Consider the following 139,881-nt stretch of genomic DNA (forward strand, 5'->3'; position numbering starts at 1 on the left):
AAAAGTAATTGACTCATTAAACTTTTGCAGATGGCTGATTCCTGACAGGGCATAAAAGCTTCAGGTATTTTTTAGGCAGATATCGCAGTCTCTGACCTACTTAGGGCCCAAATCCTGTTTGAGCACTGATGTCCTTCTGGTGGCACAAGTGGTTGTCAAGGTGGCAGTTAAGTGAGTATGCAAATGTTTGCAGAATCAGGGCCTAAATCCAGTTGCTGGATATGTGCTGTTAAATAGGGTGATGAGTTTGTACCCTCAGCGCTTCCCTGAGCCTTTGCTGGGGCAGGACCTGGCTCCATCACAAAATCCTCATGGTGGTGTTTTAATACCACGAGGAATGGGAAATGCTGTCAGCAAGCAAGGGCAGCCCAAGCGTGGATGGACACAAGGAACCGCTGCTCCCCCCGGGCTCTGCCACCCAGGATGTGTTATAATTATTAAGGCTATGTTGGGAAAGGAGGCCAGAACAACAGCAAGACAGAAAATGCTGTTCTGCTGTCAAGGAAATGCTACAAAAGCAGGAGGGAGCGAGCGCTTCGAGAGCCGGCTAGCAGAGCTGCAGCCCTGCTGCCGCGGGGGGCCGGGGGCGGCGGGCAAGTTCGCCCCAGGAGGGCGAGAGGGGGAAGAAGGACACGGTGCAATGTGGTGCCGTCCCCTGTCCCAGCTGCCTCCATAGAAATATTAATAGTTTCTTTGCGGGCGGTGGGGGAGGCAGTTTGTTTTCTTCTTTTCTTCCCCCCCCCCCTTCCCCGACGTCTTCCTTTCCCTTAAAAAAAAAAAAATAAAAATTTAATACTAATTTAAAAAGTGGCGGAGCTGAGGCGGGGGGGAGGCCGGAGCGCTGCCCGGGCTCCGCGGGGTGGGGAGCGCGGAGCCCCGCCCGGCTGCTCCGCCCGGCGTGCGCGGGGGCAGCGCCGCGCATCCCCGGCTGGCGGGCGGCTCCGCTCCGCTCGGCTCCGCTCGGCTCCGCGGGGCTGCGGCGACATGGAGGCGGTGGACCAGGTACGCGGCACCGGGCGAGGCGGGTTGGGGAAAGCGCGGGGCGTGAGCGCCGGTGTCTGACTCCTTCTCTCTGCCCGCAGCTCGCCTCCGCGGGCACTTTCCGCGTGGTGAAGGAGCCGCTGGCCTTCCTCAGGGTGCTCGAGTGGGTGAGTCCCGGGGGGGGGTCGGGCAGCGTTTGGGCCGCGGGGCTGGGAGGGTTGGGGGGGGCTGTCCCTAAAGTGCGCGCACGGCGCTGCGCCCCGCGGAACAGGTGGGAGCCGGAGCTGGGACGGCGGAGGGGGCTGCGGACGGGGGACACGGGGGGGGGAGAGGGGCTGGGGACTCTCATCTTACAGCGATGTGGCCGGCGGGGCCGGCTGGGGGCTGGGTTTGTGGGTCCCCCCCCCCCACGTCTTGGATGTAAACGATTTATTTTTTTTTTCCTAAAAAAACGGGGAAAAAACCAAAAAATCCTCATTATGCATTTAGCAAACTTGTCTCTGGGCCGAGCGGGGAAGGAGGCAGATAATTGGTTTGTGGAGCAATGTCACTGTTTGTTGCTCTGATGCTCATTCGTAGTGAAGTCTGCAGGTCAAATGACATTCATCGCCAGTAGGTCTGCGGGAGGAGAGAGCCTCTCTGAACGGAAAGTTCAGAACATGTCATGGAGGATTAATCACATTCCCCTAACGCCGACTGGCTGGGGAATTATGTAAGCCGCGTATTTTGGGGGGCACGTCCCCGTGCGGGTGCGTTTATCCACATGTTCGCACCCGCCGCGCACAGCCCGGCCGCGGGGTGTTTGCGAGGGGCTGTTTTGGCGTGCTGGGGGCACCTGCTCGCCCCGGACCCCGTCCCTGCCCGTGGTCAGCAGCTCTTCTCCACTGGGCACCTCGAAGCATCAGGTCTTGCAGAGCTGGGTGATGGGGCTGTGGTGGTGCCATGGGCTTGGGACGAGGTGGCCCCGCGGCGGGGTGACCTGCGCACCGAGAATGGCCAAGGTCCCTCGTGTTCCTCACCCAGAGCTTCTGCAAACCCACCCGGCGCTGCTGCTCCGGCCTCGAGGAGAAGTCAGGACGTTCAGGGGTTGAGCCCCAGACACCGGTCTGGGGGTGCTTCAACCACTTTGCAGCGCTCGGCGCAGAGCAGAAGAATGGGGAGAAAAGCTATTTCTATGGCAAATAACTGCTGGGAGCGTGGTCTTTTGACAATCTGCCCAGTGTAGTTGTGTCTGGTGGTGGTGGCTGGGAAGTGAGCTCCTCCGGGAAGGGCTCTGAGCTGGGGGGGCACGGGCTGTGCCCTCGGGGAAGCCATTCCCCCCTCGGTGCATTGGTGTCCTCGGGACAGCAAGTGGGAACTCTTTTCTCTTGGCAGTTTCCTCGGTCTGTAACTTCTTCCAACAGCCGAATATAAAAGCTGCCTTTGTCATGGTTGAAAGCCACATGTAGAACTCTTCTGGCCGCTCTGTCTGCACATTGCCTGGGTGTATATATATAAATGCATATGTGGCTGTATGTAAACAGAGGTCTTCTGACGTGGCTGAGGTGTATCAGTCCTTGGCAATAAGGGAATGTAGCAGAAGGGTGCAGAGTGCGTTAACATTTAAGATGGTCTGAGAAATTACTTTTTCCCCTTTTGACATGTATGTGTAAGTAGAATTAAGCACATTTTAGTGTATGATACCTCAGAGTGTGGAACACTTTTTTTTTTTTTTTTAAATATACTTGAAAGGCTTTTTGGATTACCTAAATTCCAGCTCTATTCTTTTCGTTTTGTTGCTCCCATCTTCCTTATCCTCTCACTATGCCTACCAACTGCTATCCACCTTGCTCTGCCATCTCCAGTCTCAAGTAAGTGTCCGTCTCCCTCAGACTCCTTTTATCAGCCTAATTATCATTTTAAACTTCAAAAAAACCAACCAAATGCTCCAGTTGATTCTGCAGCCGCTTCCACGTTCCCCGGCAGCCTCGCAGCCCTCCGTATGCTTGATCAGAACAGTCAAATTATACCGCTAATTGCTGGATTTACAGCTGTTTCATTTCAGGTGTTAAATGATGTGTGAGTGGAGGTTTTTTTATGCAAAAAGTGCTGGTGACAGTGGAATTTATTAAACCTGCTCTTGTTAATGCTGATGAGTTTTTTGGAGCTTTAGAGTAATCACCTGTCAGAGGGTGTGACCGGTGTCATGTGAGTGACGTGGCAGCTGAATCATAACACCCAGTTTTACAGAGTTTCAGGATTTGGGAAAGCAAGTGCAAGTAATTTTAATGTTGTCTTCTTTTGGCTTATTTGTCATCTAAAAGGGAGGTGTTAACTTCTGCTTTTAGAAAACTTACGCTTTTTTTAATGCATATTTCCCAGAAAGCCAGGTTTGGGCTTTCTAGTGTGAAAAGCAAGCAGGTAGGACACAGAGGTGGGGAAAGCCCTTTCTGCAGTCTAAGAAGGGGAGAACTGGCGTTTCTGCCCCGTTGTTTGTGTACTGTAGCCCATATGCTACTCATGGCACCTCTTAACACCTCCCACTCGAGTCCTAGATTGCATCTGCAAAAAAATAAAGTTCATAGCCCAGCTGGTGACGCAGCGATTCTGGGCGTTGGGTGGCTCTTGTGCTTGGGGGGAGGCTTTGTGGTGTTGCAGCACAGATGGCAGAGGTACAGGGGTTCCTCAGAAAGGCTGGTAGGGTGGAGATGGTGTAGACCGAAAATGTCCTCAGCTGGTCCAGGCAGTCCAGCCTTGAGTTGGCACTCTCATCTTTTGGGGAATTTGGGTAGGCCCATGGTGGCTCAGGGGTCAGCACGTCTTTATTAACAAACCTCTTGTACAACAGTGCTGCTGAAATTTGTGTGTTAACAAGCGGAAACATTTGCAAGTCTGGAGAGAGCTGAGGTGGCTGTAGGTTTCCTGGATGTGAAACTAACTGTTGCAGAAGCAATCTATAGGTGTGCAAATTCCACCTTACCTGCAGTCTGGCTCAGACGTGGACCTATGTCTCAAGGAGCGGGGACTTTATCTTACCTTCAATCTTCTACTTTCACTGTCACCTAACACCCAGAGAGAAGATGCTGAGACAAGACTGATTCTTCTGAATATTCACAGCACTGTAACATGTTTTCATTTGTATTTCCCGTGTACTTTGTAATCTTATTTTCAGCCAAGAAACTGCATTTAGAAGCCATTAAGAGACAACATTGGCTCAGGCCCAGGAAAGGTTAAGAAAAAGAAGAAAAAAAAAAAGTAACTTGTATCAATTAAGCAAGAGTTGCATTTTTATAACTCTACTTGGTAATAGATTGTGTACTTGGAGTATGTGGGTCACAAATTGGGGCTTGGAAAAACTGCACACAGCTGTACAAGATAGGGCCTGGACGTTTGCAGCTTTGAGTCAACTCTTGCTTCACGGCATGTGCTGGGGGCAGGGAAAAGCTGTTTAAAAGCTGTGTTTGTTCTTGCTCCTCTTTATTCCCCTGGCTGTTACTCCACAGATCTTTGCATGAGAAGAGGGTGTCTTTCTGAAGCTTATTTCTCATGATAATCTACTGTGGCACTACAACCAGTTGCAATGTCACAAACGCTTTTACAACTTCACTTGAGAAATGACTCTCCTATACGCGCACCTGACAATAATGAATAAGGAAAGATGAAAGAGAAGAAATATGTTCATTCGTCTCCCTGGATTAATTTCAGTCCCGTGAATCTCTGGGTATGTTTAGACTGCTTTTATTGGGGTCCGCAAAAAGTGAGCAAGACAAGCAAGTTTGTCAGCTGGGGTCTATTTGTTTTGCAGTTGTTGCCTCTCTGGAGCCCCACAAAACAAATGAAGTGGAAAGCGGGGCTCTGCACATGGCAGTGTGATGTGGATATGAACTACCTCATGCAGGTGGTTACCTGCAAAAATATTTTTGTAAAAATGGAAACTTTGTATCACTAGGCTGAGGTTTTTAACTAACTTCTGCTGCTTCTTTGCTGTGATTTGTCACAAACAACTTTCCTCCTGCAGACCCAAAGCAACCTGACACTTACCTGGTTTCCATCTAAAATAACAGGAGCTGCAGTGCTGTCCGTAACCCCTTTCCCTGTAATCCTTGATAAATAGCAGAGATGCAGAAACTCCACTGTTTTGCAGGTTGGGAGGTGCTGTGATTGCCTGGCTGCTAACCTGCAGGTGGTTGTTTTAAAATACTGTGCAACAAGCTCCCTGCTCCACCGGCTTGCGGCCCTGTCTAAGCTGATATGGGCACAGCAGAGGGGGTATTTTGGGCACAAAGACTGTGCGAGTAGCTCTGTCTAAGCCAGTGCTGCTTGTATCAGGGCAGATGGTGCAGGACAAATCTTGTGGACACTGGGGCTTTTCTTGATAGGACAACTTGGCAGCGTATATTCGGATGTTCAATGATGTGGGTACATGTGTCTGAGGAGTTGTTTTAATTCTTGCCTTTGTGCTGAAAAAATACATTCCAGGCCTTGCATGACTGCAGATCATCACTGCTCACAAGCATCTTCATGAGATGTGCCAAATATTTCCAAAGCAGTGCAGGGCATTTGGACAACAAATCCCCATTCATCTCTGGTGGAAATTGGACAAGGCAGAATTGCAAGGCGGTTTGAAAAATCTGTGTGTACATGGACCAAGCTAACCTTGCTTTGCTTCCTTGCCTTCATGGTGTGATCCTTTGACTGGTGGGCCAGGAAAAAGGCCAGGCTGTTGCCAGCCTGGCAAGAGTCAAGCTTGCTTTGATTGTATAGATTCTGAAAGGGTTAGCACCCCTTGCCTTGCAAACAGATGTGTATTTGGAAGGCAAAGGGAATCTGAATCTTGAAAGACTGATAATAAGTCTTGTCTTTTGTCCTAATGCTGATTGCTCATCTGGCCATGGAGCGCTTTTGTTGGATTATATTTGCATGCATATGAATGGACATAAGTAGATGCATGCTTTCAAGTATGTCCTAGAAAAGCCTAGATATCTTGAGATGCTGAAAATAAATGAAAAAAAAAATTAAGAAGGTAATGCTTGCATGAGGCATGGGTGATTAGTGGTTTGCTCTGTATAGTGTATTATGGGCCTCAGATATTTTATAGCTGCTTGAGACTCTTTGTCATGCTTGCTTGTGTATGTTTGGGTTTTGCTTAACCAGAAGGCTGCTGTCTACTCTGGCATGGGCAGAGACTTTAGGTGATGGAGCAGGGTAACCTTGGTGAAGCTTAGTACTCCTCTTGGATGCAGAGCTGGAAGAGTTGAGAAGTTGATCTTCTCTGCCCTCATATTGAAAGAAAAGACTTAATAAAAAGAATATTTATTTCTGCCTGCTGATGTTGCTTATGCAATGCCAGGATCAGATGCTGCATTTAGTGCTGGGTCCATCCATCTTGATGTGTAAGATACACAAACACATATGAAAAATGTATTGTCAATTTTTTTGATGTCTCCCTCGGGATGTAGGTGCCTAGTGATTCTTGAAAACCTGGTCCCAGTTACTGCCTCAAAGGTCTTGTATGTGTAGCATCAGGCCAATAAAACATGTGCTACTTAATCAAAAAATGTAAATCCATTTCTATGGTATTTTAATATTAGAAAGGTAATTACCATGTAACTAACGCTTCTCTGTAAGCTGTCATTAATTGGATGATTTCTTATAGGCAGCTTAGCATAATGCATGCAAAATACACTGCAGCTCCATACAGACAAAAATTGCCGGTGAAACAGCGGGATGTGAGCATCCAAGAGACCTGAGCCCTGCGAACAGGCTTTATCGGTCTTTGTCATTGGACCTACAGCTTCTGGACACGTACCAGGGTATCAGTAATCTGCAGGCAGGGAGCTCTGTTGAACAAATTATTTTATTAGGAAGAACTGGGAGGTAGATTTTGCCATTAGACGCCAGGTTCTGTTGTGAGCGACAGGAAAGATCTGAAAAGTTTTTGTAGTCGCACTGAAGACAGATGTGAAAGCCATATGTTACTCTGTCAGTGGGACTGGGATAAAGGCAGCAGAAGCAATAACAGTGCCTACATGGTATTTTACCTTGTGGCCTTGAAGTCTCAACTTCTGGGAGTCTTGTGATTCTGAGACCTTTGGCTTTGATGAACCATATGCTTTTAGAACAGGGTAGCAGAAGAAGGATGGAAGCCCTAAAGACTAAAAACCCAGAACACAAGTAAAAGGGCAGAAAATCTGTCTTGTGATCCCATAGTTTTACGCAGACTGCAGAGAGCTGGCTGTTCTGTGCGCTGTTCACATGCATGTTTATCTGTGTGCGTATCTTGTTGGAAACTGAGAACTGTGCTAATCTTCTCCCATCGAAAAGTTGCTGTTAAAATGGTACAAATGCTGGTACAGGCAAGGAGGGAAGGAGGAAAGGTCAGCAATGCCTGACCTCATTGCAAATAAATTATATCTTTCATCTGAAAAGTGACTACCGTTTTCCACTTAGGCTCACATTGTGATCGTGGAAGAGTTGATTTTAAAAGGTCACCTAACAATTCATTTAAATCCTGATGATTCTCAAGCAGCCCAGAGTGGGACCTGGTATAAATGAGTTATGTAGGATTAGCAAATATAGTTGAGATACAATGCTCCAAGAGGCGGGAATTTTTGGAGTTAGGTACTGCTTCCATGGGCAGCCCCTGGGTGAAACTGGTAAAATTTCCTCATGGCAAGCCACCTTCTTGATGGCAGAATCTGCTGGCGTTATCCAAATGTGGCTGTTGGAAGCATTAGGAATAGAAGATGAGGAGACACTCATTAATGCTAAATTTGATTATATATGCAAACCAGGTTTCTATGAAATGAAGAACAAAAATGATCTGACTTTCAAACTAGAAAGAAGATGCATGGAGATAGAGGGTTCTGCCATTAGACATACACGGTTACAGTCTCCTTGCCAATTTTTGAGGGAGATGTTTCAGCCATCACTCCTGTAAATCAGCATCAGCATAATTGGAGCCCTGGGTAAAAGCCCTGCATGTTAACATCTCTGGATTCAAATGTTGTGGTCAGGGGAGGAGAGGCTTGGAGGTGCTTGTGATAAAACCCTTTCATCATTCGGATCCTGTGGTCCCTGAGTTAACCTGGATTCGTGGCACTAGATGTGATCCCAAGGGGCAGGAGACCTCCCGGTCGCTGGCTGAAGTCTCCCCTTTTCTCCGGGAGAGACGACCTCCTCCTGACACAGGAGAAGGGGAGAGGCAGAAAGCGGGTAACGCTGGGCTCTGCACAGGGCTGGTGATGGAAGGCAAAGTGCTCACGCCACACTTTCTCCTTTGGCACCAAATAAAAATGGTTAAGTAGTATTATGGTCCTGGGGTGCAGTGTGGAAAACAGCACTTGGCTGTCTGTCTGGCTGTCCAGTCCAGCAACTGGCCAAAGGGGTCTTAATGGCCGTTACGCTCAGGGGGGATCTGCAGAGTGCCATAAAAAACATTATGGAAAGGAACATAGTGTGGAGGTGCTGCTTTTAAGGTGTTTGTTCACAGTGGTGTATGTACTGCAAAGTGTGACATAGTTGCTAAGGTGACAGCTTGCTTGCTTTTTGGCAAAAGCAAAAGAATACTGAATATAGACAAATGATAAGCTTTTTGCTTTGTTTAATTTGCACAGTTTTATTTTCTGGCCATTGTAGAGACTTCCCGGGTTTGTCTTTGGAAGCAGTGTTTTCCCACTCGGAATACTTCACTAGGTTAGAAAAGCTAATATTGCTCCCCATTCTTAAGGAAATGCTTAAATCACATAAAATGATGGGGGTTTCAGTGGTTATAATGATAGATACAGATAATGGCATTGAAAGGGTTTGGTAATGGCATTCAGTCAAGTAAGGAAGTATTCTCTAAGAACCTTTTACACAAACAAAAAATACTAGGTGTTGCCTCATTAGCAGCCTATGGATGCAGGTACATCCATGAGCGGACAGTCCAGAAGATTTTTGCACGTAGTATTTGCATGCATTTGCAAACTGCTCAAACCTAAGCTGAAATGCATGGTGAGGTGAGAACTCCTGTCGGTCAGGCTCAGAGATTGGTTAGAGTGAGAGGGAACGAAGTCGAGGCAGGGAGTCTTGGCAGCGGACTTGGCATGTCCCAGGCATCGGACAGCTCGGTTACTGCCGTGGTTGAGTATTTTCCTAATGCTGCTAGGGGAGAAAGATCAGCAGAGGATTAGACTGACACGGCCCCTCAAGAGAGGGGGTTTCCAGATGAGCAGCCATCTGTGGCATGAAGCAATGTTATGATCCTCAGCATGGAGAGGAAAGCAGAAAGGTCTCACAAGCTTAATGCCAACTTTGGCCCTTAAAGCAGTGGGGTACGTGCACGATCCAGGAAAAACGGCCAGGAAAGGCTGAAGTAATGTGCCTCATTGCCCTTTATTGTCCTACCTTTCCTTTCTTTGAGATGTTCTAATGGATAGATAAATGTGTTTCTCTGAACAAGCTGTTCTGTCTGTGCCTTTTCCAAAATGCCTTAGCATCTGGGGAGAAGGCTGTGTTAGAGGCAGAGCCTGCGGGAGCTGCTGAGCTGATGCTGTGGCAAGCAGAAAGTGCTGCAGCCTGGAGCTTGGGATAAAAGTTGGGGGGAGCTCTGTGGGCTCCTGTTCCCAGATACGTGCTGGTGCAGATGTCCTGGCCCCAGTTTGGCGGTGCCATCGCAAGGCAGAAGTTAGCGAGGGCATTTTCAGAGTGGTCAGAGATCATGACACCCTACATGGGGCTTTTGCTGGGGGATCGGGGATGTCTCTTTGCTGAGAAGACCCCAAAAAGCATCCTCGGCACTGAGATGTGCAGGGGGGAGGTAGTCCCCTGTTTCTCTGTGTTAAGGAAGCAGGAGAAAAACTGTGGAGCAGGAAGATTTCAATAAAGTGTTACACATTTTCAGATGAGAGGTGTACCGTCCCAGACCCATTGTCAGAAATAAATCTGATTTGACTGTCTTGCAAAACTCCCGACCTGTCAACCTGATCTTCATTCCGTGAGAAATATCAGAGCCTGCTGCAAAGAGCCTGACTGAATATTCACTAGAAGTGCTCAAGAACCTGAAGTATTGAGGGTGAAATTCTGCCCAGAAGATCTCAGAAAGAAATGCTGCCTAACATCAGCAAGATCATTGATACATCAGGAAATAATTTATAGTAACAGCTCTTCAGTAGCTCTTTCAATTTCAAAAAGAAGTTTATTGTGTCTGTCCTCAGTCTTCACTTTTCCTGATGTTAATGCTCTGCCCTCCTGTGTTGTTTCTCAGGTGATGCAAATCCAGGGTATCTTTGGCTTGAAGTGATAAGCCTCAGCTTGTATCCTTTGGCACTTGCATGTCAGGTGCTTGTATTGGGGCCCAGTGTTTGACACTGCATTTGCCGATCTTCCTAATATTATGTGAAAAGCCTCTGTGGCACCCCAAATAATACTACAGAAGCAGCAAAAAACTTCCTTGCCAGGTTCCCAAAAACCAAGGAGACAATTGGCTTCTTGGTTCAGCCTCCCTGATGTGGGCCATATTATGGCCTATGGCTGCCTTCAGCATCCAAGTCAAAATACCCCAGGATGCCAGGAAATATCTTACAGTTATTTAACAAGCAAACTGGAGCCTTGCTTGAACTGTTTTCAGAATAATCTTCTCCCTGGCTGCGTGCTGGAGGTATGCTCGAAGCAAAACAAAACAAGACATGTCCCCCATCTGTGTCAGTTTAAAACCACATAGTTGCTTACCCCTGCTACTCCTCACACAAAGGCTATGTTGCACACAAAAACCAACTGCTCTGCATCAGTTTTTTTCACCCTATTTAAAAAAACCTTCCTACGGAGAGAGTGGTGGCTGGGAGCAGTTGAACATGGCAAGGTCACAGCTCCCTGTTGGGACTGTAAGGGGGAATGGTGCCCGTGGGTGTATGTCGTGCTCAGCCCAATGGGATTAGGTTTGATACTGGAAATTGGCTTAGTACTGCAGAATACGTATATTGCAATAATTATCCTTTGGAGTTGAGCAGTTTCTCCAAGTGCTTTTTTAGAGACTGTGCTTGAAAACCAAAGCAAGTGTGGGATTCCCCCACCGCCAAATCCAGCAGCTGATAAATCCGGCAGAGCTCTCCTGATTGCCATCTCCAAGGGCAGTCAGCGTGCTGGAGTGGAATTAGGTCCCGGTTTGAAAGAACACGCCTGCCAAAAAATTAAACAATGGATGCCTTCCTGTTTAATTTTAACATTTTAATTAAATTCTCTGCTGCTGTGTGCCTTTGATCTCAGTGAGCTGATGCACATGGTATCTGCCGTTGTGTCATAGAAGCGTTTTGTTCTAATCTTGCACGCAGATGCAAGGATGCATTTGAGTATGGATAAAAGTGCAAAAGCTGCATGCGCCAAGTACCGAGTGCATCGCAAATGGACTTTTCCAGCTGGTGGCCAAAGGCATGTGGGCAGGAAGATTATTCAGGAGTATGGCTCAATAGACCTTCTTTCTGAACATATTCTCTCCCCGTTCTTAATCTACTTCTGTGAACGGTGCTGCAAGAAGAGTTTCCTTGATGGAATTAGTCATGGAGAGGGTCGAGGCCAGGAGCTGAGATTTTATTGCAAAACAGAATCAGTTTCAAGTGGGATAATTAATAAAGTTTGATCCCTCAGTCAGAGAGCAGAAGCAACTCTGTACGGTGTTGACCAGGCACATCTATTGATTAGTCCCAGTCAAGTGCCCAGTTTGAGAGCATTTGGCAGGCTGCTGGCTCTCTATGCAGCCATGTAAGATGTGGGTACCGAGCGGCACATAGCCAAGCAGCCCCACCGCAGCCAATTTCTAAATGTGTGGAAAAGTCTTCAAATAAAGATGTGGTTACACGTCGTTTCCCCTGCGCTGTTGGTGGCTGGGCTTCGATGGTGATGGGAGGAAGGAAGCGAGCTGGGAGCATGTGGTATTTTGCTGGCAAGAAAAGGTATTAGAGTGAGTTTCCTCATGTGTTACAGCCTGCGGCAGGTGACTGAGGAGCCTCTGGAGTATTTGTCCTTTGTGATTTGGGCTGTACCTAGATCTCAGGGAAGCATCTGTCATTGCTGCATCAAAAAGAGTCATTGGTAGAACTGATCTGGGAACAGGAATTTCATTTCCTTGGGGGAAAAATAATTTTTAATCTAAGTTTCCATTGGCAACTGGAATTCTGGTGAGATCATGAATGAAGAAATATTTGTGCCAGAAACTACGCTATTTCAGCACAAAATATTTCTGTAAAGAAACAGTGGTGGGGTCGTATTCTCCTTCTCCTCTCCGCACCCTGCTGCGATGCCCCAGGCTCGCTCCTCCTGGAGGAGTCGGTGATGGATCATGCCGAGCGTGACACTCCTGCGCATCGGGGCAGTGCAGTCCAGCAGTGGAGCCAGATGTACAGAGCAGGGGCAGCACCAGGGGCCAACCCAAACTCCTTGGAGGCACAGCAGTAGTGGTCCCAGGGTAGATACTGCAAGCCCTTAGCACTGGGACTTGCAAAGAAGAGCCAACATCTTTTGAGAGATGACAACTTTTTTGGAAAAAGATGGGTGAGTCCAAAATGCAGAAAATGGTTTTGGTGGAAGATTTTCATCTGACTTTTAAGACAGCGTGTGCACGTTGGTGTTGTAGTCTCTGCTTGTATTGTGTGCCTAGCCCGTTTTTCGGTCAAACGTGGAGTTTTTCAGAGCTGCACAGAGGCAGCACGGTCCACTTAGGAGAGAATCATAAGCCTCCTCATTTTGCTGCGTTGGCTCCGCGGGCCGTGCGCGCTCCCGCTGCTGCCGTTGCAGCCTGTCGCTCGTGGCAGGCGGCTCTGCGGAGAGGGCGCCCGTTCCAGCACAAAATCTGTGCCTGTCCAGATTGCGAGGCCCTGGCAGGCAGCAGGAGCTGGCTTCGCGGTGGGCCGACATATGCAGGGGACGCTGGGTGTGCCATGCGGCAGAAAGCCCCCGTTACGGTGCTTCCCAGGGAGGGACGATGCCGTGAAAGCGAGCTCCTTGCCTGCGGTCTTCCATGGCCTGGCAGCACTCCCCACTGCGAGGACCAAGTGCTGTCACTGCCTTTTTTTTTTTTTTTTTTTCCCTTTTTTCCATCCCCTTCATCATGGTTTTGCAGCAGAACAACAGCAACAGGAGACTGAGACAGGGCTCGGGTCTCATGGCAGAACCAATCCAGCACAGCTTGTCTTGCTGAGGAGTTGAATAGAAAAGCTCTTTCTGCCATATAGCTCACCGTGGCATAGTTCACTTGTTTTTAAAAATAGTTTTCCATCTTTTTATTTATGTGCTCATTAGCACTGGCCACCCATGGGTGCAGCATTGGTTGTTAATGCAGCTGAAGAGGCTCTGACAGAGCTAATAAATGTTTTTTGTGCAGCTTAGCCCCCCAAAAGTAGTGACTCAGCAATGATCAAACATCTCTCATGGGATGAGGCTCTGACAGAGCTAATAAATGTTTTTTTGCTCAGCTTAGTCCCCCAAAAGTAGTGACTCAGCAATGATCAAACATCTCTCATGGGACAAACAGTTCCCAGCTATTCCCAACTTGCAATAAAACCTGTGTGTCACTGGGCTGCTGGGAGGCAGGGCTCGAGTACCCCACATCTGTATTACTTATGCACAGAGAGATTGCTAAGCATGTCCTGGGTGTTAGGACAAGAGTACTCTTGCTTGGTTTAAAAGAGATATTTTTTTTCTGGGGATTTTTACACTCCACCCCGTGATGCGCTTTGGGATGCATTCAGCTTTCTCTTCTGAATAGGGCTCCAGATGATGGAAATAAATTATCATAAATTAGAATAGATTGCACTCTTCAGCATCTCTACATCTGTCATTATGTTTCTTTAACAGTTCAGTTTAACATTTATACACACTCTGACAGCAGCTACTGGTGTGTATGCTATAAATATTGGCTTGGAGAAGACATTAATGGAGTTTAGGTAAACGTTTGATGCCGCTGAGATTCTGTTCCATATGGTGGTATGCAGCAAAATCGGATTCAATGTGCCACGTATAGCGCTCATGTATTCCCTATAGACTGGCCTCCTGGCGTTTCATCAGCTTACCGCGTTACCAAGAAGGCGCAGGTGCCTTCAAAGAGGAAAACGAGCTTCCTGCAGTCTATTCTGTTCTTTACCACCTGTAGTGTTTGTGACATTTAAAGCCAACATGTAGCTTGTACGGTTGGGAAGGGCTCAGGGAAAAGGGACGTCTCGCAGAAGCAGCGGTCGGGAATTAGGCAATGAGCTGTGGGAGTGCTCTGCTTTGAACACGTGTGAGGAAAACCCATGGGATTTTCTGGCCAAGATGCCATTTTGTTAGGCAGTAACTGAGTAACAGGGCGAAAGCTTTGCGTGTTGGTTGGTCATGGTTGCTAAACCTGAAATTTGTGACTCTAAACCCCTCATGAAACTGTCACCAAAACCACACGTGGGGGGAGCATGGCTTCAGAGTTTGAGCAGTCTGGCTTGTGTCCTGCTGACTTGCAGGAGGACAAATAGCTAAGACCATCACAGCAAGAGGCAGGAAGAAATATATTCTGGTCCCTCTGGTGTTCCTTCCATAGTTCAACAGAATTTGGATGTCTCCCACAAGTTTTTTTTTTTGTTTCGGGATTTTTTTTTTTTTTTCATTTTGCTAATTGCAGCACCTTGATTAGTGTAGCCTGACGACGTGGCTGCCTCCTCTGCAGCATTTCTCTGACTTAACCCTCTTCCAAGCTAGCGTGAGGGTACAAAGCGTGTTGTCTGGCTCAACGCTGCGGAGGGGCAGTTGGGGTAAAGCAGCCGGGCAGCCCAGCCTCTGCGCCTGCTGTGGGGCCCTGGGAAACATCTGGCTCGTGCTGGCCCTGGGGCACATCTGCCGCAGAGAGGAGCGCGGCTGCTTCGTTTGCCCCTGTGTAATGCAATGTAAGTAATGAAGTAACCGTGATGTACAAACTGGCTCAAAGCAGGGCAATCCGAAGAGAAAGTGCTCTTCACACTGTAAATTGCTAAAGGTCTTTATGATGCCAGTGAATTAAAAATCCGAGAAGAGAAAACCCTCCAGTGCTGTAAGTTCAAGATGCATCTTTTAAAAGCTGCTGGTGGGGAGGGGAAGAGATAACTTATCTGAATGGAAATATATTTAAACTCTGTATCTTGTACAGTTCTGGGTTATTGCAAAGAAAACAGTGTATTCCCTCCATCTCCCTTGGAAAGATGGAGAAATTTTTGTATAGACTGAATGGATTTCTGTGATAATGTTACCCCTTTTGATCTGAATCGTTAGCCAAATTTTCACACCTTTGCAGGTTATTTCTTTTAAAAGAAGAAGTTGCTTCAGATGTTTTGGTGATGCACTCGTGTTTATTCACGCTGGCAGTACGGAGGAGCCTGGTTCGCTCCTGCGTCCAGTGAGGGCCACTGTGTCCGCAGCCTCCTTCCCTCCAGCTGGGCAGAAACCCTTCTCTTACCTTTTCTCAAGTTTCTAGGTTGTATTGTTGTTCTGACTGCTTGTGTGGTTCTTTTGCCTCAACTTTCCTTCTCTTCCTGGCTCCTGCAGAAAAAAATGTTTTGCAAAACCATTAGCAAAATCCTTCCGCCCAGAGCAAAGTCTTGCCCATGATTTTCCTTTGAACAGCTAGCTGTGTCTGTCTGAGCTTGAGGCTGGCATTTATGTCTCTTGAATGATGCTATAAAGGAACTAAACTGTATTTAAAGAAAGGCAGCATTTACATTCGCCTGATGTTAAAGACATTTTAGCCCAGCCAACAAGATTTCATGGTGAGGCTTGCTCCAGCAAGGAACCCTTCAGCTTTGTCCAAGCTGAAAGAGAAGCTGGACTCCAGGGAGCAGTTTCAAGGCATTGAAACTCTTTTATTGTTATTCGTTGTATTTCTTTTCTGCAGCTTTTGGCTTTTTGAGGCCTGAACACTCTGGGTGCAGCCCCTACCATACAGCTATGGCAGGCATGGGTTTCTCCATGATGCCCTCATAATGAGCATGCTGAATTTGAGAAGGGATGTGCAGCAGGAGGAAATTCATGTAAACAATCTGCATTGGATCACTTGTCATGAGAATATCTCCTTGAATTGTTTATTTCATTAACTGCATTTTTAAAATTTAGCTCTGATCTAGACTGAAAAGATACTCTTGGGTGGAGGGGAGAGAAAGGTGCCCTTATTCTGGGTGGGTTTTTCTGTTTGTTTTCAAATATACGTGATGTTCTCATAGGAAATGGGTCTATGTACTTCTTTTCCATTAAACCTGCCAGGTTTTAGCATTCACATATGACTGACATTCATAAACCCCAAAGCTATTTCTTTTAGGCTTTCTGTCCCCATAGTAAACCTGGAGGTGACCCATTCCCAGTTCCTACTGTCACCTGTAGCTGGCTGAAAGGCCCTTCGGGGTAGGACGGGAGAAAAGTCACACTTTTTGCACTCCAATCAGTGCTGGATCTCAGAGTTTAAAAATATCACAAGTGAAAAACATGGATGTGAGTCATACAGAAAACACCATTTCTAAGGGAATATAAATATCAGAAAAAAACATTCTTTAGATGTTTCGTCCTCCTGAGAGGTAGCCACATCTAAGATTTCTGTTTGGAGTGTTCAATCATAAACATCGGTCCCCTGCTGTCAGAATGACCACTAGATACAGGAGACGCCTATTAAATGTTAATAGCTAATACTGTGCCAGAGCTACGTCAGTCATGAGGGTCTGAGTGAGCTTTGCACAAAGGGAAAAGGTGGAGAAGGCTGCGACTTCACTTCCTGGGTCAAGATATTCCAGTGATCACAGTCTGCAGTAAATGCCTCACTTCTGGAAAGTTTGGTGCTCACTTTGGACCTAAATGCTCATCCACATCTAACACATCTGGTCTCATATTCCTGGACAGCATGTCTGCATGCTTCTGGGGGAGTGAGCTCTTTCTTTTCAGTCATCCCCTTTGCCCCTCAGCAGCTGGGAGACTATGATTTTGTATCAGCTGGGCTTAGTTGTATTTTTGAAGCAAGCATGTATTAAAATGCATATGCATTTCCCCGTGTTTTTACAAGATTAATATTTTAAAGGCTATTTAATACCAAATTGCTGAAAATTATTTAAATCTGAGACATGCTGGAGAGATCAGAGAACTCTTACCAACTGTTGAATTAGTAATGTTGAATTAGACATGAGAAAATCCTTTTCAATTTAAGTTGCTTTTCTCAGAACTTTTTACATGTTTAATATCTTCATTCATCCTTCTAATAATTGTTCCAGTTTTGGCTCTCCCCAAGTATCCATGCAGATGTGCACAGTGCACAGTTTAGGCCCTGATCCATTCAGCCAAGCTGTACCTCCTTGTGGACCATCAGGGAGCCCCAAAACCACTTGTCTCAGGGGTACCTTTTCCTTCTGTGGATGCAGTGCAAAGATTGAGCCCTTCATGGATAATTTCATACTTGTATTTGAAAAATCTGGTTGTGCTGCTGTCTGAGAGAATGGAGATCGTGAGTGCTCTTCAGTGTAGACACTTCAGCATTATCTTCCGAGAATCTTAAACTTAAAAATTTGAGCTAGAAATAACATTTGCATATATTTTGCAAGAATGCTACCTTGAGGCTCTGCAAGGGGAATTACAAATATTGCTTTTTTTTCTTCATAACTCTTGGAGGGGTTCAGCCTCTCTCCAGTCCCCCTTGATAACAAGCTGCTGTGAGAGCTTAGCAGAGCAATGTGTGTCCTGGTCACACCAGATGGATCTCATTTGTGTTGCTCCTCATAGTCATGATAGGCAGCAAATGGAGTGGAGCCTGAGGCAGCACTTTGCTGCCTGAAGTTGGTGCCTGATGAATTACAGAGATAAATAAGGCGAGAGTCTGCCTTTGCTTTTCCCTTTGAGTGTGCACCTAAGTGTTAGGTGGCCCATGTTTGAAGAGACAATGTGAAATGAGCTTTCAAATATTTCCTTGGAAGTTGTCTTAATTATTTCATTATAATGGTAAGGAACAAAGCAGAAGAATCAATACGCCTAATTATTACATCTAAATGCAAGAGAAATTAGCCAGTGAACTCTCTCTTCTCTGGGGAGGATTAATCTTCCTATGCTCTATTTCAAATGTCTTCCAGAAAAATGAAAGGCTTATCACCTAGGAAACATGCGGTCCTAATCGCCCAGGTCTGGCACTTGGATTTGCAGACAGTGAGGGGACTTTTAGTTGGTCTTCTGAAGCACAAAATTAGATTGTTTTGCTTGTGTTTAACCATTGTGGTTGGAGTTTTGTAGCTGGGTGATTTGAATGACAAACGCTAGCAGGGCATGCACCATGTGTCATCCAGATGTGCCTTGGCCGGCTCTGGGTGAGCTGGTGGACCTACTCAACACCGAGCAGTGCCATGGGGAGGGCATAGGTTGGATCCTAATGTGATGCTGTCAATGGGCAGTGCGAATTAGCTCAGCTTCTCAGCAATGGAGTGCTGTACTGATGAATCTATAATGCTTACAGAGCTATCTCCTTTACCTTTGCACCATACAATACATGCTTCTTTGATAGCTATATGAGACTCCAAGAAGATATTTTGCTGTGGCCTGGTGGCAAATAGCCACGAGACGCTTACAGGTGGTCCTGGCAGGGTTTGATTCTTCACCCTTGAATTTAGTCACTGAACTGAAATGACAAAAGTATTTCCTGCATACTAGGTTTAGTATGGCAATAAATTCTGGTTCTAGCTCCTTGCTTTTGACTCGCACCAAGCCAATGCTATCTCGTGATACTTTCTACTAGGTTGCCTATAACAATTTCAGGCTGTGACGCAGATGTAAGATGATTTCAGATGAAGTGTTAAATGAATAAATTAATCTTTATATAAAATGTGTTTAACCCCCGCCCCCCATAAGGTCTGACTTTCTTTAGGTTTTGTCATTTGTTGTCATGTGTTGTCCTGGTGGAAATCCAAGTCTGGAACTACTAAGATGTGCTTCCCCAGAATATTACATTTTTGCACAGGCAGATCATGCCCAGGAAGAGAAGGGTTAGGTTTATTCCTTACCTGCAAACCCACCTCAGTGTAAAGAAGACTCAGCAGCTAAAATATGAAGTCTAAATAGAAGGAAAAAAAGGCCATTACTTTGCATAACATTGGGGAAATCAGCCTTACAGTTCGCAAACTGAGATGACAGCTCGCTGTAGGGAAAACTTCAGTCCATCATTATTTTGCACTTTTTGGTTGCATTACTCATGGCAGTTTATTAATTAGTTTCTGGTTTGCACTCTTTCTTAAAAGAAAAAGATTTCAACTCATTATGTATCACCCTTGTACCTTTCTTCCTTCCCAAATTACTCTTTGTATCATGGTCAGTTCCCATCTTTCCTGGCTGTCGAGTTGATTAACTGGGTGATGCTGACTGGAGGGCATGGGATGGGCCACTGATGCACCACCTGATTATGTGGTCATGGAAACCCCTGGAGGTATGACCTCTGTTATCAAAATAAATTGGGATTTTCTGCCAACTAATGGTTGGCGAAGCTTGCACTAATGCTAGATTCTGCTGGATGATGCACTATGGAAGCCAATTAGCCTTTGCTGATAAGCTAGGCTTTGATTAAGCTTTTCCAGGCTTTCTCATCGCAAGAAACATGCATTACTCATTGGACATGCAAATGCATTTGCAGTGTGTAATTACAAAATTTTCTAAAGGAGCGACCTATTTTAAACAGGGCTTTTGTTTCACTCCTCTTCCTTCGTTGTGCTTACCAACTCAGTCACACAGTCTAATTCAGCAAACGTAATTGACTGGTTTTAGGAGTTAAAATATCCTGTTGTTGAATGTTTTATGCTTCAAATACCGAATATAATGAAGACCACCGCGGTGGGTACGTAAGCTATCTGCAGCCACTCTGAAAGCCTTGCCCTTTGCAGCGAGCCTTTGGGAAGCAGTGGGCTGGCCAAGCTGTGATCTGCAGCTTGAGCCAATTTAAAAGTGATCTTGTCCTGGTAATGCTGAGAACAAACTCTTTTTTTTTTTTGTAGCCATAGGCAGGGATAACTTATCCTGCTGAATGTGCAGCTCGTTGCACTTGATGGGAATTCACTTATTGATCCAATTAGCTCCAGACCTGTTTACAGGGTGATTGTGGATGAAGCAATGTAATTAAAATTGATTATGGCTGTGTATCATGCCTTTAATCTTTGACACTCAGGATTTGGATATCATGGAGTGCCTTCTGTAGCTGATAATGGTTTCTGAAGAGCATCAAGGAGTTAACGTATTTTCACACTCCTTAGGGATACATTTTCTCTGTTACATTCTCATTTATGGTGTTGTTAACTGAGTGACAGTATCATGTTTCCTACCCGGTCATACATATTATGATAGCGTTAGTCACTTCATCTAAGAGCTTGTGTGAGCTTGTATATCTGCGTCTGCATCCATGTGATGGTGCTTTAGAAAAAAGCCTAGGAAATGGAAATTTTGTTTTCAGGTCTAATTCATAGTTACAGTCCTCGAGTGTAACAAAGGCATTCCTATAGGTAGGTGCATGTACTTCCTATTTGTGGCGCCTTTAGTTTGTTGCATGCCTAATAAGATGGAAATCAGTTCTCCTATTCAGAGTTACATACTGTGCTACACTGATGTGATCTAAGTTTGGCATAGTTAGCATTTTGTGTCTGAAATGCCTTGCAAAATTCTCAAATCGGAGCAGAAGGAAGGAAGCGCAGAGGTGGGCAGTGTAATGCCCCATCTCCACTCTCCCCGTTGTACATCTCATCTCCTGTGGCCTGGCTGCAGAGTCAGAGGTGAGTAAGGGCAGGAACAGAGCTGCTCTGTCTGCTGGGCTGGAGGGAAGGGATGGGATACCATCCAGGGGGACCTTGACAGGCTTGAGATATGGGCCTGTGCGAATGATTCTATGAGGCCAAGTGCAAGGTCCTGCTCATGGCTGGGGGCAATCCCAAGCACAAATACAGGCTGGGCGATGAGTGGATTGAGAGCAGCCCGGAGGAGAAGGACTTGGGGGTTGGTTGATGAGAAGCTCAACATGACCCAGCAATGCGTGTTTGCACCCCAGAAAGCCAACCGTATCCCAGGCTGCGTCAAAAGAAGCATGGCCAGCAGGTCGAGGGAGGGGATTCTGCCCCTCTGCTCTGCTCTCATGAGACTCCACCTGGAGTGCTGCGTTCAGCTCTGGGGTCCCCAAGATAAGAAGGACATGGAACTGTTGGAGCAAGTCCAGAGGAGGGCCATGAAGATGGTCAGAGGGCTGGAGCACCTCTCCTGTGAGGACAGGCTGAGAGAGTTGGGGTTGTTCAGCCTGGAGAAGGGAAGGCTCTGGGAAGACCTTATAGCAGCCTTCCAGTACCTGAAGGGGGCCTGCAAGAAAGCTGGAGAGGGACTTTTTACAAGGGCATGTAGTGGTAGGACAAGGAGTAATGGCTTTAAACTGAAAGAGGGTAGGCTTAGATTAGGTATAAGGAAGAAATTCTTCACTGTGAGGGTGGTGAGGCACTGGAACAAGTTGCCCAGAGAAGCTGTGGATGCCCCATCCCTGGCAGTGTTCAAGACCAGGTTGGATGGGGCTTTGAGCAACTCGGTATAGTGGAAGGTGTCCCTGCCCGTGGCAGGGGGGTTGGAACTAGGTGATCTTTAGGGTCCCTTCCAACCCAAACCATTCTATGATTCTATGATATGCACTGTCTCGTGCACTTTCTCCCCCAAACTGCCAGTGTGGCACCAACACCTGGGGAAGGGGTAGTGCTCTGGCAGTGGTTGCCCTTGCTGCAGGGGCACCAAATCTACTGCTGCTCTCATAGAGCCTCTGACATGCAATCCGGAGCCCGTCAGCATTAGTGCCTTGGTGCTTTAGCAGATGCTTTTTTTTTTCTTTTTTTTTTCTTTTTTTTCTTTTTGGGGGGGAAGGGAACCAAGGATTTGACCCCTGCAGAAAACTGGTAGAGAGTCATTATGAGCCCCAGTCCTGCAGGAGTAATATTGTGTGTGATACAGGGTTTTGTCCCTTTTGCAGATTATGATTGACTTCGGCTTCCCATACCTTAGCACAGGGGCTGGTGGGTTCAAGAAATGCTTGATAGGAAGGTGTACTTAGAGCGTGGGCATCCCTCACTTGTGGGGCTTTGCTCTCCCAGCCCTCTTGCTGAGCCAGCTCCCTCTGCTAATTGCGCAGATACTCCCAGGGTTTCAGCTAATGATCACAGAGCAGACTTCTCTTCTTGCTCTAAAGTCATGTGTCTATCCTCTTCCAAATTAGCAGTTTTCAAGTGTCCCACTGGACATTTGGCCTAAAATAGTCTGAACACTTCTACTGTTCTGTTGTCATCGCCAGCTTTCATGCATGTACGCAGGCTCCGGTGAGGCCACAGTCTAAACGCGTGCACCATTGCAGCCTTTATTTAAATTAAATTCCATCTATGGTAGGAATTTTGCAAGGGAAGCTTCCAGGACTGATGTTTGAGTGTGAATATCTGAATTACGATTTAAATTCTACAGCATTTAGGCTTAAAAAGAATTTTTATAAAGTCTTAAGAATTGTAATTCTTTCCCATTCTATCAATAGTAACTGCAAACTTGAGCATATGCTGCAAAAGGCATGGAGGCAAAGCACTCAGAGAGAGAACACAAGTGCCTTTTTCATCTGAGGAAAATTAGCAAAAAGGAGACAACTTCCAGCAAACTGTGGCTTCCGATCCACAAGCTGATAAAATCTGCATATTAGTCACAAGTTATTTTTCCAGATTTCTAGTTCATTCTGTTTTCTTAATTAAAGATGCTGAAATTCTCTTTCAGTCCTTTCAGTCTCTGTTTCATAACTATACTTGGGGGGTGGGGGGGAAACAAACTCGAAATCATCACCACCACCATTATTATAGCTCACATCTGGCAGGTTGTGATTTATTTTTGTCTCAACCAACAAAGATGCCAAGTGTTTTTTATTCAGGAGTAAATCTAAGGAAGAATGCATTCTTTTATTGGGACCACGTTCTATAAAAATGAGATTTTTTTCCCAAAGAGAAGGTGTGGTTTTATGACAAAAAACACCACAAGATTAAATTATTAAATCCAAACCCTTCATTACGTGGGTTTTGTGCTCAGCACCCCAGCACATCCAGTATTTCCACACTGGACTTTTTAAAATCAGAGGTAGATCTGCATATTTTATGCCGGTGTGGAAGCACATAGCCATTCTGAGTCTGTCAGAGGTGGATGTGTGTCTGTCCAGGGCTTGCTCCATGCTGAATTAATTGCTGTGAGGATTAATAGTACTTCACTGATTTCACTTGCCTATCAAGGGGTTTAAGTGCCATAAGCTTTTCCTAATTATAAGAGATGTCCCTGGCTTGGGGAAGGGGTAACATCACTTGCCTCGTCTTGTAATAGTGCAATCAAAGGCTCAGGGAAACGGCTCCTTATCAGAAAAGACAGTCCCTTTTGGTGTAGCAGTAGTGTCATCAGAGAATCAGCTTTTCTGCCAGAAATAGCAACCACTGGCTACAGCATGGGCATTGCTGCTTAGTATAGTATATAAGAGTATTTTGGCTGCAAAGCTTAGCTTTTTACAACTTTGTAGCATTACAGTGACCAAGAAAATCTCTTGCTCTTTGCTTCAGTCACAGAAGGTGTTTTCTGCACTTTTCTGGCATGTGGTAGTTTGTAAGAGTCGTTCAGGTGGTGCTGCTGAGCCTGAGTTTCTGCCGTATCACCTCTGGAAAAGCATCCGCATTCTCAGTTTTGTCTGTAGAGCAGCTGGCACAATCAGAGCAAGTACCGTAAAATCTGTTGGCTCTCATGGTTTCCTAATACTCCTCTAGTTTGGTGCTCCCTGTTGTTAGCATATGTAAATTTTTGATTAGCATTTGCTGTGTTTTCTATCCTAAATTTAAATTTTATTCACTTCCATAACATGGAGGGATGCACAATGGGGAGGGTGCATCAGAGGATATCAGAGAACATACACTGAATTTGCAGACTGGGAATATTGACCTACAAGCAGAAGACAGCCTTCAGCAAGGGCCAGTTTAACGTGTACAGCACATAGTCCCGGTTCAGTTTAGTTAGTTTGTGGCAGAAAACTATTCCCCTGTATTATGCATTATTTTTCCTGCCAAGGAACCATCCATGCTTGTGCCTTTCACTGGCTGATTTTCTTCCTTGCACTCCTCTCTTGCCCCATTTTCACTGCTGTCAGCCCGATCATTGCCTAGAGATGTATGTGCGTTGGTCCATCACTCATGAGGAGGATTTTTTTGGTTGAAACAAGACTTCCCAAAAGAGCTAACATAGGATTTGTATTTTATTCTTCAATCTGTAACAGAGAAACTTAAAGATTCTCCAATCCACTCTGACTGATGTGAGAGTTGAACTGAATCTGCACACTAGATACAGCAGTGAAGACTTTTTTTTTATCCCCTATGAAATTCTAAAATGCCATTAATGTAGAATGTTTGTAGTAATTTTATGTGTGTGTATGCATAAAGACCATAAAGAGAAGTGAACCTTACAGATTTGATGGCATTCGTTATCCTAGAGCTGTTTTTTCACAGGGTCCTTCTACCACATTTCTAGACCTTTTTTATTTTCTTTTAAAATTTGCTCTGATATGTTTTGCGTTTTGGAAGAATTTTCCCTCCACAAGATGAAACACCATCCTGTCATCTAATTTATTTCTTTTTTTTTTTACTTGTGGCAAACTTTTAGAAGTTAAATGCTGAATTCATGGTAGGCTAGGAGGAATAAATGATTATGTTAACCTTTATGCATTGTTCTGTACTGAAAATGTCCTCTGTTTATTTTCTGTTAAGGCAAACTAATTGATTTGCCCATGCAAGATTTTACCTCCCCAGTGTTATGTCATTCATTAATAAAGACAGTGTTTTCTAATAGCTATAGCATTCTGGGTTTTTTTTATTTTTATTATTTTCAGTGTGACCTTCATGTTGGTTTTGTCTGTTGCTAGGTTGAGCAAGTAACAATGTTCTGCAGTGTTACACCACTACCTATAACATCAGTGTTGGGGTATAAATTGTGACTATTGTTGCTGCACAGTGTGCGGAGGTGACAGGCGATTTCCGTGCTCCAAGGTAACGCTCTTCTGAAAAGGCCGATAGAAGTAACGCATCTCTTGGCTGAAGGAGGATTTCAGGAAAAAATAAATGCAAAGAACCGTTTTACAAAAGCAGCCTATGCTGGAGGAGTTGGCTTAAACAAACAGGCTCAGCTAACGCCTCAGTGTCCGCACCTGCAAAATCCAGGTGGAAATCATGCTGGGTTGGGTACCAATTCTCTCTGAGTAATTTCTGCTAGGTGGCATCACCATAGATTGCCATGACCACCATCATGACTTTGCAGCAAATCTCTCATTGGCAATGGATAAAAGTTGATTTTTATGGGTTTTTTCATGTTATTGTGGTAGGACATTTACAGTCACTGCTCTGGATGCACGCAAGAGAGAGAATGAGAGACTGCATGTGTGTGCCCAGTGTGGAGCTGCGCTGGTATCTGTCACCTGAGCAGGATACGTGCTGCTTTCTGGAGCAGTCACAACTGGGATATTGCCATGCTGATGCTGTAATATTTAGATCTGTGGAAAAGATGGTTGGTTGCTATAAAAGTTGGACCTCCTACAAAAATAAATGCAAAATTTTTTGGATGATGGGAGAAGCTTAAGACGTGGTTCACAGGGGAGCAGCTCCTCTGGATCCAAGTAAGGCAGGTGAGACAGCCTGACTTTGGTGGTGACATTGGATAACAAGCCTTTGGCATGTGCCCTTGCCCTGCACCTCCTGAAGGCACGGAGGCTTCTGCTTGGGTGCTGGGATTCAGAAAAGCCTGCAGGAAACCTTCCTTGCAAGCTAGAGAAACTACTGTAGCCATTTTAAAAATGAATCTCTATACTCATAATTTAAATTTATCTTACCTCTGATATGCTTGAAACTTCACTACCTGAAATGTGCAATGGAGACCCATTCTGTGGGGCTCTGTAGGTAAAAAAACCAACTTATTGCCATGGATGCATTGATTTTTACTTTCTAAAGGCAGAGACTGTGATTGCAGTGTGTGTCCCTCAGGAACTTGTTTAGAGCAGATATACCCTCTAAAGATTTAACGATCAGAAGCATTTTCCCCTTGTTTCACTATTACTTTTTTTTTTTAAGTGAAAGCTTGTAAAACATGGGCAAAATGTAAAGCTGAAAGGAAGAGAAGCCAGGAATACTAAAGAGAGAGAGAGAGCGCTTGCTTGAAAGTGTTGGCCAAGCAGCTGTTCATGCCTCCTATTTAGCATGAATGGAAGACATAGCCCTGATTAAAAATGGTAGGTAACAGCTGCACAGCCTGGGCTAAGGATTACCAGATGGTTAACTGTGATTGACTTGTCTCCATGGAGCTCAGTGGGGAGGGAGGAATGGAATATCTGAAATGTGATGAACATGCTAGGTACACAATTTTTTTTATAATGAATGTGCCAGATTTGTTTACATGCTTCTTGAATAAAATATGGCTGCTAGTTTGACTTAAGACAGACATCTTTAGTACATGCTATGTTGCAAAACCTTGCTCTTTTGATTGTAGGTGTGATGATTCCCCCTCATCTCTCCCCCCTCCCCCGGTGCTGTGATACAGCATAAAATAATTGGTTGACAGAATGTTGATTCTGCAGCACGAGGAGGATTTGCACAGATGGGAGTCAAAATATGTCTCCTTGCCTTATGCTAATGCCACCACAAAGGTTAGGGAGAAGTTCAGAGCTGCATGTGGAATCCTTGTGCTGCTTTAGCTGTTGCAAAGTGTTTAAAGTCAGTACCTGAAGGAAGAAGATCTGGACCCAAATGCTCTGGTTGTCTGCTCCTTCTGTTTTACAGCAAAACGGTACCAGTGCTTGCTACATATTCATAGTACCATGGTGCTTACGTGGCTGCTTTTCCTTGACATGTGCCCATCATGGCCAAAGTGGGATTTTTTTCTAGCTCGGAAAGGGCTAGAAATCACAGATATCTCTTAAAAGTACCGTGGCAAGAGGATGATGCATCAACATGAATCCAAACAGCATCTTCTAACGGGGCTTGGCCAAATTTCTCGCAAGTGCCAAACAGTTGGCACTTGTGTAAGCAATATGTTCTGCAGAGGCCATAGCCATGTGCAAGGTGGTGTGTTCATCCTACAACCTGCTCATGGGGGAGAAAGCAGGCATCGGGCAGGTCGATGGCCAGAATGCCTCACCCGGCTCTTCTCCTGGGTGGTTCTTGGGAAGTGACTGCTCCGTGACTCGGTTTCCCATCTCCTCCCTCTGATCTCGACCCCTTTGCTACAGGCAGCAGCTCTCATGGTATGGTTTTGGAGGAGTCTTGGAGCCATGGGGGTCCTGGGCAAACGATTCCTCACGCTTCCAGCCTTTTCTTCCATGTGACTGCCCTGACTCTCATGGGGGATGGAAATTGCAGGTAACTAAGAATAGAGGCCAGTAATTTGGAAAGTAATACCTTGGCGTGTCTTTAGGAAAAAAAAACAGTAATAGCAGCAAATAATTTAGAAATGCCAAGATAAATACTGTGTTTGAGGCAATGTGTCACCTCCAGCTGAGGGAAGTGGGAGACATTGGTCGTGTGTTTCTTTATCCTCTGTGTTGAATATTTTCACTTTGTGTTTGCATTAATTTTTTAAAGCAAATTATAAATATGTCAAAAAGATGGAGTTGTCAATTATGCCAACTCATTCCCTCAGATCTGAGTGTGAATGAAATGGTGATGCAGATTTGCCTTCATAAATGCTTTGTTACCCAGAAAACATTACTTTCGACCCTATGACACTTAGTACAGTCTCACCTGAATGTCGTCACTGTATATAAACACAAATAAAATGCTAGTTCAGGCTTCTGATATTGATAAGCAAATGCTTTATTTTGACTTTGTTGGATTTTTTTGCTGTTTTGGCAATATCAGAGCCTCCTTCCTTCTCCTTTCCAAAATATAAACCCAAACCAAGACCCCATCTGATTTATTGAAAGTGGCAGAGTCTTAAAAGCAATGATTTAAAGGCTCATTATCCTTAAACAATACACTTAAGTGCCAAAGGGAGGAGGTTGGGCTGGGGACGGTGGCCAGAACCTCTGCCTCTATGTGGGATAAAACATTTGGCTGTGGGTTTCATGGTCCCGGTGTAATGAGCATCCTGGCTGCAGTGGGACAACCACATTTCCTACATGTTTCAAGTGCCAAAGGAGAAGCTCATGAAGAAAACAAACCCACGTTTGCCAGGCTGAGCGTGAAGCCCATGAGGTTTGTGGTGCCTTCGTAAGGGAACAACAAGCTTTTGGTCTCCCCTTGGGCATTGAGCTGTTTGGATGCTGGGGTGCGGTGGATGCCCATGGCTGGCTCACTGGAGGGGATAGTGGGGTGCTTGTCAGGGGTCCCTGTACCTTCCTTCTGTGTGCTGCTGGAAGTCTGATTTCTGGGGAAAAACTCATCCTCGGCATGGTCTACTCCTCAATGTACTAGACACTGAATTAATCTTAACGGTGTCATAGGCCAGGTAATAGATGGAAGTGATAAATCTGTTAGCAATCACACCGAAAAGGCTGAAGTATTCTGCGTTTGTGGAGGTTAGGCACTATTTGTGGAAGATAAATGTTTATGGTTGGGCCACGCCTTGCAAAAAGAGCAAAAGAGGAGGCCAAGGAGAGCTTTCCTGCCTGGTGTTTGATTTTAAATTGTTTTCTGATAGCAGGGAATGGTGTGAAAAAGTGCTGGTGTGATGAGAAATGGAGACTGCTGTGCAAAAGGGAGACAAAAGAGGGCTTGGCTTGGTTTTTCTGGTGTAATGGGCACACTTAAAAATAACTTTGCTCTTTAAACATGTGAAGGGGAGAACAGCTGTTTGAGCTAATGAACCAGGTTTGTGTGGCCGTAGACACACCGTAGGTTAGAGGAACACAGCAGCCCTTGGGAGAACGAGGTTCCTCTGCCAGCATGGTGGGATGAAAGGAAGCAAAACTAGTTTTGTGAGAAAACTTAAGAAATTTATGACAGTGATGATGCGGTGCTTCCTCAGCAGCAGGAGACTTGGTGACCCTCACAGTTGCTTCCAGCCCCGTGAGAGCCAGGAAAGCGCGGTGGTTGTGAAGCCCTTGGGACAGGACAGGGCAGAGGGTGGCCCTGGTCACCACAGCCCGGCATTTCCTTCTGCAGCCACCACCACGCTATCAAGGGGTTGATGCGGAGTGTGGGGCATGGGAGGAAAAAAATCTGCCCTCTCCCTGCACGTGAGGGTAATTACTTCCTCGATGATGCTTGGCAAAGCCACGTGTGAAACAGCCTTCTCGTCTCACCGAAAAAAAGGCAAGACTGCCAAAATTTTGTCTGTTTTGAGTCAGGAAGAAATGTTGAAATCTTGAAAGTCTGTTTGCCTTGAAAAAGATACCAATACCCCAAAACTCAGATCTGGTCAACTGGAGTATTTTGATCCTTTATGTTTTCTTTTTTATGTGTGTTAAAATTTTGTAACACAGTATTTCTCAATATTTCGTACAGCACAAAACTTCATTTTGAACGCTTCAGAACAAGAATTTTGACAATGTAAAAAATTTCTCTACAGAACATGTCATCCTTCCTGTCTACAATTATTTGTGACAAATCAAAGTTTAAGGGGAAAACATACATGCACAATAATAGTTCTTTGGGAAATTCCTTTCTAGTTGCATTGCTTAATACATTATTTCAATTTTAATGGAAAAGGAAATGGCTAGTATAGACCTGTATTTTGAGAATAAATGGCAATTTCTCTTGAGGCTCAGTCAGCTGGTCTCTTGTTGATGGGAAGGGAAGATGGGTCTTCTGCTGTCCCAACAGTGCTTGGAGGAGCTCTCAGGAAATCATCTCCCACCGCTGCGCCCGTTAGTGGGTGAGGGGAGATAGAGCTGTACCGGTGAGCTGTCTGCCAGTGTAGCTGTGGCTCAGGCTTTCCTGTTTGCTTTCAAAATGGTCTGCAAATACATGTTAATGACACGTCACTGAAGCTACCCTTGAAGGTAAGTGCCTATGACCATGTTTTTTATGTGTTGTTTACTGCTGCGAGTTGTAAATAACAATATATGTGAAGTGCTTATACCCCATTTCTTCGGCACAGTATTGTGTTCTGTGGGTGCAAGGATGCTCGCCGATGTCTTTGCCATAAAATATTTTCATCTTAGTGAGCCTCACGTCAATAAGTGCTTGATAGCAAACAAAAAATATCTGACTGCTTTTTATGACTCCATCATAAAAAACCAGATGCAAGTGGTTTTTCTTTTTAGTGTTGTGTGCTGAGCTTCAGGCTTTGGAAAAAACAGCGCCGTCCAAACCTATTTACATTCTGTATTTTGCCATTTTACTCTCAGCACAAAACGCATCGTCTCCATGTCATTCCATCATGTATAGCTCATTGCGTGACATTTTCCCGGCAATATTTCTAAGCAGACTTTTTGTCCCCAATAGCATAAACACTGTGGATCAGGATTTATGCTTTGTAACTCAAGGCCTGGTACTCTGTACTGAGAATAACATCTCGACATGAATAAGAGCTTGGTGTCCGCATGTCAGGTGACTACAGCATCCTGCCTTCTGCACCACGGGATTTGTCTCAGAAAGGGTATGATGAATTAGCTCTTTGGCACTTCACTTCTACACGTGTAGTCTGCTTTATGGGTGCTTGGGTGACTCACTAGTACTCGCGCAGTGTAAATCAAATCTCTCTCTCACTGGCTGAATGCTACCTTGAATGTAGACAATAACTTCAGAAATTGTCTTGTTAGAGACTGCCCTGTTTATCAGCTTAAATTAACTGTTAAAATGAATTGTTTGCAGTGATACAGGAAAATGTGGACAATTGATCCAGTATAAGACAAGTATACATTGATTTTTGTCTAAACTTATTCCATGTTTTGCGACTATAAAGCAATATAGAATTGGCTTAAAAGAGATTGCATGTATGATGTGTGATTTTTGCCTTAGCCAGATTAACTAAAGTAGTAGAATGTTGCCATTGCCCTGCTGCAATATAGAATACATCTATGTATAGATTATAGAAAATATGTGTATGGAGGGAGAATATATATATATTTACACACACACGCATGCACATTCATAGAGAAATTAAGTAGACAGTGCATGTGTGGGTGGCTGCAAGAATCTGGATTTGAACCATCACCTCTGAGTTTGAAATCTGTACCAAACCTTAATGGGGCAAGATGTCACTCTGCTGCAGTTTGTATTTTTGATGTGCCAAGAGTAGGCTGCATTAAACGAGGCTGGATTAAATCTTGTCAGTGCTGTACAGGTCATTAGCAATATGGGCTGGCCCTTGGCCCACCTCCTTGCCCCAGTATTCATAGTTTCTTTCAGTTGGATGTTTCCATGTAGTCATCCTTAAGAGTAGTCTATGGATGGAAAATAAAGACCCTTTCTGAGCTGGCTCGCAAAGACTGCTATGGTGCAAGCCCTGCATTTGGGATCATTCATGCTGAACGTGTGCAGACATCCCAGCATTGCGCTCATGATGTGCGTGATCCCTAAAGCCCCGTATTTAAAGCTTGGGTAGCGTGGGGAAGCTGGGCAGCAAGTTTTACATGCATCTGTGCGTTGCATGCCTGTATTTTTGTCTCTGAAAGCAGCGTTCCCTCTGTCACCTGTCTGCGACGTAAGGTGGTGCTGGGCTCTAATACTGGTCCTGGGGGTGTGTTAAGCCTCATGGGGCTCAGTGCCATTTGCACACGTGGAGAGATGCCTCAGGACCTTGCTGCCCAGATACGTCGTCCCTTCTTGTGGTACCCTCTGTGTTCATACAGCACAAAAATCTCATCACAGGGGATTAGAGGGTTTAGTTCTGCGTTGCGCGGTTGAACCAGTTAAGCTGCACTTGGTTTATCCATGTGCTCAGATATCTTGATGAATTCATCCTGCCCTACAGCATCTGCACATTCTGCTGAGAATTAGATTTATGTTTTTAAATTTCTTTAAAAAACCTTAAATAAACTAACAGAGTTGAGCAATTGATCTGGATTAATGGGGACCAACTCTATTAGCCTAATACAACACTAATCTGATTCCAAACTGTTAACATATTAAAGCTGCTTAATTATGTGTTTGTTTGACACAATGTAGTAATCCTGTATGATTTAGGGTATATTGTCACAGCTCTTGACTTGCAATGCCTCACCATTGATAAAAACACAATTAAAACCCTTCAGTATGGGTTAGGCATTCACTTCACCCTTTGCTGTATTGAAACGTGGCTTGTTGTAAGCGCTGCCAAACATCCTCCCTGCTTTTATATGCTGGAGAAAGAGAGTCACCACCTCTGTTTAATGCATGGAAAAGCAAGGGACAGGAAAGGCTGGTGTTTGCATATGCAGGAAATGGGTCTCTGAGCTGGGAATTTAATCCAGGGTTCCCGAGTCCCCATCGCTGATTTAATGATGCAACAACCTTCTTCCCTTGCTGATGCTGCTAACAAAGCTAGGTTTCATCATATAGCAAGAAAGACAAAAATTCAATGAAGGAAGAGGTCTGGAATTACTTCTAGATTAACCGGTAGGTTAAGGGATAAGAGGATATAGCACTTTGATATATTTGGGCAGTTGTCTGGTGTCGAGCAGTATTTTCTCTCTGGTCTGGATACAGCAATGCTCCAAAAAGTGAAAAGCCTCCTCACATCTGCTCACTGTGAAGAGTGGGATAACGAGATGCAAAATCAAAGCAGAACGCAAGCCCTCTTTGCTTGTTTGAGCCAGGCACTGTCAGAGGAGAAGGTACCTTCACTGAGAAAATTGCTCAGCCATTTCTGAGTGCTGTTTATGCAAAGGATCTGATCCTGGGCTTCTGAGGAGGATGCTGCCCTGATCCACTGTGGGAGCAGGGCCAAACCTGGGACATTTCTCCCTCCCTCACTGCGCATCTCTGTAGTGCATTATGTTTTCTGCAGCATATGCAGTGTGAAATGTACCATGGGCTCAAAGGCATGATGTGCATTTCCTTTGTGCAGAATACAGCATCTTTCTGGCTCCACAGAGAACCAGAGAGAAGTGCAAGATTTGTGACTCCCGGTGATAAATGAACTGAACATGCTGAGGTTACTCACTATTGAAGATCGTACCAGAACAATTCGGATAACATGCCTGTCCTAAAACCACAGTTAGCACCTCTGCACCTCTGCTTTTCAGACTGTCAAAATCTCTGCTGTCCCGGATTACAAGGTTTTTTGACACCTTGTACAATACCCTTGAGATTTTGCATTGCTATCAGGCAAGGTTGGGCTGCAATTTTACATAGCATCTTTGAAATCAATACAGTTCGGAGGCATCTTTACTTACAGCTTTGCATTGAATTGAGAATTTTCAGATTTTTAAATACAATTGAAAATCTTGAAGGATTTCTTGCAGCTTTGGTATGAAGATCTTAGCTTAAGCTTGATGTAGAGGATGTGGGGTTTGGTGGCCATCCAAAGTGAAAATATTCCTGAAATGGATGCCATATAAAGTGATGTCTTGAAAACAAAGTAAAACATTTCTGGTCTTGTGTCTATCTCTTGAATTCAGCATCTGCATGGCCTAATCAAGCATCTGCAAAAAATTCAGATTCCAGGGATTGTCTTAGATGAAGATATGGCCAACATCCTCCCTGAACCTAATGGATAGTGTCCACAGTGATGGTGCCTTCAGTGGACATTATAGTGGCAATCTCAAAGAATATGATGACATGAGGACCTGCCAGATGGATGCTATAAGTTCTGGGGTGTTTGACAAAGCGCCGACATTGGGATGGATAATCAGAGGGAGAGAAGGGAAGAACAGAAAGTCCTAGTTTTCATATGATTCTGAAGGTTTCAAGGCTGCTGTTAAATTTTGTCACTCTGCAAGGATTTGCTTGCTTCAACCAAAGGACCTGGGGCTTATCGACCAGTAAGGAAGGTCTGTTCTCAGTTAAAGACATTTGTATCCATGGCAGCTCAAATCAGAATAAAAAGAGAGTTTTGAGTCCCTCCGGGAGTGTCTTTCACATGATGAGGCAGTGTCAAGATGCTGTAAGAATATTTCCTCGTTGATCATCTTCAAAGCATGGCAATGTCTGTAGGCACCGAGTATGGTGGCAGTGTTCCCAGAGCTAGTGCTGGGTGCTGCTCTTGTGTATCCCTGCCTCCACGCATGGCATTGCACTGGGAGCCTGGGATACACTATCTCCTGCGATAACTTTTTCTGGTTTTCAGGTAGTTTTGTAACTGATGCAGAAGTATTAGTAACTCATATTTTCTCTCTGGTTCTTACATTGTGCTGATTGTAGAAATGTCATGCGTGTACACAAAGATATTGAGACTGTTTGGAAAGATGATTTCCCCCATCTGAGCTGTATTTTTTTTCCATTGCTTCCACTTCTGTGTTATTTCAGATTGACGTAGGAAGTCTCTGTCTCAGCACCATTTGCTTCAGACACCAGGATAGGTAACTGCTTTTTACAGTTTTCGCTTACTTTTTCCCAAGGTACTCTTTAACTCTCACATCTTGTACCTTGCTTTACACATCTGGGGGCTAACTCCCCCTCAGCTGGAGTTGTGGGATTGACCCAAACCAGTTCCCCTCTGGAAATCTGGGCCCTAACTGCTCTGTGGGTTGGTTTTTGAGAGTAAAGCAAAGGCTGCAGTCCCGGGTTTCCCCATAGGCTAGGGCAGGCTTCGGTCTGCCTTGTTCAGAGGCAGCACACGACACCCCCGAGTCCCCACATCTTTCATGGGAACGAGAGTTAAACCTAATGGTCGGGTTAGGGTCTCTTTTTCTGTATGGTGGCAGGCTGTGGGAATAACTGCAAACATAAGAGAATTGATTCTCCGGAGGCACCTGTGCTGACAGCTTTTGTACAAGAACGGAGACAAACAGCATCCGATTTCGGAGGGGGAAGTGGCCGTCTTTTCTGGTTATTGGTGGTACGTGTGAAAATCATCCCCTCGAGTAATAAATAGGCTGAAAAAGGAGCATTTTCCGATGGGATCCGCGTTAATCAAGAAGTTGGTGACACCTGGTGGCAGGCTCCGGCTGGCTGCGAAACCCGCTGAAAAACATGTGCTTCTCTGCCTGACCCAGATTCAACAATTATCCTTTAAATGTGCTTCTGCAGAATTTGCTGCTGTTTTCTGACAAGGGCAAAATGCTCCACATTAGAGTTATTGTTTTCCAGGGGTTTGCAGTGATAAAACCTGGGAGGTAGTTGTGTGTAGCGATGGGAGCATCCCGACTCTGATGTGGTTCTTGCCTGCACCGGCAGGATGATGGGCCGAGACCAGCCATGCCTTTTTCTAGCTGCTTGAATTCAGCTCATCCCCTCTCCTCAAATCACCCGGAGTATGTTTTCTGTAAAAGATGAGGAATTTGGGGAATAATAGACTGTAGCAGAGGTTAAGCTCAACTGACTTCTTACCTGGTATATTTTGGAGTAACTAAATGCCATTTCTACTTATCAGGATGCGTAAGTTTTGCATTGCTTGTATCTGGCTCATCTTATAGAGACGTAGGGAATCAGTTAAAAAGAAGATAATAGCGTGCTTGCATTTATCCATGCCTGCCGTACTTGCCAGTGTCTAACTTGGAAGAATACTTTTGCCCGGTTAGGGGAGGTTTGGCGTCACTGACCGACCCTTTTTGGTGTGAGGACCCTTCCTGCGCGCACCTGGAGCCCGCCGGGCTGGTGCACGTACGGAGCAGTGGTTTGGGATGAACAACAGCCACCGTTCACGGTGATGTTCGCCCCTGCCGAGCCAAAGGGAGAGCGTCAGCAAGGGTGCAGTCACGATCCTTCTGCGTCTCAAAGGGTAAAATGGTTCCAGTCCCAAAACCCTGTAAAATGCAAATCAATTAAGATATTTATGAGGACTTCCTGAAAGTGACTTTTCATCCTTTACAGTCACATCTGGTCGATAGAAGTGTAGCATCATTATATCAGAGGAGTGACATGAAAGGATTATTCAGAAGGTATTGCAGCTGATGTCCTTCTCCAGTGATGGCTTTATTGCAAGAGATTAACTATGAAACATATTTCTTGGATAGCCTAAACCTCCCAGTGTTTTAAGATCAGAGAAATAGAGACTTTTCCAAAATCCACTCAGTTCAGTTGTACTAAGGTGTTTTTTTCAGACATTATTTAATGTTTTGGAAGTCTTTTATACTCTCGGTTTAATTAGTTTCCTCCAGTTGAATTTGGATTTTGCATGTTGACTAAGTGATTCTTCCCCAAACCGCCTGAGGCATCAAGTTGATCTCAACAGAAATGCTGAAATAAACATTATTATTTGGTAGCTGTGACTGTTCAGAGCCGCATCACTGGTGCTGAACTGTTATGTGCTGTGACAGCTCATTATCTCCCTGCTTTCCCAGGCACAGTAATATCAAAATCACTCTATCTGTTTTCTTAGTAGATCTTTTCATTTACCCTGGTGGGCTGAAAATAGATTTGTGTCCGGTTTTGCGTGTATTGCTGTTTTCTGTACAGTAGTGTAACCATGTTTAAGTGTACAACATCTTACTTGTGTAGTTTTATTGCTGCAGAGGCCAGTGGGGAGGCGTGTCCTGGTGTAAGCCTGTTTTATGAAGTCCAGGGTATTATTCATATATATATAAAAATTATACTATAGTATATACTATTTTTTTACATATATACACATTTATAATAGTGGGTGAGCAGCTCAGCCTGTGCATGGATGATGACAGCTGTTTCCAGTCAAGGTCAAGTCTGTATATACCTCCCAGAAACAGTTAATAAAGAGCTTTCCTGATCTAAAATACTTAGAGATGTCTTTTTGAGCTCACCTGGCTTCTGCAATGGACAAAGACAGTAACATTGTCCACTGTAGGTGACTTTTTTAATAATACACCAGCCAAGCGTATCTGTTGTGATCCATTGGGTGTTCGTTGGAATCGCTGTAAACTTTTGGAACCGTTCTGAATATGTACTAGTTTTTTGTGTTTTTTTTAATGCTCCATCTCAATAAAGGTGAAAAAGTTAAGCATTGAAACTCACTTCTATACTGTATTATTCAGATGGAATACGAAGATATAAAAGCCCATGTTTAATTGGCAGTTTGTCCCTCTCTTAGTTTGGAAGATGGGCTTTCATGCACGTGTGTCAGGAAAGTGGAGTAGAGGGAAAAAAGGATATTTCATTCTCTGGCTAGGGATTTGTGTTTCATTGTGCTTTATTGCAGCTGGGTGATCTTGGCAATCAAGCTTATTTTGAATGGGAGTTTCCTGGTTTTGCACAGGTGGCTATATTTACATTGAATTCCGTAAAATATTGCTAAAAGCAAACCAAAATCAGTTATTTCTCTTTGCTTACATATTAGAGGGAACAGTGATGGGATCATAATTGCAGAGACTTTTCCAGGTCAACAATGCTGTGACTGGGGTTATGCCACATGGATGGAGGACTTCAAATACAGAATGTATTTTCGATAAAACATCTCTCAGCTTGAACAGCTATTGCAGCGTCACTAAGTTGATGAAAGTCACTAATTTTAATTACTTTTTTAAAATTTTTAAGGAAAGGTGTTGCCTTTTTGTTCATGACCTGGGACAACCTTGTGATTCTGACCTTTTGACCAAGCAGGTAGCCATTTTTACATGTACACAGAGCCTGTAATCTGCATTACACGTATCAGTAGATCATGGCATATTTGGGAAAAAAAAAAAAACCAAACCCCAAAAACCCCACAACCTGAAACCAGATGTCTGGCCTTATCTATGCAACAAACTGTTTTGCACTCTCATCAGAAATAGGGATGGAGCCATTTTGAAGGCCACAGGTCTGCCTGCACTTGTGGTTTAGAAACCACTTTAGAAAGCCACCGGTTGTGGCTGGTGCTGGGAAATAGCACTGCAGGGGAAGGCTTTCCTGCTCTCAGGGCATCCGAATATCTCTGCCCTAAGCAGATCCCAGGTGCAACGGGTTGAACTTTGCTGGCAGCCTGGTCTTTCAAGGCTTGACTAAAGGGATTATGCTCTTGCAAGGTGCTGGACCGAGGAGTTCCGCTAATATGATCCGCGTGGGTCTCGAGCCCTTATGGTGATGTCTCTTGAAGCACTAATGTGATTTTATTTAGTCAGATAGGGGACATTATTCTTAAAGCTCTGAGATAACAAATGCACAGCTTAATGTGCTACAGAAGTGCGTGATGGTGAATCAGGGCGTTGGAAAGCTTCCAAAGAGGGATGCTTTGCTGCTGACGGTCGTGTTACATGAGCTCACGTTGGAAACCAGCCCTGTCATCCTTGCGTACTTTGGTGTGGGGTAAATGGCAAGGAAGCTCTGAGGGGTGGTTTGCAGAGGGTGGTCGTTAAGAGACTTATCTGCTTCTCCTTAATAGTGTTTTCTTTTCCTTCATTTGCAATAAATTTCACTGGTGAAGGAACCAATGAATAATTTTATGAAGATACTGACAGTCATTCCAGACCAGAATATTTTTTCCCTAAATCTCTTTAATTTTCTCAGAAATGCTTGCCTTTTTCTTCAGCAGAGTGGATTCATTGCATTATGTATGTATCCATTGTCATAAAAATGCTGACAAAAGAATTTGCCAAAATAGCATTTGTTTGCATAAATTTAGCATATAAGAACCTACTTGTGATGAAGTTGAATACAGGGAAAAGCTATTTGGTATGAAGAGCAATGGGCCCCATTTGCTGTGCCATCAGCTATAACTTTGGTATCAGAGACAGCCAAAGGTACTCCTGTGCATGGATTAGTGCGTATTTATGTATATTATATGGTAAGAGTGGTATTTCAATGGTATTTAAAATAGGGTGGAAGGAGCCTGTGTTGCTGCAGGGAGACAGGCAGTGAGATGCTGAGGGTGAAGGTTTGCATGCAACCTGTCTCTCCTCTGGGGTGAGCTCCTATTGCCCATGCTGTGGTCAAGCTCCTGTGCTTGGCAGCAGCTGTAGAATTGCAAGGATTTGCGAAACCCGCAATTTCCCATGTTCTTCTCCCCTAACATCCAAAATGTAGTAAATGCATCAATCCCCACTCCCCTGCCTGTTCACCTACTGCCACAGTTTATCTCCCCATCCCCAACACACATGCTGTCTACGGTGTAAGAATATGGAAAAAACAAAACAAAACCAACAAAAAACCAAACAAAAAACCAGAAAATGAATATGGGGCAGTTTGAAGGCTCAGCCTTATATTGAATGTACACAGCTCTCAGCTGCATTTAAGTCCTCTTGCTCCTGTCACAACTGAATCTGTGCTGTGGGGGATAATTCCATACGAGCAGAATCTACGTTTATCTGGGGAACTTCAACCACCCTGATATTAAAGGCAAGTACAAGGATGCTCTTTGCATGGGACTCAATGCAAAAGCTCAGAGGTGAGAAAGGAGGCAGCCTGACCTTCTCTAGCAGCGAGGACTGATGACAAATAAGCGACTGTGTGTAAAAGGCAGGATCACATCTAGCTGTTCCTCAACAGATGTGTGTATGTTATATTTGGAGTGGTCATACTGGAAGCCTGGCCCAGAGGGGACTGTCTTTGTGGATGGAGAATACAAAAAGAATGAACACGTCTTTCCATGATGCAGCGCAGATCCAATGGTGTTTTCTCAGAAAAATGCTAACAAACTGAGCTCAGCTGCTGGAATCAGCTGCTGCTGCTTGTGAAGCAGGGACAGGTTAGAGAAAATCAAACTCTTCTAAATGGGCTCTACCCCAGCACGACTCACCACTTTGAGGGTGCCGGTGTCCTGGGCCTGGCCCTTCTCCTGGGCAGAGCAGGGAGGCAATGACTTGTCCTGAGAGCTGCTCGTCTCTGAAATAATCCAGAGGAACCAGGTATACAGCCAGCGTGGACAGAGGCTGGAGGATAACTCTGGAGTGGGATTGACACAAGAAATGTTTGCTGAGAGCTCTTTAATGAACTTCAGTGTCTGTCCTTCATGGGGTCTGCAGTGACTGCAGCTTTCCCTGACAGTAGCAGCACTGTAACTCACTTAGGAGTCTTCCCTTGCTTTTAATAAACCTTTTTTTCTGTGCTTCTTGGTGCTCCGAGATATTAAATTACCCAGTTGTCTGCAGCGCCAGAGGGACAACGCAAAAAGCGCTGCCTCGTCAAGAGGTGAACACTAGCATTTCTGGGTACAGCAAATTATCCCACACCGAGCTCTCCGTGTGTGCCAAAAGCACCTCACTCCATGCGCATCTGGAGAGTCAGAAAAGTTAGAAGTTTAAGACGCTACTTAAAAAGCCCTGCCTGAAGTCCCTCACAGGGAAGGCGTCATTCTTCGGCTGTTCCTCGCTCGCCGCTGCTTTTCCCAGCAGGTAAAAGGGGGGTGCAGGCAGGGCTGTCCCCAGCCCAGTGGTGCAGGGAGCACATCTCCCGCCGGCGGCGGTGCAGGATGCCCGTGGTCCGGCGGGTGGCACGGCCGCCCCTCCGACAGCATCTCCCGCATCCCAGCCACCGCCGGTTTGCCCTGCAAAACTCTCTGCCGTCGTTTCCTCGTCTCCACGGGCTTTTTATGGTAAATGCCTCTCTGCATTGCTGGTTTTTCATGGCTCGGCTGCCGAAGCGACACCCGGGGAGATGCTCCTCGAGGTTGGGCTGGCGCTGCAGAAGTCCTGTGGGTAATCCTACGCTCACGCCTTCAGAAACTTGCCTCTGGATATTACATATTGATTCAGGTTAAGGGAATGATAATTGAAAATATTTTTTCCTGGTTACCTATGTTTTGACATCGTACTGCATAGTTTCATTTAGTCTCCATAGTTATTCCAAACATTTTAGTGTGTTTTTTTCAGTGAGTGCACAAATGGTGCTCCCTTACAGTAGAATTTAAAGCAAAGCATTTGTTTTCTGTTCTGTTCAAGCGACTGTGACAAACTCCCTGGCTTTACAGGCACGCTCCCTGCTTTCCTGTGGTATGTCAAATGAGTTGCCTCCTCATTGCTGATAATCAGAAAATTCCTGTTCCTCTCCCAGGTGCTGTCCTCCTTACCTTGCCCATGAGTCTTGCAGGGAGACTCATGCTGTTGGTGTCTGGCACCTACGGGGTGATGTGGGCTGGGCAGTTATTAAGCTGAGCAGCCACCCCCCTTGAGGTGAGGTATGGCTCTGCGACACACTTCAGCCTTCAGATTCATATGTCACCCAGATAGATACATAAAATAACGTGTTTGATAGTAAATTCTTATTTATGAAAGTAGAACAACACTGCGAATTGATAAATGGGCAAAAGCAGTATGGTGACTGTAAAGGATTTTTTGTCCAGCATCTCAACTAACCTTCAGTTCTTCCCTTTAGGTCAAGCTGGAATCTCCCTCCATTAGTTTAAGCTGAGGTTTCTTGCTTATGTTTTCTAGAGGTTGCTGCTGTACCACCTTCTTCCATATGGAGGAGGGAATGACCTGTGCAGGAAACAAAAGCTGAGTCTTGCACCAATCCCAAGCAAGAATGCAGCACTTGTTCCTATTTCAGGGTATTTCTTGCAGCTGGATATTGAACTGACCCAGCACATGGTGGGGAGTGATTCTCCTCCATCTCTTCTAAGGATTTAGAGGGGTTTTTTCTTAATTAACATGTTGTTTGAACTTAATAACTGGCCCAATTCTGGTTTCTGGTTGCTATATTCTTCCACAGCCTTCTGAGGATATGCTGTAGATCGTATCATGATAGATATTAAGTGAATCATTTTCCTAACAGGTTTGTAGCTACGCTTCCTCTGTGAGCGTTACACAAGAGCAGGTATGTGACACAGGCAGTGAATTTGGGAATAGGATGCTTGATATAAGCAGTTCTTTCCACAGCAGTGTGACCACACTTGACTTTACAGGATCTATTCTCATTTAGAGAAATACAAAGATAATCAAGTAATTGCTCAATTTTGTCCATCCAATGAGTAATAATTTTTCCATGTAATTCAGCTGTTTCACATTCTTTTCAATCTCGAGAATTCATTTCATCCTTTCTCCTGCCCCAGGATAGGATCAGCCTAAACTATTCCCGATAGGGATTTATCTAACCTACCTATTCCCAATATGTCCCGTGATGGAGACCCATTACCTCCCTAAAAGGAACACCGTGCTTCAGTACCCTCAACTACTTATTTCCATTTATTTCATGGGAGTAACATGCTATGAAGAAGATAGAAGTTTGAAACAGATGACTGTCAGTCTTAGAATAGTGTGCTTTGACATAAATTAAGCTGAGTAGCGTTTTATATTGTACGTAAAAAGTGTGCAATAGTATGTAAAAAAAAAATAAAATATTCAGTTACAGCCATAGCCACATAACAATTCTACTGTACCTGTTGCTGTAGGATTTCAAGTGATACAGAAAACAAACGCTTCGGTTTCTAAACTCAAATGTGTGACTTGGGTGTAACTGGATATATAATAGCAGGCAATGGTGAACAATCTTTTAAAAAGCTAAGTCCTAAATAAATGAATAGCTTTTTATTTGAGGGAACTTGAGTGAAGTTGTAGGAGTCCTTACCTGATAATGGCATGAAAGTGAAAAGCAAAAAGGAGCAGGCAGATTTCAGGAAGAGAAGAGAAAAAAGTGGCTTTTTAAGAAGGTGGTTTCCAGCTCAGCAAGCCTTTAACCCACTCATTGATAGAAGTGGGGAAAGCGAAAATCGGTCTGTGCATGCCCTGCTTCTCCCCTCTCCTCCCCTTTTCCTAAGTATTAGCTGGCATTGGTCATTTCTCAGCTGTGCAATGTGAAGAAAGGACATTGAGCTAGGTGGACCTGCGGGCTAACCCCGGATAGCCGTTCTGCGTGCCCTATGGAGGATGCCATGGAGTGACTGCTTGGCGCTGTGCCGCGATTGCCATATTTCTCTCCACATCCCTTTGGACCTCTACCAACTTGTTGCTGAGGTAACGCAGAGCGGCGTGAGGCATGTGTGACATTTATGAGACAATGAGACAAATTCCTCTTGACCTGTAGTAATAGATTTCACAGACATGGAGGAATATTTTCTTAATTAGGTAGGTTTAATTTTCTTGTACGGATTTCCACTGCCAAGGCATTTCTTCCAGCCTTCCTTTGATAGGAAGGATGTGTTCATGATGTTGGACTGTCACCGAGAAATCTGGGCTCAGTTCTTGGCTGGGTCACAGGCTTTGTGAGATCCTGGCAAGCAGTTTCTTCTTGTGCCTCAGCTGTAAATGAGGAGGTCTTCTTTTCCTCTATCAGGAGCTCAAGGCTGTTCCTTTTAATAATGCACCAGCCTCCTTGCCATGATATAAATAAGGCTTTATTTTGCATATTTCTGTGCAGTAGTTTGATTCATCACTTCAAAGTTATCTCCAGATTTTCCATTCTTTCTTTATTGAGTGGTATTATCCTGTCTCACATTTTCATTTGCCTTTGCCTAACACTGATGAAGAAGAGATATACGCCGTGATAAAGTACAGCTGCTGGTGTTTGCCTTGCAGGGAGGGCTAGGGTGAAGAGCTTATCTGTTGCAAGTCTCCTCTCTTGTAATCCTGGCATGTTGGTTGGAGCACAAAAAGTACTCTTTCTGAATGATGTCGGAGGCAGCATTCAGCTCATAAATATTTGTGTTTCATCACCGTATCAACGAAAATCTGGAAGGCTGTTACACCCTGTTGGTTCTGTCTTCAGTGACAGTAAAATTTTAATTGGTTTTACTTCTGGTGCTTGTTAACCCAAATGTAATGTCTGCTTTCATGTTGAGTTCAAGGGGAAATGAAATCCCTCCCAAAATTTTGGAAAGAGATTGTTTAAATAGAGGGCTGGTTTTGTGATTAATTTTTTCAAGACAAACTGTTTTCTGCTCTTTGCAGAGGAAAAGCCTCCCACTGCCTTTATCCGCATCCTTAGTTCAGCCAACTTGTAAACAAGGATTGAGCTTTAAAATCAAAGCACCAAAGGACTCAGCTGTGACTTTGCCTGGATTATAGCAATGACAAGGTCGCTAAATACCTGCGTTGTGTTATTACTTGCTGTAAGCTCTGTGAAAGAGGCAGCCTTTGCTCTTTTTTTTTTTTTTGTATACCAGCTCTTCCAGAACACGCTGGCCTGTGCCCCGGGTGACACATCTACCCCGACCTTCCCATGGGAAGCTCTGGTCTGACTCTATCTCCATAAGCCCCAAACTGGGACCAGGGTTAATGGAGCAGTGTTTTACCCTAACGGCAACAGGCACTGCCAGCCTGCTTGAGATGAGGCGTGGGGAGAACGAGGCAGACCTGCAGAAGAGAAGACTGATGAGCAAACCAGGCTCTGGAGGACACCATCGCTCACCACTGGGTCAGCATCATCTCTGTTGGTGGAACTGAATCTCCTTGCGATAAACCGCTCTGCCCTCGACTGGCTCCAGCCTGGGTTTAGGGAGTCCCTGCAGCAGAGCCAGTCCTGGCACATCACCTGGGGGCAGCCCACTGGTCAGGGGGCTGCTGAATACCTGGGGGGACAGAGAGTGGGACAATGACTAAGTTTGGTTTTTTAACAAAAAATTCTCTTCAAAGAGGGGTTGACATGTCTGAGAACTGCATGTTTTGGTAGCTTGTGAGATTTCTGCACAAATTCCTCTGCACGAAGCGCTTCTAGGGCCGCTTTCCTGTGAAGCAGCGAGCGTTGGCCGTGCCTCCGGCCGACGCTGCGGCGGGGGGGCTCCTGCACTGGAGCGGGCTGGCACCAAAATAAATGCCACCAGCAGCAAAGCCAGCTTTCCCAGGAGTCCTGCGTATGGCAGTTTCAACGCTTCTGTGCCTTTCCTGGGTCTAAACCTCAGGGAGGGGGAGAGAGCAAAATTGCCGTGCTCTAGTTCTTTAATTAGGTAAAATCTTGAAGATTCAGTACAGCCGCCCTGGCTTGGAGTGGATAGTGACTGAACTCTGCCCTTCCAGGACAATCAAGCTCCAGAGAAACAAGGAAAGCCATTGCAGAAGGAGCCAGAGATTTCTTCCAGCGTGTGGATACGTGGCCCCAGGTTGGGCCATGCGCGGCATCCCCCCGGGGGAACTGCATTTCACTCCCCAGCGTTAATTTGGGAACACGCTGGCAGCAGAGAGCTTTAGCCATAGGCTTGGAAAACATGATACTCAGTTTTTAGAGGTCTGGGGTTATTTTGTGATGGCTTAAAAAGAAATAACTGTGATTAGTTTTGCAGCGCCGTGGTTATTTCAGAGGGCTGGCTGAAATCATATGCAATATGACTAATGGCCTGTTTCCCCCATCACCTCCCAGCACTTAATGGATGTAAAAGTGAGGGCAAAGTCTGACTTCTGTTTGATTTTGTTGCAACTAGTTTTAGTCACAAACAGCATCAATTCCGCCAAAGATGAGCAAATGCAGTTTTTTTGACACCCTTAGTATCACTGTCTAGAAAGCCTTGTTTAAGCCTGTGTATGTTTGAAGTCATGTACTGCAGAATATTACTGAATTTTGTCGCTGACAATCCTTACACAGAGGAGCCAGCAAACTCTAGTTAGAAAGAATGAAAAGAAAATTTAATAAAATACTATAATACTACATGACTGACTGAAATAAACATAGGACTAGAGATTTTTTTCCTTATTTCCCACTCTTTCCTTCTCAAGGTACAGTGAAGTATTTGTAGTTTGAGTTAATCCAAAACATGAGCCCTGGTGTCATCTGCTGTAAGTGACCTGGCTGATATAAACGTTTTTAACCCTGCCCCAAAATGCCCAGTATGAACAGTAAGGTGTTGCTGCCAAACTGAGTGTTGAAATCACAGTTCAGGTAAGAACCAGCAGTCCATTTACAACTGTAATTAGTAGTCGTAACTGAAACTGGCAGGCTGGAAATGTAAAGATTTTTCCTGCATTGAAATGTCTTCAGGTGGTGGTAGAACTTTACAGAGATCTAGAAAACCTATTGTCTCTAGTGAAATCAGTCTCTTTGATCTCGTTTCCATTTTGGGTTTCTACAAAATTAAACAAAACTCTGCAAATATTTGAGAAGAGAATCAAATAGTTATATTACAAATAAAGCGACTTTTTTTTTCTATCATATGGAACATGTTTTTATTAAAGGTGGTATTGCTGAATTTAAAAATACTTGCATGTTAGAAGAGGAGAGAATGAGTTTGTTAATTATGTGGATTTGCAGCTACAAGGTGATTCTCAGTTTTTAAATGTCACATCCGATATTCTTTAATCCTTTTTTTTTCCCCAAATGATAACACTTCAAAAATACTTGGCAGCTGTATGAGACAGAAGAAGTGAGCTGCAGGTGCAAGGCAGAGAGACGATGGAGGGAGCGACCCAGGGGCACGGGGAGAGCAGTCCAACGTATGCTGACCCACCCGGGAGCGTGCGGCTGCAGCTCCCACCACCCGTGCCTGCCACCCCAGGCCATCGCTTGGAGGTTGGCCACCACCTGTCCCACCCCATCCCCGTTGCACAGCTGCTCATACCCATCTGCCGCCCACCCAGCCGCTCTGGCAGCCTCGCGGCACTGTCTACCTTGTGAGGCTGCTGAGAAAGGGCACGTTCCCCAGCCTACAGGCCCAGGACAGAATAAAATCATAGAATCATTTAGGTTGGAAAAGACCTTTAAGGTCATCGAGTCTAACCGTTAATCTAACGCTGCCAAGTTCACCCCTAAAGCATGCTCGTAAGTGCCACATCTAGAATCATAGAATCGTTTAGGTTGGAAAAGACCTTTAAGATCGTCAAGTCCAACCGTCAACCCAACATCACCATGCCCACTAAACCATGTCCTGAAGTGCCACGTCTACGCGTTTTTTGAACACCTCCAGGGATGGTGACTCCACCACTTCCCTGGGCAGCCTGTTCCAGTGCTTGACAACCCTTTGGGTGAAGAAATTTTTCCTAATACCCAATCTAAACCTCCCCTGGTCCTCCACATCAGAGCCCCTGAGCTGGATCCCTTTCCTCCCCGCCGTGGGATGCAGCGCTGGCTGCATCCGCAGGCAGCGGGAGAGGCAGCCTTTACAGGCATGGGAAGCATCACGTAGGTGAGGATGGGCACCGTCTGCTCCGAAACCGCTGCATGAAATGGCACCTGCACACTCCCTCCACAGGCTCCTCCTGGATGGCCAGCTATGCCTAAATATTACCTAAGCATGTATTATACATGTCACATTTAATATGATAATACGTATAGCCAAATGCACACACATAGATATTTGTGCATTAAATTGTTTGAAGACTCTTGTTTACCACTATTGTTTCATGTCAGCTCTGCTCTGATTTTAAATCCATCCAGGCCTTGGTGTTCTTTGGCTTTGGTGGTTCATACTCCTCAGATAGCAATTTGTATGTGTTTTATTTATAATCTCATGACAGGCCACAGTTTTGCAGTAACAAAAAGGGTGCTTTACACTTAAAATGATTAAATTGTCAAACAGCTTCTGAGCACACACTGAAAAATTCTCTAAACTGATCGTGTGTTTATGATTTTCATGAGAATTTGCATGTGCAAATCAGATATTTGGTTGCACAACCACCATATGAGTTGCTGCAAATGCATACAAGCAGGTTTGGCAGGTATATTTGGGCTAGAGTCAAGAATTGCTATATGCTAAAAACCTGGAGGGTAGCTGGAACCAGGCTTAGTCTTGGTCATTAACATTAGAGGAATGTTATCTTTGAAATACTGTTTAAACCTTGCCTGGCTTAATTTCATTTTACACAGGGGTGCTAGTATTTTGTGTTCTCCTTGGTCGGGAGCTCTAGTCCTTTTATATCGTTCTTGAATTTATTACTCATATGCATATACAGTTTATTACTTTTGATTTTCATAAGCTTTTTTTTCCTAAGTGATCTGTAATTCAGAGTCAGCTTCTATGAAAAAAATGAAGGGTTTTTTTTCAGACTGGTTATGAGACTTTGCAGCAGACCTGGAGATAAAGTGTAAGTTAAATGAGGCCAGCACAGTGGCCAGCACACCACTGTACATGATACCCACAGTTGCAGTTAGAGGGATGACCACACAGCTGGTGAAAGAAATGTGTCTAATATTGGTATACTACTGCTGCTTTACCAGGAGTAATTTGTTATTAATTATTTGGGGAACAGGGACAGTATCCATCTTAGTGCTCTGCCCAACTCTGTTTAAAGAAGATAACTGCATGCCAAATTATTCAGTGCACAGAAAGGAGTGAAGGAAGTTTATCTGCAAATCTAAATGTTGCTCAAATTTTGCACAAACCCAAAGTTGCCTGTGCTGTGCACAGCCTCTCGGTGAGGCCAAGCCGGGTGTCCAGGGAGGGAGAGAGCAGTGATTGATGAGCTGAGGAGGAGCCTGGCCACACCTGCAGTGAGCTTGGGATTTGTGAGCGTGAAATTAAATCACCAAACCCTGAATGCCTTAAGTTAGTGCAGGTGAGCTCAGGTTAACGGGACTGAAAGTTTAAGAGACTGTCATTAATCACATCTGCAGAGTCCCATTTAGTCATTGCTTTTAAGGGAGGAAGAGAGAGAACAGCAATTTTGACCAAGGCTGGTGCAGATGCAAGCTGAATAGGCGATGTGCTCATGTAAGTCAGACCTGCCTGGTCCTTGCTGTTGCCTTTCTCTGCAGCACAGCTCCTGAGCACAGGTATATGGGGTGGGACTAAAAACATGCACAAGGCAAGCTAAAGTGACCAGTGAGTAAGGGGATCAAGAGATTTTAGGGTAATTACATTGTGCTGCATAGTCTGACTGGGTTTTTTATGTAACCAGTGGAAAGAGATAGGCTGCTCCTTAAGGTAATTTAGGGGATGACTTTGATGCCGAGAAAATATCTGGAGCCATCTGATTTTACGTCAGCATCCTTTGGGGAGATGCAGGAACAGCTTTACAAGTACAGCCTGGGGTGGGACTCTGCAGGGGAGGGAGTTTTGAGGAAAGGGTTTGGTTATGACACGATGCTTCATAGACTGGAAGTAACAAGTATTCTTCTGCAAAGCAGCCAAATAGGTATGGGGCTACAGCAAACTGGGAGGGCTGCCTAATGGGGAGGTGAGGCAATCCTTCCTGCTTTACCCTGTGCTGGTTAGACCTTGGGAAAGCATCCCACTTTGGGCTTCATCCTCAAAGGAGGAGGTGATTGAGGAAACAGAGTCCAGAAAGGTACAGCAAAAGTGAGCTGAGAATAGAGGCTGTGGGAGCAAAAGTTGTGGGACTAAAGCTGTTTACTGTCAAGAAGAGAAAACTGCAAGGAGATGAGATCACTGTTTGGGTTCTCCTGGGCTGCTGCAGAAAAAAGGGGAATGGGCAGTTCTCTATGTCTGTGGTGGTTGGGATGAGAAGAAGTGATATTAAGGGGTATATAATTTTAAGATGAGGATGGAGAAGCACTGGGATAGATTTGCCCATGGAAGTTGTGGAGTTGCAGTCACTGGGGGTCAGAAGTTAGACAAACATCTGCCAGAAAAGATAGAGCTGACCCTGCCTCAGGTGGGGCGATGGGCTGCCTGGCCTCTGCTCTGAGGCTCCTTCCAACCCTCTTTGCTATGATGACATCGAAAGCAAATTCTTCACAAAAATAAGTCAATGCATTGCCTTTCCCCTTCAAGGAAGGAGCTGCAGTGTGTGCCCAGGAGGAAGAGATGCGGAATAAAGTAGCTGTGGCAAGGGGCAAAACATGACTGAGACCTGAAACCAATATAATTATTATTTCTTTCCTTCTCTTTAAATACTAATAATAGATTTTTTTTTTTTGCATGCTATCAAGATAGCCAGTGTTATTCTGTGCTGTTGCCTAAGCCATTAATGCACTGTGCTCCAGGTTACATTTTGCAGGCATTTTCTTTCCCCTCTCAGGAGAGGTTTTCTTATGAAGTGCCATCGTAGGCAGCAGAGCCAGGTGCTCGGTACTATGCAGTGTGGTGCTTTACGAACCTTGTTCCTCAGGTTCTGGAACAAACAGTGACCTTCTGACACAAGATTCCTTTGCTTCCCTACTCAACAGTCAGCAGGTCTACAGGATGACTGATTTTGATAATAATAAAGAAAAGCACACTGTGTGCACTGGGGAAATAAGAAGAAAAGGATTTGTGGGTGGTTTTGAGTGGGATTCTTGGGGCCAGCATCCTTGTCCAAGGGAGCTGTCAGTACCAGGAAGGCTGCAGCAAAGTGCAATTGAAAAGTTAGCAAGTGTATACCACTGGAAAACCTTTGCATGTAATAGCACAAGTATGTCAGGTTTGGGAATTACGGTCCCTCCCAGCCCTCCTGAGCGAGACACAGCGAGCTGAGGTCTGGCAGCCATAGCGGTGGCTGGCGGAGTTGCTCTCTGGAATGTAGATCCTGCTGTAGGTGGAGTGGATGTGCCCTCAAACAGTTCTGCTTGCCCAGCTACCAGGCTTCCCATGGGCTTTGGTTATCTGCTTGAAACCATAGCTGAACAAAGCCTGGAAAGTTTTGTCTCTTTGGAAGCATTTTTCTTTTTTTTTCATCTGTTGAGCTGCTTAGCAGCAAGCCTGGGCAGTGGAGTATCAGTGTGGCCCATAATTTCAGGTCTCTGTGATCAAAGCTTCCTGATGAGTAAAGCCTTTTTATCAACATCAGTGATGAGAAGAAAACAGGCTTTGTTCTCTCCCTACTGCAGAGGTTATTTGTATTGCCCTGTGCACACTGGGTTGCAAGGAGCTGGGGCTGGCCCTGGCTGGCAGTGCTGCTACTGTGTTGGCAGAGGCTGTCTCACACCTGGAGGTCTTCTAATCTTGGTAAAGACCATCAAAGTAAGGAAATGCAGGCTCTCAGTTGGCTCGTTAATGCCTGTGCTTGTCACTTCTAAGTGGAAATATGTTGGGTGGCTTTTGCATATTAACAGGCTTTCGATATTGGACAGGATTGTGGAGAATTCAGAAGCTGCTTGAAAGTCATGGATTTTTTTCCTTGTCTCAGATATGCTGAGGGTAAACAGCTCTGCCCTCTAGTGCCGTTTGCCAAATCTGTTAAAACCGAATACGTCGGTGATCCTGGGAACATGCCTCGCCCAGAGCATCCCTTGGAGCACACTGACCTGTGCCAGTCCAGGGCTGCTCTGGGCATCGTGCTGGGGGGCCTGGGAACGGCTGGAACCTGGCAGCTTCCAGGTAGGGGGGTTTTAGCCCCATGCCAGGCAGGGAAGCGTGGCACGTGTTGGCATACCCTCTGCATGGCATCTGCAAGTTCATTTTTGTATTTTCACTCAAGCAGCCCCGTCGAGTCTGATATTTGCTTTTCCATAATGTTTATTATGCCTTTGAGAGACATGTAGAAGAGCTAAATGATGAACAACCATTTCAGCAGCTTTGCTCTTTCAGCCCCATAAATAATGAATTCATCGGGGTGAGAAAACACATGCCCAGACACAAACACATGCAGAGCCTTGTGGAGGAAAGGGAATAAGCACGGAAGCTTGAGATCCAAATGCAGAGCCCTGTGCCAGTAAAATGGGAACTGCTTTTTGGAGTGAGAAAGTGTCAGAGCGTGGGTATGGAGTTAATTGCCTCAAGAGGAGACAAAAAGCAATTAGGAATGCAGGCAAGTGCTAGCTGAGGTTTGAAGTGATAGGTTGCTACCTGCTTGGCTTTTGGAGAGGGCCATTAATTTGAAGGGGATGTTTGTTTTATTGTCTGTAAGTCCTGTCTTTAATCATCAGCTGAAATAATTCGATTGTGACTTGGCTTCCGTGGTGGCTGGCTCCCCACAGCCCGATGAGGTGTGCAAATGTATTTTGAACCTGCTAGCCAGCTTCAGCTTGATGGGACAGGGTGGTATGGTTTCAAAGAGCCCGCATTTCTGGAAGTTCTGTAAAAGTAAATAAATAAATGAAACCCCACAATTCCCACACTGCTGAGAGTACTTGCAGAGGTAGCGTACATGCAACTTCTTATAGATGCCAGAGAATCCACAGTGGAGAGGACTGGACAGGCAGCTCCACGGGGCTTCCTTAGCCCCGGTGCTCACAAACAAGTCGGTGCATCGGGAGAAGCGAGGCTTGCGTGGTGTGGCGTTGTATCACGGAGCATACCGCATGCAGGGCTAATGCGAGGGGAAGGGAAGAGCTGGTTTCTTCCACTTCGTTGGCAATTAAAACGGGCAAGCACAGTGGGGCGAGGTTTGGTGTGTGCTGGCAGAGTGTGTCAGCAGAGCCCCGCAGACCCAAGTCTAATCGGCTGAAATGCAGAGCTGCCAGTGCTAGCCAGGGGCTGGGGAGACCGCTGGGATTTAATGCTTCATGCTTTTCTTTGCTCTGATGTATTTTCCCCAATTTCTCAGTACCGCCAGCTCCTGCCTTCAAAAAAGCACCTGCCTGCTCTTTTGATCAACAAATTGCACGTGGCTTGACAGCAACAGCCTCTGTCAGGGGCCACGTCTCCTCTTTGGCCGTGCGAGCGTGCATGAAGGAGCCAAGCCTGCCGAACGTGCTGATTGCCAGCACTGCTGAGTCCTTGTGGTGGTGGCGGAGCTGCAAGGCAGCTGGACGCCTTCACCCCTCCTCCTCTGCTGGGCTGGTTGTGGACCTCTGGGGTTTGCAAGGGCTCTTTCCCTGCTGATGCTCTTGGGTGCCTTTCCCAGGAAAGCCGAGGTCCAGCGGGAGGTTTGAGCCCGGCCGGTGTTGGGAGTCCCTGGGTGGGGTACTGGGCAGGGCGGCATGTGGGGTTTGCTGCTGGTGCCTGCAGGGCTGCCCCAAAACCAGGTGTCTGCAAACCTGGGCTGCATTGGGAAGGTACGCGAGATGCACGTAGTTCACTTGGGTAACCTTAGCAATGTTTTGCTGGCTGGAGAATAGCATCTTTGTGATAAATCTGTGAAGTTCTTTTCTGGAAAAATAGCAAGGAAAAATATACTAGTTTGCAATTAGTCCTTCAAACACAAGTGCTCCTGGACATCCAGCGGAGTACATAGGCAGCTCTTTGATTTATGAAACACTGAGACTTCAATTCTCTGATCCATCTTAGCTTGATTTGCCCTGATAAGAGCTAGGGCATTTTCATAAAGTTTGATCATCTGCTTATAGCCTTGTCTAAAATGTTTCACAAGTCGGTTCCCAAGATGAGATTATCTTTTATGGAGCTGGAAATTAGTTTGGGGAGGGCTGGACAATTCAATTTGGAGGCACTTTACCACTCAGTGGGTGGTGATGGGGGGGGAAATTCATGCAGAGTTTAAAGATACTGAATTTCTGAGTTTAACTGTGGCTTGCGGTTCTCATGTTGGCATCAAAACCATAACTACTTGACTATTGCATAAATAGCCTACCAGTCTGCATGCGCTGATTTAGTTTCCCTTGAAACTCAGGCCATCTATGACAACTCTTGATCTGCTGTATTTTTCTCATTGATCTCTGAAGCAAGTGAAGCCTACGAGATCGTGCTGTCTGAGCTCCTTCCTTCTCCCCATAGATTTTGAACTTTGATAGCCTGTCTTAACCAAATTAGACTGGAGGCAAATACTGCATTGCTGTGGGTTTTGTTACCCTAGGTGCTGAGCAGAGACCTCTTAGTGCCTGCAGTGATTCACACCAAAGGTGACAAATGGAAGTGGGGGAGAAGAGAAAGAAAGAGGCATTAGTAATTCCCAAGTTCGGGAGAAGTTCAGCCAGAGCTTCCCCCAGCAACTGTCAGTTCACTTCTCATCCCCCTTTATATATCTAGTGAGTGTAATGATGAAAGCTCAAATGTGAATGCAAATACAAGGTAATTTTGCAGAGCATCATTCCTATGAGTGCTGCAGTCATTACAGGCTGAAATAATAAAAGTAGGGAGATAATAGCAAAGAGAGAGGAAAATGGAGAGGCGTAAGCAAAAGAGAGAAGTTTTCAGCCGAGTTTTGCAAAGAAGCAGAGAGCTAATGAGTTGGAGCTCATCTAGGTGGCAGCAGCAGGCATTGCTTTTCCTACCAAGAGAGGTGATGTGTGTCTGGAGAATAAAAGAGAATTAAAAAGTTGCCTGATTAGTGCATGGGGGTAGAAAGAGCTACAGAAAAGGACTAGGAGTAGACTGGAACAACCGAGGTATCATGGATTTATATGTACTTCAGTTTATTCAGAATGAGTGCCTGATACTGGGCAGTTCATAAAACAAGGCTGCTTTATCTGTATAATCCCTATCTGTCTTTATTTTTAAAATACTGTTTGGGTTGAGCAGTTTTGGTCCTGTTGTTGCTACAGAGTGGCCAGGGAAGGAGAACGAAGGTGACGGCAGAGGGTTTGCCCCAGCCTGGAGACCAACACCAAGACATGCCAGAGTTTGGGACCATCAGCTTGCCCACCCTGACCCCATTGCCTCCTGGCTGACAGGGGTAAATTTTGGCAGCTGTTGAGACTGAGCCATGGTCTTGGTGTGAGCACAGGGTGCTGCCCCAGCTGCAGGCAGTGCATGTGTAGGCAGAGCCCTCCTGCTTGGCTGCAGTACCCCAGACAGTCAAGGTGGACCACGGACATGGGAAAGGGCAAATAGCCCCCAGCATCCTCAGGAACAAGAGGCACCGTGTGTTTTATGGGCTTGTTTATCCTCTGCCCTCTCCCATGGGGTCAATCCCGGAGAACTGAGTGCCTTGGGGCGGCTGCAGCCTTTTCCCCAGTGATGGTACCAAGCAAGGAGTATTTTGCATTTGATGTAGGCAGCTCCTTTGCCTTTTTTCTTTTCTTTTTTTTTGTGAATCCTGGTCAAGGAAGGTAATAGAGCCAGCAGCTGTATAATTAGTGGGAGCAGGTCCCTGCGTTTGCACAGGGCATTTGTTAGCAAGCCTGTTGCAGGCTGAGCGCACGCGGAGGTGCTCGCTTGGCTCGCTCTGCCCTCTTACTGCTGTGCCAGACGGAGACATTGGTGAAGACAGACACAGGTGGGCTGCTTAGCGTGATGGAAGATAATTAGGAGAGCATTAGTTTTAGGTTGAAATAAATGGGTTGTCCAGCTGTAGCTGCTGTAGAGAGGAAGTTGAATGTTAATTAGATGCCACTAGTAATTATGGTGATTATGTATTTTTTGAGTGGCTGTTGGGAATAGCTCAATTCACATCCAGAGGGTAACGTGAATGACATTTCTAATCGCTTTAAGGAAGAGGGAAGGTACTATTTTTTTTAAGGAAAAAAAAAAAACCAAACCCAAACCACAAGGACAATTACAGTAAAACAAAGCCACAGTAGGATGCAAAGAACTGTAAATGGTTTGATGTAACTGCTCAGGAAAAATGAGTGTTGGTTGAAGTAAGAGAAAATGCTTTGTGTCTAGTGCAAGAAATACATCCTGCTTTTCTACATAGGAAAAATAGACTGTGGCAGAGATGGGACCTATGCCTGTTCTTCCACCTCCTGGTGCATTTTCTCGACTGTGAGACAAGCAGTCCTCTTGAAAATAACTCTGAATTTATTTTGCTGACTTTCAGGCCTGTCTGATGCTTCTCTCCCCCTCCTTACACAGATAAACAATGATGATGCCAGTAAAATTCATGGAAATAGTGATTTTGTAAGAGACTATGACCTTATTTTATTTGCATACAGTCAATTTTAATATTTAGACCAGAAATTAATTTTACAGCCTTGTCCATACACAGGGCTACTCTGAAACAGTTGTTCCATGCATATTTATGTAGGCATTGTGATAAAACAAATGCCCACATGTGAATCTATTCAAGAATAGCTGTTGTGCTCTAAATTCAATTTTTCTTTCAGTTGTAGATCAAAACTCTCACTTATACCCACTAGTTAAGAACTGAACTCATTAACATGCCACCCACTGTGTCTGATAACCTAACACCTTCGATCTCAGACAGTCTCAGTTCAAATTCACTCAGCATTATTTGTCAAGATTATTTGTAGAATAAATTTGCATAAATTTCCAACAAGCATGTACTGGACACCCAGACTTTTGTGCAATACTTCACTGGAAATGACTGATTCAGACCCAATAGGTGAGAGCTTGCATGTGCTGTGCAAGAGTGTTGTCTTCCATGCAAACCCACTAAGTGCTCCTGGGGGTTCCTCACTTCAAGGAATAATAACAATTGAATCTTATACATACGAAAATGTGCAAAAGCCCAGGGACAATGAGCTGATTTGCACAGAAACCCTCTGATGGTTGGACAAGGACAGTCTTCTGCGATCCACAGGGAATGTCCACCTAAAGCACTTGTGCGGCTGCCTAACGTGAAACTTAAGAAATAGAACCGTAGAATCATTTAGGTTGGAAAAGACCCTTAAGATCATCGAGTCCAACCATTAATCTAACACTGCCAAGTCCACTCCTAAAGCATGTCCCTAAGCACCACATCTACATGTCTCCTAAATATCTCCAGGGATGGTGACTCAACCACTTCCCTGGGCAGCCTGTTCCAGTGCTTTCAGTGAAGATGCACCATTCCCCTTCGTTCACAGGGGAAACACAGTACCTTAGCACCTGACCTTCCTGAAGCTGATGTTCGGAAGACCCCTGCTGATGATGATTCAGGTAAGATATTATTTGGTTTTTGCATCAGCTATGTTACTTGCTCTGAGGGGCGTGACTGATTTTTCTGAGCATTAGGACCATACAAGATACCCTCATGACATTCAATGGTCAGCATGTCTTGGACAGAACTAGACAGGTATCCCGCACAGTGGCATAGCTAACTTCTTGGTCTTGCACTGCACTGTCTGCCTGGACATCAATTAGAGAGGTGTAATCTTTCACCAAATGGCCAACCCCTTACCTTCCTCCAGCTTCTTTCTCCATGTGGAAGTTCTTTGGTGGTCCCTGGTCTGTTATATGGGACCACCTACTCCTTTGGGTGTGACTAGAAGTGCATCCATCACAGGGCCAAAGGGCAAGTGTCCTGCATCACGAGATGGGCGCATGCGGTCAACTCCTGTCCCCTGCACCCACGCACACGGGCCATGTCTGTCGCATGATGTGTGCCCATCAGAAGCAGCTGTGTTTTGCTCCCATAATGGAGGTAGTTGTGTGGCAGGGGAAGGATTGCAGATGTGAGGGAGCTGGAGCAGTGGGGGATTGATTGCTGGAGCAGTGGGGTGCCCCACATCTGGGAACAAGCCTTGGGCTAACACCTGGCTGAAAACTTTTGGTGGGTTGGATGCACCCAGAGGCACAAGATTTGCCAAAGGAAAGTCTCCCCTCAACTACAAACACAACAGCCCTTGCATTCCTTAATTACTTCCATCTAGGAAAGTTGATGGCCTCTTTGATTCAACTATGTTAAATGAAAAGTAGGTGGCAAGATGAATGCTTTGCTTTTGCATCTAAAATCCCACCACTAATTAGATGTTATCGAAGCAGCAATGCACTTTTCCTTTTTTCTCTGGCCAACCAGTCAGTTGAAACACATTTTCACCCTTTCATCTATAGTACTTAAATTTGGGGAATAGTGAGACCCAGCACGCATTTTCTTACATGCTCAGACCACTGTGCAAGTTTGAAAGTTGGGCTGGCCTTGATTTACCTGGTGCTTACACAGCCTGTGCTCTCCTCTTCCAGATTCCTCCTGAAGAACCTGCTGCTGGTTGATGGGAAGTTGCCGAAACACATTGTGCCACATCGGGAGGAGCACAGGGTAGCCTGGGACTCTTGTCCCTCTTCTTTGAGGATGACGAGTTGACAAGTCTACATGGACACACCACAAGCAGTAGAGTCTGGGGGAGATGGAGGAAGATCAGGAGCCCCTGGCAGCATTTGAGACTTTGAAGAATCGATCCTGAAGGACATTCATCTAGATATTAAGGCCTGTGTTTATAAGAGTGATTGCTTTGCCATGCTCTTGTTGAGGACATGGCTGAGCATCCAAAGAGGGGGTATACACGGTCACCTCCAGCAGAGGCAGGCTGGCTCATGCCACCCTATCTGTTCCGGTGCTCTGAGCTTCTCTGCATGCTGTGCCATCAAAAACACTTGTTCCCGTAGGAACTTTTGGTGCCCCTGTGTCTGGCAGCTTCAGTTTTCCTTGTTTGCCTTTTACTCTTCTCCTTTCATCCTGTACTTGGACACAGGGATAGTTCTCAGTCAAGCTGATGGGTTTGCTTCAGCCCTGATATGTTGGTGCTTCCCCCCTTCATCCTTTCGATGTCTAGCACAGATGTGGAGGCTGGGGGCTCTGCTAGCTGGCCGGGGACTGGCAGTTCAGTGACAGAGCCATTGCCAGGGGTAACTTTGGCTATAACGCAGTTTCTCTGGGTCTCTGCAGCTTTCTGGGTGAGGAGATCCATCAGCCTGCAGGTTCATTTGCGCAAACACCACGGGTGAGAAAACGAGCACTGCGTCAGGCCATATTTATTTAAAATCTGTGGGGCTGCTGAGAGCTGTGTCAGCCGAGGCAGTCCCGCAGGCCCTGCTGGCTCCAGGGGTGTCTTTCTTGCAGTCTTGCTGTCTGCAAGCCGTGAGGACCACCTCCTGGGAAGCAGTCACACACAGTGTTGAGGCTCCTGGGGAGACACCCCCCCCCCCCCCCCCGCCTAAGCCCCAGCCCCTGGGAACACCAGGGCTCTCCAGGCTGGGCTTGCTGGGAGCTCTCCTGGTTTGCCCGAGAGCATCGTGGTGCTGCTTGGCAGCCCGGGCAGTGGCATAAATGATTTTTGCATCATCTTGTCTCAAACAGTAAAGTGAATACAGCGATGGAGGGAGGAAGGAGTAATGCAGCTCAGGGAAGAGCTCTCTTCCCGCAGATGGTTGCACTGGGCACACTCAAGCTCTCACAGTGCACACAGGGGGATTTTAACCCTGGGATCCCTCTTGAGTGCTGGTAAGGGTGTCTCAGGCTTGCGTGGGAAGCAAGAGTTTCTGTGTGGCTGCAAAACGTTGTGCTGGGGCTGGTGCCTCCTTGCTGTGGGGTGGGGGAGAAGGTAAGCTCTTTTTTTTTTTTTTTCCTGCGCAGATTTTTAAACTGCTGCTCTGCTTTTCTCACTTCTGGGTTAATGGACACTGCTGCCGTCCATCCTGAGGATGGCTCCAGCTGCAGACCATGAAGGAAGGTTGCAGTACTGCAGGTCGGTGCAGTATCATTTGCCTGTGGCTGTAATAGGCAGGGTGGTGGCTCTTCCAGGAGGAAAACCACCTCAGCTGAAGCAGTCTGCTGTGATTCCCCCATGGACCCAGCGGTGCAGCGAATGTGCTGGTGTGCTTTGTGCTGTCAGGCTGTATGCATCAGTTGCAGCAAAGCGAGGGGCCGTTCCAGCCGTGGCTGAGCAGGGTAGAGGCAAGTGCGATGAGTTCCAGAGCTGGTTCAGGTGCATGCAGAGCCCTGGCTCTGGCTCCCTCCTGGCATGGGCACCCTGGGCCCTCGCCCTGGGCCATCACTTTGGGAAACGTGTTGTTTCCCATCTGTTCCTCGCCAGCTCTCAGCAGTTTCTGTGCGTGCCCACCAGAGAGCAACGCTGGCACAGGGTTGTTGTCTCCAGAGACAGAGACGGTAGGTCTGGGTGCGAGGCTAAATCCATCTTACCTCGCCCCTTCCAGCCCTGTCACCCCGTCCCAAACCGGAGCTGAGCGGTGGGTTTGGCCCCACTGTGCACGCTGTGTTCTGGGCAAGAGGAACATCCCGCCGGGCAGGGAGGACGTGCTGCCCTGGGAAGCCCTGACCAGAGACCCTGCCTGGGTCTGCAGCAAATCCACTGTCTTCTCCAGGGAAGCACCATGCCGGGCATTAGCAAGGAGCATCAGTCCAACGCCCAGGGAGCAAGCAAGAGCTTACAGAACTCGGATGGGTAAAAATCTGGTGGTTTATGCAGTCTACTGAGTAAGTGCCCAGACAAATTGTGCTCATCTCATAGAATCCTGGAATCTTTTAGGCTGGAAGACAGACTCCAACAGATATCTCAGTGGATGTCTTTGGTGCTTGAACATGTAGTTGGGTGCCTCGCTGTGGTTTTGTATGTGAGATACCATCTCAGTGCTTGGTGTTTGGGGAAGGAAGAAACCCGTGCTTTTCATGCATCCAGACTTTGCAAGTGTCAGCTGAACTTCAGTGCTGGCCCAAAGTCCCAGGGTAGGCAGTCACATCTGGGCTTAGCCGTGGGGCTCAGCTATGCAACATCAAGTGTTTACCTGAGCTGCTTGGGTCAGGAGGGAGAGACAGACAGGATTTATCTTGTCCAGGACAGACACACAGTACAGGGCGACCGAATCGCCCGCTGGAAGGACCCGTCCCTCTCCTCTGTGCTTTGCTTGAGCCGGAGGAGCAGCGTTCCTCCATGTGTCAGTGGTGGCTGCAACGGTTCGTGGCACCGCTGAGCCGCAGCCCCGGTACTTGCAGAAATGGGCTTTGAAAGAAAGCTGAGGGAAGAAACAAGTCCTTGCTATTTTTATCCTTGCACCAGCCCCCAGGGATTTCGATTGACAGGATTAGTTATGAAGCCAATATTATGAGTTTAACTATGAGTCAAATACCACAACTTCTGTGGGAAGCAGACTAAAAGAGGCAATTATACAGTAGTTTAATAACAGCGCTCTGCTGGCTGGGTAGCTGAAAACTTACAGTTGACAGTAATTAGATTTTTTCATTCTTCCTGTTAAATAGCTATAAAAATTACAATAGAAATTCATCTGATTCTCTTTTATTCCATGCTGTTTTCATCATCCAGTCCATGCCCGTTTGGCCTTCAGATGATTATTTTATATGGTTTTGGTGCCTGGTATTTAACACATGCAGAAACAGGACTTAACGTTGAAAAATGCAGAAAGCACTAAGAATAAGGGGGTGGCAGTAACACTCTTCTGAGCATCAGAAATCTAGGTGATGCTTGGATGGACAGTGAGGGCTTTCCAAATTGACTCACCCTGAATAACAGCTGGACTTCACCACAGGAGTTATTCCAAATCATTTAGAATTACAGTAAAAATGAGATGTTAGAAATTAAGCAGTCTTTTGCCTGCCTGTTACTATAAAGTGCCATGTGTAGATAAACCATAGGGAGGGAGGGAGGTGCTGTGGTGCATCAATCTGTACACAGGTTGCTTTCTGCCCTCACCTCCCTTTTGGGATGGGATGGGAGTTGATGCAGTGATGTGGTTTGGGGCTTCGCTCCCACCTTGGGCTCTGTGCTGGGATGGCAGCGTGAGTGGTGGGGGGTATTCGTCAGCTGGCAAAGAGCTGGACTTGTACTAGTTCAGGCAAGAACCTGCGTGGTCCCTCAGGTCTGCAGGATGTCTTCTCTTCCCAGTCTTTGCTGCTCCTCTGCAGCCCGCAGTGCTACGATATGCACCGACGTGCCGGCAGGCTGGGGCTGTACAGGCATCTCATCTCCCTGTCGTTTACATCCCAAGTGATGCTTACTTGTCAGCTGCCTTCCTTTCAAGCACTGTCCTTTTCTTTTTTTGTGTCTAGACAGCAGTAAGTTTTCTCTTATGCCATAAAAAGTTGAATTACCTTAGCAACTGTGTATTTCCAAACTTGCAGGGTAAAACTTGATGAGCCAGCAAATGTGTGGCATTTTGGCTGCCTGTGTTCATAGCTTGAAAACGCTATGCAGCACAAAGGAAAGAGCTCTCAGGTTTGCTCTCATCGTTGAAAGCTCACGTGATATTTGCTTGGAGGCTGAAAGTATTCTTCGCCTTGCTCTCCTTTACTTTATAATGTAAAAGAGCCAGGTATGATAAATGATATCGTCGTCCTGATGTTGTAAAGGGGATTGTGAGGTGGTGTTTTGCAGCTCCAGTGCCTGGTGGGATCTCTGACACATGCAATAAATATGCTCTGCAGTAGCACACCTGACCTCACAGCAGAGCATGTCTCTTATTTTCTTTCTTTTCCTCTGCCATGGTAGGAACATCACAGTTCAACTTCACACTTGTATTTTAGTTTTAAAACACTCTCGAGATGCTCAGAGCCATTAGCAGGGCAAAGGCTACCTCCAGGTATGCTGCTACCCTATTTGCTTCCACTTGTCGACAGAAATACGCTGTGCTTTTGGCAGATGAAAATGCTCCAGATGGTATTGGGAAAAGTGCAAATGAAAGATTTGATTCCAGCCCTTCCTTGCTTTAATAAAATCCTGTTCATCTCTTTGGTAGAGCCTTTTTTTTTTTTTTTTTTTTTTTCAGGGGCTTTTAAAAATGCATCCCTTCTCCTTTCTCTTACCCCTAACTCTGAGCTTGTGACCTTCAGCTCATCCCTGTGTCATTGGAAGGCGTGCTGCAGTCTGCCATTCAATGCACATGCCTTCCAGCATGTCATTCTGGTGCTGAGATCATAGTCTGTAAAACCTGGATATAATCCATTAATTGGGTTGTCCAACTGTCTCTGTGGTGGGGCCGGTTGCCAGGTTTGGGCCAGGCGGACAAGGTAGCGAGCGGTTCACGGGGTCTCGGCACCCAGCCGTGCATTGGTGTGGTGCAGACCTTCAGTGCATGCGGAGACAAATATTCCCTCGTGCCCTGGGATCCCACCGCCCGCAGCGCAACTGCAGCAGGGGCAGCATGTGGCTTGAAGTGCCCGGTGCTGCTCTTGGGCTTTGCTTGCTGCCCAGGCAGGCAATGTCCTCCTCCTGCAAAGCCATGGTAGAAGAGCAGGGAGGTTGAAAGGAGTCACTCTCTGGGGGTGATCCAACCCATGGGGCACTACCTGGACCTAAATTTGGCTTGGGAGGATGATGGAGAGGAGAGCTGTCATCTCCCCCATTAGCTCTAGCTGGAATGGTATGGTGTGCGTGTTCCCCATCGTGTGCTGTCCCGATGCTCGTGCAGTGCCCGAGTCACCACCCTGCATTAGCTTATTCCAGCACATTTCCTTGTTACAAATTTAGATCCATTTTGCAAATTGCTGCTGCGCTAGTAATTGAATTGAAGGGTGGTTTTTTGTTGTTTTTCTTTTTTGTTGGGTTTTTTTTTCTTTTTTCACTGGAGTAAATCAGGAATAAGTCAACAGAATCAAGCCCTTAGTGCTTTTAGCAACATGCTCATTTAAATTGGATGCAAGAGGGTGTCTGTGTTTACATTTGGCCTGCCAAGAATCTCTGTTTCAGAAACTGGCTTACATAATATGTCAAAATTGGTTTACTCATTAGCATTGCAAACTGCGTGAAACAAGCCACAGATTGATAAACTCGCAGCAATATTTGCATTCAGAGCTGAACGGCACAGGGGGAGGGGAGGTTCATTAGGAAATGTTCCATTTCCACAAGAAAAACAAATGGTTTCCAGTTACATATCTCAGACTTTGTTAATTTTCTGTCTTCCCAAATTTAAATAAAGATTGAGAGGGAAATGTGAAAATCTCTGTTGGCAAACAGGCAGCCTATCTTAATATTTCCTGGGCTGGTGAGTTATCTGCAGCAGCGGCTCAGGTTGGCCAATTCTCCTCTCGCCAGCCGGGGCTGCAGCCCCTCTGCCAGGCTCCAGCCCGCTCACACAGCCACTGCTGCCTTGATTGATGTTTTCTCTACAGCACAGGTGGGATGGAGGCTCTGATATTATTAATTAGCTCCTCCAAATGTGGAGTGGGCACAGATGTAGTAGTGTGGTCCAAAGGGCCCGTGGTGGTGCTGCCTGCTCCTGCCTTCGCCTGGCCAGGGCGAGCGTGGGTGCGATGCAGCCTTGGGCAGAGCTGAGGACCATGATGCTGAAAAAACTCACTCCAGCTCAGGTCCTCCATGGCAAGACCAATAAAACTTCATCTCCACCATGCAGCGTGTGATTTTATAGGCATCTGTAAATCTTCACGCACACGCGCGCAAGCATGAACAGGGCTTGCGGGCTAACATGAGCCAATATGTTAAGAGTAAAGCAACACAGCAATGAAAGGGTCTAAGTGTAACCGGTGCTTTTGGGCTCCCACTATGTGGGCTTTAGGTACCCTGCGGTAGGCTGTGGGAAGAGACAGCAAAGCGCAGTGGGGAGCCAGACGAGCAGGCCCATCTCATGCTGTCCTCGTGCAAATGCTTTCCGTGACTACTGTACCCAGGGAGGAGAAGTCTCTCCCCAGGCTATGGCCCTCACCGTTCCTGGTGTCACCGCACCCCTTTTAGCTGCATTGGCCATGAATCTCGTACAGGCGGGGATTAAATCTCTTCAGACCCTGAGTGATGTGGCAAAGCTGGCAGAAATCTGCTGGATGCGTACAGCTTTTCAGTAGTATCTAAAGGAGTTTGGAGCTTAAATCCCGTGAAGCTTTTTAGTTTGCTTTGAAACTCCCAACTTAAAAATCAAAAGTGGAAAGCTCTGATACAGCACAGAGGGAGACATGGCATAACAGTGCTGGCATTGGCAGCGGCTGTTTTCATGCTTGGTGATGCTGAGTGGCCCATCCAGTATTTCAGACGAATTTTTGAAAAGGAATCTAATAAAGCTGAAGAAAGCACCAGCCTGCAGTGCTGCAGGGTCCGCCGCAACCCGACAAGTGTTTTGCCTTGTCAGCAAACACCGACACATCCGCTTTCAGCAATGATAGACCTGATCTACAGCATTCATGGCATGTCACCGGTTCGAAAAAAAAAAGCAGGCTTTGATGTCCTTATGCCGTAAAGCCCCTGTTGCAGCGTTGTTTGAAGGAGGTGTGTGACAGGACAGGTCATCGCCTGCTGCAATTCATCATGCTCTGGCTAAAACTGCATTCTGCACCCCCACATCCTGCACAGGTGCCCAAGTAGGCACAGATTTTAGAGGGCTGAGACACAGCAGCTCCCAGGAGTGCTTCTGCAAAACTATTTTAATGGATGTTTTTCAAAGTTTTCAGAAGACTTTAGTGAGTTTAAGTAACAGCAGTTGTTAGCTGTGGGAAGGGAAAATAAAATTATCTCACTGGAAAATGAAAATGAGAGGTGTTTGCATTTCACTTACTGTCACACCTTGCAGCGAGAAGCTGGTCACCATGAGATACAGCGAGTTTCAGTGCCAGCTGGAGAGCTGAATGCAATGAAAAAGGCCAGGAGCAATGAGATGTATCAGCTGGGGAGCTCAGGCAGGCTGAGCATCCTCCTGCCATCCTCCGCCAATGTGTGGGAGCAACCCAGGCACCCACAGGTTGGAGAAGAGCTCTCCCAGAGGTGTGGGAGAGCTGGCATCACCCCTTGTGCTGATGCAGTGGGGGGTAAGTTTTGTGTGGTCTTCGGTCACCTTTGCCCATTGCTGGCTTTTGGTTCGTGTTCCTCTTTGGGTCCATGTTATTCCTACAAAACCTCCTCCACGCCTTGTCTGGGCTGCTCTGTCTTCTGTAGAGACGGCAAGGAAGAAGGAGTGAGATGTGTGAGCCCTGTCCTCGGGGAGGAAGGCGTGTTGGCCAACGCTAACCAGGTGAATGCCGAGACGCTACTGCAGCCGGTGTGGTGTGAGCGTGGCTGCGGAGCGCAGTTCCTGCGTGGATAAAGCATCAAAGGACTGCGCACGGTGCAGTGGGAGGCAAATGCTGCCCAGCTCTGCAGACCGGAGGTGCTGAGTTGTTCAATCTTTGTGGCTGGGACTCGGGCAGTGTGCACGGTAGTTGGCAAATGCTTTCACGTCTGTTAAAATGCACCGAGCAGCAGAGCAGTGCTTCAGCCTGGAGAACTCTCTCAGCACCGTGATGTCTCCTCGTTATAGCATCAGCCGGCATCAGGCTGTATCTGTTGGAAACGTGGGGCCACATCGTCAGCAGTGACATCTGTCAGCGTGGCAATGTGGGTCCTGCTCGTGGGAAAGGGGCCGGGGAGGTTCAGTGCTCATAAAGGACTGGTGGAGTCTCCTCTGTGCCTGGATTGTGCTAGAAGCGCCAGCCCCGAACAGATAAATTGAATTATCAGATTAGTTCAGGTCTCCTTGGTTTTGTCTTAAGAATTTTCCCTGTGAATTCCAGCTCTTCTTGCACGATGTAAATCCGAAGCCACTGGGGAAAAGCAATTGTGCTCCAATTTTGCTGCGTAGAGAACTGTTGTCACCCAGCAGGTGTTTCTGTATACCAGCATGTAACTTCTGTCTCCAAATAAAAGAGAAAGTTCACCTTGTGTCTTATCCGTTAAGTCACATGTATTCGAAAATATTTGGTGCAGTGTGTAGAAAAGAGAGCAGAACAGTGATAAACCCAGGCCTGATAAATAAATAGCATAGGGCGTGATTCACAGTCTTGGTTACACCAAAGAGCGCTGGGACGATGGGCTGGTGATGACGGAGGCTCACGGGGTAAGCACAGAGCCGGGCGCCTTGCAGGGGGGGATCCGTGGATCCATTTTGTGCTCTTAAAGTCCTGAACGCAGAGCGGAGACACAGGACCAGCCCCTGGTCCTCCTCCCGTTGGGAGGTTTGCAGTGACAGGGCGTGGGGTTTGTGTCTTTGTACAGCTGCGGGGGGCAAGCAAATGGGGCAGCTTTCCAAAGAAGTGGCACGCATTTGCCACTGATGTGTCCTGTTTGCAAACAGGTGCCTCTATGTTGGAGGCAATGAGCTTGCCTCCTGCTACCTCCTCTGCCTTCCAACACACACAGGGGTACAGCAAAGGTTTTGTTTGGGTAGATTAATAGCACAGAAATTTTCCTTTTTGGCGCAAGGGAACCCATGGGTTTCCCGTAGGTTTTTCTCTGGTACGCAAAAAAGGGCAAAAGCTCAAGTTCCAGGAAGACGCTTTGGCGGTCTGGTCCTGTGCGTGCACAGGAGGAGCTCAGTGCACATTAAAGTATGGGAGACCTGAGAGGTCTTTCCCCCTTTCTGGATGGGCTGCTTGCTGCAGCTGCGGGGCAGCTTTCCGAGATGCAGTGAAAGACATCTCAAAATATAACAGAGAGTCCAAAAAGCCCCCAACCCCAGCAATGAAGAAGCACTGCTCCGATGACGGTCTATAAGTGTCAAAGCTTTGGGGGATCTTTAAGCTTAGTACAACTTTAGCCCAGAATTGTGAACTGTTTCTGTCCTATAGAGCACGCACAAGGACTAAAGCGATGCTGCATTAGCAGAGAGGAAGGGGTTGCATCTCCCAGCCCGCTGTGGTGGTACCTGCACCACAACAAAGCAATCAGCCTCTCACCGAGGAGAAAGTATTCGCTTTCTCTACTTAGGCTGTGTGTAGTCATTGTCTAATAATATGAGCATTTTGCCATCTCTCTGCAAATAAGGCTGAGGCTGCTGCCTGATTGGTATATCATCTCACTTTCTCTCAGCATTGATTTTCTTGCTCTCCTTATTTGCTTCATAAAAAGCGAGGCAAGGAGCTGGTGCTCACTCGCTCCCTCTCCCTCCCTCCCTCTCCCCCTCTCTCTCTCTCTCTCCCCTGTGAGAAGCTTTTGGGAGCCTTTATTTTTAGTATGAGACAAACCTTGCTTTATTTCAGGAGGCGCAAGTTGGATTATAAATCCTTTTGTAAATGTGTATGGTGATATTTGCTCCGGTAAGTTATATGCATCTCTATTTATTTGTGTAACTGTACTGTTTGGGGGAGGAGTGGGGTTTTACAGGAATCGTGAAGCCCACAAAATTGTTTTTAGGTTTGGTTTCTTTGTACTGTCATGCTGAGCCCAACTGTTCCATGGTTTTTAGATACATTGAAATATTTTCAGTTTGTATTTTGCTTTGCAGAGGGGGGTACCTGCTTTGAAAACTTGTTTTGCACTTCATTTTACAGCAGAAACGTGGAGAGTGAGGATTAAAGGGTAAAGAAATTCTGATTTACCGTGTTCCTTCTGGCATTTTAAATCAAAGATGCCTCAAAAATAATGCAGCAATATTTGATATAAAGAAAATCAGTAAGAGCTATTTAATATTGATCAAGCCGAAGTATGAATATCTGACTGCATATTGCCTTAGAAAGATCAATCTAAAGTATGGCAGGTTGGCAGCAACATGCTCCTCATCAAAATGTATTAATGAAATAAAGAAAATCTTTAAAGTAATTAAAAAGCAGCTTGCTTTTCAGAGTGTAACATCATTAATACAGGTCAATAGACTGTTGCTCTGACTTTCTGCTCCCTGCCTCTGCTTTGTACAGCTCAGCAACCTCATTTCTCAGCGCTCTCGGCTAACTTGGAGACCTCTTTGTTACCTGTAAATAACAGTGAGGTGCAGTTATTTATCCTTCCCCGTCATAGCTCCGGGTGTGCTTCCCAGGCAATACAAGACGGTGATTGTAATAGTACGGCTGAGGAAAACAAGATGTATAGCTGTAATACTTTCGGACTACATAATAAATACTTGAATTTGCAGCATTATATTGATTAATTTATTGGCACTTTGATTCTTTCATACTTGAATCATATCCATGGGAGTCGATCGCTTTGGTGTTTCAGAAGTCTTTAAAAACTCCAGTTGTAGCACAAGCTGGAGCTGCTGTGAGAACATGCTTGAGTATATACCTGCTCAGAAAATCAACATATTAGACCCAGAATAATCTGCCTACTCTCATGATACCAGGGTATGCTAATAGATATATGAAGTGTACTTTAATAAGGTGTTAGAAGACTGTAACTGGAGAAGGTAAGGATGTTGTGCCTGCCAGTCCAAGCTAAACTCTTCCAGAGAGAAATTTCAGATTACCAATAACTGCTTAGTCATTTGGACCAGTTTAATTGTTCCTGCTTTTTTTTTTTTTTTTTCAAAATGGAATAGTTGCACTTGCCTGAAGAGCAGCCAATGGGAATATTTTGTGGCGTGCCCCTTCGCAGCAAGCTCATGAGCTCTGCTGGGGTCTGTGCCGTGGCTGCCCAAGCGTGGCTGGGCAGGAGCCGGTGCTGGTGCGCAGCATCCCACGGGCAGCCAGCCGGGTGCAGGGCGTTGTACAGGCAAGCCCACGCGCTCGGTTCCTGAAAATGTAGTTAACAGGCACCCAGTTCAGTGGCTTTTTCGGTTTTGCATGATTGCTATTTCGTAAGGACCATATATATTTATACCAGCTGCATAACTTGAATGTATGTGATCGGCACAGGGTTAGAGAACATCGTACATAAAATGTGTTATGTACCACAGGGTTAGAGAACATGGTACATAACAATAATTGTCTTTTTCACAGTTGTTTAAGTCCTCAGGTGTGGAGGGCATGGGTGTCTGAGCAGTGCACATCTCACACACTTTCTAAGCATAATCCTGCTTGCCTGAGGACAGCGTTAAGCATTTCTAACTTTGCCAAGCTGGTGTCTGGCTCAGTGCAGCGTCCTCCAGGTGAGCAGAAGGACGATGGTCAAAGAGCACATTTGCGTGACCCTGGAGGGGAAGGGGCTGGGCAGCATGAACCGAGGAGCACGATTCGTGCTTCCTACACCACAAAACTAAAGGCTTGGGTTTGTTGTGCCACATAACTCATCATAGCAGGGGTGCCAGACTGACCTGAAAGCTGGGCTGCAGTTTATTAAGGAAGCCAGTTGAGCTCATCTTAATAGCTTTGAAGCAGGAAAAGTGGCCAGGGATGGTTGGTTTGACTGCAGACAGAGGGAGGTCTCACCGCTGCCCCTGAAGGCAGGTTGCCAGTGGCCAAGGGAGTGTAAGGCACAAAGTGAATAATGTGGTTAAGTCCATCACTGCAAGACTTTTCCTTGGCAGAGGAGCTTGTGGCTGAGCAGAAATGATCCCATCAGCCCTACATGCCATCTCTACAGGATACAGCTGAGACAAACCCGGGGGGGGCAGGAGAGCTTGCCCTGCTCCTCATGTTGTACATACGAAAGTCTTCAGTGTTCATGGTTTTCCGTCTGTTGCCTTTTGCCCATCCTAGCGTGGCGATGTGTGGTGCTCCTTCATCTCCAGCTGCTTGGTGGTAGCAGATCTGGGGGCAGCTTCTCCCCACTTCAGTACCTCCAACCACCACTTGCCTCTCGGACCTTGGAGCAGCCTCCATCACCTCCTCAGGAGCGTGACATGCTCTCTATAAGAGAGGCTGATGTGCAAACCAGGGCTCGGTGCAGCTGCAGGGACAGGTTCACAGCACAGTGCTTCACAAGCTCCAGGGCTGAAAATGTGAGATCTGTGCCAGTGGGATGGAGGAGTTGCTGTCCCCTTCTAGCAGGTGCATCGGGGTTTGAAAGGAGTTTGAAGCATTATTTTAGGGGTGCCTGGATCCTGGGGAACTTCTTTTCCTTTGAGACTTGTCTCCTTGGCTGCTTCTCTGGCAGCTCAAACAGTTCCTAGAGAAAGTCCTTAAACTCTTAAAATATTGATTTCTGAAATATCTGGCTCCTCCTGAATGCCAGATACTCTTTTTTTAGCCAAGTCCTTGGAAGACTTAATGAGTACTTTCCTCACCTTTGTTAATCCTGTTCAGATCAATAGGCACTCTACAGGGGGAGAGGTATTTGTGCTGATATTGGATAGCAGCTGCCTGTCACTGCTGGTGATGGCAGGTGGTGGTTTCTTCATCATGTCCCTCATGATTAGGAGTTCCTGTACAATTATATGACCATTTTTTTCAGGGCATATTTCCCTCTACGTAGGATGGCAGATGGTAACGTGACCTAGAGTTTGGTCTTTCCTGATTTTGCCTTTGGGCTCTCTTTCCCTCAGCAAGCTGAGCATGAGTCGTTTCAAACAGTGGCGTGGTACACCCTTGCAAATACAATGTGTTTGTGTGTGGTGGGCTGGGGGCTCAGCCCAGCTAGTCTGAGCAGAACTGGGGTCCCCGGGTCCCTGCCTGAGCTCTGCCTGCATGGGTACCACCATGGGATGCAGGCGTGCGGGAAGGCGTGAGGAGAGCCGTGGACTGGGGACGGGCAAGAGCCACGTCCCCGTTGAGCGCATCCCTGCTCCGTCATCTCGAGCCGGCGTGGGCAGCCTGCTGTAGGATGAAGAGATGAAGCTGCTGCCTGCCAGCGCAGCACACACGTGTCCCTCCGCAGGACGCAGGGCTGCTAGAGAGCCCAGGCAGGCCCGAAGGAGAGATTTAGCTCCTCGCCAGGGCGTGCGGTGGCATAGAGCCAGCCCTGAAGAAGTTGGAAGGGGCCCACCTCTGTGTCTGGGCTGCAGGCGAGGTTGAGGCTGGGGACCCACACGCCTGCCCGGGCTCATAGGGTCAGCGGGAGCAGAACTGTGGAGTGCTTGCTTAGTCTTCATTCAATTCAGTGTCCAGTGCAGGTGGAGGGTCTGACTCTGCTTGTCCTTAGTTTGCAAATGGGATTGTTGCCCTTCATGCGAAGGGCTGCTCAGAGCCCTTGAACCTGCAGTGAAACTCCTCGGTAAGTGAGCGCTGGGGCCAGAGACGTGACCGTACTGTGAAACTTCAGCCTTCCCCTCCCGTCATGTACCACCTCTTATGTTGGAGGAAAAAAAAAAAAGAAACGGAAAGAAAGGAAAATGAGAAAGATGTGCTGAGCCCTTCTGTAGAGGCAGGGGAAGAGACAGGTGATCAGCATGGGGTACCGTATCTGTAGCTGCAGCGCTGCGCCTTTCCTCTCCTCTCCAAGCCGCCGGGTGCCGGGGCTGTCTGTCTGTCCATCCGTCTGTCCGTGCGGTGCGCAGGCTGTCTGGGTGGAAGGGCTCTGCGCCACCTGAATGGCTGCACAGCGGCTCATCTGTCACTAAACTTCCCCGGCGCCGTGGCAAAGCAAATATGCTGCAGCAGGCTGGAAAGCTGTAAACATATGGGCACTAACAACAGATTAAGTGAGTGATTTAGTCTAAGGGGCTTGGTAGATTACCATAAAATGTATCTTAATTAGAAAAGCAATCAAACTTGCACAGAGTCAACGAGGATGAAACGTCCCTGTTGGCAACAGTGAGCGGTCTGTCCCTCACGCCAGGGGATGGGGATGGCGATGGATGTATCTCATGCCCACTTTGGGGGGGGTTTGCTGTGGTTTGCCCAATCCAGCTATGGGTGGAGGGTACCCTCATGCTGGATTATTTGTTCTTTGAGCCATGAGACCATTCCGTGAGCTGCTCAGAATGAGACTGATGGTGAACTCAGACTCCTTCAACAGCATTAACAAACCAGAAGCTGCTGAAGGTGAAAGAACAGAGCATTTGCACATTTTCCTTAAAACTGTGTGCAATTACCCAAAGATATATTTGAGTGTTTGCCATGTATAGCACAGCTAGTCCCAGATAAAGGATTGGGGCTTCTAAGTGCTACCATAACACAAATAATTAATAAGTCTATCTCCCTCGCTGTGTCCTCATCTTTTTAGTGAGCGTGGCCATAATTAGCTTTCACCTGATTCTGAATTTATAGCATGTTCAGTTGCTTTTTTCATTCTGCTTGTGTTTTCTTTGCTTCCTTATTTTATTGGCCCTGGTTTTATTCCACAGGCCTGAATCTACAGATAAAAAAAAGCTAGATAATCATCTCCAGCAGTGCAGATATAAAGATTGCAACAGCAAAAAACATACTGATGCATTATTGGTTTTGTATAAGTGCCTGCTTTTTTGCGGTGTCTGGGAGGATTTGAAGTACATTGGGAAGTGGCACAGAAGATGTACAGCAGCTGCTAGCAGCTGAGAGAAAGGAAAGGATGCCTGGTTATTTCAGAATTAAGTGTTTTGAACCATGAAGGAAATGGAGAACATTCAGGCAAGGCTTTTGCCAAGTTTTTTTTGTTACCTTTTTTTGTGTTTAAAAGCAGGTATGGCTGCAGATTTCAGGGAACGCGAATGAAAGGGCATGAAAAGAAAAAGAGGTAGGCAAGAGGTGTGGAGGAGCACAGTAAGGGGGAGGATGCAGAGGAAACAGGACAACTTAAGCTGTCCAGATGAAGTGTGTCAAGAGCTAGTGAGATAAGGAATATTTTTTTATTTCAATTTAAGGACACTGTTATTAGCATTTCCTAAAAATATTCATGTTTAGGTGTTGCTTTTTATGATTAAGTGTGGGGAAGGAGAGCAGTGCCGTCTCTGGGGACAGAGTGTAAGAGGAGTGGAGGAAAAGAAGAGGAAAGAGGGGTTTTAATTTTAAAAATGTTTCTTGCTCAAAATGCTCCCTGTGAATTCCCAGCGCTCAGCAAAGCAAACGTTCATTTATAGCCCATCATTTTAATTATTAGAAAAGAAATTATTTTTACCATGTGGGCTGATAGTTAGCCAGGAGCAAATTCTTCTTCCAGCCTTTTACACAGAGGCGGGTGCTGTGGTCGGAGCCAGGTCCAGTGGAATTTTCCATCCAAAACTGGTTTGAGATGAGCCAACGGGTCCCACGTTTGGGTCCCACCTGCACGGGACACCAGGCAGAGCTCTGGGATGGAGGGCTCGAGCCATCTTCCATTGTAAAAGGTGCCATGGCGAGGCTGCGTCTGGAGCAAGAAGGGGACATCTGCGATGGTTGGATTAATGAAGGACACCCTTAACGGGCCTCAGTGGCCAGGGCTGCGTGGTCCCTGGAGGGCTTTGCAGACATACTGCCTAGAAAACCAGCCGTGCTTTGCCAAAAGCAGAGCATTGGTTCCCAGTGGTCCTGCTCATATGAGTGGGGCTGAAAAAAAGGAAAAAAATGGCCAGACGTCGTCTGAAAGAGTGCTTCTGGGTGTGTAAGGAGGGTTGGAGGCCCCATTGCTTCACAATTTGAAAGCGGTCTCAAATTCTTGCGGGACAAGGCTGTTGCGCCAGATTATTAATCCCAAGGGTTTTCTGGATTCCTTCCCAAGCTAAATAATTTTCACCCATTTCCTTAAATCTGCTTGAGAAAGGAGACAGAGCCGAAGGCAGGCATGCGTGCGTGCGGGGCGGGTGGGGGTGAGTGGAGAGGCAGCAGATGACACCAAATAGCTACACAGCAGCACAGGGAGCCAAGAGGAAGCTACTAATGGCCTCTGATGAGCACGAACGTGATAATAATGAGGTTAATGCCCTTTCATTCACCCAGAAACATCTTAGAGAACGTATAATCCCTGCTAGTCAATGGGCAATCGTTAGGTCATAAATAATACAGTGTGATTGAAGGACAGGAGCCTTTCCTGTAATAATCATTTTCAGCCGATGCTGACCCAGGGAGGGTTTTGTTGCAGCCCCCACGCTGTGCTCCGCAGCGGGGACCGAGCTGCCGGAGCATTTTCTGGTCAGAGGAGTGCTCCCACCTCTCGTTTCTGCTGAGTGCATCTGTCATCAGAGCAGGAAGATGCTCCGCCGGAGCCCAGGTCTGCCAGGTAGTGCTGGAAAAGAGGAGCTGAAGCTAATGGAAAGAACAAAGACGCAAATTAGATAAGGAGGCAGTTACAGCGGCCGTCAGATGGTGCTACCAGGGGCCTCGACCCACCCAGCAGTGCCTGGTGGTTATGCTGGGATTGCTGGGGATGGAGCTGGGCTTCCCAGCTGGGAGAGGTGCCTTATCCCAGCCCAGGGGCAGACAGTATGTGCATTGCGTACAACACTGCTTTTGCAAGCTGGGTTTGCGGTGCCCTGCCATCCAGTGCTGCGGCGGAGGAGGTATGGTGTGGTCTTGGTCGTCGTTGAGCCCCTGAGGCTGTATCAACCCTCAGGGGTTTAGCGACATTAAGTCCAGGGGCACTTTCCCTTCTCAGAGTGCTTCCCATGTGTGGATATCACTCAGCCGTAATGTAATTCCCTGTGTTTATTAGAGGGAGTAAATCCTACTTAGTAATAACTTGGATCATGCTCTGTATGCATTTCTGTTAGATCATGGGCCATTTTGAACCCAGATGCTTTTACATCCACCAAGTGAGCAATGAAACGAGCAACCGTCCAACCTTTTTTATTTTATAATTAAATGTTTACACTTGTTACACAATAAATCCCATATAATCAGCCTGTAAAGCCTGCACAAAACCTGTGTTTTCAAGAGGGAGCAGGAACCAAATTACATTTATGCGTGAACCTGCATGTTTGCTGGGTTGCTGAACCTTATCTGTTAATAAAATAAGAATTAACATCACCTGTTAGAAAACCTATCCTTTACCTGACCATGGCTTTCCTTGCTTTTTCCCTGTAGTCGTCACAGGTGGTTGATGCCAAAGCAGCTCATGAGATGATATGGGCACGCGGGGGGGACGCCTGGCATGGGCAAGAGGAGGGGGACCCAGCCCGGGGGTGGCCACTCTCCCGGGCTGGCACTTGCAATGCTCTGGGCACTGTTGCAATGTGGATCCTGGTAGAGACCACCACAGTTGTCTTTTTTACCAGCAGTCTAGGACTGGAAAAGTTTTCAGGCCCCAAAAGGCGTGCATGTCTCTGCTGAAGTGATATATGTCACAACATGAGTTATTCAGGGATCGTATGTACAAATCTAAACAAATCTGTCCAAGTTGTGCTCCCACCTCCTTAAAAGAAGAGGGTACAAACGTGGAGTTGTGGAGACTGCAGAGGAAGAGCTGTAGCTTCCAGACTGCTCTACAGCCATGGGGGAGAAAGGGCTGCAGGCTGTAAATGCAGCAAAAGTACTGCTCTGTGATACATCCCAAATGAGGCAGTGTACACCCAGTAATTAACCCAGGTACCTGTAAATCTGTCTGCAGCAAGTATTGGTGTATTTTGTTTCATGGAAGACTCGTTGCCAATCTGTCAATGTCCACGTGCAGAAAGCAATTTATACAATAAATAAACCCCAAACCTCAGGTCCTTGTAAACATCTTCAATTATCTCAAACCTTTGACAAATGGTTAGAGGGGCTGGAAGAGCTTAGCATCTCTGCCCTGCTTGTGTAAGTAGCTTTGTCCTCTGACAACTTTTCATTTCATAGAGTCCAAGAAGAGACGCTCTAAATACGTCTTTATTTTCTGCTTGTTAACTCTTCCATGCATGCTGCCAACCTTAGCATTAGCTTTCAACTTTATGGCTGACCCATTAAATACCGGATGACACACATCTCATCAGCTTGCATTACATTTTGAACTTAATAAATAGGAAAGGCATTACACAGATTCTGTCTGGCCATCTGGAGGAACAATGTTCTTTACCTCTACGAATGGCTATCTAATCCTCTCATATACAGTTGGGTTTTATTCTATTAAAATATAATGAGAAAAGACTACCATACCATTATGTGGTGGAGCTAAATGGGATTTTTAGAATAATCAATGGAAGATGAATAAAAAAGATAAAGATTTTCTTCAAAGAGAGAAGATCGTCTCCTTGGGATTAAAGTATTGTAGAACCAAATTATTATAACATGATCTTTACTCACTAAAAATGCCCCAATTTCATTTCCATAAATCTTTCCATTAGGAGTCGAATTAAGTATATTTTTTTTGCTTTAAAAATGCGAAGCATTAAATGAAATGCTGTGCTTTAAACAGAGGATGCTGCGACGTTCCTGCCTGCTGTGGGGTCAGGTGTTTCCGTCCAGCCGGCGGCATCGAGGGCTGCTCTCTGCGGGGTGCCCTAAAATGCCAAACCGGGGTTTGCTGCTGGAAATGCCCCGGCAAAGACCTCAGCCAAGCGGGGAGGTCCTGGAGCGGGTTGGTCCCCTCCAGGTGGGTGGCAGTAGCCGGGGACGTGGCGGCTCGCGCTGCGTGGGTCCCGCCGGCCTCAGGGGCTGCTGGAGAACTCCGTGTTTTCCAGCAAGAGCCGTACTTGCCACACGGCATGCATAAGAAAGGGCCTCATTTGCTTAGCTCAGTGTAAAGCCATACAAAATTGTTGATGCAAGGATTTTCCTCCAACGCAACTGTAGTTGCATTTCCATTCCCCTTTGGTGGAAACGCTAAGTCTGAGAGCCGAGTGAAAGCTATGAGGTGCTTTGTGTGAGATCTAGACAGGTTGTATGTCCCCAGCTCCACCAAAAGCCCCTTCCCAGCTGCCACCACATCCTGGAGGTGCCCGTGGTCTGCAAGTGCCTCCTGGTGTGGGACGGTCACTTGAGTGGTCCTTCAGCGGTGTGCTAAAACTGAGGCACCGCTGAGGTCGATGTTTGGGCAGACGTACAATGTTCCCCAGACGGGGCATATGTGGTTCTTCAAGCCCCAAATTCCGAGATGTTCCCTCATCCCTGGGCTTTCCCCTCCTTGCAGACCAGGTCTGGGCAGGCATGGGATTGTTCTTTGCAATGGTGCTGTTTATTTTTAAGGGGACACACTAAATCCCAGCAATTAGTGAACGATTGCTTTAGGGTTTATTTCTCAGCAGGAGCAGAATATATTTCAGCTTTCTCCCTGTATAGCTGTTGAAGGAAAATGACTCCTGCTAGTCATCGCCTACCCCCCCAGCACTGCGTTGGCTGCGATGCTATCCACCTCCAATTCATCAACCAGTCAAGTTGATATAATTAGGAATCCCAAAGTCAATAATCTGATAATCTCCAGTGCACAAAGGCTTGTATGTAGGAGAAGTGATTCCAGGAAGTCTGCAGCTCAGATCCGTGCAGGAAAAATGCCAGATTTTAAAAAAGAAACAGGCAGAGACCTGGAGGAGAGAGTGCTTCCTAATCCTTCACTGGTGACATATTTTGGGCCATCAGCTCTGCAGTAAATGTTTTCCCGTACAGTCATTTAGTGCCTTTGAACCTTCCCTTTACAGTCTTAATAATGATGTTCAATTACTGGTTCTGCTCTATAAATAAATAATCTCAGTTTTAACAAGACGCTCTGCTGGGTGAGCGATGCTGGCGGGGGGGGGACGTCTCCGGGGCCCTAGGAGCGGCACGCTCCCTCCCTGCTCTCACGTGTGCTGTTGGCCACAGCGAGCAGCAGAAAGTGTAAAGCAGTATAACGTTTGGCAAACGTTTTGCAGTGTCTTTATTATGGCGATCAGGAGAAAGGGAAGCCTTACATCCAGAAATTATGCCGGAAAAATATGTCTTTGTAAAACACTTTGAATGTGTGAAATGCCTAATAAAAGAGTAGGCGTTTCAGATATTTCAGGTTGCTCTTCAACAGTGTCAGGGTTTCCCTTGGCTTTCCAGTGTTAGGGCAGGAGTGGGGAGCCAGGGGGACCTCGCTGGGAAAGCATCCAGCAGGTTCATTCCCATTTTCCTCCCTCAACCCCAAGTAAAAATGTTGAAGACCAACCCACGTAGTGAGCTTCATGTCCCTCGCAGCCTGTTTTTGGCCACCACAGCTCCAGGCAAGACAGACATAGTTTCTTTTTAAGATCTCGCCATCCTGGAGGAGTCACTGAGGAGCCCTCAAGCAGAGCGAGGATCTCCCCATTGCACCAGGATGGATTTGGGATGCATCCCCAGAGTGGCTCTTTCTCGTCTGCCAGCGAGCTGCCAAAGGCTGCTGCATGGGGCAGACGTGCTCCTGGAAAAAACAAGTGTCTTATATAAAAGTTTCATCAATTTTAAATGACAGTGTTATCTTCCTAACGGGATGTTTTAGCTGTAACATGCTCTACATAAGCCTTTTAACTCGCCTTGTCAGGAGCCATTCTGTCTTCTGTTGCGCACAGCGAGCCTGTCGCTCAGCAGGCATTGAGGGGAATTGTCGGAAAGCCAAACGTGGAGAAGTGGAAAAGCGATGGGAAATCATCCCATTTTTCCTTTCCACGGCAGGATGAGTGATGTCCAGGGTCGTGCGCTGAGGTGCTGCCAACTGTCTAATGCACAGCTGGGACTTCAGCTCCCGCGGGGCATCGCACACCCCGAGCCCCCGGCCACCAAGAACGGCTGGGCTGGAAAATGAGGGGACCAGCCTTGAGTCTGGAGTCTGGATAAATAACAGCTCCTGAATACTGAATTAGAGGATCCACTGCCATCGCGTTGAAGCCTGGCATCAGAAGAAGGAGGGCTTCCAGCTGATCCTGTGAATCAGCTGATGAACATTTTTCTGCCCTGAGCCGGTGTGAGGAGTACGTGCCGTGCTGGAAATTATATTGCTATTTTTTCTCAAAGTGCTAAGGAGCCAACTGATCTTTAAAACATGCTAATCTGACCTGACAGTGAAGGCTGTTTATTATTGCACGATACCAGAATAAATATAATTTCTGTTCATTAAGTTAGACTATGGGATTTACCTGACTTCCTTACAAAAGCATACTAGTAGTGCAGGCCAAGGCTGCAAGGTCATAGAGGGAATATCCCATAACAGGAGCAGGGGATGGGGTGTTAATCACCATACAGAAAGGCATTGCGAGCTTCAGAGATGTGCTGCCTCGTTAGAGATGTGTCTGAAACCACGTGGAAGAAGGGTGATCTTCCAGCCAGGCTGGACTGGAGACGGGAGACGTGCATTGCTCCAATCCATGCCAGGGAGCACAAATAATGTCCCTTCCACCCCCTCCCTTCAGTCTATGGCCTCATCGGGGGGGTTGGTAACTGCTTCGATAGCGCGTATTGAACAAGCGGGATGCTTGCTTGGGGTGTTATCTCGCATGGAACGTGGACCATTGATCCAGGTTGGGGACAGGCATTTTCCATTTCCCTGCAAGGGTCCAGGCGGGTGTGAAGGCACCGACCTCCCCATAGCATCGCTGTTGCAGGAGGGACAGGGTGCGCAGGGGACAGGAGCAGCCCGGCACAGCCACGGCAGCAAAGATTTGTTGCCTCGAGTGCACCGTGTTTCTCCCGACTGCTGCTCCTCCGGGGAAGGCAGACGCAGCACTGACCGTCAGGGCTGAGCCTTGAGAGGCAGCAGCTATGTGATGACCAGAGGTAACTGTGTGCTGGGGAGATTTATCTAATATGAAGGGGAAAAGCAATATGCATGCACACTGCAGATGGGACTAGCGCTGAGTGTGGATTTATAGGTAAAGAGTAAATAGGAACATAGGGAAACGCTTTCCCTTTCTCCATAAACTTTTCAATTTCAGAGAGGCCAGATTCAATAAAATTATCTCGCAGATGGAGGTTTTATTGAATCTGGCCCATAAAGCTCCCATTATGGGGTTTACAACTGCCATTTACACAAATCCTGCTATAATAAAATACAGTGGTGTTTACAGCATTCCTGCAACTGCCACAGAATTACAGTGTGCACAAAACACGATGAGTAAATCTTGGCTTATTGCACCAGGCGCTCCACTGACAACATAAAGCAGCAAAGCTTGGAGGGGGCGGGGGGGGAAAGGAAAAATCCAGAGGTGGGAGGAGAAAGTTGCTTGGGCGAGAGGAGAATTATGCCTGCTGCTTGGCCAAGATACCCCAGGGAAATGCCACTGATTTACAACCCTCACCCTGCTCTCCTTCAATGCAAAACATAAATATGCTTCCAAAAGGTGCTGCATGGCCTCGGCACACAGCTGTGGGGACTGGCTGGGCGTTACTGGCAGCTGGGCGATCCCAGCCATCAGCAGCATCTGATCCAGCCACGGCAGAGAGCCAAGCTCGGGTTGGCTGAGGACTTGCTGAAGTTTGGTATAAAAATCTCCAGCTGGGTCCTTTTCCCTTTCCCACCTGCCTTGGGGATGCTGTCTGGGTGCTTGTAGCAGAGTGTGGGCTGAGTAAGGATGGAAAGTGGTGGGCAGCCCTGGTGGGTTGTGGCTGGAGAGGAAGGAGGCTGAAGTGTTTGCTGAATGAGTGAAAGCATCTGAAAAGCTTCTGGTTAAGAGCTCGGCTTGGGGCTAAAGGGTGAGTAAAGGCTAGATCTGAACTGTCTGAGGGACTGAGACTTCAGGTGCCTGAGTCTGCTGTCAGAGATTCTCTCAGTAGGGGAGAGGAAAAACTAGGAACTCTGGAGGAGATCCTTTCTGAGAAGGAATAGCCTGGGCTGTGTTTCTGGGCATGGCTTCATGGCCTTGGTGAATAAACATGGTGGCACACATTTATACTGATTTCCAATACTTGATTAAAGGAGATTCATTTCAATGGCATATCTCCTCTGCTTGTCCCCATGCTGAGAGCTGTAGCTGAGAGGCGATGGCTCTTCCTTTATGGCAGGTCTCTCTCACACTGCAGCCTTTCAGTTCCCTCTTTATATATCACTGCATTAATCTTTGTGCCTCCCCATATATCTGCAAAACACTTGCATTTGCAACTCCACTAATTAGGCCAGAAAGCAGGTCAGCACTAATCTCTTCTGTTCTCCTTAATATATTGTTTTCTGACATCGCCTCACAAATTAAACTGAGATGATTAATACTGATTTTCAGTGCTGTGCTACATGTACAGGCAGAAACTTCTTGTATTTACAGAGGAAGTGGCTCATTTAGGATGAAGGAACACTATAGTAGAAACATTTATTTCATGGCACATACTTAACAAGTCAATTCACGGTAAAGTTCAGCTTTCTATTTTTCAGCGAGCTCAGCATGAAGAATTCATTCAGTCAAAGTTTTTATCAACTCTCCCTATCACTGGGCACGTAAATACCTTTGCAAATCTATCCTCGGTGATATGCCCTGGTCATATTGGAAGTGAGTAGCAGGGTGGCAACTTGCATTATTCTCCTGTTATTCCCTGTGCTCCATCATGCTCAGCACATCACCTTACAGCCGGGAAGACTCTCCCACCCCAATGCTCAGGAGTCACCCTGTAACCTGGCAGTGTCTGGGGAAAAGATGCACATGCAAAGCTGAAGTCCAAGGAGGCTGCTGAAATGCCTGGCTTTGCTCATGCTGTGAATTGGGAGAACTAAGATTAATGACATGTTTTGCAGAGCCTTGTGCAGTGAGGGCAGGTCTTTTTTTTTTTCCATTTATTATATTTCTGTATTGCTTTTACTGAATCATTCAGTCTTTATTTTGCTATTACATCTGTTTGCTGTATAATTTTTCAGTGTTCATGTTTTCTTTTCCAGATGTGTGCACTGTTTGTTTCCTCTGCATTGCTGACTTTTAACTTATTTAATTGTGACTAGATCAGGCATTTACTTGTCATTTCCCATATCTGCCCCACTGTAGATCTCAGAGTAACTCTGTTAAAGCTGATGGAGTTACTTCAGAACTATAGTGCTACAATCAACAAAACCTAACCTGTCCTTTCATTTAAATTACAACTGTATAAATAAAGTGTCCCCGCTTCTGCTCAGGGTCTTCCAAGGAAGCCTACATCAATGATGTTTTAAGACACCTGTGCCTGCTTCCAATTCTTCTGTTTGAACCCTGGATATAAATATAAATGCTGATGTGTCTCTGGCCTGCATGTGCCCTCCTTCACCTTTTTCTTCTGGAGGATTAAGATGTGATATGGGTTTGCATCAGAACCACCCAAGCTCTTTGTTCATGTCCGGTTTGCCTGAGCTTATCCTAAATCTTAATTATTTTTTTTCTGTTTTGCTGAGTGTCAGTTTACTGCACCTCTATATCCGTCTTGGGTTATGGTAGTAATTTAGGAAAAGTAATAAAAAAAATTATTGTGGTTTTTTTCCAGTCATACATGAAATGGAAGAGGGGCAGCACGATTTTGTGTTTTGCCATGTAATGGGATGGCAGCCACGTGAACTGTCTTGGTCTACTATTGCTACTCCTGGTTGTTGCATATAAATACTGCTGCCGGTGTTTTATTTGGGTTAAGACTGAGTCATTATGCTCAGTCAATATTCATGCTTCTCTTCTTGTCCAAGCTTGCCTGTCAGTGGGGTGATTTAAATAGCTGCCTGGGTTGCGAATCCCAAATGGGGTTCAAGACAGGAGGGGAGGGCTGAGATGCCTGGCACAGACAAACGGTGATGTCTCTGTCTACGCGTGGCAGCAGAGCTTCACGTTTTGTGGTTCTTTGTATTTGCTTTCAGGTAGGGCGCAGGAGTAATGTATGGCAATGCTTTGAATGCACGGAGTGATGGATAACCTGACCCGAGGGGGCCGGTGCCGCAGCGAGAGCTGCTGCATGGATCTGCTTGTGGTGGTTGCTGAAACGAAATAAAATAAAAATGTTGTTTGTTTTTGACAGCTTTTTGCAATCTTTGCATTTGCAACATGCGGTGGGTACTCTGGAGGACTGCGCCTCAGTGTGGACTGTGCAAACAAGTCAGAGAGTGACCTCAACATTGACATAGCCTTTGCCTACCCCTTCAGGTAACCCCGTTTGGTTCGTGGCGGTTCGTTTGCAGGGAGGCAGGCATTCGGGGGCTGATGCGAAGCCCGTTTTCGGTGGGGTTTCCCATCATTTATAGCAGCTCTTGATTAAGCACCAGTCTGGGGCTCCTGGATTCTCCTCACGATGTTGTTTAGGCTCTGAGTGTGCAGGAGGAATGAATCTGGCTAGACCTGGTGTAGATGGGGCTGCGGGAACTGCTGGGGAATGGGAGCTCAGCAAAGGAAGAGAGAGCAGCGGTGGGCATGCAGAGCCCTGTAAAGGCCAGGACAGCTCAGGGAGGGGAAAATGGCAGGTGAGGAAAAAGAACAAACACACCCCAAGAAAAAAATGGGGATAAAGAATCCATTAAGTGTCGTGTAGTCATTAACTAAGCTGGAAATGAGGGAGGATTCCCAACCGTTGGAGTAGCAAGGATCTGGAAGAGCTACTCCGTGGGGAAGGGGAAGCAAAAGACAAAACAAGTTTGAACCATAATTCTGAAATGCTTTTGAAAATTCTGCTAATTGCCTGTCTGCATCTCTTGGTGCCTGAATACTTTAAACCTTGGAACCTAGAGACTTAGGAAAACAGATTTTATGTTTAAGTACATCTGAAAGTTGTAGTGAGGTTAACCATGTATATATAAAGAAAAAATGTTCATGCCATTTAGGACCCTGCTTCAAAAGAACATCCAGAGTCTTCTGTTTTTAAAGATGTCAAGTCCACTCTAGAAACCTTTCACTTCTGTATAAGTGATTTCTTTAAGGAATTGAGATGATTAAGAAAAGAATGCATAATCCAATCTCAAGTCTAGTACACTATGACTCTAAAAATTATTTTGCTTCCTTAGGAAATCACATGCTGTTTTGCTTGTGATTGCTATGTACAGATCGGATGTAATAGCATTTACTTCTTTAACATGTTCTAAAATATAGCAAATTCCAAACACTGGAAACTGAATTTGATTCCTTGAACTGTTTTTCTTTCTTGACACACGTTTATAACTCCAAAGGGGCACATTTCCTGGTATTACAAATGTTTATTTTTTGTCTTGAACTTGTCTGCATTTTCTTTCATTTTGGCTTAGTATGCATGAGATGGGTCCTGAAAATTGAGTTATGTGAATTTGTAATGTGATTCACTTCCAAATAGGTCATTTCTCCAGCATTCATTATGGAATACACCCTACAGTAAAGTGCTTTTAGTTTGCATGATTATAAAATAGTACTTTATGTAAAAAGTTAATAAAAATGGAGAGAAGTAGCCAGCAAGTATCTCCTGCTGTTTTACCAGGCACGTTGACCATCGCTTCCAGAAGGAAGTGGCTGGATCTGCAATTTCCCACAGTCTTGCTTATTAGAAAACTAGAAATAATTGCTGGCTAACTGTAACATTCCAGCATGTCGGAAAGATGATGCAAATAGGGTTTATTTGCTGAAGGAATCCAACTGAGGCTGTAGCTGGCCCTTGGACTGCCTGTGTGGCTCCCAGCTGTGGATGGGTGTGCTCAGCATGCACAGATAGGGCGTATGGCATGTACAGTGGGATGGCTGGCCACATGGCGTAAATATACCTGTAATTTGCAGGTGAGAAGGGAGATGACTCTTAGCCAACTGGTGTTTTGGGAGAAGCATGAAGATACTTAGTTTTTGTGCAATTTGGAACTTTGCGTGCAAACCTGAGGCACGTGGAAAAAGTGTCCAAAGATGTACAGACTACGTGGGGTAGCAGATGTGTGCCTGGAAAATCTGGCCCAGTGCTACCTGCAGAACTTGGTGTCATTTCACTGTTTTATCGAAATATTCCTGTGACTTCCTCCTGAATTTGCTTTTCTCCAGTGCTCCTTCCACAGAATGGAAAGGGGATGCTCTAAAAACAGAAGTGAGATTATTTGGGAAAGGTAACATCTCATATTAGAGCAGGGGGTACCCTTGGAAAAAGCAGGCACATTTTAAGTTCAGGTTCCCTCATCAAGACTGTGACCCTGAAGCTCATCCTGCGTGCATGGGCATGGAGGCTTTGTGTAGGTAGGATGAATTTCCCACTAGTTGTCTAGCATCCAGGTCTGAATAAGTCCATATTCACGTGGCATTTTCCTTTCAAATGCCTTCAGCGTTCTGATTATTGGCTGACAGCTGAGGGAGGTGTAGGTGGAAGGAGAGATGCTGCTGAGCATCTGACACCACGGTGCTGTTGTGGCTGTCAGCAATGACACTGAAGCAGTCGAATACCTGAGTGCTGCTTTTTATGAGCTGCCCCTTCCAGCATGCCTTGAAATGAAGAAAGCCATGCAGCCGTGCTACCAGCTGCTTTCATTCCTGTTGCTGTGAGTCTGAGGTTTTGTTTTCTCCTAGAAGTTGAACTGCTAGACCTTGGCTAGTTGATGACTAAGTGTCAAGAGTTTTAAGTAAGTAAACAAAATTGCAAGGTGCAACAGGACAGCTTGGCAAAGCAAGAGGACACAGATGTTTTGGAAATGAGATTGAAGGAGCCTGAAAATGTTCCCATTAAAGCAAGATCAGAACGAGGAGGGAGTTTTCCAGACTGAAAGGCAGGGCATCGCACTGGTGACCATGTGCTTCTGGGGCCCATCACCTTAGATAAAGAAAGGGAGGATGCAGGGGAGCAAAACCAGCGCTGATGGGGTCTGCGGATGTGTGATTAAAACATACCAATTGCCGAGCTGACTTCAAACCAGTGATTCATGTAGCCCCAGGCCAGTCCTCAATGTACTGAGGAAGCATTGCACTCCACAGCAGGTAGCTCCAGATGCTCCTGCAAACCAAAGAGCACCTCCATACCCTCTTAATGAAGTTTTTCTCAGCCCCAGCCTACAATCTGCAAAAGTCTCCAACAAACAATGTAAATGAATTCAAGAGAAATCATTAGTTCCACCAGACAGGAAGTTTTGAAGGGTACAGTTAAAAAAATGAAGAAAGCATTAATATTAGTTTAAAGTTACTGTAAGATGATAGTTGTGCTTGGCTCCTGCATTATCTTACTGCTGTTGTAACTCTGGCAGCAGGAACTTGTGGAGCACCAAGAAAACCCCAGAGAAATGCCCTGCATAAGGTGGTTGCTTCTCATTTCTGCCAGAATCACATTCTTTTCCCAGTTTAATTCTGGACCTGGATTCATTTGCCCTTTGAAAAGGGGAAAGTGAGGAAGTACAGGTAAGTACATTAATCACTAGCAAAAAACATCAGAGTAAACTGGCGAAGTGGTGCTTACGCACGGCCAGGAGAAGTGATCCCTTCAGAGAAAAGCCTGTGTGGTGGGTACCTGTGCGGGGCTAGCGTGGGGAGGCAGAGCTGTTCCCTCTCTGAGTGTACTCCATGCCAGGGCTCCTGCTCTGGGTTTGCGTTACTGGGGTGCAGGAACCGCCGAGGAGTCTCTCCAGTGTGACTGCTGAGTAATTGAACCCAAATCTGGTTCCACCATCTCTCTGGGAATAAGAGGGGAGGTGGATGCTTTTCCATCTACAACCACACCGATTCATTTAAGCTTCCTGCAACCCACATCTGTGACCCTGTAGCCACCCTGTAATGTGCAAAGAAACCTGTAGTCCAAACCCTAATACCCCCCAGCAGCATCTCCTGGAGCTCTGCCACACTTTTCTACCTATCCTGCCAGACTTGTCCATGTCCAGGCTGATATTCATAAGGCCGTTTCAAATAATCACCTGAAGTTTTCCTCTCTTTTCTTCTGCCTGATTCTAGTTTCATCACAAAGGATTTCTTTACCTCTTCATGCTTTAAAGCACAACTCAGCCTTTCTTCTGGATACCTGTATATGTATTTCAAAACTTTACAAGTTCAAATATGGAAAAAACTTCTCTGGTCCCACGCTAGCATTTTTCTCAGCATTAGGATCTGTGCTGGGTACAGTTATCTGTTGCAAATTTGGCACACATTAGGAAGTTCATCAGCTTGACTCTCCCCCCAGTAATGATTCTTTGAGCAGGGAAAAAACAATCAGCATCTTGGAATTATTTGTTACTCTCGCGGTCCATCACCCTTTCAGATTAGATTTGTCACTCATCCAAGTGCCCTGAAGCAAGATTTGTTTCTGTAGTAAGGGTCCTGGTGAAGGTCCTATTTGTTTATTTTTATTATTTTCTTCTGATCCCAGCAACATTTTTATCATGTACTTTGCTGTTTATTGGTTTTACTTTGATAGTAAGTGGTTGAATAGTACACCTACTGTGCACATATTTGTTGCTGGTATTCATCGTTTTAAGGTGCTTTTTAATCAATCCTCCTAAAAGTAATTTTTTTTGGTTGCCAGCTCAGTTGTCAGGCTTGACTTACTGAGTCTGTACTGAAGACTTTCGCTACATAATTGTTCAATGTCACAAACTTAATGTTTTTCTTGTAACTGGCAGAGTTGCACTGAAATCTTTGGGCTTCTTCAGCTACTGATTTAAATGAAACTTTGCATAGCAGAAGCTCTCTCGTGATGCTGTGCTGCACAGACAGGCAGCACACTGTCAGCCAGAGATATTATCTGCTATAATACCATCACCTGCTGCACTGTGGTTATCTCACTTCTGCAAATCCCTGTCCTGACCAAGGGAGGAATGCCTTGCTCAGACCCTGGCTGTAGGGCGATGCTGCCCAGGGCAGGGATGAGCACCAGCAGCGGAGGGGTTGGGCTGCACAGGTCTGCAGTGCGATGGCAAGGGAGGAGCATTTCAATACAACCCCCAAGTGTGCTGTCTGTGAAGTCCTCAGGCAGATCCTGAACTAAAATCTCCTTGCCTTTAGCTTTTGGAGGTGCTTTAGGCCAGCCTACATACACAGGGTATCCCCAAGTTAAATGCTGCATGGGAATTCATTTGGAGTATATCTTGCTTTTTCTTGTGGCATTCATCCTGTAAGCTACTTGGAAAATATTGCCCCAGAGGATCCCCTGATTAAATTTTAAACACAGTCTCACCTAAGCCAATGGCTAAGGTAAGTAAGTGCATAGGTGTTAGGAGAATTGAGCCATAGTTACTAGTGGGACAGAATGGGATTGCCTGGTGGTGCTAACGTGAAAGCCTGATGAAAGAATATGTCTGTGCACATCTTTGTATCACAGCAGCGAGCAAAACAAATGTTGTTTTCCATTTTATTTTAAATCACCTATTAGTATCTTTCCAGTGTGCTAGTAAAACTGTCTCTTGAAGTAATCCTTGCTTCTGAAGGAAAAGGAAATTTTATTTTATGGGAGCTTTTCATTCACTCTATAAGCAACTCGTTTGAATAAAGACATTCCCATTGAGCATCCTTTAAAGCGTACGCCTCATCTGCATGCGATGGGTAGGCTAGTCTTTCATTTGAAATATGACAGCCAGATCTAAATTGCCTACTTAGAAGCTACAGATGATAATTAAGGAGAAAGCAGCTAACTCTTTGTGCTTTGCAACTATCTTTCTTTGGAAAAAGCCTCTATTAATATTAGCACATTTCTGTGCCAGAGTGTACTAGCCTTTGTTTTTTATTATCCGTTTGTAGTAAATCTTGCTTCAGAATTCAGTGGAAAACATTTTGGCCAAAAGATTATAAATGTCTATTATGGCTGGGAGACCAGGAGCTGCTGATAAATAGGAAGTCTTTAACCTAAGTAGTTGCCTGCAATGCTGACTTTCAGGCAACTATGGCAGGCTCTCCTCCTCCCAGCTGTCTTGGACTGCCATACCAGTTGAGGGTGGGAGATAGGAAGGAATAAAGTCATCTAGTCACTTAACTTCCTAAAGTTACAGTTTTATTTTGCACGTGTTCATCACACAGAAGATGCCCCTTCTGCAAAGGCAAATTGTGGCCTCATAACACTTCTGAGGGTAGATGGAAGCAAAAGCAAGCCAGCAGAATTTGCACTAGCTTCAGGTGTGCTCTGTGCCAAAATGTAGATGCCCCAGTTCTCAGGTGGATTTGGCAGAGCTCCCGGGAAGGCGAGAGGTGCTAGTTAAACTCTGCGTGACCCATTCAAGCTTAACGAAGGGAGAAATCTCCATCCTGGAACTCCTTAGATCAAAACGTGGTCCCTTTTGAAAAGCTGTGCTTTTGCACAAATGGGAGTTGCAGGGATGGTGGGGTGAAGTTCAGCAGCGAAGAGCACAAGCTGCATCGTTGCAGCGGTCCCTTCTGGCTCTGCAATTGGTTGGTCCATGAAAGCTGTGTCAATTTAGTCCCTTTTCTTGCCAAACTGTGACCACCTCATCTAGGACTGCAGATCTGGGGTTAACATCTGAACTGACAAGGAAAGGTGTTCAATAATACATCAGGGAAGCTGGGGGTTTTCATCAATACCCCGATTATATAAACTGGCTCTTTAGGATAGGCACTAAGGGCTCGGTCATGGCTTTAATTATCTTCTTCCACAACAGTTTCAAACCCTGATCTCAGCAGTGCTTTTTATACCTAATGTTGGCCTCTTGTTGAATAGATTTGCCTAACAAGGACTTCTAGGTTTTAACTACTGTGAGCGGAAACTGGAAATGATGCAAGTGAGGAGCCTAATGTTGCATCCTGCTGAGCAAAATTCAGGAAATAAATCCTTCAGGATACAGATATCTCTAATTGTGACACCTTCACAAAAGTCTCTTCATATTTAATGTGACCTAATGGTGCAAAGCAGACTGAAGCATTAAGATGTGTTTTTAACTAGGAAATACAGATGTTGGGTTTTTGTTCTTAGTTGTGATTCGTACATTCTGGTAATTTATACAGCTGTCGAGAAAACTGCAGCTCCCTTTTTTCGAAATCTTTTTTTTCCCCAATGGAAACCCAGTAAAAAGATTTTATTCCATAGTGATATGAACGCAAGAACTTTCTGAGCTATTTAAGGCATGGCCCCAGCACATGGCTTTCCCTGTCAGTGAGGGCATCAGACACCTTGGTCAAGTCTCTGTACTGAAGCAAGTCCATAAGCAATCTGAACGAGGAGCTCACATAGCCAAGCTTGAGCGCTTTAATCAATGAGATATTGCCTTAGTTAGAGCTGTTTGCTCTTACATTGTCTCCTGGGCCAGAGAAAAGGTGATACAGGTCTGCAGAATAAATGTATTTCTTTTTAGCTTTGAATGAACATAGTTTTTAATAGGAAAGAATATTTCACATTTTTGTAACCAGCTCTAGTTATTATTAGAGAGTGAATGTCATAATTCAGAGCCCTGATATGATTCTTGTTTATTTGTGCATGGCTACAGACTAGTGAAGTAATTAAAATCTGCAAATTGGTGTTCTCCAGTGTCCAGGGTCTTCAAGGACCACACTGGCTCTGGGAATACTGTCTTTAGACCAAGAGGATAGTAGAATAGGAGAAAATGTCTGTGCTTTTGTACTTGGACAGCTGTGGTCTGCAGTAGTGGCTGGCTGTGAGAACAACGTACAATTTAATTCCTGTTGTCAGGGAGTTGATATGATTAAAACAGATAAAAATAAGGATGACTTCCTGGCTTTTCTAGTTTTGAGTGCCTCTTCCTGACCCCAATTACAGTCTTCAAAACCCACTTTGTAGAAGTCTTCGAGATTGGCAACTTGGCCAAATGATGGTTATTACTGCCAGTTTGCACTTTTTTTTGAACTGTGGATAAATGCAAGTATCCTCTTTCCAGCAGTGAGGGACTGGGAGATGCTTCCAGTCACTTGATGCTTTGTTCCTGCATGAGATCTATAGAAAACCACCAGAAATCTGATACAGCCACATCTTCACCTTCTCTTTGAGGCTGACCCTGTGCATGTGGTCCTTAGCACAACCGATGCACTGTGTCCTACGAAGGAGGAGATCATCCACAGCCCCCACAATTTGCTAGCTGATCTGAATGGCTTAGCTTCTGTACCAAACTTATTTTGTACACAGCCAAGAGGCCACAGCCCAAGGCTGGCTACATAAGTGGCAAAGTCTTTGCTCATTCACACTGCTGGTGTGTTGGATGGTGCGCAATGATATGCTGCTTGAGTAGGTGAGAGGAAGAGGTCTGGCTGCCAATATTTGTGAAACTGTAAAGTCCCCAGTCTGTTGCACAGCTAGGGAGAGGCTGACTGCTCCAGCCAGTAAGCTTGTCACGGGACAGCAGCTCTGCATACAAGATGACTTTTCCAGATGTTGAGGTCTTCTCAGTTGCCGCTGTCCTCTGTTCTCCAGCTTCTACTTTGTAGTTTTTAATCCCTTAAAACTTGAAGCAAATACATCCTTGAGTGCTGACCCAGCGCCGTAGAGGAGGCTTGTCTTGCTTTGCAACTCTTCAGAATGCTCAGCTGTTGTCTTCTGTTATGAACATCCATGCACAAACGTTGCATGAACACAGAGCTCATGGATGCACAGCTGGCTGGGAAGTAAATGGGGAAGGAAAGTAGTAGCAACTTTCTGGAGATGGTGTCTCCGAAGCAGAGAAGGGAGAACACTGCTTCTTAAATCTTTGTTAAATTGTAGAAGCTTTTCTTTTGGCACTCAAAACAATTGGATTCTTGATGAATTTGGATGGTATTGATCCAGACTGGCTTATTTTGCTTCATAGAGGCTGTATTTTATGCTTAACACTGTTTTAGTGCCAGAAAAATTCTTCATTAATACTTTAGCCAGAATTTGTTCTTAAAGTGGAAGTCACTTTTGGATTTGTTAATACATGCGGCATTTTCATGATTTGAATTTTTAATATATATTCATGACTAGTCTCTCCGGTATTGTGCGGTGATGGTGTTTTATCTGTGCCTGCCACAAAGGCTTTTTCTGAAAGTCAGGCTTTTTACAACTTCCCTTGCAAATTTCTTGTGCTTTTTCATGCTGCTAGTACAAAAGCAACCAAAGCAGAAGCCCTTCAGCTTTGCTTTGTTTGGCATTTGATCCCGTACCCCAGACAGTGTGTGGTGACCCAGCTAGGGGACAATCAAATACATGTCCTTCCCCTTTTTCCTGACCTCAAATGTGCATTCGCTGTGCAGCAGCCCTGAAGGTTTTCCCAGGACTGTAGGGAACTGGATGCGTGGGATGTCTTTGGTCTCCTCTCACACCTGGCTTCTACACGAATGTATTTGCCAAGAGTTTAATGCAATATTTCTTCTTATTCAATAGACGCTGGAGAGGGTGGGTATCCAACCCCATCCAGCATAACCCCACTCAGTGAGGTACCTCTCACTGTCCTGTCTGGACTCCCAGAAGCGACACTTCATGGGTTATTCAGTGTGAAGGTGCCGGTGGTTTGTCCGCAGGTCTGTCGGCAGACCTGCAGGTCTGCCTTGGCTCCTGCCCTGTGTGCTGCTCAGCCTGCGACCGAGCCCGTGGGCTCCCTGAGAAAAGGATTTGATGTGTACTTCGAATGAAAATATCTCAACTGGGAGTTTTATTGGAGTCATGCTGTAAAACTCTACAGAGGACTTGATTTGATTGCTTTAAGTACCTTAGGACAATATACTTGGGAAAATTATAGTTAAAATACAAAGTGAATGTTAAAATACAATACAAAGGAATAAATGTTGCTCCATCTTCTGTAATTGCTCTTGCATTTATCTCAGCTGGTCTTGGAGGTGAAATTGCTGCTTTCAGGGTTTATAGACCTAGATTGAACCGTATGTGAACCCTGCTTCTCGCAGGGCAAAGGATTTATGCTTTCAGGTGGTTCTGGCTGAACATCAGGTGATGCCCAAGAATTTGGATTGATTTTACTTGCAGCTCGTAGCCCATTTGATTGTGAAAGGCGGGGTGGACTGGAGTTGGCGTGAGTGTTACGAACCGATGCGACCAGCAGCAGAGCGTGTTGGGGTGCAGGAAGGGGAGGCTCAGCAATCTCACATCGCTCCATGCAAAAGCGCTGCCTGGGGATTTGATACACCCACTTCTCAGAAATGGTTTTATTAGATTCAATGACTGTTTTTTAGGCCTTTGCTTTATGCTTTCTATTGCTTATGTTATATGTCTAGATGTTTAGATTTTTGTAGATGGAAAAAGATGGAAGCTTTTGTTCTGCTCTCACAGGGGCTTGTTAGTTTGGAAGCTGATTCCTATGTCTGTCCAGAGAAGAGGGCAGCAGGAGGGACATCAGAGCTACAGGTTCAGTCAGGATCTCATGGTCGGACCGGGTATGTGGCAATGCAAATTCATGCCTGTGGCATTTCCAGGCCTCCTAATTTGTGTTGTTGCATGGACACGATGACTTTTTTTAAGATAATCAAGGGTTACCTTCCTTCAGAGATAGTAGCTAAGCTTCCTAGTGACTAGGAAGCAGTTCGCCCCAAGAAAATAGCTCAGCGAAGGGCAATCAGAGAGCAATGCCACCAGTCTGTACCACAAAGAATGTAAGTACCCAATCTGAGAAGGTATTTGGGTTTGTAAAGACCAGTGGAGTGCTATGCTCTGCTCGCGCAGCAAGGAAAAGCATGTGTTTCTGAGAAGAGCTGTGAAAATATCTCGGGAGATAAATCTGGGTCTAGATGTAGGCTTGGAAGTGGGGTTGGGATCACCCACTCAGCTTTCCGAGCGCTCCCGGTGGCGCGTGTTCTATAATGAGCCGTTTTATTTCCTTTTTGGTGCTACGGCAGAGTACTAGGGCTTGCATTACTGTTACGTGCACAGTCTGGGGAGGTTCATTGCTATGGCTGGCACGCGTCCGGGACGTTTGTTCCTCCGGGAGTGTAACAAAGCTGTTACGCAGGCTGTTTTCCAAGAGCTTTGTGAATGCAATCACTGGGAGCAGGTCCTGCAAGAGGGATCCCAAGCTGTGGATGCGGCACTGGTGCCCTCTCCCCACCACTGCTGGGGTTGTCCCTATTCCGATGTCTTTAGACCCCATCCTCAGAAGGGTTTTGTAGCTTCCCTTCCTGGAGACCTGAGCATCTCTGACTTGCTGTGTTAACAGGAGAAGAGATGCGAGGTGGAGAGGGATGGAGCAGAGGCCGTGCGTGTCGCGCAGCTCTGGGTGGGCATCGTGGTGTGCCTGCTCCGAGCTGCGGGCGCTGGGGGAATTACCACCTCTCCCAGCGCAGCGCACACAGCGTAGTGTGTTGAGACAGCAACTGTGGCTGACAGCTTGTCCTATTAAAAACAGTACTGTAGGAAAATAGTACTGGCCAAATGTTTGCACAACAGCTATGTGCGAGTGAGGGTTGGGAACGTGACAAGTAAAGAAATCAAAAATATGGGGCGGGGGAGGAATATTTTCCATTATTTTGACTGGACATAAACCAGAAAAGAATATAGGTTGCTACAGCTTTCCTGGTCAGCTTCCCAGCGGCACCTTCTGGGGTTTTTTGGTGATGCTGCTCTGGACATGCATTTGGATGGGTATAAGCCACTAAAGGCAGCTGTGACAAAGAGGAGATCTTTAGGATGTTCAAATGTCCAGGCCAGGAGTCAGGAATAAATGTTTGCAAGATGAAGTATGTATTTGTGTGAAACTACTGGTAGCGTTGAATAATTCTAGAGAGATATGGGCTCTGGGATATTTTTGGGAAGAAATTGAGAGGTTTCATTGAGAGGACAAAAGTTCAAAGTTAAATACTTCCAAATACTCTTTGACTAGCAAACTGTATTCATTCTCCCTTTAGAAAGCAAAGAAACAAAAGACCAAGCTTGGATTGCTGAGTGAGCTGGAGAATTTTATTTTTGTTTCCTCTCACCAGAGAAAAATGAACTGATCTCGTAGGGATAGGTAAGTGGTAGAAACTAATGTGCTGCTGCTTTGGAAGGAGAGGAGACCAAGGAGAGGAGGGTACTGAAGGCACCTTTGGGGAGTCTGGAGGGGGTGTTGCTTTTTGGGGGCTGGTAGAGTGAGGTATGGAAAATTGCTGGGACAGTTAGGAAATATCGATAAGCACCTCACAGTTTCAAATGGCTGTGGCACATGCAGGCAGCACTGAGATATGCATCATGGCAGATGGGCAGTGGGAAAGGTGGGGGACAGGAATGCTCAAGTAAATGGTAATTTCTTCATCTTGGGAAAGGAGCTGTTAGAGAGCAGGCTTCGGGTGAGAAACAGTCTTGTCGCTGCTAGCAAAGGGGTGGAAAACTCTGGTTTTGCCAGAACATCTCAGGTGCAAAAGAGCCAGGGAGCCGTCGCCTCCGTGGTACCTGCTGTCCCACTGCTGGGCTAAGCCCATCGCATCCCCACAGCTGTCCAGGGCTCTGTTAACATTTCAGCTATTGGCCTTTGAAGGGCTGGAGAGAACTTCAGCATTAATGACTTCGAGCAGTTCAAATGTGGTATTAACAGGCTGGCTGCCTCAAAAAGAGACTAACTTCAACAGCTCCAGGATGCCTGGGTGCAAAGATTCAGATCCTACGGGAATTACTGGATAATGGTTATAATTGGCAAAATATACGGACAGAGGGCAACTGCTTGGCAGTGGCTCGCTCTGCGAGAGTTGGCGGTGTGTATGAGAGCTCGTAGCATGGCTTCATTGCTGCAGGGTTGCCCCCTCAGGAGTCTGTCCTCAGAGAGCAGGCCTGGGGGGAGCAGAAGAAAGCTGCAGAGCTCAGCTCCATCCACCCTCCCAAAGGCTGGAAGGAAGGGAAGCCTTTTCCTTGTTGTGTGGGCAGCCTTTCAGATAGCCAGGATTTAGTACCGAACATGCGGGGATGCCCAGCACCGGGGGAAGTGTTCTTTGCAGTGAAGAGCACTGTGTGCGTTGCTTCCTCCTTGAGGAAGGCTGTGAAGAGTGTTAGAAGAGTCAACAGACCTCGATTTCATTAAAGAAAAGACCTTTTCTTCTCTGGCAGATTTCTACTTTCACCTGAGTATTAAAGGTTACTTTTAAAATATTTTTCTTCATGCAGGTGATATCTCTAGGGAAGTCTTATGGGAATGATGGGCTCTTCTGTGAGAGGAAAGGCTCCCATTTGTTAGCGTTCTTCCACTAAACCTATGAAAAATCCATATTTGGCATGTTGAGAAGGGGCATTTGCCCAGAGACTGACAGGCTGGAGGCACCGGTGTGAAAGCACATCAGCATAGTCCTCTGAAACGAGGGACTCGCAGTGTTTCCAGGGCTAACTATAAGAAATGCCTTTACTTTGTATCCCAGAGAAAGGAACGCAAAACCCACTGTCATGTTCTTGGGCCTCGACAGAGCGGTTTGACTTGCTAAGGGGCCCTGTGCATTTCAGCATTTCATTACTATATTTTGAAATTTCATTTTTCCCTCATTTTGGAGATTATCAGCCAAGATAAACATTTCGCAACAAATTCCTCCATGAGCGCTACCTGCAGTAACTAATTTCCCGTGGTGTATTTCTCTCATTGCTTTGCAGACAGTAAATACAATTGACAGTTTGACTACCAGAAACAAGCGAGGGGGAAATAAAGCCCAATGAAAGGATAATGGATCTCTGGATTTTTGCAAGCACGTGTGTGGGTGTTGCAGATTTTGCTCAAGCATGTCGTAGATGGGTTGGGGGGTGGACTACAAGATACTATTTTCAGAAAATAGGACAACCTGCCAAAACAGATAGCTTTTTTTTTTTCTTTTGCCTGTTTTTCACCACATCCTAGTAGAGGAATGGAGAAACACTAACCTCCATTGAGAATTTTTGGAGGCAGAACTTTATCTGTTATTTATTAATCCAGGCACTGATCAAAGCCCAGGAGAGGAAATCTGTGCCGGTTCATCAATAATACTTGAGCACGTACTTGCCGTTAATTCCATGTTCTGTTGGTTTCAAGTCTAAGCCCTCTGTGCATTGCTATAGGGGGAGGTTTTGTGAGTCAGACAAGTTTAGATCACTTTGTGCATACTCTCCTGCTTGGGCTCTTCTGTATCTGCTGGTAGAGTGGGACATGGGACAAGACAGGTCTTTGGGGTGGTTGGCTCTGACCATTTTTGTGCTCAAGGATTATCAGGTGGACTAGGCTGCTTGAAAAAAAGAGGGTCTATAATTAAAAGCAAATCGTGGCTTGAATGTTGGACTAAGGAAGTTCAGGAAGGAAAAGCAACTTCACATTTACATGGAGAGAGCACAGCTTCTGCTCCCCCACGCACATGTCACAGCTGTGGCTTTGTTCGGTGTGTCTGGCTTCATGTATTGTTTTCAGAGCAGGGGCAATTAGTGTCTGAAAACGTAGCTGCTCTTCGCTATTGTGGAACAATGTAAAAATCCTTTTTTTCACTGTAAAACATTCCTGCCTTCTTTTGATCTTGTCAAGCTAGACAATAGAGCTGTCTTGTCATCATATTTCCCACGGCAACGGAAAGTTTGCCAAATGGTAGAAGAAATCTCAGAAGCCTTTAATTACTGTGACTTCATCAGTGAAACTTGACTGCCTTTGGTGGACTTGCTTCAGATTCAAGTGAATTTGAGGGAATTCGGACCTGGATGGCTTGGCAATGGCAGCTGTTGTTAGCAAACAGACCCAGCAGGCAAAGGGGATGGTGTTGGTAGCGATGAGCAGCAAGGCTGACCTTAGTGCCGCTCTGCTGAGTGTGGGGTGCAAGGTCACATTCCTGAGTCATCAGCTTTATTTCTCGATTAATAACAATACTTAGCACAATACAGGCCAAAAAGCACTGTCCAGCTCATTTTTAGAGGAACTTGAGGGGGGAAAGATTTTTCGTTACTTTTTTCCCTAATTAGGTAAATTTATTACTGAAGTGTTCCTTATTTGCATGGTCCATCAATCAGCGAAAAATCACTTCTGCTAATGCAGCCCAACAGTATTGCTCAGATGTTAACAAAATGCAAAGGGTCACTCTTGGGGCTCCTGATTTTATTTAGGACATGTAGAGGCAAAGGTGAAATGCAGGGGTGGTGCTAGAGGTAAGAAAAGCAGCAGAAGGAAGACACTGGCCAAGGATGACTTGAAGAAAAAGGTGGAGTGTAAAGAATGAGAGATAAGAGAAGATGAAACAAGAATAAGTCACAAGGAAGTAAAAGGCAGAACAGGTAGAATTACATCAAAAGTGGGAGGCAGAGGTAGAGGCAATTAATTTTTTGTGAGTCATCACCAAGCCACCCTGCCCCCAGAAAGGCTGACTCAGCAACATCGGTGGAAAAATCAGAGCTTTCTCTCTGAGATGCCATTCTAGATCAAAGAGGTTTCGATTAGTAAAACTGGATTTTCTGTCACTGATCCTCCCCTGCTTTAAAGAAACTTTTCAAATGCATCTTGTGAAGTCAGCATCCACCCTAACCACCCCAGGGCTTGGCTCACTCATCTCTCTTCCCTGCCACGTCTTCTCTTCCCAGGTCTGAGTCACGATCTATTTTGGGGCCCTTTGCACAAGTGAGATCTTGGTTGTTTGGGCAGAGGTGAGGTGGCCACAAGAGGCACCAATTACTGCACATCCTCTTAAGAGGCTAGGGAAATCTAAAAAGAAAGCAAGTGAATAAAAATAACTTGATAGGAGAAGGCTTCTGTGATCTGGTATCCCCGACAGATGCTTGGCCACAAAAGCCCTGCTGGGAAGATACGAGTGAGATGTTAATATGATATATGAACATTTTTTTTCTGGCTTATGATTCAGAGCTAAGGTGCAGTCAGGAAAACAGGGAATAGAAAAGGAAAGTGGTCTCAGTTACTTTACCATGTTTCAGAAAGGCTGGTGGGTTGTTGGTGATTAGACTGGATGGGGCTGTGGTGACTGAGGCCAGTCAGAGGGGCAGGGGGTGGGCAGCAACTCCCAGTCTAAATCTGGTTAGAAACATTCCTTAAGTTATTTCATCTTTGGTACGTGCAGGAGTTTGAACTGCTACTTGCAACACCATGCGTTGCCTGGTGTGCTATTTCAGGACTCCAGGGAAGAAGAAAAATACTACCCTAAAGTCATGTTTTACACAATAAAATGCACACAGAATTGCCTTGTTCTTTTTTTTCCCCAAAGCAATTGGATTGTATTTAATGTAACTCGGCCCAGTTCCATAGTGCTTGTGCAAGTAATGTGAGGGCCAGAGCAATTCTCTAAAGCCTATTTGCAGTGTGAGGTGGTAACATAAAACCGTAGAGCTCCCACCATCGCAGCAAAGCCTGGCTTTCCCGTGAGGGGCCGGAGCCTTCTCGCTGTGCTCAGCTGGAAAAGCAGATACCGCATCCTGCAGCGGGGCCCTTAAAAAAGCAGCTGTGGTACCCGAGTGTGGCAGTTCAAACACAGCAAACACGGTTAATTATTTAAGAGCCAGAAAACGCTACTTAAGCATTTGGTGGTTTGAGGGGGACAACCAACAAAACCCAACCAAACAAAAAAACACACAATCTTGAATGCCTCTGTGTTGTGTTGCAAAGTCTGGGCTGATTGGGGAACCCTGGGTCTGCCAGTGGATGGGAGCACAGGGTGGTCCCCAGGTCTGGCTCTGCACACCATTGCAGGTATCCTGCCTGCCCCAGGCTGCAGACCCACGGGCTGGGTGGAAGGTGGTGAAACCTGGCTTGAACCCAGCCTCGAGCCCTGAAGTAGAGATAAGGACCTGAGGAGGACCATGAGCACAGCCTCTAGCTGCACAGCATTGCATTCCCCTGGGGAAGGAGGGATGGGGTCAAGTTTCTTCCTGATCCAAAACTCCCCAGAGGCTGCCACTGTTTTCAACGGGGTTTGAACCGGCTTCCTGGTTTCGTTCTGTGTCAATACAACACCCAAGCAGCTGAGCGTGAGGAAAGCAGAGAAAGCTTTCTTTTCTGACCGTGCAAATCATGCCTTTCAGATCTTTCCATAATCCTGGTGATGGATAAAACAAACCCACTTTCTCTTCAGGCTGCAAAATTGGCATGACAGGCACTAGGAAATCTTCCCTCCCCTTTCTTCTCCCCCTTTAGGAAAGAACAATAAGCCCTGACGAAAAGTGTGTATGCACTGATGCCAGGAAGCTTTGAAACCAACTCAGGAAACTGTCTGATCATGAGCATTAGATTCTCTCTTGTGTGTTCGGTTTTCATCAGACTTCGCTGTGTTCACGTAGGGGAGGCGAGTCAGCCGCTGCTCATCTCCGCAATCTAGGCAGACGCGTTTCTTGTTTTCATCCCGCCACTACTATAGGGGCAGAAGCTCAGGGAAGACAATGCCTGAGGCAAACAACCGGCGTTATGCATCAACCGCTGATGAAAAGGTTCTGCCTACGCGTTCGGGTACATTTAGTTTGGACCAGGAAAAGCAAAAAGTCATGCAATCCTCCAATGTCCATTAATCCATCTTCTGTGATTTCTACTGCGGGTACTTTGTTTTCCTCTGGGGACCTAACTTTTTATTTAGTCATATATTCATGGCTGCTGCTGCCGTTGGCTCGCTGTTGCACACATTAATTGCCCTTGAGCAGAGGAATGTCTCCCAGAAGGCCTCATCTTTTCTCTGCACCAGATCATAACTTCTTTAACTGCTGCCGTTAACTTGCTGCTGGCTTCATCCCCTCCGCTCTCCCTGCGTGAAGCAGAACAGCGTGATCCTTCATGGGGCCCCATGTCCCCACTGATGCTAATCTGGGCTATGCAAGAGGACTTGCCAAAGTACCCTCTCCAAGGATCCCCTTTCTCTTTGTGAATCAGAAATTAAAATTATTACAGCAAAAAAGGGTCTGGCAGGAGCTGCCAGACAGAACCACAGATCTATTAGCTCGGTCGCTGCTTGCAAACAGCGCATGAGTACAAGGTTAGGGCTTTGATTGCTTAAACCAGGGCCTGTGGACTGTTTCTTTGACCCAAGTTGCGTATTTCTGCTGCCGCTTGGTTTTAAAAGCTTTTAATGTAGAGGCACTATATGGCTCACAGCCCCATGGGCTAACAGCCACGGGTACCTGTGCACTAGGTGGTTTTACACAAGGAAGTCGTGAGCTTCCAAACACAGGTATCCCATGGCCTTAATATAGAGGATAAGACCTGTTTTCTGCTGCCTTGATTATAAGAATTCGAGAATCAAATCATTTCCTATCTTATCTTTTTTCAGTTGTTGCCGTGGCAAAACCCCAGAGAGGAAGGGGGGGATTGTACCAAGACATTGGAACATCAACTTTTCTCTGAGATTGATTAAAACATGTGTTCAGGTCCTCAGTCTCACCTAGATGCTCACATGGAAGTAACCTCACGTGTACGAGCAGCTCTGAAGAGCACAGACTACTTATAGGGCCAGTTATTCAAGCAGGGGATCAATGTGCATCAGGAATGAGATAGGGAGGCAGAGCAAATGTATTTATTTCTTTATTCAGGTAACAGTTTCCTTTTTCTGTACTTCACCTGCTGCTCTTTGGGATGTTTTCCAGGTTGCATCAAGTGAATTTCGATGCTCCCACTTGTGAAGGCAAGCGCCGAGAAAAGCTGTCCTTGATAGGGGACTTCTCCTCTTCGGCGGAGTTCTTCGTCACCATTGCAGTCTTCGCCTTCCTCTACTCGCTGGCTGCCACCGTGGTTTATATCTTCTTCCAGAACAAGTACCGTGAAAACAATAGAGGCCCTCTAATTGTAAGTGTGCATTTGCAGCGTTTTCAGGCGTAGGTCTTAACCTCTTGCTTTTTTGGTGGTTGAGGCTGTGGCGTGGTCTGGGAGATCCAAATGGCCCAATGTCCAAAGCATCTCTGCATTCACCTGTTTTTTTTATCTTAATGGTGATTTAAACTTTTATCATCAAGGGTAACAGAGACTATATGCAGGTGGAGTTTAGTCCTAATCTTGTATGTACTTGTGGGATTCCCTGCTTTGCCCCCACTGCCTGCAGTGATGATGTTCACACAAATAATGAATATGTTGAAGGATTGGGGTCCAAGCCATACATCTGTGACAACAGAGCTTCATCGGTGGGGAAAAAAGGGAAGAGGAGATCTTAGGCATCATCCTAACAGGTAAATAAAACCATGTCCCTGACCAAAGTCTAACCAGGAAGGTTGCTTATTGCTAATTACTGCCGAGTTTAGCCCAATTATTTTCCTTTGGAGACTTACGTGGCTGGTTTTCCAGTATTACCTGAGCTCCCAGCTCATTCGTGTCTGCACGCTGGTTTATGAGGCTCCTCACTTTCTAGTTATCATTCTATGCAGCCGTCAAGCTGTGGCTGTTTGTGCCTTTATTTTTCTTTTTACTGATTCCTGAAGGCTTGTGATAAAAAGCAAGTGCTGCTGTGCTTTTGCTTTCTCATAAATCAAGACTGTAAAGCCGGTGAGAGCTATTTTGTTCAAGGTGTCCGTGCATCACGCCCTGTGAGATACCCCTTGGTCTTGCTAGGCTGTGAAGGGCTGTGTGCTGATCCTCCGCTGGGATGAAGTTGGGTCAGGTCTCTGCATCTGCGGGCCGTAGGGCTGCGGCACACTCTCCCTTCCATGGGCAACTCTCTCCTCCGTGACTGCAAGGATAAGGTTGCGCTAAGGTAGAGGAAGTATTTCTCCGAAGTCTTGGTCTGAGGAGAGCAATTGAAAGGGAAGGCAGGGGGAGTTTAGTGAGGTCTGATGTACGGAATGAGTTAGTTCTGGATTTCAGAAAAATGTAAAGTTTTATGACTGACAGAAACCAGACATTTGGCTGAGACTTGTCCTTAAGTGACTGAAAGCCACCAGTAAAGAGCATCAGAAAAATATAACAGAAAGGAAAATAAATCACCAGCACAGAAAGGCTGTACCTGTTAGAGGAAACAACTACAGTAACGGTAAGCAAAAGATTAAACTGTAGGAAGGTAATCTTAGCATCACGGGGTTTTGAGGGAAAGATTTTCCTGCTGCAAGGAGATGTGAGTTGTTTTATTTAAGTTTGCATAATTCAGAACTGATGAATTGTTACAGAAGGAAAAATTCTTGTTCCACATCAAAGGAAATTAATCTTCTTCATTTGGGGGTTGTTGGGACCTTTCATCTCTCCCTAGAAAACAGTGAGGAAAGGAGGGGAAATCTTCACAGAGCAGAGGTAGAACAGGCAAGATAAAGGGGTCCCTACAGAAACAGTAAATAAATAAAGTGCCTTTCTTCTGCTTGATTCAGTTGATATCAAGTAATATCTCATTTCAAACTGTCTCATTGAAAAATTAGTTGCAGAGATCTGCCATTTTCATTTTCTTGCAGGAAATAATTCTTTCTTCTGACCAACCACATTATCCTGTGTAACAATAGAAAAAGGAAAGAGAAAAAATAATACTAACATGTCAGATTATGATGTGGCCGTTTGCCGTTGTCCAGGACTTTCTTGATGCAGCTGCTGCAGTCATGTTTGTCACAGGATACACGGTGCAATCCACTACAGCATTAACGTGGCATTGATTTAATTTGTTCTATGTAATGGATTGTAATTTAATCTACAGGTTAAATTTAAGCAATGTCTGTTACCAAAGCCTCTGGTTGCAATTTCCCAGTCTTTAAACCAAGCCTGAATGAGCTTATTTTTTCAGAATATAAAGATGCTTCTGAGTTTGTCCTACAGCAAAAGCAGCTCCTGCCAGTGAGTGGTGTTGGGAAGTGGCTGAGTGTTAATGCTCAGCTTACGCCCGCCAGGAGGGGAGTCCCATCGGTCCCAGCCACACGCTCCAGCATCTCCTTTGCACTTCCAGCTCTGTTGTGTTGGGTATTTTTAGAAAAAAGATGCTTTTTCACCTGGACTGCATCCTTGCTGGTCTCTCCAGAGGCTGCCCAGTGCAATGATTGCAGCACCACAGCCTGACTGGGACAGGGTGTGAGTCCTGCTGTGCAGTGGAGATGTAGGGGAAAGGCAGAGCCCCAGGCAGAGAAAAAGCAAGCAGCTGTAGCCAGGAGGAATTCAAAGGTCAAGGGAAACTCAGAACAAAAACCAGCTTCCCACGGCTGCAGGGCTCACCTAAGGGATGTGACACGTTGTGCAAAGGAGGCAGGCGACGCATCCTCCAGCTCCAGGCAGATGCTACGCTGAACTGACGTGCCCAGCAAGATCACACATAGATCAGATCAGATGTGTGAGTATGTCTCATCCCTGAGATTGTTCCTCCCAAAGAAAAGTGCTGTGGAAATCTGTGAGGTGCTTTGTGCACGCCTGAGTCCAGCCAGCAGTCCCCAGCACGTGTCGGTGCAGGAGGCAGGGCAGCCCTGGCTCCTTCCTCATCAGGTGGGATCTGTGTGCCAGGCATCGTTTCCAGACTACCAGTTTTCTACCTCTTAGTGAAGAGTTAGAAGATGATAGTTTCATCTGTCCTTGCTTCTGCTGCAGTGCCTGATCACCATTTCGTATTTAAAACCATTCCCATTTTAAGCCTTGTACTTCCTTTTGGCTTGATATTTGCTCAGTCTGGGGTGACATCTGCCTTTAAGCAGCACCTTCTCAGAGCTGGCTGCCTTTCCTCCTGACAAATTTTCAGGATTTGAAAAATGAGTATGACAGGAGAAGTGGAGAGAGGGGAAAAAAACTTTCACTTGAGATTTTAAAGTATTTTTTCAAAAAACCTTTGCACAGGCAGTCAGAGCACCATCAATACATTACCAACTCACAGTGGCCTGACTGGATGCAGAATATATGATTATAAAGAATTTAATGACCGCTAAGTCACAAGAAACTCGCAGAGAAAATTTCAGTCACAAATGTTTCAAGTTTACCTTGTTTATACAGATATAGGGAAACCCAACTGCATGTGCTGAGATCTCAGCGAAGCATCACTTTAACTGTGGAAAAATATTTTAACGTTCAGTGTGAAGTGAGACATCATGGCAAGGAAATATTTCCAGTAGGAGAAGCCATTAACTCCTTCCATGGCTGTTTGGATGGCACCGGCATATCTTATTCACTGCGCAGTGAGCCATGTCTGTTGCTAACATCGCCTGTCCGGTTTTGAGGATAAAAATCTTCGTTTTGCTCACACAGGGCCCCAGTTGTGTTACTCATCCGTGATGGAGGTGGGAGTCACCCCTTCCCACGGGGCTGTCAGCAGTGAGCCCTTGCTGTGTGTGCCCTCCGCCTGCACCACTGGCTCCATGGAGAGATCATTCGGGGGGCGGGGGGGTTCATACTAGATAGACAAACCTAAGAGAGGACCTTGGATTCCCCATTCCTAAAGGACGAAGGAGCAGTTTACCAGGGATTAAATACCTAATAGATATGTGCAGTGTGTTTCTGAACTCTGCAAACTGCAGCTGTGAATTTAATTTCGTTGCAAACTCCCGCCTGATGCATGTGTACGCCTCGGTTACAAGTCCAAGCCAGTTTCTCAAATGACTGATTAGTGCTCAAGAGCCAGAAACATTTTAAAGAAATTAATTGGAGATGGTGACTTAGATTTTAATGAATGCAATGTACAGAATCTCACCAGTTTTCAGTATATCTGCATCTCTCGGACCAACCTAAGCTGGTTTCCACTGGTGTAACCCCTCGTACCCTGGGGAGGCATTGCTGGTTTGCAATGAGAGCAGAGATGAGCTGCACCCTGGGGCTGCCACCCCAAGCACCTCTGTCCTGGTGCCCTGCTTCAGATCTATACGTTTGCAGCTGCTTGCAAGCAGAGAGTAACCAACCCAACAGTTAGTCCTGTGCTGAAGTTTTAGGGGATCAGGGGTAGATGCTTCCATATACCTCTGGAGTAGGAAAATAAAGGAAAGAATAGTCACGGTCGATCAGTACCCATCACTCAGAATTCTTACTTTTTCCATAGTTTCTATACCTCATATGTACTCCATTTAAAACACACACTCTGACAACTCTTGTCTTTATGTGCTTTCAGGCTTGTCTTTTGGAAGTTATAGATTGGCCATGAAAAACCACATGCATTCATGTATAAATGTAAATCACTTTATTAGTATTCCAATCAATTAATATAGAAGCATAAAATTATTTAGCCAAGAAAAGTGACTGACATAGCCCTGAAAAGAGATAACTTCATTTTTAGAGTGATTACTTGATAATCTCATTCTTACAGTGCATAAAGATGCTTACATGTAAGAAGATGAGATCTTTCCCTTGCATCTGGAGTCCTGTGAATAATCACATTAAGCAGAAAGGCGTTTGATTCTTTACATATGTTGCGGACCAAGTGAGTTAATTATGCTCCTAGTCTGCTCTTTGGAGATGTCTTTGATTAAACATTTTATTTCCTCCCCTTTGTCCAGTTTTCTAGAAAATGGATAGGAAAAGAATAAAGAGCCATCTGTAAAAACAAAGACTGAATCCTTTGCAGTTAAAAAATGAAATTATGAATAACCTGAATAATTCTTTGCATTTCAAAGAGCTGTTTCAGCCCGCTGTTGTCATCTCCCTTTTGAAACACAAGCCATGGTGACCTTGCTGTACATGCTGGTGCCTCCCAAACGTCTCTACATGTCCCTGCCAGACGCAAGCTTGCCAGGCCGTACACCATTGCAAGAAGTGTGTAATTCTTTCAAAGATTCATTCGGCAGAAAAATCTGGGTTGGGACCTTGTTCAAATGAAAAAAAGATCTAAAATGTCACTGTAGGAAGGTGTTTGCTGCCTGCAGCAACCTGCTGTTGGCCACTTTTCCAGGCTAGGCCCGGGGCTATGGCTTTTGCTGGAGTGGTTCTTGAATTTTTAGGTTGGTTGTGACTGTGGCAACAAATCCTCTGAGCGGTTTGCCCCTGCTGGGGTAAAGAAATCTCCCTCTGCTCTCGCGTGGCTGTCCATGAAACCTGTTGGCAGTGCTGCCGGGCTAGACAGGCTCTGGCGTTTGAGGAGTTGCTCCCTTGTATGCTGTAAATGTACGAGAGGGTTTTGTCAAATGAAAAGGTTTTGTAGCGCGAGCATTAGCGGGTGGAAACGCTTGCGGAGGGGCACGGAAAGCCCCGCATGGAAGCCAGTGACGGGGCCAGCAGCTGCGGTTCGGCGAGGGAGGAGGGAGCGCGAGTGCGGCAGGGGTGCCAGGCACCCTCCGGCTAGGCTAGATCTGAGGTTTTGCGTGTTTTCAAACATAACAGCCCAGGGCTGTCTTGCCAAACTTGGACCGCGTTGGCCGGGAGGGAGAGCAGGGCACAGGGTGCGCGCGGGGACACGTGCGTTACAGTGCTCCGGGGGGTGCTGAAGCCACCGATCCGCTCGGAGCAGACGAAACACGTCCCCTTTCCAAGTGGATGAGCAGCTTCTGCAGATGCTTTTGGCTGGGTGAGATTACGCTGGACACTGGGGGATCCAAAACTGTGCTCAGGAGACTTAAGTGACTGTAAGTGACTGCCCCCTCCACAGACGGGCATTTTGCAAAAGCCAGTAGCTTCATAGCAAGGAGAAACGTTTCAGTTACCGTGAAAAGAAAAGGCATTCACAGTTCTGTTCTAAAACATATAATATATAAAATTGTTCCAAGTAGGCTTTTTTGGCAAACTCAGTAATAGCAAGTTTCAACTTGAAAAAGGCAGCAAGAATTTTTTTTTTCTGTTACACATACTTCAGGCTCTTAAAAACTCCCTCCTTGGATATTCAGCATATTTTAAATCTTGTTTTCTGCTTTCTCCTACACTTTCCTATTTTGCCTCCTTCCCAAAGGCACCTGTAGGCAGACCAAAGTATCTCAGCTGAGATCTGAGAAAGAAACTTTGCAATTAGGAGTGTAGTGTAACCGTACAACAATACACACTGAAGAGATCTGTAGGCACCATTTCAAGACAGCAACTACAAAAATTACTTTGTTCCAAAGGAAAAAAAAAAAACAACCACCCATGCTATGGGGATATTAAACATTCAAATGCAAGATTTGTTTTAGTATGCAGACACTCTGGCTTTAATTACCAAGGAGAAATTCCCCAGATAGACATTAAGCCACAGAACAGCTTAGCTTGAAATTCACTTTTATTTTCAGCATGTCATTATCTTGTAACTCTGTTCCACCCAGAGCTGTGAAAATGTTCAGCCAGAAATCCAAACCCACTTGAAAACAAGCGAGGTTCAAGTTCCAGCCAAAGAGGAAGGTTTAGCAAAGATTCAAAATAAATAGGAAGATGCAAGTTTGCTCTAGTCGTATATTTTGCTCCTGCACGGCGCAGAGGAGACGGAACAAATCTTCCAAGAGCCCAAGTCTGGCCATGTAGCCTTGGTGAGAGCACCTGCTGAAAAAATCCTGGTGTTTCATTAGCCTTGCTCTTCTATCTTCTTGACAAGCTGCTGGCTGGCTGGCGACCGGGCTGCATCGTTTCTTCTCCAAGTCCCACTGTGCGATCTTTCCCTTTTGGCTCAGTGTGTTTCTTGCGCCCAGCCAGACTTTACAGTTTTGGGGAGTTCCGGTATAAAAGGACTGATCCCAGCCCCCCCAGGAGCAGGGACCCTTTCCCCAAGGCTCTGATCTGCTCTCAAATAGAGGAATTCGTGGCAGAGAGGGCAGGATCGGGCAGGGTTAGGCTTGGGTGGACACCCTGGTGCAGGGGAGCGGAGGAAGTCAGCAGAAGCCTGGAGGATGGGGTGAGATGGAGAAGACAAGACCTGATAAATAACATGAAATACATAGTCCCTTTAGGACCAACCCGATTTTGGTCAGTTTGTCTCTGTTTTCTTCAAATTTCTACCTGCTGTTACGCATGTATTTTATTGCTATTGCCAACGCACTGATTGCAGAGTCTAAAAGTGTGGTGGCATTGAGAGAGAATTTCTTGTCATTTAAAAAATGTGTTCCCCAAAACTCTGGTGTGTCCCCATCTATTGTGTCAATCGGAACCTATATGGGGGCTTGGCATCCAGGAAGATAACATGTCAAGCCTCATAGCAAATAAAGAACATATCCCATCATAATCCACAGCTCAGTGAATATCTGGTGTTTCTACCAGCTGGAATTTTTAAGAAATGTTTGCATTTGAACTGTTGCCTCTAGGAGTTTGTTTCTCGTTCAGTTACTGCTAGGACATATAAGATACAATAATTTCTTTTGCTGGAAATCTCCCTGAGAAGAAAAATTACTCTGGGCTATATGCCTCTGCCTACCCAGAGTCTCTTTGGGTGTTAAGGTAGTTGCCAGCTCCTGGGCTTCACGCTCTTCAAGAGAGTCCATTTGGGCAGCACAAAGGGAGATCAGAGGAGCTCAAAGCTTGGTGGCAGACACAGGCCTGCAGAAAACAAATTGCACTGTTAAAAGAGAAGGATGTGTCCTTTGGGAACGCATCCAAGCACAGTTAATTTAATCCCATCTGCGTGAGCGGAGAAATCCTTTGTTCATGGCTCACTTGTGCGGCTGGTTTATTGACTGGTGCCTCTTCCATCGTGACGGGGGCTCGCGTCCTCCGTCCCTGCGGTGCCGCAGAGAGCTCCTTCCCCAAATGTCAGGTGTGCTTGTAGAAGGTGAGAATGATGTTTCCTAGGGATCACTTATTTCTTTGGATAGCGACCCAAAATGCTGTGTTCTTAATGAACATTTTCCCTTCCTTCCATGTACACCTTTACTTTGTAAGGGGGAAGGGGAAGAAGCCCCCATGGGAGGTGGGATATCAAGACGCAGCGATGCAGTTAGTGGTATGTTAGACTTTGGCACCTCTACCATCTGTTGTGGGCTGACAGATGGGATGAAATATGACAGCAGAAAGGCTCTTCTGTTTTAGCAAGACACAAGAAAGCTTGAAAAATCACACCTCCTCCCTCCTTTCCCCCCAAACCCACACAACAACAGTGTCACTTGGCCACTTGTTCTGGCTAAGACAAGGAGAAGTTTATGCCTGTGTGTGCTCCTGAGAGTCTTTCGAAGGAAAAGTGAGCAGAGTGGTTCAGAGCGGAGCTGCTCGGAGGCGCTGGATCCCGGAGGGACCGCCACCCCTTCTCCCCTCTCTTCACATGGATGGCAATTAGGAGCAAATGCTTTACCAGGACAGAATGGAGCTGAGGAGTCTCTGTGCTTGGCAAGTCTTGCTGTTTATTTGTTCGCTCGTGATAATTAGTGGCTGCACGGCTCATGCAGCAGGGACATTTGGCCTTACCTGTAGCTGGTGAGAAAACTCCTCATCTGGTAGCTGAGGATTAGCCAGTTTCAGGTTCTCCCTGAGATGCTGCCGCAGATGGAAACGGTTCGTGTCGGAAACCCACCCCGGCTGTCTGTAGGAGCACCCGGGGCGAGAGCCAGCCCTCAGGAGGGCCCAGCTCCTTTCCCGGCGTCTATATTTTTTAATTGATCCCAATTCATCAGCCAGGTGCCGTGAACAGCCACGTTTCCAAGGCAGCTCAGCATCCTGGGTACCGGCCACACGCTTGTGGGAATCTGGCCTTGAGGTTGGAGATGCAAATGGCAGCCGAAGGGCTCTGGCCCATTAGGCACATCAAGAAATTAGCTGAAAATTAACTCCTGAAAATTAGCTCTGTAGGTGATGACAGTAATCACAACCTTCCATGAAGTAACAAGCTCTTGTTTCTTCCCTCCTCTGATGCAAACTTTCAGTTTTCTGGTAATTTTTAATACTTTTTCTTCCTAACGGACACACCAGTATAATGCTTCTAACTAATTTGTCTTTTAGGATTTCATTGTGACAGTGGTCTTCTCATTCTTGTGGCTAGTGAGCTCATCTGCTTGGGCTAAAGGACTTTCAGATGTAAAGATTGCGACTGACCCAGACGAAGTGCTGTTATTGATGTCTGCCTGCAAACAGCAGTCCAACAAATGCTTGCCTGTTCGCAGCCCTGTTATGTCAAGCCTCAACACTTCGGTTGTAAGTGACTTCGATTATTTTTTTCACCCTTACCTTGCAAACGTATTTTCATCTCTTTTACCCGTGTATTGACCTAAATCGGCTGGTGTAAACCAGTTAGCTGAAGTTATTTAATTGGAAGTACAGTCTTGCTGCGGGGAAAGGCAGAGCGTGACTCACGACGACTATCTGCTGTGGAGCAGCAGCGGGATGAGCGTGCAGGGCTGAGACAGGGAGAAAGCAAAGTGGCTGTCCAAGTGCATTGGTTGGCCTGTCTGCTTTTAACTTGCTCGCTGCAACGCTTTTGAAAAGGGGTCTGTGCGCTCCTTTAGGAAGAAAAGGGTTTGTGCCTTACAGATTCCTTTAAAAATCCTCAGAAAAACCAACATAAAATTGGTCTTCAGAACGTTAAAAAAAATAAATAAATAAAAGAAACCGGGCCAGCTGACCAATTAGGTTCTCTCTTTTTAATTATTTTCTTTCAATTTTATCTTTCTGCAGTTTCTTTAAACTAGATTATGTATTCGAACAAAAAAATTATTTTGGCCTAAAAACTCAACTTTTTTTGGAGACAAAAAGGAAAGCAAACACCTTGTGAGCTAAGGGAGGTGAATTTGGGAATTTGCTCCAAAGCTGAAAAAATTTTCCAGCAGGTTTTGGGAGAAGGATGGGCTGGGAGCTGCTTTGACTTTCCCAGGACCCTTCAGGGTCCATAACGTTAGGCTGGGCTGTGAGACCGTGGCTGCCGGGTGACGAGCTCTTCTTCTCCCCCGCTAGGTCTTTGGCTTCTTGAACTTTATCCTCTGGGCAGGCAACATTTGGTTTGTGTTTAAGGAGACGGGCTGGCATTCCTCGGGCCAGCGGCACCCTCCGGACACCATGGAGAAGCAGCCCAGCAGCTACAACCAAGGTGGCTACAACCAAGACAGCTACGGGCCGGCCGGTGGCTACAACCAGCCGGGCTCCTATGGCCAGGTAGGTGAATACGGCCAGTCCCAGAGCTACGGCCAGAGCGGGCCAACCTCCTTCGCTAATCAAATTTAGGGTTCACGCAGCACGAGCTCTTGCATCCCTCACATGTAGAGAGTTTAACACGTCTCAAGTTTTGGTGGTGCCAGATTTTTAAGGGTTTTACATAAATTAATACTACAACACGGTGTTTAATGTCGATCGAAGATCTAAGCCTACCTCCTGAGGCAGATGGGAGGTGGCCGGTGGGCTGGAGTTGGCCTTTTTTTCCCTGACTAGCCAGATACAGCGGATATGCTCATCGCAGGTGGTGACCTGGAGTCAGTGTTGTAGTATGTACTGTAGAGATAACTTTATGGTAGTTTTGTATGTGTCAAGATGGTAGAAGCATTTTGTAGCCTCAAGTCTGTAGTATTTAATATGCATAATATAATTGAATTTCCTTCTGCATTTTGGTGAAAAACGAAAGTGGTTTACTATTATTTCTACAGATTATTCTGTATATCCATGCATGTAACATTGCACCTGAATTTTCAAAACTGCCTGTCTGTGACTCTTCAGAGCATTTGTTTTGGTTATACCTTTTTGTTTCAGAAGACTTTACTATTATTTCAGTTAACTGAGTCATCCGTAATTTAGTGCATGGATAAGCAGTTTCATACTACCAAATGTCTGGACTGTGTAAATGGAACTTCTCAACTTCTGCCACTACATTTTGTTAAATGTATGTTTAAAAGAAGTATGCATCTTTTATATATTTTGCAGAGTTGAATATATGGCTTACCCAAGTTCTGAATGCTTTGTAACTAAAATGTTTTTCCTTGAAATGGCATTCAGTAGTATATATGGTACCTGACCAATGTTTATTCCATTTAACTCAGCTAAGTATTCATTCTATAAATCACTATTTCTATGGATGTTTTGTGAATCTTTTAACGTGAGCTGTGGAGAATAAGGACCAAGTAACTGTGTTATATGTTTACAAAGGTATTTATTTAACTAAGATAACAGAGGTGCAGATATCAGTATACAAAACCATGTGAAAATCCCCAGTTGCTTAATACAGCAAAACATGAAACCCACATGTATTGTTGTGACCTTACAAAGCATAAATATTCCTTTATACCCTCTTATAGTAAGAAAACCTTTCCATCCATGCTGTTTCAAGATTGTTCGATATCCCTCTCTTCTGTCACTGCTCTGAGCGCTAGCTTGGTGCTACCGGAGAATGTAACTGGATTGACCAAATAACCCAGGCTCAGAGGAACTCATCCTAAAATAGCCAGAGCCAGACTTGTAGCCCATTCAGGTTTCTCCCTGGGAAATTCAGCCCTTCCTCACTACAGCATATGGGATGCATTGACACAAACGAAAGCCTGAAGCACAATATACTAATCAAAACTGATCATCTGCATTTCTAAATCAAAGTGTATCAGTATATAATCTTATTGTATGAGCTGTAATGTTGAAAGCATCTTAGCTTAAAACAGCTTAGTCTCTTCTATGATTGTTGTAACCAATTTATGGCTACTCGGTGGATGAATCTATATTGTGATATCTATTTGACCCTAATAAAGTTATTGCATACAATGCATGTTTTCAGAGTATGTTAATATTAAAATGTCACTGCAAAATAACTAAGATAACTATTAAAGATAAATAACTGTTCTTGTGCTTGACCTTACTGGTCGTTCATACATAACAGTTAACAATAACAGTTATTCTTATTGTTTTCCAACACTTTTATGAGGATTGTTTTAATGTACAGTGGAGTACGACACTTCTACAGACGTTTGTCATTAAAGGTCAGTATCACAAGTTTAAAAAAATTAAAACTCTGCAATGTAATACCTGCCTGCCTCTTCACCTCTCTTTCTACCTGTCAGTAGGACTAGCCCAGTACTGTGCTAACTATCCCAGTTCTGTGGATTGCTGGAAAGCCATGTTTGAGCTGTAGAGAAGACAAACCAGAATATCTAAATGGCCTAGTATTCCAAATGGGAGCAGAATACAATTTTCTGGGTCAATGAAAAATTTTATTTTGGCTCTCAGTTCTTTTGTTCCTTGCTTTTTTAAGTTTGGAAAAAGTTAGATATAGGCAAGCCAGGAGAAAGTGAAATATGTGTGTGTGGCAAGGGATGGGGATGGGATGTATGCTCTTCATGCCCCCTTCCACATAGTCCAACTATTTTTTTTTTTTCTGAAAAAAATCCTCCGTGTCTTAGTTGATCACAAATATCCCAGGTTGGTTTATCTAAGCTTCTCCACTGGAAACAGAGTTTTTTTGTGTCAACTAGCTTTCTCTTCATGAACTTTTCCACCCAGACCAGCAGGGTCCAAACTTTTCTATCCAATGCTGAGGGTTAGAAACTTGAGTTTTGCTTAGGTTTATTCCTGCATTTCAAACAAGCTAAAATTCCTGTGTAACCATGTGAGCACAGGAACTGCAGCTTTCAAACCCTCAGGAGCTGACACCCCAGGACAAAGGGCAATTTCTAATACAAGACTGGGGACAGAATTAAGATGGTGACTTATTTTGCTTATTATGTGCGTAACTCCAAATCTAAGATTTTCTCATGAAGGGCAGAGCTGGTGGAAGAGTTGACAAAACTAGTGAAAGAGGCACATGTTTTCATGAAAGACTTGCCTTTTGCTTTACCCAGTTGGCCAAATCTTCACAGGTACGTTAGCTCCTTGCTGCCATGCAGGACAGTTGAGCTGGTTGTTGTTGTTTGGGAACTATAGTCTTCACTGTGAATTAGGAGGGATGAAAAATCTCTTTATCTATAGCTTCTCAGATTAATATAGATAGTATGGCAGCAGCAAAAGTGAAAACAAAAAGGATGCGTGCACTTGCCTGTGTTATGTAAGAAAATGTTTCCTCTGTTCCTCTGGATTTGAGTCTTATCACGTCCTTTGGCAATCATTGAGAAATTTGAAATTGATTTGAACTGGGAATAGCGACTGTATAGCAAAGTGTTGAGCAGCAAGATGGAAAAGACTGTATTTGATGTTTTAAGACGAATAGCTAAGTAAACTCGAGCATCCTCTGTGAAACTGCTGCTGGCAGACCAATTGCTTTCCTACTTCATCATTAGTGAGTATCTCTGCCAGTTAGTTAAATAACTAGGTCAGCCTGGGAAAACACATGTTCCTTGATCTTCTGTGCTGTCCCTCCTGTTTTCCCATGTGTTTCTCTTTATAGCCCATTTCTCAGCTACTCAAGATGGGAGCGTATTTGCATTATGAAGTGCAGAGCTGTGGAGGAGAGGCAGGTACCTCTGCGAGTGTGGCGAGGGAGCACAGGACTTTCTCTCCAGGTGCCTCAGAGGCCAAGGAAGAGGTGTGCTCACGCGCTGGTTTAGGGTTTCCCCATTGCTCTTGACCGGGGAGGGGATGCACTTTGCAAAGCTGCAGCATCATACCCTCCACAGGGATGTGCTGGAGAGGGCAGGGAGCGAGCCTCTGGGTACCCAGTGGCTCTGCAGCCTGCTTTGCTCCCTGCCCAGCACATCAAGGAAACAAGGATGAATTTAGATGCAAATCCAGCCCACAGGGCTGTGCCCTTACTTGGCAGGGTATTTTTTTTATTGTGCGATCCTTTCCCAATGACTGATCAAATCTCCTTCATCATGGCCTGTCGAGCAGCCCGTAACAGCCTCGATGATGGCCAGGACTTGGAGAAAGTTCGTGCTCCTGTTGCATGAATGCATATTGCAATTGCCTGACCTGATTAGGTTAATTATTCCCAATCTGTATATGCTCTCAATCTGAACAAGCAATTCAGGCTCTAGCCCTGAATTATTCTTGGCTGAAGCTCTGATGTACTGATGAAAGAGGCAGTCGCATGCAACACGCATTGCACCTGTCTATAGTCTGCTCCTGACAATATCTCCAGAGTTTCACAGTTAATATTACAGGCAGACAAAGAACTACTCAGTAAAAACTGCCACGTATTGTTTCGTGCCCTTCTGAAAAAGTTCTTCTCATATTATGCCATACTATGTGATAAGCTTTTAGTCCTCTGTCTACTAGTTTTAAGCCAGATTTGAGTCAAAACCTTTGTATATGTGAACGGATGGGCTACTTAGCTTATGCTTTCCCTGACTTAACTATTCTTTTTCAGGATTTCTTTTTATTGGCTCCTTCTACTAAACCCAAGAGCTTTTCCTCCTGGAATTTTCTAACAGCAGTGATAATCTGTATTTTAGTATTAATATCTGGTCCCATCATTTGTCAATGCCATGCATCCTTAGTATGAAGATCTTAGCATTTCAATATGAAATTTTAATAGTTCAGTGGGGAGGCATCCCATTTGTTGCATTTAGCTACCAGTTTCTTTTCTTACATTTTTATTGTGTCCTGCTTTAATAAGATTTTAGGGTTTTATGAATATAGTTGCCTTTTTAAAGTCTAAATGTCCAATAATAAAACATTTCTCAGAGGAAAAATGATTTGGTAATAGTATTTTCAGGCGTCCTTCTGGAAATGAATACCATACCAAAAATATTGGGCTCATCCCTTATCCATTAGATTGTCAAAGAAACTGGGGGAGCTGGCTGCCTGCACGCAGGGGATCCCCGCAGCCACTCTGCTCCCTGACAGCCCCCGTACGAGGCTTGAGCATATTTGGGCCAAACCGCTGTACCACCTCTGAAAAATGCCTGGACATGAGATGACAAACGGTGTTTCCCTGCAGACAGACCAGTTCTAATAGCTTTTCTTAAATGACATTTTACTTGCTCTGTCTCAGCGTGGGATTCATAAATATTTTAATCACTTGTGACCCCAGAGCTAAATTCCAGGCAGAGCTGAGTTATCTCCCGCATGTGCAGTAGGGGAGACGGGCTCTCCCCCTCACCCGGACCCCTGCACCGAGTGTGCCCCACGGGCAGCGTATTGCATTGCCCGGAGGAGCGCTGGTCACAGCTTAATCATCGGGGACCAGTCAGCAAACTGCACCCAGCCCAACCGATGCAGATAAATACTGGTGCGGATTTCACCCTTGAGTGAAATCAAATTGACTATGAAGAGGTATTTTTTTTAAATGGTGATGGTCAAGAGGCAAATGTTGCTGGGACACAGAGAGCATCACTTATGCCATCCCAGCACAGATGGAAGCAGCAGCAGCATGTACCCCAAAAGGCATGGTGATGGAGAAACAAATGGGTAGGAAACACTCACTCTGTGATTTTATTTATCCTCTGCTTTTCCCCACCTCCTGGAATAAATGCAGGGGTTCAGGTTTCGGGATGCCTCGCAGTATGTTTGTGTGGGCAAACCAGCTACTGGTGAGCAGGAGCCGGTTCAGGTCTGTGACCAGAGGGGTACAGTGACCGTTCACTAACTTACATTTGTGCAAAGCAGACTGCTTGTTGCAGCAGCACGGTTATCAATCCCTTGAGCTGGTTAAATCCCCCATTAACCTGCACTGGGTTGTGTCTCCTCTTTGCATGCCACAGTGCAGGAGAGGAGGAGAAGGTCCATCTCCAGCGGGGCTGAGCCCGCTTGCCCGTGGGGACACCACGGGTTGTGGCTGGTGTGGAGAGACCGACCGCTGTGAGCACATTAGACCTGCTGCTTCTGCTAGCTTTTCCCACATTAAGTAATTGATTTCAAAGGGATGGAGCAAGAAAAAAAATAGTATTAGGCTGTGGCGGCCAGTACTGCTTTGGGCTAAGATGGAGTGGAGGGTTTCTCAGTCTTGGCTCTTTGGAAAAAAATAGATGTATCATGTAAGATCAAAATGACCATGTTCTGGTCACAAAGAAATCAAGCTGTTACCTCCCTGGGTGCAAGTTAGCAGCACTTCTCCTGCAGCTGCTGAAGGGTTTGCTAAAGAAGTGAAGTCTGAGTGGCTAACGGTGTGAATGCATCTTCTATTTTAGGTGTTCCCTTGTGCCTCTGTCCCTCTGCTATGCCTGCCTGCTGCGGGCATGCCCACGCCTGCCCCTGCCGAGTGTTGTAGGGTCATCTCTAAGGGAGCCGGGGCTCCATCACACACAACTGTTTCGCAATGTAAGTCTTCTTGAATTGCAGAAAGTACTTAAAAAAGGATGGGAAAACTCTGGGAAAATACCAAAAGTGAAGTAGAGACTGCGGCTTTTTGCAGTAGCAATTATTTTAAGTGAACTGCCTGTAAAGATTTTGCAGTTTTCAGTGTCATTGGGTTGCGTATTTTGTGCAGACAATATTGTTCAGATGTGAAACATGCTAAAAATTGACCGATAAAAGCACCTGGATCTTTCAAACATAAATAGTATGTATCAAAATAGATACAGAGCAGATGGCCTGGCTCCCTGCACACCTTGCTGACCAGAATACTCCAGTAACACACACAGCCAAACTCTTGCTGTCTTCAAAGCTGATCATCTGCAAAGGCAAGGGTTATCCTCATGCTACCCTTTATCTATTAGGCACTAACGCTCCTGCATACGCTAATTAGTATATCCTAGAGGGATAATGCATCCCAGGCTTGCTTGAACTTGTTACTACGCCAGCAAAGCAAATCACCTGTTCTAGAGCTCAGGCACTCAAAAGTCGGTTAGGTGAAAAAACCTGTGAGCTGAAGTCTGATCTATGGTGGAAAGAGCCCAAAACACAGAGGGCTGGGTTTGCCAGCGAGCTCACGGCACTGCCTGTAGCTGATAAACATGCAACAGAGTCTGTTTCTCACTCTCATTTTTACCTTGGATGCTAAGACCAAACATTACCATTCTGCGGATTAACGGGGATGTAAGGCTTTTCATGCCTTGTTGTATGGTTCAACAGATGTGAAAGGGAATTATCACTTCAACATGATATCAAGACTTTTTTTTTTTTAGCTGATGGCAGATTACTAAGCCTGAATTCTTGTTTAATTTTAGTGTGTTAATTGATGGGATAATGAGCATTGATTATATGTGTTTTGGCTGCGTCATTGCAATTACAGGCTCTGTTTTATTCATGAGCCAGTCCTAAAGAACGCACTAGAGATCTAAGACAGCTTAAACCTCTCAGAAAAAGGCTCTGAATTGTTTGAGTAATGACACTCTTAGATGGAAAATTAAAGGTTCTCTTTTCCCATGCTTTTTAAGATAATTAAAATCCAGGAACAGTAAGGTGGTGAACATCCTTATTCATTAGCCTTCAGTAATTTAGCTTCTTCTAAATGAGGAAAACATTTTAATTCTCTAGGCCATCTGTTGCAGTCTCCTTTGCGTGTCCTGTTACATAAAGTCTCATCCTGGGTAGTTTTAACATCAGTATTGTATCCTTTCACCAGGAATGATGAAGAGGATGAGGTAGTTGAAGTCACTACCTCTTAACAGACCACCCTAGGATTAAAACGGCTGCTTGGTCTTTTAGGTCAAAGTTATCCTGTCTAGACACCTCCAGGCAAAGGATCCGCAGAAAGGAGACCATGCGCAGAGATAGGCAGCGTGACAAGCTGTGTGTCTTCTAATAGCGATATCCATGCCAATAAATAACAAAGTTCATCGGAGCCCTTCCAGTTCCTCTAATGTGCGACTGCTCTGCCATATGGCTCCATGCTGCTTTTGGAAGCAGGCAGTATCCGTTCGGGTAGAAACCAAAGCAGAGGCTCCATGCTGGATGCTGCTTTGCAGGCAGTTGGGAGGAAGAACAGACCTCCTCTTTGTGCTGTGCTGGGGGAATAAATATTAGAGCAGGAATGTGCTCACCTAGGATAAATGCTGGGTCAGGAACTGGGAAACGCTTGGTTTCTTACTCTGTCTATAGGAACAACTCACTTTGTAGCTTGGGGCAAGTTACATTAGCCCACGCTAGAAACATTTCCTATTAAAATGATAATGTGTATAGCTGAATGGATTCAGCGTCTTAGTTATTCCTGATGCAAAGTTACATCCCTACAGATCTAAGAGGATTCAGGCTCCATTAGTTTGGTTTGTTTCTGTCAAATTCTCACATAAAAGAAAAGCCATGCTACTTGCCAACCCAGCAGCGCTGCCTTACAGGCTCTGCTTTAGACTGATGTATTTAGCCGGCTCTGTGATCACCAGGTAGCGTTTACATTATTGATAGGGCACGGCTGCAAGCAGGCTGCTTTCACAAGGCAGAGCTTGAATTCACCTGTTTGCTGTTACTTGAGTTGCTTAGAGATCACAAACACCCCGGCCCTGAGATGTGTGGCTGCAGAGCAAGCGTTCCCAGCACGAAGCAGTACTCGGTCAATCAGCCGGCTCCTGCTTCCACCAAAAAAAGCCCTTCGGCTCCAGCAGGCATGCCCAAGCGGTAAGTCATCGCTTTGGTCTTTGCATCTCTGGTGATCTGCCATTTGTCTTGAAATTCATTATCTGGATGTGTTTGTCTCTATCACAAGCAGACTGTTCCGCTGTGTGTTGGCTGCTCCGTAATTAGTTTCCAGCACTTTAGCAAAAGTGAGCAGGCTTTAAGTTTAATAGAAAGCAAGGAGGTGATTCTGACACATGTGAGTCCTGCTGGAAATAAAAGCTATGTGCTTGCTCCAAACTGGGAGCACTGGTGAGTGGGGGATAACAGACCCCTCTGCAATTCCATGGGGATGGGCTTAAAACCGAGAAACTTCCTGGAGCTCTTTCATGTTCTGGAGAAATTACTTGAAGGATGTTGCAATGCCCCTCTCTTAAAGTTATTTAATAAGCACCTTTAATAACAACTCCAGGCTAGTTGCTTCGGTGAAGAATTAGGAGCTGTGTGATGTTGTGTGCTGCTTGTAAAGGCCATTTTCCTTTCCATTGTGAAGGAAAGCCAGTCTCTCTTGGGAAGCCCTTAGTTCCTGGGGGGTTAAATGAAACAGAAATGAGCAAGCTCACTCATGGAGAAAGGATATACACACACACAATTCACCAGGTGATAACTGTGTCTCTCTTCTCTCTCACTACCAGCATACCTATAGCCAAGCAACTGGCATCAATAAAAGGTAAGGAGACCCATTCCTTGCCCCTTGGGGGTTCAGGTCTTCCAAGGCCACAGCCCAAGTGCAGTAAATGCTGGTGATTTAGCAGAGCTGTGGAGGCTACGTAGACCCTCGGCCAGTGCAAGACGGGAAGGTCTCCTGGGTTCCCATGTAATGTGCTCCTGTGTTGACCTGTGTCTCCTCTTCTGCCTGCCTTCCCGTTAAAAATCACAGCCCAAATCATCTGTGGTACCTGACGTTAACTGAGGACTGTGAGGATGCAACTCAGGAGTGAGGGGAACGAATCCAGCCAAAATCCCAAGTGTACCGTAAGGCTGAAGTGCAGCACTGATGCTCAGACACGGGCATTTCTGTTCAGCCAGCCTTCCCAAATGGGCCATGTTTTCCCTGGTACAGGATCCTGGAGGTCCAAACGCACCCAGGAGATGGCCAGCATGGCCTGTCCCCATGGCGTGGCGGGTCCTTGCTGGATGCCCAGGGTGTGGATAGACCAGATGGGTCTCGCGCGTCACCCCGCGTTACTGCCCCAGCTACGATGGAAAGTTTCCTTTCGGGCTGTGTTTCCGTGGGACGTGAGGCATGTTGCTGGCCCACTCCAAATAAAATCTGGGCCAGGTCCTCTGTGGGTATAAATAGTTTCAGTCTCATTAACTTTAATGAAACTACATAGATTTCCACCCACTCAGGATGGTTCTGACAGGTTCCTTTCAATTATATCTCAAATGCCACTTTTTCTGATAGGCTGATAACTTTCCCCCCCCCCAGCTCTAGGAAAAGGCTCAGACCTTGAAAAAGCTTTTGCTACTGTGGCTTTGGTGTATAACAACTCTGCTGACCCTGAGGGCAAGCTCAGCAAAGCTGAAACCAAAAGCTTGCTGCAAACCCAGTTTGGGGGTTTCATACAGGTGAGGGGGTTTGGGTGAGCGGGTGGCACTGGGCTGGCGCTGGCTGGGCACTTTGGGTGCAGGAATGGCACCTCGGGCTCTGTCCTGCAGCTGGGCAGGCATCAGTCTGTGGGGTAATCCCAAGTGAGACTTTAATGATTTGGTACAAACATCTTCAGTGAATTAGTTGCTTTATGTTGAGCCTGTGTCTAACACAGGGCTAGAGGGGGGACAGCAATAAACCATGGTTGACGTGCCTGCTTGCATTTTTTTAAAGAAAATAGGGCAATTGCAATAAAAAAAAAAATCCCAAAGAAAAAAAACCCCTCAGACAATGACAAGAGACTGTATTTATGAAGAGAACAAACCCACTGCATTTAACAAGGCGTTTGGTAGTTTGCCAGAGCACTGGCCCAGTACCAGGAGAGCCAGCCTTGTGCCGCAGAGCTGTGTGTGCTGTGGTCACTGGTGGGGCTACTGGGAGAAAGGGAGCAGAAAGCACCTCTCCGTTAGTCACCCACCCGGGGTGTCAGTGGCAGCTGGGTATGGTGAAAACAGTTGTATTGGCACTTGTGGCTGTAAGCTGCTTGCAGATTTTTTTTTTCCCCTCCCTAAATAAAAAAAACCAAAACAATTTTTTATCAAGTGGTAGAAAAAGCTATGTAGGACTAGTAAAAAGAGCTCAACTAAGTTAATGAGAGAGATGTTTAGGAATAAAGACGTTCTTGATGATACCTTTGCTTCCAAGAATAACAAAATCATATGACTGGTTGGGGAGGGGGAATTGGTAGCAAATTAGACACTAGGCACCTTATGGAAAAGGACTTGAAAATACCAATGGCCAATCAAATTTGGAATCATAAGATGTTTTGAAGATTATTAAGCTAAAAAAGTATCCTGAAACTTTTTTTTTCATAAGGACATATGAATAAGAGACATGACACATAATTTTAATAATCCCTTCCATTCCAACAGTAATGTCCAATAGGACAGAGAATAGCAGCTACTGAAGTTCTATCTGTAAAATCAACAGTTTCTGAGAGCTTCACAGTATATTTGAGGACCTACCTTGAATATTAAGTTTAGGAGGGTGGATTGGTTGGTTGTTTCCTCTCCCCAGTTTTACCAAGAAACAGGACTCCATTTTTTTCCAGCAGTTACCAGCTACATCATCATCATCACTGCCAGATTTTCAGTCATGGTTAGGTGTCTTTTAAAAGACGTATTCTGGATTCAGGTGGAAACTTTGGGGACTGGCTGCTCTCCTGTCTGGTTGCAATAATATTTCTGTTTGAGTTTCTTGGAATACCTTTAGAAAAATGAATATAAATGTGGACATAAAAACCTGAATGGGAAGATAGAAAAATACATGAATTTTTACATAGGTGTCTTTCTTTCTTTCTTTCTTTCTTTTTTTTTTTTTTTAAATGATGCAATAAAAAAGGAACTTCATGCTTAATTTTTTTTTTTTTCCATTTAAAATTCTCCATAGGGCCAAGAAAAGAAACCGAAATACCAGGAAATAATTTCTGCCCTGGATGAGGAGTCAGAGAACAAAATTGATTTTGAAGATTTCATGATCTTGTTAGTCAGTCTCACTCTAATGTCTGACCTGCTGCAGGAGATCAAAAATGTGAAAACCACAAAATGATCAGTGCTTTAAAAGAAGAAATGGCTTGGCACTTTATAAGGAAAGTAGGAGTGAACCACACAGAGATAACACCGAGTGACTGGATACCCTGTGCTGGTTCCTTTTAAATGGAATAAAGCCTTGTCCAAACCTGGCTGAACTCACTCCTCTGTAGAAACGGTCCGTGGAGTGAAGTGTTGGTGCTCAGGTGTACGTGTCCGCTATGTACATGCTTTGGGAGGGTGTGCTGACTGGCTCCCAGTGGGTCCCGAGACCAGTTAGCAGCTGGGTGCAGCCCCCAGCCCAGCTTAATGGCAGGGAAAGGCAGCCCATGCTCTCCCAGAGCTCCCTGCACCACTGTGGGGAGATGATGGGGAGACCACTGCAAAAATGTGCAGCCCCATCTTCCTTCGGGGCAGCAACATGCATGGCACGGCCGGGCAGCTCCCCAGGGCTTTCCCAGTTACCCCAGGGTGCTTCAACCCTGAGCAGAGCGATACCAGGGATGGGTTTCACAATTGGCAGTGACCACAAAATCTGTTGCAGCCTTCAGTAAACATTTACTTTAGTCTGCATGGTTTCCAACCCACCATTAACTCTTCTGAAAGGAGCATTTATTTATTTTTATTTCCTCCTCCAGCAGACCTCTTCTAACTGAGTGATGGCTATGGAAGGAATTTCAAGTCCAGCATTTGCAATGTATCTTTGGCAGTGCTGTGCTTGTGTGACCAAAGGGATGACTTAGTTAAGCGTGTCTGTCAGCTGAGTCTGTTGCTTCATGAAACTGTGAAGAGGAGAAACCAGATAAACTAAGAGGTGGTCCAGACTAGGGAAGGTGGGGAAAAAGGAGGGCCAGTAAAGTGTTTGTATTGGAGCTGAGTGATATTGGCTACCCAGCCATGGGCTTGGTTAGGGCCAGAGCCTCAGTATCAAATGCTCATCATCCTAATCTTTGTTTTGATTCCTACCTATAAGGTCCTGGCTGAGAGCCAACATTTAGCCCACTGTGACATCCCTTTGGGCCACAAAAAGCAGTGTCACACCCCAGGAACAGAATATCCTCTGTAAAAATTTAACAAGGCTCTACCGAGACAGTTAAGATGAGTGAGCCAGCAAAACATTGCAACCCTTTTCATTTTCTCTTCTTCCTTGCCTGGAAAGGAGAAGACAAGAATGGTTTAGCTTTGGTGCATAATTTTTTAAACAGGAAGGGATCAAAACCTTTGGTGTTAAAAGAGGGAAATTAATGCCAGCTGAGTAACAAGATCTAACTCCTTGACATGAAAGGGCTCTTAGTGTTTCCAGAAGCTAAGAGGGTGTTTTGTAATGGATTTTGGTGGAAAGGAAAGACACATTGCAGTAGGAGGCCGGCAGCCAGTTGTTTTAAGAGGGAAGGTCTGTGTCTTTGTGCGGTATGGTATGGAGCGGAAAGAAGAAAAGCAAATGGACGCGGTGGGGTTTGAAATGAAGCTCAGCAGGTAAGGTGCTGCTCTTTGGGGCTTGAACCTCAGCCAGGACATGCCCTGGCCTGGAGGCTAAATGTTCACAAATGGTCTTCTACAAAAAAAACCCTTGTATTAGGCAAATCCCTTGCTCTGATCGTGGGTTGCAAGAATAGGCAGTATCAAATGTGCACCAAGAAGTGACAAAACCAGCAGGCAGCCGTTTCTGTCCATTTGCTTGCTCATGGAGTTGTCCCTCCCGTACACCTCCCACTGAGGGACTGGTGGCCCCATGCTGCAAGGATGACTGCCCCCGTGGGGCACACATCAAACCTCCCAGAGATGGGCTATGGGAGCACAGAGATGGATGAGGAGGGCAAACCTCTCCTGGAGACCATCCCTTCTGTGTTCTCTGAGGAAGCGGACCTTGACCAAGCACGCCGGATCAAAAGGAGGACTTAATCTGGTAGCCTCATCCATGCGGGTATCACAGCTTCATATTGATAATGTGTCCCTAGTGTTGCTCAGTCTCTTCCCCCATCCCCTTGGGTTTTGGCCAGGTAGAAGATCTGTGAAAGCTTAAAATATTAGCTGATGCTCCTTTTCTGGGCTAGAAAGATGGATTGAATGTGATAGTCCCTAGAAGGCTTTCCGATTACTAAAGCAAAGAAAACACAGCACAGCCCTGAAAAGCTTGTTTGGGAGCCACTGGTGACTCTGAAAGCATAAATTTCCTAATATCCCTCTGTTACAACAAAAAGTCGAAAGGAACAATATTGTGAAGCCAATTAAGAAAGAGCTGTTTGAAATTCCTAAGGCACTAACACAGTTTCTGTTATTGCTGAAATGTTTCTTAATCTTGCATGACTTGAATTAATGACTTAAGAGCCTTTTATCAGATAATTCACTCTGTCATCTCATCCTGTGCAAACCCTTTTTATTCTAATGCAGTGTGTTGTGAGCTAGCATCCTGAGTCCCTGGCTTCAATCAAAAGCCCCTTCTGCTAAGCACAGCGAAAATCCAAAGAAAGAAGCAATTCCTGAACAACTCAATAGCAAAGATATTCAAATGGTAGGGAAGGAATCAGAGGCACGGAAAAACCAAGTGCCTTGCTAAGTGCATGTAGCAGAGCTGGAACTGGATGCCAGTCTACACTGAGCACACTTCTTGCACAGAAGACCATGGCTTTCCAAGAGGCACTGTGATAGTTTCTGCAAGAGTTTCTGAACAAAGTGAATGGGGTGTGCAAGGCTTGAACTGCATCAGTCCTTGAAAGTCCCGCCTGATGCTCAAAAGCAGAAGGACGCGCTTGGAAGAGCCCCAGCATCTTCTTATAGTTAGGAGTAGGCAGAAGTTTGCAGCTCGGCTGTGGAAGATGCTCTTTTATTAGCTCAGACTATTTGTGGCTGCCCTGAGCACTCTCAGCTAACGGCTTTGAAGCTGATCTGGCGTAGACAGCATGTCTGGCTGCATCCTCGGGGAGCTGGCTAAAAGCTTGCTTAAAAGGCTACTGTTGTGCTTTATTTTGTTCCTAGCTTGCTCCTATTGGAAGCGATGGGAGTTCATCATCGATTTCTCATAGCAGAGCCCACGCAAGTGCTAAGGAGTTGAGCAGGCAGCTAAATTAATGAAATCTGCAGGCTCCTCTGCCTCAGCAAGTGTGAACATCATATCGGGATCTGATACCCCCTAGAAGTGAAGGCAGCATGAAGAGCAGCTAGTCAAAACCTGACCTCTGTGGGCTTGGGGTTCGGTTGGGATTTGTGCAGCTACACCATCCAGGTGTAAATAGCTACCCTGGGAGGCTCTGCAGACTTCGGATCTAAGTTCAAAGTTCTGTTCTGAAAAGTCTGAGTCATCTCTGCAGTTACGTGAGCTTTCAAGTGAGTGCCAGAGGAGAAATGGGGGTCAGGGAGAGCTTCAGCCTCAGATCTTCAGCTTCCATTTCCAAATATCAGCTCAGGAAGGCAGGTTCACTCTCATACTTTAATTAGAACACCCCATGACTTCTTACTTCCTATCTGGCCTTAACTCTGTGGCCTGCTGGACTTGGAAGGTTTTGAAAATCTGGCTTTAGTCTAATCTCTAAGGTGCTCTCCCAGATCGCAGGGGAGCTCTCGTATCCAGTCCACTGACTTTCAGAGGGTGAATCACAGCAGTTTTGCATGTTGAGCTTTTAGCTGGGAGCCTAGGACCACATGCACTGTGCGTGCCATTTTGCATAAATCTTTCAGGAAAGAGAAATATGCTCCCCAACTGTCTCGCTGTTGTTGCACCTTCAGTAAGACCTCCTGTCTGGGGCACTGAAGCCTGGATGCTGAGGAAACCTTGCAGTCCGAGAGACATTTTGCCCATCTCCTCCTCCCTCAAAGTAAGTGTTGTGTTACTTTTTCACGTAAAATAAAACTCACCTTGGTTGCACACACTTTGCGTGTGTGTGTGTGGTGCACACCCCCACCTGGGTACTTCCATGTGTCGTGGCCCATGAAAGCTTCTCGGCAGCTGCTTGCTACATCCACTTAGGTGGTTATCGCAGCAGGTCACTTTGTAGGGAGAGGTAGAGGTTTGCATCATAGCCCACCAAGCTAGTAGTTAAATTGTGGCTACATGGTATGAAAACCTTCTTCAGGAGTGTTGGAATGACTCAGAAAGATGCTATATGTGATGCATCCCCTTAGGGGCTCGCTACAGAGCAGATGAAAAGCTTTGTCCCAGAATGATGTTCTCTCCAAAGTGTGATAGTTTGTGAGCCACAAAGGAGCACTCTGAAATGCCTCCGGGAAAAAAGAAAATCTCTCTGTTTCAGGCTCAGTCAGGAAAGCTAGATAAAGAAGAGATGGCGTTTTTATGGCTTTCTGAACTGACAGCTTTTAGTTCCTGCATTGACTTTTACTGCAGTCAGTGGTTTACAAGGTTTCCAGCAAAGCTGTGTCTTCTCTCCTTTCTTTATTCATCCGCTGTTCCCTCACCCCGCAAGTGTTTATAGCCCTAGTTCTGAGTCCTCCTCCAGCAAAGGTAAACAGCAAATGATGTTCAGCAGCCAGATACATCAGGCTGTCTCTCTAACCCCCAACCGCACAAAACAGCCATTAGATTTCGATAGATTCAGAGCCACGGGACTTATCTTTTATTCATTGTTATTGTAGGACTGAGTTTACACTATGCATAGCCATAACGAGAGTTGGCCCCAGCACCTACAGAGGAGCTGAAACCATGATCTCCCAAACTGAGCATAAAGAAACTCATGGGATCGGCCCAAGCCCAGCACCAGGTGTCTGTAGCAGAGGCTGGCTGTGCGTATCTGGCGTAGTGCCTCAATCATCGTTCCTCCCATTCAAAGGTCTCAAAAAGGCCAATTTGGAAAGGATCTCCTGTGCAGAGAATCACAGGTGATGCTTGATTCCTCTGGGCCAAAACACAAATCGGGTTTTATAAAGAATGAGCTTGTAATGGCTTGCCAGAGAGCCATTGAGTCTCAAACAGGACCTGGAGTACCAAGGGCCTCTGGGCAGGCAGGGACCCCCTCTGCAGCCCGAGCTGTCCCCTGGGTGATAGCTGCTCACACAATAGCAGCAGGAGCTGCAGCCCCTTGCAGAAATGAGTGGCACCTTCACATTTCTGACACTCACAGTGCAACCCCTGGAGCCAAGGGAACAATTCCCATTTGTGATTTCCTCTTTGTTTTATTCCCCTTGCCATGATCCAGCTTTCTTGGTTGCTGTCGGCTGGATCTTGATGTCTAGAGAAACAGAAACCACAGCACACGCTCCTGTGAAGCTGCTGCTGAAATCAGTGAGAGCCCAGGACCTCTCAGGTGGAATGAAGCAGCTCCTCAGGTGGGCACGTTTCTAACCCTCCAGTAAAACCGGCAGCCCAAACAGATGCAGAAGTTCATCAGTGGGCAAAATCAAGGCCCTGCTTGTGCTGAGATGATCAGTAAATGACATACAGGATACCAGGAGCTCCTCCACCCTTGCACACAGCAGCTAGTTGGCCTCCGGGCACCCTAGCCTCACTGGAGCAAAGGAGAACAAGCATCATGGTAAATGATCTTTGGTGAAAGTCTTGCCTTGCTGCATGTGATTCCGGCATGGCTTGTTAAGTATTAGTCAATGTTACAAAACGAAATATGATCTCTCTGGAAAGGCAGCTAAAGCTGGGACAACTCTTTGACTGGATAACTTGATGTATGCTAGGTCTCTGCTTGAGTTTGAAGAACCGAGCTGGCTAGTACTGGAGACGCTCCAAGTATTCTTACAGTGGGGACAAGTAGAAAGATCTACAACCCAACCCTGAGACCTTTCCTTTTCCTCTAGTGGTGGCCCAGAGAGCCCTCCCACTATTTCTTTGATTCCTTTTCCCAGGAGTATGAGGTTGGTTTACTTTGACACCTGGGGCTGTTGCAGGAAGCCTGTGTACAGATGTTGACCCATTTCCCACATCTGCTGGTGGATTTCTCTTGATCAAGTTGTTCTGCCTCCATCCCCACATGATGCTTTTTGGGGGTTTGTTTGGAGACAACATGCACTAGCAGAGACAGCCAGGTCATTATATGACAGAGTTTGCTTCTCTAAAGCTGGCAGGGGCAAAAACCACATCGGGGACAGAACATCAACAGGTAAATATCCCTCTTTCCTCGGACACTGTAGCTGGTGTCACAGCTTCCCTGGGCTTATACGCCACTATGTGGATTTTATAGGGTTTTGCCTAATTAATTAATGAAAACAAATTGCAAAATTACCTTCTTATTAAACTGATCTCACTACGGAAATAAGGCTGATTACTTCCCTGACAAACTTTAATTAGGCAGCTACAACAAACTGTAATAAAGAACACAAATTAAAAACAGATCATAGTAGACATGGCTTTGTCAAATGGTGTCTTAATACCAGGCAACACACACAATGATTAAATTATACAGAAAAAGCTTTTTTTCTCCTCTGGTAAAAATCTATCATATTCCTAGAGGATGAAGAGTTTATATAAAAACACCACATTAATAACCAACACATCAGTGGGTGTTTATCAGTAGTTTCTTTCCAACAGCAGCTTTTAACTTGCATGTTCTGCAAGGCTCAGCCATTAGAGCGCTCTTTATCTCTTCTCTAAATTTATGCTTGTAGTACACATGACCCAAGGTTATTGCAAAGCCTCTGAGGAAGAGAAAAGCTTTATTACCTGCACATATACTCCTCAATTTGTCTTTCCTCTTCTGGTTTTTTTAGTGCTTGGATTCAGCTCAGCTGAAAACAGAACACAATTTGAGAGCAATTTGCATAAGAATTGTAAGCAGAGGCCCACACAAATTAGGCATTAATTAATGAGCACCTAAAGCCTTCTGCTGAATGCATCCTGAGGCAAAGCAATGCTGGGAGTACTCAAGCATATGTGAAGGAAAGAGTGGGTAAGCCTGTCAAATAAAAGAGCAATGCTTAATTCTTCTCCAATATTTATTCTAGCCCTTGAGACGGCAGGAGAACTGCAGGCTTTTTACCCCTGTTAGAGGATGATGAGAACTGCCCCTGTAGCAGAGCTGGGTTAAAAGGAAGGCTCTTCCACATGCATCTGAACTCATCCAGCAAATCCCGGGCTATGTTGAGCTTGGGATGTCAGGCTGGTTGAGGAGCAATGGTGCTGCGGAGCCGCAGCCTAGCTGGTCCCCGAGGAGGGAGAGGCTGTCCCATCCCGCAGCCTGGGCAGCGCATGGGTACAAAGTGGGGCTGGGGATGCTGGGGTGGGTGTTGGAGGTCTGGGATGTGGATGAAGCGCTGATGCCCCAGGACAGGCAAGCAGGACCTCAGAGATGTGGTGGAGGAGGCAGGTCTCTGCTGCCTGATGCAGGGTCTGGGGGAATTTTTCTCCTCTGTGGGAGTAAAGAGATCCCTGATATAACAGGAGAGTGGGCTTTGGACTTGAAGGAAGCTCAGGGTTGAGCCTGGAGGCTTTTGAAATCTGAAGTGACTGTTCTTCTTATGATGTTGGATGCATACATCTCACACGGTGGAAAAGGTCTCCTAAGGAAACTGGCTTTTAACTTTACTGGGTGACAGCCATGCTCTGGACATGCCTGCTGCCCCCCAGAGCTGTTATAGCCAGAGCCTTCAAGAAAGAACATTTTGACCCTGGTTCTTTCCCTTTTTTCTGGCCCAGAAAAATGTTTAGCAGCTCTTTCTTAGGCATTTAACTGGGAGGTCTCAGCTGCTGAGTGTTTCAAATCAGCTCAGAAATTCTGATAAAGGGTAAACACTTCTTCTGCAGAGTTCTTGAGAGAGAGGTCAGCATGCTGGACTTGCCAGGCTGAGCAGATGCAAGAGCTGTTTTGTACTGCCTTACAGGTAGGTAAAATGTCTCCTTGTACCAGAGATTTATTAATATACAAGAAAACAAATGCTGGTATTAATCAGGGGGTAGGGGGGCATCGCTGGTGTCTTTGACCTCAGTTGTGAAGCTGCCTTTAGCACAAAGCTTGCATCCTGGTAGCTTTAGGAAAGTCCAGTCTGGCCTTGCTGCTTCTTTTTGTAAGCACCAAGAGCTTAGGAAAGGCAGGATTTTCCCCTTGAGCTGGAAGCTGTCTGCGTGCTCTCCTGCAACCTGGGAGCGTTTTGTTATTAACAATTATTTGATAACGAGATTCCTGGCTAGATGTATACATCCTAATGAGTGCTATGAGCTGACAGGGGCCAATAGGCACTGTAAGATCAATTGAAGTACCCAATCAGTTTCTTAAAATAATAGGCTAGAGCCTGAATTATTAGCTAATAAACGAATTGAGAGTGTTATGTTTTTAAACTCTATGGTACCAATTGCTGCAACATCTCGGGTCTCTGTAATGACTCATAAAAACACACACTGCCCTTATGGGCTCTTCTGGAAGCTGCTGTGTGGCTCTCGGCGGAGAGCGGCTGTCCTGGTTGTCTGTCTGTCTGTCTGCCTGACTCGCTGCATGGCTGGGATGAAACGGGCTGATGCAGCCGGGCTGTGTGTGTGCTGCTCCAGGGGAGAACAGGAGGGTTTGGCTTCTGGGACCATAGGGAAGCCCAGGCTCAGGGTTTGGCACTCAGTTTGCTCTGAAGGAATGCATTTAACTTGCTGCTAAGATGCTTCTGCTGTCATTGTTCCATGGAGCCCCATGTGCTGCTGTGTTGTATTCGATATTGCTGACTGCCTCCCTCCACGTCTGCCCTGTGAGAGTGGCTGGTGCCTAGTACCCAGGGAAAGACTGTAGCAAAGGAGGTGGCCATTAGCTTAGATATACTTGTGTGTATACATTTAAAATATATATGTTAAAAATAACATACATTTTGGCTTGTATATATACACAAGTTATAATATATGTAATAAGTATAATATATAGTTATTAATATATAAGCCATATATAAAATCTCTCTGTACATATACATATATAAAATCTCCTCCAGTTTTCATTATCCTGACTTGTCTCACCTACAAACTTTGTCTTGCTTCCAAATGGCTTTCTGGGCCACTTATGACTACAGTGAGCAGCACAGAACCTTGGGTACTTCCCTCCTCTGTGGAGAAACCGGGGCTTATTCCTACCCTTGTGGGTTTTGGGTTTTTATCCCTCTAGTTATTAATGCATTAAAGGATCCTGCTTCTCATCCTGTGACATCCTAGCAGCTTTAAGTGCCTTGGAGAGGGACTTTGTCAAAAGCCCTTTGGCATTAAAATGCTGCTAAATGGAGTAAGGCAATCGTTCTGCTGGTTACCGCTCCTTTTGTGTCGTGGTGCGACCGTGCCTTCCTCTGCCAGGAGCCATCCTTGTCCCTCCCTGCTGCTGGTGCTGTTCTTGACAAAGCTTTCCCCCAGTTTGCCAGGGACTGAAGCAAACGGGTCTCCATACCCCCAGCCCTATCCCAGGGCTCTCTCTTAAAACCTGGTATCATGTTTGTCGCTTCTCATGTCTCTGGTATTGATGTTAACAACAGGGGGGTCGTCACTCCACCACAGGCAGTTGTAGCTAGCATCTGTGGTGGAAGGTCTTTTGAAAAATACTTTTTTTGTTGTTTTTAATCTGTGAGCTAAGTACTAGTTTACTGGCAGTAAGAGTGTACAGAGTACAAAGCCAGTCTTTTTCATAGCTTAATATTTCTCTTCTCTCCTGCTAGTTAGAATCCAAAAGGTGCCAAATATTTCTTGAAGGTTTGTGTTTTTCCTGGCATGGGCCACCTTTTTTTTTTTTTTTTTTTGTCTGATTGTTCAGAAATTCCTCCAGTTTAATATAGCCCATTAGTTTACAGGGAGATGGCAGAGGAAGGGGGGCCATGACAACAGCAGAGACTTGCTGATTTGCCATTTTGTCTGTAACACACTGCTGCGTTGTAACTGCATCTCACTGAAGGTAATTACCACAGAAAAGTCATCGGCTCTTTCTCAAGAGACCCCCTTTCACAGGTGCATGGGGTGGGAGCCAAATGCCGAGTCCCACATGATGTGCGCTCAAGTGAGCTCTGAGACACTGCTCCGAAATCAGGTCTCTCAATTATTCATTAGTTAATGGTTCCTTGGGGATGTAAGGAAGGCTGGGACTTGGGAGCCTGTCTAGAAATACAAGACCAAAAATGCAAAGGGTTTATATTATTTACAGGAACAGAAGCCCTGGAGATGCTCTGTGTGAACCTGGTTTCAAGGAAGCACACAACCCTAAATCCTCCCCTGTGGTGAGTGGACTGACTCAAGGAGCAACCGACAAAAACCCGGCCAGCTGAACCCCCAAACCTGTGGTATGGGGCGAGGAAGGGTGAGCAGGGAATCCCTGGGAAGCGACCTTCCTGGGACTGCTACCCTGCTGCTGGAGCTCTAGGAGACAGACTGGTGATGAAAGGTGCCTGTACTGGGGTAACTGGAGTTAACTCACACACTGAGACATACAGCACAATACCACGCGCTGTCCTTAAATGTGCGTTAGCCCACCAAATCCCAGCTCCCAGTGCTCTGCTCGTAGGCACTTGCCTGTGTTAATAGGGTGAGCTGCAAAACTGCCCCAACACCTGGCATTTGGACCAAATAGCCTACATCAGGTGTATCATCACGTCTCCTGAAGCCGCTGTACTGACCCCTCTCCTTCCATGTGCCTTCTCTACAAGCCCAGCTCCTGGCTGTTTGTGATCGTTGTGCTAAGGGACCTTTCCTGACTCCCCCTGCCCAGACTTCGTCCCAGGGACTCCGTTGTGTGACTGTTACACCACAGGGCAGGGATGCTGTTGGTCAAAGTACCCAAAACAAAATTGCGTGGAATATTTAACAAGCTTTTTTTCCAGCAAGTTTTCTCTACTTTACTGCGGGGCTCTTAATCTGATGAATTAATGTAAGACATACTAATGTGCCAGCAAAGACAGCGGGCAAAGATCTGTCTGCTGATCCCAGACATAACAGATTTCAACTGTGCTGCTGCTGAGCATGGTGTGTGCTGATGCCACTAAAAATTGCCATAAAGATAACAGCAGTATCTGTGCTTGCCTCCCAGGAAGGTACTTGTGGCTTTTCATTTCTCTTCTCCCTCTGTGATAGGACTGTGAGCAATCATCTTTGTGAGACAGGAGCAGGCTGGTGGGAATCTGTTCCCAAGTGCACAAGACTGAGGTGCATCCTACCAGCCTGTACAACCCGAGACCCCAGCGTGGGTCCCAGGCTCGCTGCAGGGGTCTTTCATTCCTGAAGAGATCCTGGGGGTGGTTTTGTGTGTCTCTAGCTCAGTGCAATACAGGCTTTGCATTGCATCTTATTAAAAGTGTAGAAAAAAAAAAGGCCCAGACCATCTCTGACTCCACCACAGAGCTGATGTCAGGCCAAAGGTGATGGGTGCAGAGCTATTTCACTCCAACTGCACTCTTTGGTTTTTTCTAGTCTAGTTTTTATCAGTGTGTTATCAGTCCTTGGGTGGTGACACTATTCCCCTCCAGAGGATTTCTTTTAAAGAGGTGGAGGGTGAACCCCATCCTGGAGCCTGCTGCATGCCATGATCCTCCTGCACTGGTTGCCCGAGAAGTGCATCCTCCCTGCTGTGAGGGCTCTGGTCCTGCAGCAAGCAGCTGCTGTTGCCCAGTGCTGGAGCTTGAGGACAAAAGCTCCCAGCTCCCTGAATCAGCAATTCAACCCCAGGGAAAGATCTAGATTTGAAGACAAGTCAGTAAGCCCCATGCTCCTGTTACTGGGCTTGGAAGAGGTCAGGTTAAAGTGCTTGGGGCGAGATGCTACCTTGGTCCTGATGTATTTGAATAGGTAGCTCATTGGCTCAGGCTTTCCACGCATAACCTGTATAAATGGAGGTCTGTTGCTGGGATAAAGGAAACGTATTGTGCTTCTAGAAGTAGCTCTCCTGCGGTCACTGTGTGCGGTGATGTGTTGGCACTTTCACAGCATACAATAACGATCACGAAGCAACTTTACAACTTTGCTGTCTGCTTGAACTTGCCCACAGCAGGCTCTCAAATGATGCATATTGAAATGGAGCCACCTCGAGATGCCTGTGCCTAGAGAGAGACCTCCAACCAGAGAGGACAAGATTGCTCTGTTGCTATTTTGAAAGATAAATGACCTGACTGTGAGTGGCTGTCTGTTCACACAAGGAGCATTTAGTCATTTGGCATAACGCAGAATATCTAAACCATTAAGGTGTGTGGGCTTTGCAGTGCATAAATAAGTTACAAATTAGGGATTCTGAGTGGCTGCTCGCCCCTTGTGTGCAGTGCTCCAAGTGATTACTGTTCTCCTCTTTGTCTAATCAAAGATCCTCAGCTCGGAGCAGGTTTCTAATTTAAACACTTGAGTACAACATATCTCACTAAATTAAATAACCTTTACGCAGACAAATCATTGCAGAAATCTGTGTCTCATGCACAACAGATTCTACCCCCACCTTTATATATGACTTTTTTCCTTGTCTCTGTAACACAGCTTCTTCTGAAGGGTAAATGATTCCTAATATGAACGTGAATAACCTAGGCTGTGCAGTATTGTATCTCCAAACAACTCATTTTAAGATATCTACTGGAAAATGCAGAAAGTACCCTGTAACTTGAGACATGATCTCTTGGTTTATCAGGTCTCAGGCTCCCCACGCTAAAATCGGAATTCACTTTGGGACAGGATTTGCAATGGGACATCTTTACTTGGGGGCCTCAAACACTTGGCACCCCTGGTGTGTCTTGCAGCTTCTGCCTGTATTGCAATACTAGAGTAACTGTCTGAATAAAGCGTGGGTGCAAATATCATAGCACTGCTCCATAAAGGAGCCCTCCCTGTATAAACGCAGCTTTATGTAAATGGTGGTCATCAACGCAGAGAGTACCTCTAGAGACTCAACAGCACGTACATCTTCCCTACACTGCTGCCGGGTCTCAGCTTTTGGCAGTGCTGTCTGCAGGGTTGAACACAGACTTGAAGCCTGTCTGATGAAGAAGCCATGCTACAACTGGCTCTGTTCCAAATTGAAAATGACTTTGGGTTTGTATATAGTAACAGAAAGATATTTATGGTATCCAAGGCCCGTGAAAGCCTATAAATACTAGCTCCTGTGCCTGACCCAATGAAAGAGGGAGTGTGCCATGCTTGCTAAATGGTGTGACCTGGCAAAAGGTACATCCTGGGGGTGAGGGATGCAAATGGAGCATCCTTGTAAGTAGAGGGAGACACTTAATATGGCTGCATGTGTGCAGGGGGGATAAGATTGCCCTTGCCTACATAGCGGATGAAGTAATGTAACTTAGAGCCTGACATAAGTGTGTGATTTAGCTCTAACTCAAAAGAAGGGTGGCTTTGTAGGGTTTCTTCTTCCCTCTGCCGGAGGCAGAGACATCTCAATCAGCTGTAAAGCAGCTGCTGAGCCGCTGCAGCGCACAGATGAGCACATTAAAGCGCAGATGATGCAAGTTGGCTCAATTTGCTGAGCTGGGAGCTGTGGCCTCTCAATAGATGCTTGAGATGTACTGTAGCAGACATGGGAATGGGTGTGGGAGCAGGCCACAATCACTACATCTGTTCTCAAATAAGCTGTTTCCAGGGGTATATCAGAGCTAGGTGAGTGTGTGTACAAGCATTTAGAGTTACAAACACAGGCTTTTGGCTCAAGCTTGAAAGTATGCAGACATACCCTCATGCTGCCTTGATTCTGTTCATGTCTTGATGCTTGCTGCAGCCAGAAGATAGATTTTGTAGGTGGAAGTTATCAGTTAACTGGCTTATCCTGAAAGGGTAGTGAAGCAGACCTTTATAGGCAAGAAAATATTCAAATATATGGTTTTAAAAGATCCTTGAAACTGTGGCTTAAAAGGGATTCTGGGGATGGGATTATGGCAGATGGGACCTTCTGGGACCTGTGTGGAGGGGGTCAGCCCTGTGTTTTGCTCATGGAGGGTCTCTCATTGCCCTTTCTGAATCAGTTCTGGCTTTTATGGAGCTCAGCTGCTTATCATCTTGGAGTGAGTTACATCTTCCACTCTGCAGGATTTTTGGCCAGGTTTCCCTATGGAGAGTGGTGCTGTCTTGCCAGTTCTGCCAGGCATGGGGATGGTGGTTGGGGAAAACATCTCTGTGCCTGCCCAGCTTTGCTGTGGGTAAAACCCTGTGGGCAGCTGGCAGCCAGGGGCTGGTGTACAGAGGAGCTGAGCTTTCCTTTGGGTATGGTGGAGTTCAAGGGCATCTGTGTTAAGAAGCACCCATATTTCGTGTACAATTCATCACAGACCAGGGCCATTCTGGTTTTATCTATGATTTGATAATCTTTCTGCCTGTTATCTTACCCACATGTGCACAAAGCTGGGGGACCACCTCCAGGGTGTGCACGCCTTGGCCCCTGGCAAGGAGCGGGATCATTGCAGCAGCACCAAAGTCTCAAGGAGAAGTGCCATCCATCAGCAGCAATCTATGTGGAGCTGACACAGTCAGGTGATGAGCCGCAAATTAGATCTCTTTCTCAATAAGCAGTTCATTTACAAAGCATTTTCAGGTTGTTTTTTTTTTTTGTCTAAGTGATCAACAACTCATCACTTCTGGGGGTATCCTTCAGACAAGGGTCTGCTTGCAGATCGTTGACTGGAATTGTTCCTGCCTTCTGGTTTTGATCTAAACCATGCGCTGATGAATGAGAGAAATATTTTTAAGGACAAGAGGATGGTGGATGCCATATTTCTGGTGTAAACTTTGAATAAGGAGGCATGTGCTAAAATTCATGGAGATTTTGCGAGCATCTCTCAGAAATGCCAGTCTTTCCTTGGCATGTGAATAATCCTTAATAATGAATAAAGCTGTTGATGTCCCAAAACAAATGTGAGGCAATAGTTTGCCAAAGGAGCAGATGCTGTGTTGCGTCCCATTGTATGGTTAAAATTCCCAGAAATGGCTTCTCAGCAAAAACTTTGCTTTTCCACCAAGTGGTACTTCCCAGAGTTGTTTCATTCTGCAAACTTCTAGCTCCTCAGAAAAAACAGAGAGCACTAGAAGTAAGATGATATTTTCTGTCTGTGAAATGAAGATGTTCTGACATCTTTTTTTTTTTTTTTCCCAGGGGAAAACAATTTTTTTCTTTAGCTTCCTTTAATCATTAGTACCTTTCAATTGAAACTTAGGGTTTTTTCTTTTCATTTTTCCTTCACTTTTTCCATTCTACCCAGGCCACTAACACCCCCCCCCCCCCCCCCCCCCCCCCGCCAACATTATTGTAGGAGATACCTGCATTTTAGTGCAAAATTGCCCTGGGACACACTCCACCCAGTCATTCCTGTTCTTGTTGCCTGGGATCAGAAGGCGAAACCCCTCCAGGTGTGCTGTGTCATAACGGATGAATCTTTGTAGCCTGCTGGCCATGCCAAACTGTCTCCTGTGAGCCCCGTCATGGTTTAACCTTCAAACCTGCCATATTCCTTGAGGAAGTCGAGCACCATCACTGCTGTTACAAACTTCTCGAGCAGAGGTGTAACCTGCTTGCTTTGCAGTCACAGTGGGAGCAAGGGGCTCTCGCATAGTTCTAGCATGGCAACATTTTATTTTCACTTTGCAATGCCATAAATGAAATACAAAAGTTCCCATGACAGCTGATCGCGTGTGCAAAGTAGCATCAAAAGGAAATAACTACTCATTTTTGCATTGGCTAATATTTTTTCACTGCTGCTTTGCAAGCTTGTGTTGGTCAATCTGCATCCCAGCGTTGTCTCCACTTTACACGGAAACGCTACAGCCCATGGGCAGAGATTGCAATGTGCAGACACAGAACAGCTTTTAGCGTAACAGGCTGGTTGAGAAGCCTGAATTAGCCCAGTCCAGGCACGGTGCTGGCAGCTTGGCTGCAACACCCTTGAAATCCAACCAGGCTTTTGGGGGTCTGAATTTGCAGCTCTTCGTGGTGCATCGTGTGTCACAGAAGGATGAGGTTTCTTTTCTTCTGAAAGGGGGTTATGAAAGATGTGGGGAGTGCCTGCATCACCTGGCTGGGGGGCCCTGATCAGCAACCCAGCCGCTGCTCTTCGCTGTGAGCTGATTCATGCTCGCTGTTTCTCAGACGTTGAATTGCACCTGTGGGCTTGGCAATAGCTGTGTGTTTTTTAACCCGGGCACTGTAAGTGAAATTAGCACTGTTAATAGCCGCATTATCTAGTCCTTTTAATACATTTTGCTTTCTAAATGGCAAGTAGGATTCTACTGTGTTACGCAGACATGGTACAAGTTCATCCAAAAGAAATAACCAATAACTCGTCTCTAAGTGCAGCGACCTCAGGAGAGTACAAAGCACATCATTACCAGATACTATCTGAAACCGCATTGCAGAGCTGCTCAAGTCCCTATCATAACAGTTTAGCTGAAAACCGTGTAGGTTTGTCCCACCAGTACCACCGCCGGCTACAATTGCCTTTTACAGAGAGGGCTTGCAAAGTGGCTGCTCATCACTATTCTCTTCAATGTCAGTTGTAACCTGTCAGGCATTGAAATAAAACAAGCTGTTGGCACTGCAGTGTATTTTTATGCCACCTTTTGTGCATATCACGTATTCCATAGACCACATGAATCTACATAATCAATTTACCCACTGCAAAAAGCTGCAACTCACAGGCCTGACACGGCTAAATTATTAAAACTCCCTAGAGAGGCACTCCCTACCATCTAGACAGCCAGATACCTGCAGATTTCACCTGTTATTCGTCAAGATGATGGGTTTCCTTTGACGTTGCAGGTACAGCCCAGGGCTGTGGCATTCAAATGGTTTCCGTCTCTTTTTGCAATATGAAATCCAGTGCATTAGATGATTTTCTCAGGAACTAAACCAGGGTGGGGGGAAATGGTATAAACACGTTGACCAAAGATGCTACAGGGGGACTTGAACCCCCCTATTTACTACTGATTGACAGTCCGGAGTCTGTTCCCCATCATTTTAAATACAAAAATCCCCTATGGAGGCAATCAGAGATGCCTGCAGGGCTCCAGCCGGCAGCAGTGCTTTATGGTGCGGGAGGTGAGGCAGTGGGAAGCAGGGGACAGATGTCCCAGTTAGGACTGGGGTGGCGGGTGGCTGGAGTTACAGCTCCAGGCTGGGTGTGATGCTGGTGGAGGAAGAGATGGAGGAATTGGAGGTGGAAGAGGCGTGTTGGTAATGACAATAGCTTGAAGCACCTTCCAGCAGGTGTATTGGCCACCACCTCTCTGGTGATGTCCCAACAAAGCAGATGTGAGAGTCTCTGCTAATTGCTGGAACTTCTGAAATTCAGAGGTGGGTGTGTGTGTTTTCTCAACCTGTTAAATGGGCTGCAGAGCTTTGCTGTCTCATGATGCTAAAATGCACTTGTATTCCCCCAACCTTGGAAATGCCTATGCAACAAGAAGGGCTCCCAAGACTGTGCTTTCTCTGATGCACGGGTGCTGCACTGTGCAGCTCCGTGAGCGGGGAGAAAGGTGTTGCAGCTGAAACATCGAGACGATAAAACTCGACGGTTTTGTGTGTGTTTGGGGAAGCTTTTCAATCGCACTGATCTGTTAGTAGTTTTTTAGAGGACTGGTGTAGTTCAGAGTCTCCTAAAAGATAAAATACTGCTTCTAGTCCATCCTAATACCCAATCCTTCCAAACAGGTATCATTTATTCTGGAAAAATGGGATAGTAAAATGACGGTGACTATATGCTTGAGAGC

At 45.8% G+C, this 139,881-nt stretch overlaps 2 protein-coding genes and 1 long non-coding RNA gene across 4 annotated transcripts; all 3 read left to right on the top strand.

Annotated features, from left to right (window-relative positions):
* The first annotated feature begins 866 nt into the window (after window positions 1-866).
* On the top strand, window positions 867-112,466 carry SYNPR (synaptoporin). Of its 2 annotated transcripts, XM_052778358.1 has the most exons (6): window positions 867-1,002; window positions 1,083-1,148; window positions 82,358-82,482; window positions 100,637-100,835; window positions 109,737-109,928; window positions 110,685-112,466. In XM_052778358.1, the coding sequence occupies exons 1-6, from the start codon at window positions 985-987 to the stop codon at window positions 110,949-110,951; spliced, it is 867 nt and encodes a 288-aa protein (XP_052634318.1). In that variant the 5' UTR covers window positions 867-984; the 3' UTR covers window positions 110,952-112,466. The 2 variants fall into 2 exon arrangements, with proteins under 2 accessions (XP_052634318.1, XP_052634316.1); XM_052778356.1 differs by lacking the exons at window positions 867-1,002; window positions 1,083-1,148 and adding an exon at window positions 66,938-67,120.
* LOC128137432 (uncharacterized) lies at window positions 29,826-33,563 on the top strand. Its single transcript, XR_008233693.1, has 3 exons — window positions 29,826-29,938; window positions 30,384-30,537; window positions 33,482-33,563. It is a non-coding gene; the product is annotated as an uncharacterized LOC128137432 (long non-coding RNA).
* A 6,340-nt stretch (window positions 112,467-118,806) lies between the features above and the next one.
* On the top strand, window positions 118,807-122,443 carry SNTN (sentan, cilia apical structure protein). Its single transcript, XM_052778359.1, has 4 exons — window positions 118,807-119,129; window positions 119,762-119,796; window positions 120,559-120,698; window positions 122,170-122,443. The coding sequence occupies exons 1-4, from the start codon at window positions 119,020-119,022 to the stop codon at window positions 122,326-122,328; spliced, it is 444 nt and encodes a 147-aa protein (XP_052634319.1). The 5' UTR covers window positions 118,807-119,019; the 3' UTR covers window positions 122,329-122,443.
* Window positions 122,444-139,881: the final 17,438 nt, after the last annotated feature.

This window comes from Harpia harpyja, chromosome Z (genome assembly GCF_026419915.1).
Source record: "Harpia harpyja isolate bHarHar1 chromosome Z, bHarHar1 primary haplotype, whole genome shotgun sequence".
NCBI classification, from domain to species: domain Eukaryota; kingdom Metazoa; phylum Chordata; class Aves; order Accipitriformes; family Accipitridae; genus Harpia; species Harpia harpyja.

What these genes read in the sequence shown, in the direction of transcription:
- SYNPR (XM_052778358.1), top strand. An exon ending in TCCTCAGGGTGCTCGAGTGG is followed by an intron (nt 1,149 to 82,357) that starts GTGAGTCCCGGG and finishes TGTTTTTGACAG; the next exon opens with CTTTTTGCAATCTTTGCATT. An exon ending in ACAATAGAGGCCCTCTAATT is followed by an intron (nt 100,836 to 109,736) that starts GTAAGTGTGCAT and finishes TTTGTCTTTTAG; the next exon opens with GATTTCATTGTGACAGTGGT.
- SNTN (XM_052778359.1), top strand. Translation starts at nt 119,020, where the DNA reads ATGTGTGGCTGCAGAGCAAGCGTTCCCAGCACGAAGCAGTACTCGGTC. An exon ending in CCAGCAGGCATGCCCAAGCG is followed by an intron (nt 119,130 to 119,761) that starts GTAAGTCATCGC and finishes TCTCACTACCAG; the next exon opens with CATACCTATAGCCAAGCAAC. An exon ending in AGTTTGGGGGTTTCATACAG is followed by an intron (nt 120,699 to 122,169) that starts GTGAGGGGGTTT and finishes AATTCTCCATAG; the next exon opens with GGCCAAGAAAAGAAACCGAA.